The sequence below is a fragment of the Fundulus heteroclitus genome, chromosome 4, assembly GCF_011125445.2.
Source record: "Fundulus heteroclitus isolate FHET01 chromosome 4, MU-UCD_Fhet_4.1, whole genome shotgun sequence".
Classification (NCBI taxonomy): domain Eukaryota; kingdom Metazoa; phylum Chordata; class Actinopteri; order Cyprinodontiformes; family Fundulidae; genus Fundulus; species Fundulus heteroclitus.
This window is the reverse complement of record NC_046364.1, coordinates 39,020,731-39,147,020: the sequence shown is the minus strand read 5'-3', so window position 1 is coordinate 39,147,020 and position 126,290 is coordinate 39,020,731. Positions and strand designations below refer to the sequence as shown.

Sequence of the window (126,290 nt, the reverse complement as noted above, 5' to 3'; positions counted from 1 at the left end):
GACCATGTTGGGAGTGTTTGCTAACCTGCTAAAAACATACTATTCAGTCTGGTGTTGTCTCTGGCGTGGCTGACTGGAATTACGCTGACCTCGGCCTGCCCACTGAAGAACTGCGGTTCCACAGTTAGAAAACAGAGGTACTTCTGCCACCTGCGGCAACAAGGGCGGCTTTACACCGCACATCACCGCGGCTGCTTTTTATCAGTGAGTAGAGAAAGAAAAACTGTTCGACCATTGACCGGTTCGGCTTGAAACAGACCGGCCAGTTGGGAATCCTCCCGAACCGCCCTGTGGCCACCAACCCCTCGGTCTGACTGACTTAGCCTCTAATTCCGTCGGACTATAGATTGCATTCCCCGCAAGCCCTGTTGCTTACTCCATTTGAGAGACGCAGCGGTGAACTGCTACTCCCTATAGCCTTTCTTCTTCTCATTTAGCCCACAGCCTGTCAGCACACCTGTGCAATATGCATGGCTGAAGCATCTTCTCACAGCAAGCAGGGAAAGGGCATGCAGCTGCAAAGGGCGTCAATTCCTTACAGTGATATGATAGATAATGGAAACCCGCCTTTATGGCAGAGATGATTTTTATAACTGCTTGTGCCACCCTCTATGTTTCATGGAAAAAAACGCTCCATGTATGTCATACAAGTGTAATAGTATCCAGTCTGAATCTCATACTTCTCTTCAAATGTATGTTATATAGCTTATGAGCAACTTTTAGCCACACAACATACTGATAAATGCTAATCAATAAAGATCAAACACGGGACGGCTTTATTTGTTTGTGCCTGAAGAAGTGCCAACTTCTTCAGGCACAGGAAAAAATTCCTGTTACGGAAACAAAGTAAATTTGGAGATAAATGAATTTGGGAATGACCCAACTCTCCCTATGATTCCAAACAGTGACAACCATCTTTGCGACTACAACAAACAGATCACAGATGGAGATGAGATTGAACCCACCTGCAGCCCACTCTGGAACAATCTGGGCACAAGGCCAAAAGATCAAGGAAGAACCCTACATCTAGACAAGAGAATTGACCCCGCTCTCCCAGGAAAAAAGGAAACAACAACGACTTGTTGTTATCAGGAGTGAACCAGCTGGAAATGTTGGAATTTAGTCCAAAACAGATTTGGCTCACTTCAATCTTGCATCCAGGAAAATAATCCTTCTCCTGACAACAATCAAAGGTATGACAACGATTTTCGTCCTAAGTTGTCTTCTCCTAAGCTGTCAGAGAAAAAACGAGCCACAGGTCCAGAAACATTAATATTATGCAATGAAGCTATAAAGGGGATTAAACAGTTCTGTAACAAGAAGAACGCAGAAGTGATGAGGTATGCCTCTAACCTAGTATCTGACCTTTCGAAGGACCTTCTAGGGATCATGAAAGTGAAACCGACTGTGGAAAAACCTCAAAATACACATTGAAGCTTTGGGTGTTGTCAAAAGAAAATCAGAGGTATTGAAGGAGGATTGCATTCTCTTGCTAAATATAGTTGAAGATCTTAATGTCAAAGTGTTTCTCAGTGGACTTCTCATGTCCATTTATTGTCGAGATTAGATTTTTTCAAGACTTCTGATGCTTAACAAATTTCTGGAAAAAGCATGCACTGCAATATCTGTGGAATTTATTAACAGTTTTTTATCATATATATAGATATCAATATCTATATATCTATATATATATCTATATCTATCTATCTATCTATCTATATCTATATCTATATCTATATCTATATCTATCTATATATATATATATATATATCTATATATATATATATATATATATATATACTAGGTTAGAGACATAACTTATCACCTCTGTGTTCTTCTTGTTACAGCACTGTCTAATCCCTTTACAGCTTCATTGTATAATATTAATGTTTCTGGACCTGTGGCTATATATATATATATATATATATATATATATATATATATATATATATATATATATATATATATATATATATATATATATATATACATACATTTCACACAAAAAGGACTTTACATATTAGCACAGATTAGGATAATTATAGTGGAACATGCACTGCCCGAGTAACCCAGCAGCTCCTTAACATTAAAACTCAATGTTTGAGTTACTTTTACTTGCTATTATATTCTCCCTGTTGCATTTTGTCTTCTACGTTTTCAAGTGTCTCTGTCTGCTCTTATTTCTATCACACTTTCAAGCTCAAGTATACATGTTTGCATATTTAAGAGAGATTTTTTTTGTCACTGATGGGCAGCCAAAAGGCTAGCCCTGACGCGAGAAGATAGGGCTGTGGAGGATGATGAATGGGGCTGTTTGAGAATGCAACTCAGTTCACCCTCCCTCGCTGCTCTGCCTGTTTCCTCGCAAGATGTAATGAAAGAGCGGTTAATAAAAAGTTAACAGATTTTCAGATTCTCAGTATCCCGAAAACAATTGAATCCTCCTTCTAATTACGCTTTAGAGGCTGGCCAACAAAAATTGGATTGTTTTTTTGTTTTGTTTTTTAAACCTGCTGTGCTTCTCACTGAGCCAGTTTTCTTTGTTGTAACACATCACACACGTTCGTGGTATGTGTCTGAAAGATGATGCTGGGAGAAACAGACACATCCAAAGCTGGGATGAAAACTGGAAGGTACTGTCATTCATTCAAGTACCTTAGAACAAAGTTGGAAACAGATTTGTTCCAGAGATGCATTAATTAGATTTTACTGGATACCAATTTCTGCTTTTTTTTTAGGTCTGATTTGGATTCTGGACCATTTCAATTTCAACACATACATTCATTTGTGTAAATTTAATGACTGTAATTCAACTTTTAAATGTTACAAACACTAACCATTAAAAAACTGCTGCATGTTTATTTTTGTCTGAAAATGGAGGGATTATGAGATTACACCAAATTATGACTCTAAGCAGGACATATTTATATGATTTTTACTAGGCTCAATTGCAAAACACGTCACACAACATGCTGTTAATGTGTTCATAGATAGAGAAAACAGGTAACATTGTCAATTTTAAAGAATTTCATAAATGTGTTCTTCATAATTTGTCCAGCTCAATATCAGTCAGATCTGATCAAAAGTAAAATTGTCTAGTTTTGGGATTTCTGAACAGATTAGTGATTTTCTACATTAACAATTGGCATCAAGGTTAAATTTTTGTGTTGTCTAATTGTTTCTATATCATTCTACATTTGGACTTTGACAAGTACAATTAATAACCTTTGGACAAAAGGTCCAACGTATGAAGACAAAAGTGGGTCAGTTTATGCACATTTTGAGCAAAACCAATTGAATCTAGGATACTTTTGAGGCTACATTAAGGTTATCACATTCAGTGTCAACGTGAATGTTAAAATCCCCCACTATAATAACCTTGTCAGTGTTTAACACTAAATAAGCTAAGAAGTCTGAGAACTGGTCTAAAAACTGAGTAAGGTCCTGGTGGACAATACAAGACAACAAGCAGAAATAGTTTTATTGCTTTGCAGTTTGGATGAAGGAAACTAAGGGGTTCAAAATAATTTTCACTATTAATTGGCCTTGGGGTAATTAATAAATCAGACTGAAAGATGGTTGCTAATCCTCCTCCTCATCCAGGGAACGTGGGAATGTGTAAATTTAAATAATTAGAAGGAGTTGAGTAATTTATTCTAACGTGGTCCTCCTGCTATCAGAAATCAATTCATTAACTAACAAAGTCTCTAGGGAGAGGCCCTAGATTTAATAAACCACATGTAATTGTCCTATTTTTTGGTTCAAGTTGAGTCATATTGATTTTTATGAGATTTTTATGATTTGCTGCTTTTAGATCTAATTTTAATCTTTTTAGTTTGGGCCATGGGAAACACGCTGTCTCAATAGGGTAAAGGGTGAGTTCCAGTACAGAAGCTGCAGCGAGGTGTGTTAAACTCACGGCTCTGCTTCCAGGTCTGGACTCTGGGTTGTCAGCATTTTGGATAACTAATAAACTTTCCCCAGAATGTTTACAGTCATTACTGTAGCCCACGTCATTACACTGATAACTAAAATTGAAAGGGAGAAGAGAAAATTAGATGCCAAAAGTCGTCTGTACTATGTAAAACCAGTGGATTGGTATTGTCAGTTAAAAATATCTAAGTGACTAAATAAATAAGCTCAACCCGGATACAGTCTCATTCATTGTGCTCCTTTTGATTTTTTTACAACTGTGCCTACATTTATACCCAAACAAAACCCATATTAGCCTTGCTTCGGGGTTGGGACTCTAGCCTGCTGTCCGATTGAGTTTGCAGGTCCAGCAGCAGAATATAATGAGGTTTTCACCCTGACACTCAAGTTAGAAAAAGTGTGGGAGGGGTGGCAAAGGGGGCTCGTCAGTGGGTGTGACACCTAGAGAAGGTGAACGAAAGAGAAAAGGCTCTCAATGATAATGTATGAGCTGTCTGCTGTGCTCTATGGTCGAGGGTACGGGGTGGAGTGTGTAGCGGTGCATTTAAAAAGAAGATTATCATGTCAGAATACAGTAATACCATGCCAAACACTGATTTTCATTGGTCATGGGTCTTACACTCGTCCTGCCTTGATGTTAACACTCAGAAGAGAGAACGTCTACTGCAGCTTCAGATGAATTAGGAAGAGAACTACGCTTTATGTATTTTATGGAGCTGTAAACACCTTTTAGAGAGATCCTCAGTGACTCTTAAAGAGCCAGCAATTGATGTTTTTTCTATAGTAATGACTATTACAAGAAATGCAGTCAATATTTTATCCCTCGCTTTATTATACTACTGCACATCCTGGTAATTTTACATGTAGTGCCTTAAGTTGTGGCCTTTTTTCCGCTCTCGCACCGATTGTGATGGAGCCTCACAGAGCTCTGTGTCTTGCCAAGGGACACTGCAGTATGTGGCGTTTGAGAAGACTGAACCGAAAACCTGCAATTAGACTTCATCCTGCTCCAACACCTAACCTCCTTCTTCACACAGTGAAAAGACAAAATGATAGGAGCCCTCAGTGGAGACCCAGCGGAGAAACAATAACGAGAGCTGCAGTTCCTCCTTGGTTTTATGGACCGCTGTAGTGAGTCTCAGCTTATTATTCAGTTGTACGCGCCCCAACTTTACTATTTTGGCTCACTCTCACTGCTCTAATAGCATCATTTTACACCTCAGCAGGCAGCTCTGTTACTTACAAAAAGGAAGAGGCAAAAAAAAAAAAACACCTTCTCAGCAGAAAACATCAGGAAAACAAACATATAAACACCTATACTTGGTAAATATAGAGATGCCTTTTAAAGCTGAAGAGTCACTTATTTCCCTCAAAAATTAAAAACACCAAACATAGACAGGCTTTACCTTTGATACAAACAGCTGCTACTGACCCCCCTGTGTTGCTGGATTGGTTAAATGGGAAAGCATTTGTATAAGTAAGCACATCGTGAGCATTGTATGGTCCGTAGTCAAACTCCTTGTATGTGCACATATACCTGGAACATTAAGTTAATTCAGATTTGAGGTACTGAATATTATCCTTCAGAATCAGGAAGATGCTAAGTGAAACTACAAGAAATTTTTAATTAAGTGCTGTTCAGAAAGCTTTGTGAGTAATACTGAAAAACGATTACAAACTACGATTGTGAGAGAAAATCAACACGTTTATACTCCTGTTTCATGGAAATTAGCACCACTAACATTCCTCCAGTAAGGTATTAACCATAATAACAAAATTAATATTGGTAATCCTTTTGTCTGAACTCCGTCATGGCTGCACAGAAATCAATTATGGAGCCGGATTTGTTAGTATCATGTTAACTCTTGTGAGAGACCATTTTAAAATGGATACTTCTCTTGGTATGCAATTTCCAAGTACTTAAATGCTTCTAAAACTTGCTGTAGGACCATGGATATGCCTGGGCAATTAAAAAAAAAATGGGGATAATCGGAATTTTAACATTTGGATTGAATAAATACAAAAGTAGTGTTGTGTACAGCTGAAGTTGAAACATAATAGCATCATATACATGATGTTTTATAGTAAACCAAAAAAGTCAAAACCTTTTGGGTGTTCTGCTACTAAGGTACGATGAATCCAGCATGAGCTACAGATTGAAGTTAGGTTGTGATGAAGATGTAAGAGTCAGACAATTCTTCACTCTGTGATGACCGCTACAGATCTGTCAGCGTGATTATTTGAAACTACAACACCAGAAACAAAACTGGGAATGTGGTGGATTCTTTTAAAAAAAATAGTTTGAGATGGTGTTATTGTTTCAAAAACTGATGCCTTGCAGTAATCTTTATAGGCCTTGAACTTTTGTCAAATTAAAACTAAAAATCTCAGGGATTTTATGAGATTTACTATAATAGACCAACACAAAGTAGCACATCATCATGGAGTGGGAAAAAGGTATGATACATGGTGTTATGATCTGGTTGCATGGTGTTTCAGTTTCATGTACTGTATGTTTAAGATTTACTGGCCTCTTTCATTGAAATAGTCATCTCCTGGACTCCTTCCTTTCTCCACGGTCATCTTCAGCAGTTCCTCAGACCCGGCTACGTCCTGCCTGCCCGCTCTCCAGTGCTCTTTTACTTTTCCTTGGAGATTAAGACCTTCCTGGATATGTTTCCTAATAACCACAAACCGCCAAGCCTTCAGAAAGGTCGACTCCGCCTCCAAAGCCCTCCCCAAGAACACAAACAGTAAGCCCAATTCTTTCCTCTTCCGTCTAAGTCTCAGCCTGAACCACTTCTAACCATCTCCCCCTTTCAGACCTCCTGGTCCCTACACAGCACAGCAGCTTCTTAACTGCATTTATTACTTATATTGTTAGATTTTATTTTAAATGTGCATTTGGTTGAACACAATGCTACAGGCTTGGTTTCAAAGTTGCTGACGCTTTATATTTATTATATGTCCATAGCATTTGTGTCCCTTCTAAGCCTGTATTTGGACTGAATAGTTGCACAAATATTGCCCTTTAGGAGATTAATAGAGTTTTCCTGAATCTGGGTTTACTCTGACGCCCCAAAATAAAACCTACAGCTGTCTTTAGAGTTAATTTAATTGATAAGCTTTTTAACAACGACTCACTGTTTGTATCATCTGAAAGAGAAAAGAGTATGGAACAGCTTACAAACCCACTATGTCTTGGTGGGTTTGTAGCTGTGCCAAACTGACATTTGAGTATTAATCTGCAGAGATCCACAGCTCAGGTGGGAGAATCTGTTGACAACTATGACTATAACTCAGCAAGTCTGACCATTATGAGGGAGTACCGAGAAAAAAGTCATTGTTGAAAAGAAAACCACAAGCAGTAGTCTGACGCAATCCATGGTGGACATGGATAACAGGTGGAAAAATCTGCTGAGGCCACATTAGACCAACATTGAACTTTTTGACCTGCATGCAGTTCTTTATTTTACAACAACCTACTACTATATTTTCTAAAGCTTTCTCACTCTGTCCGGCGACTCCCTGAATATTTAGTTGCATCTCACTGCTCTGAGACGTCGGTTACTGAAGGGTTAAAAGTTTGATAATGTAATTGTTTCTGGGTTAAGTGTGGTGTGAAAAGAGGTAATAATCTTTTTTTTTTTTTTTTTTTTTAGAGTTGACTAAGATTAAGGGTTGGCTTGCAGCCAGCATTGCCCTGGGTTGGCTGTTAAAAGAAGCTAATTAAACCTACATGAAAGCCCCTCCTCAGGAGAAAGAGAGATTAAACAGCCTAAAGAGTACTGCTTCAGCTTCAGCTCAGCGAAAATGAGCAGAGACTATGTGATGTATGTAAAAAGGGAGTCCTGAAAAAAAGTATATAAAAAATACAAATTCATTGCTTTTGATGTCTATTTCTACTATTTTTTTATTGGGTTCTGACATAATAACACTAAATATATATTTTTTTTTAAATCAAAAATATATAGTTTTTTGTTAATCACTAATGTTTAAATAGATGAAAATACATGTTCTTTTTAAATTGCAGTATTACCCAAATTCTCTAGTCTCAGGCCTGATGCATTTAAACACATAACCAAACATGCTGCGGCAGCCTCCTCTTTGCCAGGCAGGTATTTCCAATAAGCGAGCTCCTTTTGCAGAGAGGAAACCAGCTGCACACTCATCCCAACCTCTTGCCTGTTTGTGCTATGGAACGGCCCGGTGCACCACTGTACACCCCTGCCACACTGTGACATTTGGTACAACCCGCTGGAGCTCCTCTGTCTGGTTTGTCACTGACTCAGTAGTACCACAGCAGCCTGCCAAACAGCATCTTCATCACCACACATTCAAGAAAACACACACACACGCGCGCACCAAGAGTGAGAACATAGGAAGAGTTTTAAGAGAGAAGCAAAGATTCTTTGGCTTGTTCCTCTGCTCTCAGTTTTCCATTGATTTGCATCCCTGATATGACCCTGTTCAGTCCGAGATGTGAGTATTCAGAGCGAACCCTTTTATCTGTGTGCATGCATGTCTTAGTGAATGTTTGCACGCTGCAGTGTGTTTTTCAACAGTATTATTTTGCCTATGTGTCCCCCCTGCGCAGAAAGACATTCAGCTTGTAATTTTGTTGCGTTTGTCTTTCTTCTTAAAATATTTTTATTGTTATTTATATGTATATATATTTCTCTCTTTTGGCATTCTCATTACATGCACAGACACATCGATTTTGGAGAGATCTGCAGATGAAACACAAAGCTCTGCTTGACTACATTTACGCCGAGATGTAGGATTGTTTTAGGTCCCATTACATCAAAGGTGAAAAGTAGTTCAAGTGTAACTATTTCCAACACTGCCAAGGTCAGAACCTGGTCTCAGACCGTGAAGGCTTGTGAGACCAAAACCCCTGTCGGTTTAAATTTGTCATGCTCCCCCTCTCTGGTGAAAAGATCAAACATGCATTTTTATCTTTTGTTCTTTGACTGTAAAGTGAATGTCACCCTGAAAATCAATCCTTAATAAGATTACTTTCCCAGGCATGCGGGAGCCGCAGCTCTACATCTACTCTGTACTTTGAATCAGATGCAGACGGCACAGAGTTCTCACAAAAAGCTGGTTCTTCTTTTGTGAAGGTCTAGGCAAGTTCAGTGCTGTCCGACAGACTTTTACAGCACAACTGAGACTTGTATTGGCTGTGTCTGAGTTGTTTTGCAAGAAGTGCTTCAGGGGCATAGATCAACATTGAGCATCTCTGAATATGCAGCATAATAATGGAAGGTTTTGCCTCCAGTCTGTTGAATAAGACAGGTTATTCCCTAACATAGCACATAAACTTTATTATCCTTCTTCTCTATCTCTTTTTATCTCAGAGGAATATTACATATTGACGTTACTGCCAATAGTTGCACTGCATAGCCATGTGTTCGAAAACTAATTTCTTCACGGTTGGCTCTTGACACTAACCCCATATCAGGTGGGTTGCATTGCTGGAAGAAATGGAATACAGGTATGTCTCAAAAAAATTTAATATTGGGTAAAATTGCAATATCTTTTGCCAGTCATTTCAGAAAGTGAAATAGTTATTTATAGAGATTCATTGCACATAGAGTAAAATATTTCAAGATTTTATTACTTGTCATTTTGTTGATTGTGACTTACATGTAAAGAAAACCAAAAATTGTCAGACAATTAGAATATCACATTAGACCAATCAAAAGCACAAATGTCAGGCTTCTGAAAAGTATGTCAATTTCTATACGCTAAGTGCTTGGTTAAGCCTCTTCTTGCATGAATTACTGCTTCAACGCACCGTGGCATAGAGCCGATCAGACTGTGGTTCTGTGTAGGTGTAATGGAAGTCCAGATTGCTTTGATAGCTGCCTTCAGCTCATCTGCTTTGTTGGGTCTGGTGTATTTCATCTTCTTCTTGACAATGGACCATAGATTTTCTATCGGGTTCAGGTCAGGGGAGATTATTGGTCAATCAAGAACCGGAACACCATGGCCATTGAACCAGTTTTTGATACTCCTGGCAGTGAGCGCAGGTACCAGCATCTCCATATAGCTTGTCAGAAAAGGGAAGTGCTCTAGAATTTCCTGGTAGATTGCTGCATTGACATGGAGAAAACATGGTGGACTAACACCAGCAGATGACATGGCACCCAAAACCATCACTGACTGTGGAAACTTCATACTGGACTTCAAGCAATGTAGACTATGTGCCCCCCCCCACTCTTCCTCCAGACTCTGTGACCTTGGTTTCCAAATGAGATGCAAAATTTACCTTAATCTAAAACAGGACTTTGGACCACTGAACAACAGTCCAGTTCTTTTTCTCCTTAGCTCAGGTAAGATGCTTGTAGTCCATGTGTAAGACTCATCTGTGCATAGTAGCTCTTGAGGCAGAGACTCCAGCCTCAGTCCACTCCTTGTGAAACTCCCCCAAATTGTTGAATGGATTTCACTTGAAAATCCTCTCAAGGGTGCGGTTCTCCCTGTTGCTGATGCACCTTTCCTACCACACTTCTTCCTTCCACTCGATTTTCTGTTAATATGCTTGGATACAGACCACTTGTGGCTTACCCTCCTTGTGAAGGGTATTGATGACTGTCTTTTGGACATCTGCCAAGTCAGCAGTCCTTCCCATGATTGTGTGGGGCTCAGGACACCTTTGCAGATGTTTTCGATTTCATTAGCTGATTAAGGTATGGCACCACGAGTTTCCAATAATGAACTTTTTCCACAGTATTCAATTGTTTTTGATACACTGATTTTGGGGTTTTCATTATGTGTAAGTGACCTGTCCAGGGTGTATCCTGCCTCTCCCCATTGACCGCTGGAGATAGGCACCAGGCCCCCCGCGACCATGTATGGATAAGCAGGTTTCTAAAATGGATGGATGGTTAATGTATAAGCCATAATCATCAATATTACAAGAAACAAATATTTGGAATATATCACTCTATATATAATATATGAGTTACACTTTCTCAGATGACAAAAATATTGCACTTTTACACAATATTTCATTTTTCTGAGACTTACCTGTAGATCAAGTCAGCCAGAAGCATCAAAGTTATTAAACCATGTTTCAATGTAAAGTACCACACTCCAGAACACTAGGAAAACCTTGAGGAGTTGTAGATATTAAACAAATAGCATTTGTGCTTCTATAAACTCCAAAAGAGTACATCATATCACTGAAAAAAAGAAAAGTTACGACACATTATACTGAAAAAAAATATTAAATTAGTTTTCTTTGGGGGCAAACACGTGCAAAAAAGGGGTTGCATTCTGCACAATTAAACGAAAAGGTCAGAACATAGTTTATGTTGCTCTGTTTGTGCAGCAAGAAAGCTAATTCTATGTTATCCATTGCAATAAAATGATCTAAATGTTGCCTTTTAAGGAGCACTAATTAGAATCAGATCCTAATCAGTCCTATAAAAAGGTAAAAGAGCTCATGAAACACTAAAATGACAAAAACTGAATAGCTGATAGGGATGCATGGTGGTTATGATGGTTAGCCCTTGTTGTCTCACAGCTGAAAGGTTGGCTTTTTCACATCCCAGCAGGACCTTTCTTCAAAGAGTTTGCAGGTCCTCCATGTGGATGTTGGTGTTCTCTTGTGGTTTCAGGCACCTTTCTGCTGTCCAGAACCAATCATGTTAGACCAATTGGCAGCTCCAAATCATCCTCAGGTGTGTTTGTACGTGTGCCTGGTTGTTTGTCTTGTGTTTGTTGGCCCAGTAACCGGCCAGAAACCTGTCCACGGGGGTTCACCGCCTCTCGTCCAGATCCTGCTGGGGTTGCCTTCATCCTTCCCACAATCCTAATCAGGATTCAGCAGGTCTAGAAAACAGACAGACTAAAATTAAAATTACCTGAATATGGAATAACTGAAACCAATTGTTAATTCACAAAGTAAATTAATTTACTTGGAGGTGAGTTGTTGCAGAGAGGAGGAATAATCAGATTCATGAAGCTAAACGATAATGATGTTTTATTTTCAGTCATCTGATTGGCTGTCATGTTCATATTCGGTCCACATCTGAAATGTCTGGTGAAACTAAATCAAAGTTGAACAAAATTAGACAGATAAAGATGGGATTTAAGCCACTGCTTAATAATTGAAGAAACAGCAAGGAGATTATCGTTCCTCCTCCAAGACATTTCTGCCGTCAAATTTTGGATTTCCACAAACATTTAGTAGCTTCTGGTAACAATATTAATCACCGTCGTCATTATTATTATTTCTCATTTGGTTACACTGAAGAGTAAACAGACCAATGACAATCAGCTAAAATGTGGTGAAAGGACAAATTCCCCAGCATAGCTGCTGGGTAACCTTCCTCTACAGAAACCCTATAGAGCTTTTGGATAAGAAAAGGTTTATTTTATTGTTGCTGTGGGTTTTTGTTTCCAGTAAGATTAAATCAGCTTTGACTTTGTGCCTGTACGAGGGATCAGTCTGGCTCCTGCTATAAAGCAAAGTGACAAGCTGTAAACTGTAGCAGAGGATTTATAATTCATTATGGCTGATTGCATGTGACCTCTGTGTGTCATTCAATCCAGTTTCATCAACTAAATCTAAAAATCCGATTAGAGTGACGTCTGATGTATATATTTTAAGGCTTGTTTTTATATTGTCTCCAAATCTTACTACAAATTAAAGGAAAAATAAGTAATAATGACACCTATTGGTTCAAATTGGAACAACTCATACATAATGTCTTTCACGGAGACCCAGCAACTATGCAACGGTCCTGCGGCTGTAAACCCCTTCTTAATTTTTAATTCCACAGGATAGGTATATGATGTATTCAGTTCCATTTGTGGCTTCAATGTTTGCAGGCTGCTGCTCTTTTGTCAAGATAAAATACCAAATGCAGTGCTCTGTTTTGGGAACCTTGGGAACTCTCATATGATTGGCTCAGGAACCAGGAAGTAAACACAGGCTACACTTTCAGGCCGTACCTCTAGGTTTGAAAGGAGAAAAACGTGACTAAGACATTGTTGATGGAGAGGACCGATTGATTATAGGGAATATTGCTTCCATCCCAAGAGACAAATGAAAATGATTTAGGTTGATTTTACTGTAAATATCTTACTTATAGCTCCTTTAATTATTGGAGAAAACAACCTATTTTACAGTTTAAAAGCAGAAACTCATGAATATTAGCATATTCAGTAACGGACCTACACAATAGTAGTCCATCATTGTAAAGTGGAAGGAGCATACAATGAATCACAGTGTTTTATCCTAGATTGTGAATATAAACCTGAAGATGTTTTTGATCTAATCTACTCCATTGGGTAGCCCTCTGGGTGCAAGTTGAGGGCTGTTGTCCTCAACTTGGAGTGTGAACCACCAACCCATGGGTAAAGTCTTTTGCAAAAGACTGCAAAAAAACTGAAGCAAACAAAAGCACAGGTATCTGACTGTCTAAAATCAAACATACCTGAAGACAATGTAACCACAACCATTGCTGCTGGCACTACACTGCCCTCTTGTGCAGAAATAATTAACAATAAAATAAAACAAAAAACATGATGAATGAAAATATACCTCCTCTTCTTGTGCAACATAACATACATCACAGTGTACACGGGATGACCATCGACGATCGGGGCGGGTGGATGGAGCGTGGTCAGATGGCACAAGGAATTGGACAGGACGGTCTTAATCTGGGAAATGTGGAAGACGGGATGGACTCTGAGGTGATCCAGGAGCTTGAGCCGAACAGAGGACGGGTGGATGATGGACTCAATCTTGAATAACCCTATAAAAACCTGGACACCAACTTCCTGGAGTATGTTATGAGGGGAAAGTTTCTGGATGACAGCCACATCTTCTGACTGGGCTGGTAGGTTGGGGCCAGAATCCTCTTTCTATTAGCTTACTTCTTGTTAAGAGCTGACATGCAGTCAAGGGCTGCTTTGCTAGAATCCCAGATCCTTTTGCAGGCCCTAAGATGACTTCTGACGAACAGTGGGTGGCCTCCGGGGAAGGCAGACAGTAGAAATGTCAGCAAGTAACCCAAGGAGGCCTCAAAATGCGACCTTCAGTTGGTGGCAGAGATGTGGATGTTGTGGGCATACTCCTCCCAGCCGAGGTGTTGACTCCAGGAAGTTGGACTATCCTCACAGAGACAGCAGAGAGTGTTCCTGAGTTCCTGGTTCATCCGCTCACATTGGCCGTTGGTTTAAGGCCGTTGGTGGAAACAGGAAAATAGCTGGTAATGGCCCTGAAGGTGGTGCGTAAGTCTCACCAAACCTGTGAGATGAACTGGGAGCCTCTTTCAGACATAATTTTGGAGGGAATGCCACGTATTCTGAAGACGTGGTGAAACAACAATTGTGTGGTCAGATGAGCAGAAGGGAGTTTTGGGAGATTGATGAGATAGCAAGCTTTAGAAAACCTATTGATAATGGAGAGGATGACTGTCTTTCCCTTGGAAGGAGGTAAACCCATAACCAAGTCCAGGGTAATACACTTTCCACACCCAACCAAGAATGGTTGGGTGTGGAAAGTGGTTGAAGTGGACCAGAAGTATCAGTGGAGAAGGCCAATGGAAGGGCTGGAACCAGGGTGACCCGAGAACTTGGATGTGTGAGTCCATTGAATGACTCAGGATCTCATGTATGATAGAACATCGAGTCGACCAGTGGGTCCTTCCTTAGGATCTGGTTTGTCAGCAACGACCTGCTGGATAATATGTTCCAGATCCTATGAGACAGACCCAACAACACAGGAGGTGTATGTCTGTTAACAGTCGCTGATCGTCGTCGTTGGGAGAGTACTGGCAAGAGAGAGAGTCACATTTGAGGTTCTTGGCTCCAGAACGGTAGGTGATGGTGAAGTTAAATGTTGAAAAGAGGAGGGACCAGCGGGACTGTTGACCGTTGAGTATCTTGGCAGCCCAGAGGTAAGCCAGGTTTTTATGATCTGTGCAGATGATGGGAAAATTAATGCCCTCCAACCAGTGCCTCCACTCCTCTGGGCCAGCTTGATGGCAAGGGGCTCCTGGTTGCTGATGTCATACTGTAATTCCTCTCTCCTTCGGCAGGAGAAGACAGCCCATGGAAGGAGAAGTACTGAGATGGGATGCATTCACTTCCAGGGTGACATTTTTTTAAGGTCAGGGTGAGTGAGGATGGATGCAGTGGTGAACTGTTCCTTCAGGGACTGGAAGGGCTGCTCAGCAGCAGGAAAGATTGTAGACAGGTGGCAAGACAGAGCGGGCTCCAAGACTCAATATAAAAATCCCTCCAGTTAAAATGGGGGTTGTGTGTGGCCAACCAGGGGTAGTTTTCAAAAGGAAACTAGATATTTCACTATTGTGAACTGCACCCACCAGGACCCCCTAACTGGGTGTTGTCTTTTGGCCTTATGGGACAGTTTAAACGGAAGTGGCCCGGCTCACCACAGTAGAGACAGAGTTTGGCTGTTAGGCACCTCTGCCTTTCCTCGTTGATCAACTGGGTGTTGCCTAACTGAACGGACTCCTCCTTACTGTTTTGTTGAAGTTTTTGAATACTGGGAAGGATGAGTGGTGGATCTGGAGAACTGGTTGACCGGGAGGACTCTGGTTACTGACCGTGGGGAAGTGAAGAATATAATTCAGCACTGAAAATAAGCAGGAAGATGTGATGGAGTAGCAGAGGCTTATTATGGACAGGATAGTGTATGGAGAGCCGAGGGTGATGAAACAGGTAGCGGTTACTTGGTGGAAAGTGTTTTGGAGCTGGACGGATCTTCCACGATGGAGGGTGGACAGGCCTGTTGGTAATTGTAGCCAAGGACGCGAGCGGGGCCGGAGGAGCAGTGGTCAACTGGAGTTCCAGGAAGGCTCTTGGGAAAAAATCTGTGAAGTGGATGATCTTCTGATGGAGTCACAGTGAAGCCGGACTGGAGCAAGGAGTGCTCCAGTCTGTGTGGGGGGTTTAGCCAAGGAAAAACAAGGAACTATGGAGACACAAGGAGCTAGGGTCTGGTCAGGTAGTGCTCTGGTTGTGCTCTGACGCTTTTCATCTGTCTCCAGCCACCTTAAATACTCCTCCTGATTGCCGTGGATGGAAATCATCTGTGGCTGGCATCAACCTATCACACTTTGCTGGAGAAAAGTAAGAACCACAGCAAACAACCGCAACACAGAACCACATACCTGACACAGTGTGCATCAGTCTCAGTTTTTAACCACACATTGTAATTACTGCTGGCAAAAAAAAATTTTTTTTCTTCACATTAGTCCACAGCACCTTCTTTTACATGTTTTCCTGGTTCTCTGTATGCATCATGGCAGAGTTTAAATAGGACTGTTCATAATTTTCCTTTAACAATGACTTTATTTTTGAAACCTTTAAGGGAGTGCACAATTAATTGTACCTCTATCATCAGATTATGCCACTTGAGTTGAAAATCTCTGCAACAGCCCCTTAAAGTCAACATGGGTCTATTAGCTGCTGTGAATGGTTTGTTGGTTTAAGTGGACAGTAAAGTGTTGGTAGGTTTGCAGTTGTGCTACAGAATTTCCATTTTCAAATGATAGATTCAATTGCTTCAGCTTCACAATACTTTCTTTTTTTTATTTTTTTATTTAAACCTGCCTCAAACTTCTCTACAACTTTATCCCAGACCTCCTTGTTTAGAGAGCAAATGTTCTCTAAAACAAAGCTGGACTCCGTTAAAGTTGGACTCCTGACGACAATTGGAATCCAACTTTTGCTCAGGGTATGAGAGTATGCCACTGTTTTTCAGATTTGTATTTGACAAGCATCTTTCTTTTCCACTTCACAATGATTCAACACTTTGTCGGCCTTTTATGTAAAACACCAATCCAATATGCTGAAGTCTGGTTGTATTGAGACACATTGTGAAAAAAAATTGAGGAGGGACTCTGAATAATTATCAGCATAATCAAAATGAAAAAACTTTTTTTGGAACGTTAAACCAAACCATAAAAACAAACTTTAGGATAATTTTTGATGAAAAGCTATCAGGCTAAGGTGACATTTTCTAATGAAGAGAACAACTTTATCGATCTTACAAGGAAATACATCAAATATGCTGTCAACACATTTCATGTTTTCTGCTGCTCTCTATACTCTTTTATCCTAAGGTAAAAAAAAAATAGCCAATTCGTTTTTCTATTTTACTTTTCTTTACACTCTCTCGATGTGAACTTCGAATGTTTTCCATAAAAACAACCATTACTCCTTGCTATCATCCCTTTCATTCAGCTCTAAATCAACACAGCCACGGAGAATAGTAAGAGTTTGAAAAAGACTATGCTAAGTGCATCTCTAAAAACCAAGACAACACACATATCTGTTGTCAGTATTATATCTCCTGTGCTGTCTCTTCATTTGGGTTGAAATCAAAAAGGCAAACACCATTTAGCTTATTGTGTGGGTGTGGGGGGGGGGGGGGGGGGCATGTGAAGTCTGCTCTGGTGATACTAATTATGGCATGTAGGAATCTGTTTACGAATAGGCACGCTGATTGCCTCCCAAGGTTTTGCTCCCGTTGAGAGAGACAACTGTGCTCAGCAGCATCCTGGTATCTAGTCCTGTTTAATGGCTCCATCATACAGTCAATCACACCATCTTTGTGTTGTTCAGTAAATGCCTCATAAAACATCAGAAAGTTTTGTTTTCCAAGCCTGATGTGCACAAGAAGGTAGTGTTCCTGTGTAGGATGAAACACATGGAGTTAAAATATGGAGGTCTGTATTATTCTGCCCATAACAAAAAACAATAGTATGCATGACATGGCTCAGAAACATTGAATATTTGCACCAAAACATTTTGAATTTTGAGACCTTTAAAATGTAAAGGTTTGATATGTATTCATTGAACTGTATTTTCCACAAACTAGCAGGATGTGCTTGACTGCATGGTCCTGAATAAGGGATAGTTTAGCCGTGTGCAGTGGGGGCAAGCTTCCCACCAGCAGAGAAATCGCCGGCTGCAGGGAAGCTCTCCGACAGGGCACTGTTGGGCCACAAACTGTCAGAAAAATATCTCTGCAGTGGGAGGCAAAGGCGCGTACACATGTCTAATTTTCCTTTCACACATTCAGACCCGTACTTAATTAATTGTAGCTCGCAGCCATTTGACAGTCACACTGTGTGAGTGTATGTGCAGCTGGCCCAGTCACACTCCATTCACCACCCATCTGTCCATGTCAGGCCGGACTCCTTCTCCTTCCCCCCCTCCCTTTGTCTTTCTGCCTTTTTATGCCTCTCTTTGGGCACAAATCGACACCCCACAACCACACTGGAAACACTGAACTGTAGGCATTCACTGTAATCAAGGTAATTTGTGATAAATTAGCTGGGGAGAACAGGCATAAAGATATGTATGCAGAACGGATGGTGGAAACTAATCCATAAGGTGGCTGATGTTTGAAGTCACCTTGCAAACGAGAAACAAAAACGAAGCTCAGGTCGGTTTGAAACACTCACTGTGCGGCAACCTGATATTAATTACACGAAAAACATACTTATTGAACTTATTGAAAACTTATTGATCATTTTCATCTATTCTGCATACAATCAAGCAGAAACACAGCATAAACACTCAATTTTGTTGCAGTTTTCAAATGTTCATTCTGCAGAATATTATGCTGCTTTGCAATTATAATGCAGCATTTGTTGTATTTCAACACCATGACTGTGTTTTGTGACCATAATCTACGGTGGCCGAGAGGTGAAAATGCACTGCAAATACATAAATGCACTGCAAACACAAAAAGTACTCCAAACACAAAACAAAGGCAAAACACATGCCATGGAAAAATGCAGCAAAAGAGAAATCCTGCAATCAAAGAAATTAGACACATAACGTGCAAACATGCTGCAAACACAAATGATGCTGACACACAAAACACATGCAAAGGTAAAATGCGGCAAGTAGCAAAAGCAACTGCACATTAAGAAAAGCTGCAAACTAGCTCTGCATAACGGAGGTGCTCCAGACCACTAGGAGGAGTACACAACGGTCTATCATCTACAAACCTCATACTTCAGTGAGTGACACATCAGAAACGCAAACTACTACGATGAATGAATGTCTCAAGCACGCTAATACTAAGGATGTATATATGCCACAGTTCTATGATATTATAGAAGAAAAACATACCACACTACCCGATCTGTAGCGGAAGCACAATCAGTACCGTTGGCTTATTTTCGCATGCACAAACAGAATAACTTCTGGGAATGCAATTTTTAGTTTTTCTTACTTTTTTATTTTATTGTGGGTGGAATGTTTCTTTTTGTATTTCACTGTAATGGCATGAATATTGCATGATTTAAAGGCAAGAACAAAAATATAGAAAAGAATGGTTAAATTGCATCTCGATGGACGCTTTGACTGGTCTGAGCATGCACAATGAATACGTCACATAGTGAAAATTTAAATTCATTTGAAGATTTGATTTTTCTCTGTACTTAACTGTGCACTCCAATGCTGTTGATTACAAAACAGATCATTTTGCAGTCTTTCGTCACCTACAGTTATGGTTTTGTTTATGTAAGAAATAAACGATTAGGCTACCATAACAATAACGTCTTCTCTTGTCTTTAATCGGTCAACCAGAGGGTGCATTGACAGCAGATGGTCTTTCACACTGAGCCTGGTTCTGCTGGAGGTTTCTTCCTGTTAAAGGGAAGTTTTCCTCCTGTCGCTACATGCATGCTCGGTATGAAGGATTGCTGCAAAGTCAATGAAACAGTGCAAGCAACTGTCCACTGTGGCTATATGTTCTTCCAGGAGGAGTCAGTGTTGCAAGTCAATGACTCAATGCAATCTGCTGGTTTTGCTTAGGAAGAAAACTTTTTGAGCAATGAATCTATATGAATTGGCTTTGTAAAGTGCCTTGAGATAACATGTTGTGAACTGATGTTATATAAATAAAACAAGTAGTACCTTAAATTCTAATATCTAAAATGTAAGGTGCAACATATAAAATAATCCATTTGGGCCAGGAGTCTTATGTGTGCAGTGTATGAGTAACTTCTAAACGTTAAACGTTCGATGTAGGTCAACAATGGGTGGAGGGAGAGTGAGCACTGTTACACTATGCTCCATACAGCCTGAGAATACTCTGGTTACACCAGCACTCTCTCTGATCTCTCTAAAAGTACTTTAACTTGTATGAATTACAGTTTTGTGGTTTTAGAACTCACTTTTTTTAAACCTAAACCACGTACCTTAATACCAGTAACCGGCCAGAGCAGAATGGGGACTGCAGGTACAATGAAACAAGTCCTTTTCAGTGCAAATATAACCAATGTGGTCCATAATCATTGCTAGCTAGTTAATCTGAGTGGTCCTCCTCTTGTTTGCTTTGTCCACTTTGTTTATTAGCTTTGTTGCTCTTGACTCTGTCAGCGCAAAGTTAATTGGTTGCTCTTGTCATGCAGACATGAGCATGAGTGGAGAGTTGAAGTCGAGCCGCTCCAGGGCAGCCAGTAAGAGGGCCAGCAACACCACATATGGGTGAGTATGACACCCACTAACCCCCAACCCCATCCACACACACACACACACACACACACACACACACACACACACACACACACACACACACACACACACACACACACACACACACACACAGATACAGACACAAAATCCCTCATAATCATTTGTTCTGTTATTTGCTGCAGCCCTTTTATCTGAAACTCTGCTGCATCTCAGCTTTCCAATAAATGCAGTGTTAGTTGTTATTAGCTCCATACCTGCTGTGTGTTTGAGCGGTTATTGATTTCAGCCAGAGGTGCGGTCTCCATCAGTCAGTGTTTTAATTTATCTGTTGATGTAGTGCATGATTGGAGCTGATCGCTGTTTACTGCTGGCAGGTCAGTGCAGCTCTATGGAGCTACATGGGCTCAGTACTTAGGAGAATGGAGGGTGTTTGAGGGAGATTGCTTCGAGTTGGCTTGTTTGAGTTTGCGCAAAACTTCTAACGCAAAGAAACCACAAAGATACTACTAGTTTCGTTGTCTGCAGCATCGGTCTCAAGCTGGAGTAGATTGTTATTTGTTGACTCATATTCTACCATTGGCTTCATTTGTGTGTTTTGTCTGGCATGCTCTGGAAGCCCATATGTTGTTTTTCATTTCCCATATTTTCTGAGTTCTTAAAAGCTCCTTAGTAAGTCACACTGACTCAGATAAACCATTCTGCATACAACTCTCATCCACATGCAAACACTGTTTTCCAACTCTGTAAAGTGTCTTGAGATGACATGTGTTGTGAGTCGGTGCCATGTAAATGAGCTGCATTTAGAACTAAAATTGAATTCAAGTGTTATGAAGCGCTTCCCAACATGAGACTTTTAAGGACCCAATTAGTTTGTATACCTGTTGCCTTTTGCAAAAGAAACCCAAAAACAACAGAGCCGTTTCTGTTTTCTTCTGTTTGTTTGGTTTTGTTTGTCTGGCTGGACCCACCCTGACCCTGAAGTCAGAGAACTTTGATTGTGTGCTAAAAAAGGTTAATTACTTAGAGGAGACGGTAAAGGAAGTCAATGAGAGAACAAGCTTCGGCTGTTTGTGGAAAAACACAAGTGATGGTGTGAATATTGTTGCTTTAGCTATCACACTGTTTCCTATCTTGACATCATTATTGAGTCACATGAATAGCCCATTACATGTCCACAAAAATGGTGATCAAAGTGCTTAACAAAATCAATACATAACAACAAAAACACACAGGGAGATAAAAGAAAAAACAAAAAGCTAGGTAATTACAATATAGATGAAACTAAATAGATAAATCAACAAGTGCCACTGCAGTTTTAAGTATTAAAAGCCTGCCTGCATAAAAAGTCTTGAGTTTTGATGGAGCTTTCCAATAGATCGAAGACACTCAACGAACAATGTTGCTCTCATATAACAAGAACACATAGCATGAGATATAAAACAAGAGTAACTCATAATTGACCAATGTGAACCACCTTTTCCACCTGAGCTGTGCATCTTTGCAGCTCTGAGTTACCTTTAGTAAACTATTTTATAAAAATATGTAGCCACATCAAAAGCACAAACAATTTTCAGCTTTAAGCGGGATTTAGGAACATCTAAGAAAAAGCAGTGGCCTGATCACTGTGATGTTACTAGTGTGTGGATGGGCCAAACTCTTTGTCCATATATTTTTTATATTTTTTTTTTCCAAAACAAACAAAAATAATTTGTATGAAAATGTAAGGAAGTCTTTAAAGACATGACACAAATGTTTACATTCCCAATAGATTGCAGAAATTATTTATCTTTTTCCACTCAAGCCAAGTACAACCTAGTTCCTCCAGTGGGTTTATCTACCTGACATGAATGCGATGCTGGACATACTATTGCTGTGGTAAAGTCCATATATAATGTATTGTGTCCTCAGCTTGCCCCTGCCCATGTCCACAATGTCTGTATTCAAGCACTTTCTCTGTTCTCTGACCTTAACCTCAAAGATTATTCGCACTGTGCCCCATGCTGTTATTTTTTTTCAGCAGCGTGCATCAGTGCATTAATGAGGTTAGTCATACAGAACAACACACATGCATGCTCACAAAGAAAAACACCTGAGGTATCAGTACTGATATGGCTTGATATCGCCCATGTGATGTTTTATGGGGATCATAAAAAAGAGCCTGTCAAGTCCAATGAATAGAAAACAAACGGACTACAACAGCGGCAGCAGGTCTGCGAGGCTTTTCACATTCACGCTTTCACACTTTGAGCGTGTTACTACCTTAACATTTAACGCAGTAACGCTTACAAGCAGATGTTACAGCTGTTACATTAATCTGAGAATCATATTCTTGCTTCTTTAAGTCAGTACACTGTGAAATTATCCACACAAAAAACTTGAATGAACAAGACAAATGGTTTTCACATTGGTTCATTATCAGATGGATTTTCTTGTTTGTGTACTCTGCCTCTCGCCCGATGACTTCAATCCATAGATAATGGATGGGGGATCAGTCTCTGACAGACGGATCTACAGTCTGACAGACGGATCTACAGTAATGCAGGGGCTGCTCCGGACTGTTGTGAAGAAGGAGCTGAGCCAAAAAGCAAAGCTCTCAATTTACCTCGGTCATTGGTCAACGTAGATAACCAATGACCGAAAGAACGAGATCCCAGATGCAAGCAGCCAAAATTAACTTCCTCTGAACTCAGCCTTGAGATAGTGTGAGGAGCTGTTATCCAGGGGGGGAGCTCAAAGTAGAGCCACTGCTTCTTCACATCGAAGGGATCCAGTTGAGTTAGTTTGGGTATCTGATCAGGATGCCCCCTGGGTTCCTTTGGATCCCCCAGAATGAGCTGGAGGATGTCATTGGAGAGAGAGATATCTGGGTTTCTGTCCTGGACATGTTGCCCCCACCACCCGACCTGGGATAAGTGTAAGACGATGGATGGATGCTTTTATCTGGTCAATGAAACAAATAAATATGCAACATTTTAATGAAAGAAACAAAGTGGTCAGATTTCTTTCTTTTCAATGTCTCAAAACAAAAACAAAAAAACATTATCTCGCCTGTTAATGCCAATTCCTTTTGTGTTAATTTAGATTTTTATGTGTTTATTCTCAGTAACAACAGGACATAAGTCAGACCTCCTTTAAAACCTCTTGCTTTATTCAGCCAGGTGCTTCCATGTCTGCTTTTGACTAAAAGTCACTGAATGTTTGTGATCATATTTACTACAAAATTAAATTGTAAGCAAAAACTTTGATTAGTTAGAGATGAATAGTTTGTACCTTTTGTCATTTTCATTTGACTGCATGTTTTTTTCCTTCTTCTTTTTAAAAAGCCTGGCCTCTGTGAAATTTCACCATCCATCCATTTTCTAACACGTCTATCCCTCGTGGGGTCGCGAGGGGTGCTGGTGTCTATCTCCAGCTGTCACTGGGCGAGGGGCGGGGTACACCCTGGACAGGTCGCCAGTCTATCGCAGTGAAATTTCACCCAATTTAAAAAAAAAATTTTTTTGCATCAACTGCCTGGGCTGCTGAACCAAATATGTGCCAATCTTGAATTGTGGACCATAGAGCGCACAACATTCTCTAGAGGGCTGTAAATGGGCCCCGGGCCACACTTTGCACATCCCTGATATAGCAGAATCCTTGAGTCCACTTCTTTTGAATGAATGCGTGTGTGTGCCTCAATAACCCTCTTCCTTTTAATGATGCTTTTTTGGTATCAGCATCCATTTAAGATATTTGCAGACCTTGAAATGCAATGTCAGAAGAAATAAAAAGAAAAAAAGAAAGACAATGTTACGTAGATCGTTCTTATTTCTCAATTTTTTTTATAAGTACAAGGAAGATGCATGTTTTTGAAACAGTCTCAAAATACTTTCACGGACATGTTTTTGTTGTAGATTAGGTTATTTGGAGCAAATGTGAAACAATGGTTTTTGAATTTCAATGCATATTTTTATCAGAATATGTGGAGCTGATGCAAACCATTGAATCCCGCTTCTCTTTATCCCTCCATAGTCATGCGAAGGTTTATGGCTGTCTCTTCCCTATTTGGCTAACGCACACAAAAAATGACAAAATCCAATATCCTGGCATACCGCCGCTAGTCATATGTGGATTGAAAATGGTATTTACACAATATAATGTTTTGACTTTATTGTATAACAGAAGTCAGCATCCGCCACCATCCTCCAAATAAATGGGACAAGTAAACTGTAGTTGATTTCTGTTTACTGTACACGATCATTTTTCCAGAGCCAGAAACTACAACACAGCCACAGTCACAAAAATGTCTCTGTCCAGACTCCCGCGCTGTGGGGCTGGCAGCGGAGAGCTCCGTCTGCTCCCGCCTCTCTCCATCCTCACACGGTCGGCCAACAAACACTTCTGCCTGTGGCCCAGATAATTCAGGAAAGGGAAGAAAAAAGAAAACTCCAACTCCTGCGCAAGTCGCTGAAGCTGCGTAATCTGTTCATCCAACTCCATGCAGGTTTACAACATTTCTGAACTGATTTAAAGGCTCGACAGTTTGCTTAGTCTGTGCATGATTGTGTTTTCATGCTCGGTTGGAAAACACAGTTAAGTCTTTTCATATTATTTACAGACGAAATTTCCCGTTTCATGATAACGAGCCTGCTTTCCCTTGCCCTCGTCTCTTTCGCCCTCACATGCCTCCCCTCAGGCTGTTTCCTGTAGAGCGGCCATGACAACACATGGGTGTTATCATTTATTGTTGCTTTCTGACAGACACAGGTGTCCTTTAACTCAGTGAGCCCCAGCTGTGGGTGAGAGCTTCCCCACCCAGAAACAGATGCTACAGCCTGTTTATGCTCCGGTGAGCAACTATAGAAGCTCGCTGCTCTCTGTGGCCTTTATTGAGAGGCTCAGGTGCACACAAAGCGTCTTAAAAAAGGTTTATGCTAATAGCTAACCCATGAACTAGGACTGAGGGACAGGTTTTTTTTCTTTTATACTTTGTTTCTTCATCACTTATAATAAAGTTAAAAAATAGAAAATCCAGGTCTGAGTTAACTTAACACTACAGGGCTGGGTCAGGGGGTTGAATTGGCATAAGGATTTAAACCTATATAATGGGTTAAAGTCTTAAATATTTGACATGAAGCCTAACAGCAAGTTGATGGAAAAAAAACTAGCAGCAATCTTGACCACTAAAGGACTAATTTAAATTAAATGACTGATCCATGCATCCACTTCCTATACCTGCTTAACCCCAATGGAGTCAATGGGGTAGCAGAGCACATTGAGCAAGGATTGGGATGCACCCTGGTTGCTTTTTCATCCCAGGGCAACATAGGCCCTATTTGCACGAGATGAGCATTACCTGGGGACCCCATGTAATAAACATATTACCCCCTTACATCAGCTTTTTATGTGGTGCATTTCTACTGGATAACCGAAGCCTCAGGTTTTGCCGAAATTTGCACAACATTGCGTAATACCCGCTCACATTGTGAATATGAGTGGCTGTATAACTAGGCTACAAACGCAAGAAAATTATTCTTACCACTCAGCGCAATGCATGATATGATCCACCGTTTGCATGTGATATTGCTCCTTCTCTTTAGGCTTTTCTTTTTGATGGCGTAGGTTACAGCCCGATGGGGTTTTGCTGGTCTGGGACCCAAAGATTTTGCAACCTCCATTCTTTGCCAAAAGCAGTGAAACAAAAATGGCCTAATCACACATCGGCTCCCGCCCATTTGAGTCCAAATCACAGAAATGCCTATTCACATCGGGTTAGATTTATCACAGGACCTCGGAGTTCAGCAAAATATAATATATAATTTGCGGGGGAAGTTTTACTTTTTAAATAACTGACATTGTCGATTTCCACAGGATTAACACACAGACAATCTCTGCAATTATTACAAATCGCATGTGGTCCCTAGGTTAAACTAATCCTGTAGAATTGGACAATTGAGACACACATGACAACCATTCTTGCTCATTTACACACCCATTTGCAATTTAGAGAGTCCTACATCATGTAGCCAACTTTTATGTTTTTGACCACCCAGTTTCACTGAAAAAGTTATAAGATCCACATTGGTCCACAGGGGGAAACCTAGTATTGTCACAATTTGGCTCCTCAATATTTGTCGGTCCTACTTTTTATTTGGCCTATTCATTTACATCGGCTTGCAACCAGGTCAGGTGACTATCAGGTTTCCCCAGTGAAAAAAAGAACATGGCTGCCACAACAGATGAATTTGTGCTCAACACTTTTGCAGAGACATTTTGAATTAAGGACAAATTCTAATCACTTATTGTGTGAAAATAACATTATCGCTGTAATGTGTATTTACTTACTAAAATTTTTATGCTAATATGCTTTATGTAAATAGGCTGGAGTTTTTTTTTTCCGCTGTTAAATATTTTCCACTGTGCAATATTTACTCTGGTTTTTACTTTTTATCCTCTACTCTTGGTGTTTCTTTAGAGCTCATTTTAGATTAGACGGGTTTGTACTTTTTTTTTTTCCTTCTCCTTTTCATTGCTAATAGCTGTGTGTTTTCCACTGTCTCATCTGAATTTCCCCATTGCAGGACAATAAAGAAATTCTTATCTTATCTTTTATTAAGTTTAATACATTCTAAATCCCAAAACCAAATAAAATGTTGGTATAACTCATGTTATTGGAGTTTCTTCAATGAGCTGTGGGTGGCTAGAGGCAGGAAGGCTCTCCTGTAGCGGTCTGTCTTACAGTGGATCAGGAGAAGCGTCTCACTGAAGACACTATTGTTGTATGACAATCTGATGAAGAGGACGCTCAGGGCTTTTTTATGTGTTTAACTTTGAATTATTGTTGTAATGTGTCATTGTTGTTTGCAGCACTTTAGCCAACAGCAGTTGGAATGAACTTTGATTACAAAACAATTCCACATCTGGGAAAATCAACAAGCAAAAGGCACAGGAGAGCCTACTTAGGGGTTGTTTTCAGTAATGTAATGTATCAAACCCTGTGTACTATGGTACTATATAGAAAACATACCTAAAAAATAATATGTTGATACCTATATCACTTACAATCACATGTGATGTTTTGTGACATCTGTGGTGGACTACTTGTATAAGTCCTGTTACATTAACTGCACCACTCACAAGGCTAATGCTATTTGGGAAGTCGACGTGCATGCGCACTTGTTTTCTAAGGGAACTTCAGCTGTTAGATATGCAGTTTTCAGAGCAGTTATGTGTTGTTAAAACCGATCAAAATAACATGACACATCTACTCTCCTATTGATTTTATTTGGGACCTGTTTCAACATGCAGGTAGCGGTGGGGGAGGGGGGACAATCTTCTGCTTTGCACTGTGTCCGAAAAGCAGCTTTAAGAAACGGCCAAAGCGGCTGCACAAAAAAGTGGGCATTAGGCTGCTCTCTGAAACGGGGCCGAAAAGGCTGAAAACTGTGAACAACCCCTGACATTTTTATTTCTTCATTCTATTCCTCTATTAATTAAAATCTACAGAGCTCAGAACAACATAAGTTCAAAGCTGAGCTCTCCCAGCTCCTCTCAGCTTAACAAATGTACACATATACATGTAACTTACGTAAGAAGCAGACAGCATGTTGGACAGCTGACATAAATCCAACTTTCTGATTTGTTAATTTTGACTGTGTTGAGATGTCAAGGTTATCCCTGACAGTATTTGTATCCCGTGCATCGGGAGCGCAGGAAGAGAGGATCCAGTTGACTCTGCTGCAAGCAATGCATACTGCAATGTAAATTAGCCTAACTAACGTAGCATTAATTGTTGATTCTCGCCTATGTGGGCACAGTGTGGGGGACAGACCGGGTCGCTATGAATCTAGGGGGTCACGTACATTCAGTCATTTTTTTTCTTGTGATGTGCACTTGTGACGGAGATCAAAGGGAGTTAGTATTTGAAAAATTTTGTGTTGGACCGGCCTCGATCAAATTTTTTGAGGACCAACAATACGAGACGGAGACCGGGAAAAAAAACCACATCTCCAGACCAGTCTTTGCCCCGAGGCCTGTCTCGAGGCCAATGTAACGAGACAACCAGTTTAATTTGGATATTTTTCAAAAGGTTTGTCTGAATTGTTTTTAACTTTGTTTCCTAGTCTTTGATCAAAGTGGGGCTGTTGACACTACCCAGCAATTGCTCATGCTAACTCCTTTACAGGTAAAAGGCTAATGTTATCTTGACATTTCAAACTTGTGCTCTAGTGTGATCTAAAGTATTAACAGAACTCATTGACATTTAAATTATTATACAGCATCATTTGACCATGGTTTTACAATTTTTTTTATTTCATTCTTGGGACGAGGTTCAGTGGAGTCTGATGGGGTCATCATTTAGGAGGTAAAAATGGCAGACTATTTCCTTCATTTCTCTTCTGTAACTCAACAAACTGAATCAACATTTTCCACCCGATATTCATTTAGGGAGAGCCCTACACTGATCAGCTTTAGAGCTCAACTCAAACTATGAATGAAAACAAACCAGTCATGTGACCACTAAACTCTTAACATTTTCCTTGTGATGCTTATATTGTATATTATATGTTCTTTTTGATGTATTTGCCTGCCTAGGGACTACGGATGAAAACTAGCTTTGTTGCTATAATCCGGCATATTTACATTTGTTTTTATACTGATGTTCATTAATGTGCTTTGTCCCTATTTGAATAAATAAATACATTTAAAACCCAGCATGGGAGTTAAAGAAATACTTCAGACGAACCTCAGTGCCGATCCAGATTCTGTTTGGTCATAGCTTTAATCGTTCTGTAACAATGTTCCCATACTGCTGATTTTATTATGAGCTTCATTTTACTTCTCAGTGTTGAGGGAAATGAAGGATGCACAAAGGGAAGATGGCATCTGCCCACCAAGCACAGGGTGAATGCAACATCTGCTCTCTGGTAGTTTGGTTTATTTATTTTCGCTTCAGTCTTAATTAGCAATAATCAGTAATTATCATAAATTATGAGAGTGACCGGTCATAGAAGAGCAAGAAGTAGGATTGAATCCATGCTGCAGGGTGATGTTTGCTGTTTGTCTGTTTTTAGTACATCTAAGGAGTGACAACAGGTTTAATTACAATTTGTATTTTTGTTGTGTTGTGTATTTGTTGATTTTAACCAAAGGCTTTTAGGTTAAAGGCTAATCTAGTTTCTCACCACTGGAGTTGAATATTTTTAATCATAAATCTTAGTTAAATAACATAACTCAAATACGATTAATAAACCTTCCATTCATCACTGTTTATGGTGTTTCCATTAAAGCATCAACCAAATTATCTTTAAGAAGTTTGGTCCTGTTCAGGTTATAAAAGATGATCCTTTTCTGACTTAGTCTTTATGATGAATCCCTGTTTCTCCTGTTTCCTCAATACTGCGTATATCCTCAAAATCAATGATAAAACATGGCTAAAACTCTAAAAGACATGCAATGTACGCCAACAACACATAATGAAAACCTATCAAACAAAGTTGCTTTTGGTTTATCTCCTTTTCCGTCTCATTTGTAACATTTGACACTTGGTCTGACAGATTATATGTGAATCCAGCCTGCGGCGCAGTTGGCTGACATCTGTAAAGGCACCACATGCTGCGGGAAATCAAAAGGGCAAAGCTGAAGTTCCAGGATCAAACTCTCTCTGTTCAGTCTATGGATTTATGTGAATTGACTCCTCTTAGTCAAACTAAATCCCATCTACTTTCAAGTCAGTTCAGAGGTTCATCAAATCCAATCTAATTGCCTTGTTAATATTTTATGAAAAGAGGAAAAATCTAGATCTTTTCATCTTTCATGTAATATTCAAAGAGGTAACTTAATAATGTAAATATTTCATAAATTTTGAAATAAACCCGAACCTAAAGACAGGAATGTTTTCGGTCAATAACATGATCAGTTAGATTATTACTGGTTTGAAGTAGCAGGTTGTTCATAATTTATGAACAAGAATTTTTAAGGGGGTTTGTTTTCTTTTGTTATTTTAATTAAACATTGTTGCTTCAGGTCCATACAGAGTCCCTTTTAGGTCTTATCTGGGTGTCTGTTGCCACCAAGGATGGAAAAACAGTAAACCTCACGTGTTAAAGAACACAAAAGTTGCTATCGTGTTGCGACTCCAAAAAAGACTTCGACAAATGGCTCAGGTGTGTTTTGTACAGATGAAAAACAAAGCCAAGCCATCATACAGCTTTATGACTTTACAGTGATTGACATCTTTCCCTTAAATTTGACTTGAGAATAGCTTTAAAGTTTTATGTTTGCACAGTGGTTAAAGGGAAAAATCTGCTATACAGAGAAATCTTCGTTTGAGAGGCAGATATATTAGTGCTTTCAATAAGTGAGTAGAAATGTGATTGCGGCTGACAATAAATCCAATCAAATATGATATAAATTGACCAAAATTGCAGCTAATTTCTAATCTAACATTAGAACCGCACATTACTGTACTATATGGTAATGCTAAGTGCGGTTTCACTGAAAATTTGTTTTTAATTGTATCATCTTACCCTAATGATATACAAAACAGAGCAGACTATTAGTTCTGTTGTAATACAACTCACAATACTAATAGAAATATGTTTAGTACTTTTTTGCAAATTCACAAAGGTATCTGCAGCTTCCAAATATTTTCAAAATTTTCTAACTAAAACAAATAGCTTTACCAGGCAAATAATCTATCTGTGATGCAGTTTAGCCACATTTAATGGAGTTATGCAAATGTTTAGTGGAAAACTTACCCATATTTATGTAAATTACAGCTACAGCAAATGGCTTTGCATTATCAAAGACCAGAGTTATTTGCTTCACTCAGATTACACATACAAAAATACCATCTGCTGTAGCCCAGTGGTAGTTTTAGTGCAGAAAATAAAACAGGAAACTTGCGATCTCACTGCTGTATTCACATAAAATGGGGCAATAATCTCTTTAAGTCCTGGCCAGAAACCTTCCAGCACCTATAAAAATCTCTGTGCATGCATGAGTTTTTCTCAGGGCACTCCAGGTATCTACTAGGGGTGTAAATCCTCAGCTTTATCATGGTATAATGTTATGTCAATTTGTGTAAATGACAATACGATGTTTGACGATATAACAAAGCCTGTCATGGTACAATATCCAATAAACGGAATCCAATAAAGTAGTCGGCGATCAATATGATGCGATTTCATCTGCCCATCTAACACAATTATTTACATGGCCATCTTATTCCTAACCTGTTAGCTTAAATCATTAAGATCAAAAACCGCATACCTATAATATTTATAATAATAATAATAATAATAATAATAATAATAATAATAATAATAATAATAATAATACATCACCTGTTTATTAGAGGCTCATGTCTTATGAATGATCTCCTGATGTTCTGATATAAAATATCTTGAAGGTATCAGTACACCGTATTTTTGGTTTTCTATTACGCTTGCATTACTTCATTCATCTTAGAAACTTTTGGAGAACTGTTGAAATGTGCGCACTCTCATTAGGACATATTTTATTTCTTATGAGCTTTTGGGGAATGAGTATTGGTGTAGTGTTAAAAAACGTGTTTGTCAAACATGCACCGCCAGCTCTTTGTTTTTCCGCTTGGACAATAGAGCCACTGTGTCCACGACATACATACATACATACATACATACATACATACATATACATATATATATATATATATATATATATATATATATATATATATATATATATATATATATATATATATATATATATATATATATATATATATATATATATATATATATATATATATATATATATATATATATATATGCTAAAATGAAGGACAAACCCTTCTGTCTTCATGCTAGTTTTTACAGGAAGTCTACTAGTTGTCAGACCGCTGCAGGAAGGTGATGCGTTTTCTAACGCTGTATTGTACTACAGCTGGTGATCAAACCTCTGGCATTTCCCTCTTTCTGAGAATCCACAATCATGATGATGCTGGATTGGATTTGTCAATGCTTTCTGTTGTAAACTTGTGTTAGCAGGAAAAGCCAAGGAAAGCACACGGAAATGTAATAATCAAACAATGTTATGTGGAAATGTGTTCATCTGATTAAATGATGGCCGAAACATAAAATTGCGGGTTGAACAATGTAAAAGTGGCAGAAGACCTCTTTCCTTTAATAGCATGGAGCCGTTGATTGATTTGATTTGGATAACCAATATCCATCCTAGATGATGTCAATTCAATCAAAAGCCCAGCATTTTCATCTCTTAAGCATTTCTCCTCATATTCCCTCTTTTTCTGTGTATAAGTGCATGATTAACTGGCAGATTGGGTGACAGACCATAACTGGCAAGCATGCCACCATGGTGGCAGTTTTCACACACGCTGTGGCCAAAAACAGCCCACTAAATATGCACCAAAGCCTGCTGTTCCCTCCCATTTCCACTTTAACATCAATTTTACAGCATAACTGCCATTTTCACTTTGCTGTTCAGCCTCCCTCTCTGTCCCCTGACAGCTTTCTCTCTGCATGGATACACAGACAATGTGCTGTTTGCAGTCCATTCCTAAGAGGTGACTGGCGCCGTACTGTAGGTAAAGGTCAGTGCAGTCTGAGGTGGATGTACTGTTGGGGAAAAGGTCAATCCCTGCAGAGGACGTATGAAAGTGCATCAGATGGTTTCAGGGCCACCGACAAAGCTTCTGAGACGGTGGGAAACAAGAGAGAGGAGGAGTCGGTCGACATAACATACTGGCTGCAGACAGGATGTTAGAGGGAGATAAATTGAGGTACGAAAAATAAAAATTAGGGCAGGAGAATGTTTTTTTTCCAGATGTGTGTACGGTCTTACAGAAGTAGTCTCTTGTTATTACTGCTTGCAGCTGTAATAGCATGAAAATCATAATGATTTTCATGGATTATCATGGAACCACAGTTTTTAAGTTTTGTCATAAACTCTCAGTTGGATTCAGAGTTGGACGTTGACTTTTGACTATTACATGTGAATATGCTCTTATCAGCAGCATCCCACTGTAGTCCTGACTACATATATAGGGTTCTTGTCCTGCTGGAAGGTGAACCTACAACAGTCATTTTTTTGGAGCTTGTAAGGTTTTCTTCCAGGATTAGCATGTATGTAGCTCTGTCTATCCTCCCATCACCAGATCCCCTGTCTCTGCTGTGGAAAGCATCCCCACAGCATGATCCTGCCACCACCATGTTTCGCTGTGGAAATGTTTTTTTTTTTAATGTGATGTGCAGGGTTAATATTGCACCACACAGTGTTTAGTTTTAGTCTCATCCCTTCAGAGCATGTTTGCTGTACCTTTTATATACGACTTACACGGCAAAATGGGAATATAACTTCTTATGACTTTTTATAATGGCTTTCTCATTTTTACACTCCATGCTGGACAGATGGAGTGTACAGCGAAAAGTTGTCCCGCAAAAAAAAATTATCCCTGAGGTTTTGTTCTCCAACACACCTCTGAACCCTTCAAGGGATTTATACTAAGATTACATTACACACAGGTAGACTTCATTTACCAATTACGCCATATCTGAAGGTCTCAAGTTTAATTAGAAGGTAAAGGGTACGTAATATAAATGAGCGACACATTTTTCAGATTTTTGTTTTATAAAAAAATCAAAACAGTATATCTTAGTCCCATTTCGCAATCATCTTTTACTTTGTGCTGCTTTATCGGATAACATCCAAATAAAATACATTGAAGTTTGTAATGTGACGATTATGGGAAAAAAAACACACTGGGGTGTAAAAACTTTTCCAACCCACTGTATCCCAACCACTGCTGTAGCTCAAAGCATTGCCAAGCTAGATGTGTGGGCTTATCAGGCGTAGGTTTGTCCCTCTGCTAATGAAGTCATCGCCATCCTGACTCCTTACGCTGCGCTGCCTGGAGAAAAGTGAGGGAAGCAGGTGGGAAACGGAGTAAAGACGACATAAATGAGGATTAATGTAAAAAGGTGAGCGATAAGCAGGGTGCAACACGAAGGAACGGCGAAGGACAAGTGTGAAACAATTGAAGGAAAGAGCAGCACAGAGGAGAGAAAAATGCAGATGGAGTAGAAATAACAGCAGCCGGGGTGCGTGAGGGGTGAAGAAAGCGAGGGAGAGAAAGCAAGTGAGCACTGCACTGCGTGTCATTGCCCCCCTGGCGTGAACAATCCATCTCAAATTGATCTTCCAGCTCGGCCTAGCAGGGCATTCGGAATCAATCTCAAATTGATCTCTGTGCCAGAGGTCGGGAAAACTAGCAGTGGAGCTTATCAGAAATATAGTGGTGCTGTGAGGATCTGACAGGGAAACTTATCACACCGCACAACAGGAAATGGGCTCTGAGCCCCCCGGGGCAGAAAGAGGACGAGCCCGTTCCCTATATACACACACAGATTCAATGTCTCTGCGTGTACCCAACCCAGCCGTGCGCTGACACATGCTCCCCAGTGTTCAGCACAGTGAGGAGAAGGTGAGCTGCACAGAGATGCCGGTGCTGTTACACACCTACAGGGCACCGTGAAAAATACAAACTTTGTCAGAGCATAATATGTCGATATATTTTTAAGCCAGACGGGTGAAATTCAAGGCCTGGAGCTCTTAATGACTTATAACACATTTAATGTGTCCTCAGCGAGGCTGTGTGAAAGGCCTGAGGAAGGACGATCAATACCAGTCTGCATTTAGACACTCAGTCAGCTTAGGGGAGCAACTTGCTACTTCAGGCTCAGTAAAAAAAAAAAAAAAAAAAAACACTTATAAACAGCCGTCCCAAAGTGACTTTCAGTGCAGTCTCAAACTTAAAAAAATAGTCATGGTAGTTTGTGATGTGGCGCAAAAAACAAAATTTAACTCTTAGGTTATTTTCACACCCGATAGTCTGGTAGGCTCGGTTCGATTGGGGATCAAATTGCACATTTTCAGCTGGTACAGTTTGCTTTAACGCTCCACTTTGTCAAACGAACCAAACCTTTTGACCAACCTGTTCAACCCCTCGCCTGTGCTGGTGAAACACAGAAGGAAAGAGGTTGGTCAGCAACACACCATCGCTTCCTTTTACACGTAAATGTAAACAAAATGGAACGCCAACAGATTTTAGCCGTGCTATTTCCTTGCTGTCTTTGGCAAGGGTGCTAAACAAGCACAATTCAACAGTGGTTCTGCCTGAGTGGAGAATGAGGCAGAGGACCACAGAGATTGTTATATTTTACACAAGGTGGGTGAGATGGCTTCATATGAGGGGTCGGCGCGCGAGCAGGGGCGCATACAGCTTCATTGAACTGATGTCACGCTTACACAGATGTCACGCAAGGTATTCATTAGCATTATTGCTCAAATACAATTGAATTTACCGGGATTGAACAGTGCTGTAGTCCGCTTTGTGCTTTTGAAGCGACCTCTGGCCCACTTGGCATTCCCATTTTTATTCAAATCACTCCAGAGTTCAGTTCAACCGAGTGAAGACCAGGATTTTGAAGCGGACCCAAGTCCCCTTTTTTGGTCCACATCTGAGTTTGATTGCGCATTCACATCGCCCCAAATGAGCCGAACTTTCTGAGCAAATGAACCAGAGTTCGAGTAAAGGCCGGTTGACACAGCAGGATTTTAACATAATTCGGCAATTTTCAAAGACGGAGAGACACAACGCACAACGATAAAAAACTGTAGGTATAAGAGGTTTGCTCGTACAGTGTGTGGTGTCCAGTCAGACGACAAGAACAAAACACAACACTCGAACAGATTTCACTCAGGATCATTCAGACATCAGACAGGAAATCTTGCAAAACCTCAAGATTAAGCATGAGTTCACAGTAAATAAACATGAATGATGGGGGACAATAATGCCGATATTTTCTGGTATGATTTTACCGAGCCCCTAAAGGGACGTTGAGTTGGGGGGGGGGGGGGGGGGGGGGGGGGGAACAAAAACACTGGTGCGCACCGGAAGGTCATTTGTTAAAAATTTCTCTTCAATGTCCTTTTAGGGGTGCATAAGATTTTAACAGAGAAAAAAATTAACAAAAAGAAAAGGCGCTGATTAAAGGAGTGGAGGCAGCACGAAGAGGGAGCTCAACGTTTGCTGCACTATGACATGGAGATGAACTGTTTTTTTTTTCCTCCAAGGGAATCCCTCACCTCACTTTTTGATTGGCTACACATCACATTCAACAGGCTGCGAGCTCGTTTGACATCGGGAAGCATCACACACACACTTTTAAAGTGGCTTTCTGGAAGTCTTATAAAGTTTTAACCTGTAATATCTACTGATGCACCAATCAATCGGCCAACTTTCAAATCAGATTTCCCTTCAATAACCAACACATCATCTCAAGGTACTTTACAGTAGTAACAGTTCCGATTTATATACAAAAACATTCAATCTAATTGCAGACAGATTAAAATTTGATTAAAGACATTACAAACATACACATTTAAAGCACCACAGTGTAAGTTTTGAAATTAAGTATTAGCTTAATTTGAGATATATTAATTTTTTTTCCAGGTCAATATGCAACATTTGGCATGTATGCATGGCATGCTCAGTGCAGGCTGCCCTTCTCAAAAACTTGCCAATGTAACTTGAGAGGGTTGGATCCGTTGCTGAATGGGTCATATGACCTAGAGCAGTATTGAAGGTCACATGACCCATATTAAGTTACTGCTTTGTTTTGTGCTAAGTTTGTTTCTAGGTTACTGTTGTGTTTTGATTTGTTGTTACGGCAATCTGAGACTGCAAAGACAACAAACAAAAACATATATGACACTTATATATGACACAGATAAGCTTAGAGCCTATACTACTATCCTGATCATTAAACAAAGGAGATGTGGAATATTTTGGTTTTCTGCTTTATATGCTATAATGCTTGAAATAAAAAAAAAAGGATAAAATCCAAATGTGCGGATCAAAGCTGCAAAGATTAGCTTCAGCCATGCATACATTTCTAACATTATGCTTTCATGGTCATGTACAAGCACTGGAGTGAAAATGAACAAAAAAGGAAAACAAAGCAAATAAAGCAGAGAGATAACATAAAGCAAACTGTCATGGCATTGGGTAATTTGATTTTATGTTTAGAATTTTTTTATGTTTGATTTTATGTTTAGAATTCACTTTTGGATTTACATATTCAGTTCATTCCTTAGTTTAATGGTAGAGTGGAAATTTTTTCTGGAAATGTAGGTAAGAAACACCCAAGTCACTTTTTGAATACCTGTGCATGCACAAGACCATCCTACCTGCCCATCCGCACCTCAGGGGGATCGCGTATAAGAATCTCCCAAATACACTCTGGTCTTAATTCTTTCATCTGAAGCCTTCCTCTTTTTCTCATAAACTTTGACGCGGTTTGCTTGGACTCTAAGCTATTTTCAAAGTATACGTGAGAGCAGTGGAGCTACAATGAACGGCTGAAACCGAAGCTAACTGGAGACATAAACACTAAAAGTGCACATGTGCAGAATTGGGAAACTAGCAAGGAACGAGCACGGACATTGGCATTGGGTGTGCACGTCACAACAGACTGGCACTTGGGACAACCAATAGATAAGGTGATCCCCCTGGAACTCAAAGCCAAAAGAGTATGGTCTACTATACCTTTAATATTCATTGCATTTTTAAATGTGTACTCTAGTTTTTTGGATGTTTTTGTCACTCAGTGACTTCCTTCGGCGCATCAACTTCCTGCACCCCCCCAGATGTCTCTCATCAGTAACTCACCTGTCCAGCACTCCAGTAATAAAGGTCCACTAGCATAAATAGTTAATGGTTTTCCCGGTTAGTATGTCAGATCCTCTGCAGTTGTCACCCATCTACTTCATTGGTTTCTTTTGTGATTTGTTGCTTTGAATTTTTCCTTTTTTACCTCATTTTTTTGTAAAAGCAGTTTATTTTCCCTTGCTTGTCACCTCTCTGCATTTGGACACTCCGTCGTGTCACCATTTCATGACACTGAATATCAAGAAATAAAGCAACATTTCTACACAGCATTTAGCAGCTAAATGAAAATGTGGATTCCACAGACTCCTAAGCACATTACTGTTGAAGTTTATACAAACTGTTTTCATTACTGTCTAATGCTAAGTGCTGCCATTTGTGCTCCTGAGGGAATGTGGACCCTGCAGTGCTGTTTCTCTCTTTCAATAGCTGCCCGGGTCACCAGAATGATGCTGAAAGTGACTTTACAGAGCGCAACCGGGGACCGAAACACACACCAAACTAACAGAGGTCATTTTAATGGCAGAGCAAGCTGCTGAGCGACACAAAGATAAAACATGGGGAGCAATAAAAAGCAGTGAGCAACTCGGAGAGGGCAGGGGAAGGGGGAGGGGTGTGTTTGAGTATGTCAGCATTTGGGAGGCAGCGGTAGAGACTTTTTCTGTGGCTTGGACTGCAAAAGTTCTCTGTCAGCACAGAGAGGTAATGGGGGTTAGCAGAGGGGAGGAAGGGGGAGCTAAAATCAGCATCTGGGTATATAAAAAATGTGACTGACTGGGTGCAAGGGGGCTCCATTGCGCCTAGTTACCAATGATATTACAGAAAAATAACTGCTGATGCATTCTCATATTTATCAAAAAAAAAAAGGAAAACATTGATGGCTGAATTTACCAGTGATTTAAAAAAAAAAATCACCTGTCAACGTGATGGATGTTTTAAACAAGTGACCACGACTTCCAGATTATATATTGGAAGCAGAAAAAGACTTAGGCATTATGAATTAACAATTATTATCATGGAGACAGGGCTGCATTCATTTCTAACAGGGTTAATATTGTACTGAGACGGAGCTCCAGGCAACACATTTACTGCGCCTAATGCAGAAAGAAAAGGGATAAGACAATTATCCAAACAACATGAATGCTTGAACTGATAAGGTGATAAAAATTATTAAAACACAAGTGGATTATTTTTTAGGTATATTACAGAGAAAAAAGTTTTATTTTTATCTCCTTATATGTAACCCTGACTTTTTAAGATGATCTTTGGAACTATTGTAGAAATGCTACCATTTAATTTCCCTTTTCTGCAATTCAGAAAAGGGAAATTAAATGTCATCAAAACTAAGTTCCTTCAAAGAGCCACTAGTCAAAAGTCTTTAAACATACATTTCTTTCAAATTTTTTTGAGAAGGTTGTTTGTTTCCAATTTCAGGAGCATCTACGGCAGTTTGGGATTACTGGAGAAAAAAATTCTGTTTCATTTTAAATTGTGTCACAGCACAGAAACACAAACTGTTTATAATGATTTGATTTGAATTGCCGCCCCTGGAGATCATTCTGTTTTAATCTGGCTTGATCTGTCTTCTACTTTTGACACTGGACCATGATGTCTTATCACGTCCAGACCAGTCTATTGGTGTTACAAGCACAGTCCTTAATTGGTTTTATTCCTGCATGTCTGGCAGAAATTTTCCTGTCCAGTTGGCTCAGTTTTCCTGCTCCAAGGCCCCTTTGAATTGTTGGGTACCTCAAGGCTCCATCATTGGATCCATACTTTTTCTCACTTTATGGTACGTCTTTATGTTGCTTTGCAGATGAGCTCCACATTTAATTCCCTTTCAGTGGTAGTGGAAGCCAGTCAGTACATAATCTGCTAAGCTGTTTAAATGATATTAAAACTTAAATTTAAGGGAGAAATTAGAAAGATATTTACTGTACAAATAACCTAAATCATTCTCATTTGTCACCCAGGATGGAAGTAACATTCCCTATAAATAATCAGTCCTCTCCATCAACAATGTCTTGGTCAAGTTTTTCTCCTTTCAAACATAGAGATACAGTGCGTAACTACCTTGGTGCAGTGTGTAGCCCATGTTTACTTCCTGGTTCCTGAGCCAATCATAAGGTTGCCAAAACAGAGCACAGCATTTGGTGGTTTATGTTGGCAACACAGCAGAAACTGCAAACATGGAAGTCAGTATGGGCAAAAAAACATGACAAAAGTGTTTCTTGAAGATGTTTTGGTTCTCATCCAAAAGGCTTTTGTAGTTCTGAACATGGTTGGAAGTAAAAAGCCTTTAAATTGTAGTCAGAACAAAGTGGCCATTAAAGTCATTCATGGTTTAAGTAGGACACACAAGTGATTGGTACTGTCCTCTATTCAGCTCAATGTTTGCATCATTGTTTAAGGAACTATACCTACAGTTTTTGTCTGGTTAAGAAAAATGTTTTTTTACAAAATGTGTTATGAGTTAAAAGTTGTATTTTGATAATAATTACTGAGTAACTGATTGCGAGACTGAGCGAGACCTTGTATGGAGTACCAGAGAGATCTTGTTGAGGAAGTTTGTAAGTGGAGCCTGACATGACGTGGAAACGACTTAAGGAGATTCAAACTATAGGAGGCACAAAACGTGAGCTTGTGTTGGCAAGTAAATAAAGTTTCTTCCGGAAAGCTCTCAGAGGGATAGGAGTTGGTTTGACCCTACCAAGAAGGCCGAGCATCAGGGAAAACTAGTCAGCAGCGTAAATCCCCAGCATCTGATGAGGAAGTAGCAGCCAGGTGTATGACGCTGCTGTCAGCGGCCACGTCCACCAGCGAAGATCCTCTCACAGCTCACACTCACAACATCCTCAGGGATCATGACAGAACCAGTCTCTGTAATGCTTTGGGGTTTAAAACACTTTGGAATGTTATGGTTGGAAAATAACCTTGCTTTTTTCAGATATTCCAGCCACATGTGGATGTCTGATCCCAACAAGGTCAATTATCTTAAAAGAAAGTGTTCTGAAGAAACATAAACATGCCTCTCACTGTTCACATTGCTTTAATAGAATAATAACGATCTACTTGTCCTACAAGTTACCCTTTCTTCTATTTGAGAGCAAGGTGATTTTTCAAGCACAAAATGAAGAGAGGAATGTACAGCACACAGCAAAACCTCAGTTTGATTTGGAATAGGTGGCTAAACATGTATTGCAATATCAATATACTGTTAATGTGTGAATTAGTGTATAAAAGACTGAAAGTTGGAGATCATTGATTATCAGAAAAAATAAAAAGTTGGGAAAAGACAAGCAGGTAATCAATTTAACAAGGAGTGTGTACTGAGTTGTGTCTACTTATTGATTTATAACCTTGCAAATTTGCTACAGGTCTTATTAAATGCCAAACCACAGTGCTGGATAATCTCAATTTTCTAAAAAGAAATAAAAACAAACTGTATCCCTTTTATCTCAGACTTTATTCCTTCAGACCATAAAGAAAACCACAACAACAGATTTATGATTATGGATCCCCAACACTTGTCTATAAAGTGGATGCCCTAAATCGTTTTTTGCTGATTCGACAGTTTATGTTTATCTCTATTACGCTAACCCATTCTGCTTATAGCTTATTTTCATTTTTATTTAGTTTATTGTTTTTCAGACCTCCTAACTCTGAACAGATGTCTCCTTCCGTTAACACATATCTATCTCTGTTGCTGTCTCAGTCCTAACAGGAATAGCTAAAATACACAGATCATGTTGACAGAGCAGAGCTTGATGTTAGCTGAGGCTAAAGTTTTATCCAATGAGGACTGTAGACTGCAGTCAGAAGCTGACTTAACAAATGTCAGTCCCGTCGATCAAAGCTGAAAACCAACTAAGCTACTCCTGAGAACATCTCCTGAATGGCAGAAAATTGTTGGTTCTGGATGCTGAATAAATATTCACCTCCTTTACTCGTGACCTGATTCTCTTCATGGAAAAATCACATTTTCTTCTTAGTTGTTGCTCCTTTCCCTGTTCACTTTAGTTTTAGGTGAGAGCAAATGAGTGAAATGGTGTAACTTTGCCAGCTTTGCCCTTCATGCAGTTGAGCCAAAATCACTTTTAGCTTTTCATACTTCAGTAATTTCAGGACAACAGAATAGTTCAAAACCTGACAATGACATGGGGAATTGCAAGTACTGTAAAGGCTGGGAGGATTATTTATTCCTGGCTGCCTCGGGTAACCTTTTAACTTGGCGGCTTAGCTCCGTTCTGACGGGGACCCAGCTAAATAGCATCTTGGCGCCTTGCACTCTCTAAGGGTCCAGACTCTGAGCAATGCTGACTGTAACTTATCACCCCGGGGTTTAATGCTATTAAATGGCACCAAAAATCCTGATCTGTGAACATTTCAATTACTTTCCCTCTTCAGATCCTCTGCTTTTAATGAACCACTAAATTCACGGTTGTTTGGTTGCCGCATGATGGCCGTCTCAAACAGAAATAAAAACATGCATGAAGATTAGCTTTAATTAAAAAGCTGATTTAACAAGTGAGAAATAATCAAAATATGCACTGAATGCTTATTTGGTTAAGTATTGAGTTGTATGCATATGGTCCTAAGCCATGCAGAACAAACTATTATTCTGTCCTTTTAGGATTAGGCTGCACTGAGGGGAGGATGTTTTAAAGCTGTTTACAGCTCTGGACCAAAACACACACACATATACAGTGTATATATATATATATATATATATATATATATATATATATATATATATATATATATATATATATATATATATATATATATATATATATATATATATATATATATATATATATATAAAAGTCCTAGATTTTATTTTTTATGATATTGAACATGGTTGTTGGTAACTAGCTGATTTATTTTAGAGTGCAGGTCACTAGGAGCTGTCTTCTTGGTGTTTTAAAACCAGAAAATTGGTGGAGAGCAAATCACTGATCTCAGATAAAAACTGGTTGAGGGTGGGAAGCCTATCCAGCTGGTGCAGTTTAAAATATGCATACAGTTGGATGTCTTCTGTATAGATGTGATAAGAGTTGTCAGATAAAGACTGCCATCCTCTGTAATGTAGTGTCGTTTTTGCACTGTCTTTGCCATCCTTCTTTCTCTCCACAGCTCCTCTCTATCAATGAACTAATCTAATGTGTCTCTTTTTGATTGTGGCTCTGCAATCAGCCCTAAAGGAGTGTACGTCATTTAGTAAAGAGAGGACGGATAAGTGCTGTCTGACACATAACCCTTACCAAAAGGCTGCCGTTTCTGAGAGTGAGTAAATTATACCGAGGTTGTAATTTAACCTTGATGCCTGTTGGGAATAAAATCATGAGCCCCTTGGCTCGCCATTACTCTACAGGCCAGTGGGCCAAGCGGTAATAGATATGTAGAACCAGATTATCGACTGGCTACTACAAAATGTTTCATTGATTAAAGCAGCAAAGTGTGTAATCACCTCTTGTTCAAGTCCATTCCATTGAAATATTAAAGATGTTTGTCTGAAACCTTGTACGTAGGTACCTCTGTATTAGCACATATGTTTATTGTAATACTAACTGTGAGGGATAAAAATATTCTCACAGTATATTACTACAGGTTTAACTTATTTGATATATATATGTATAACATTGAGGAAAAAAACAAATCGTCTTTGTGGTAGAAGAAAACAAATCCAATCTGCAAACAAATATTTTGCCACTGCAGGTTCTGTTCAATTGCAGTCCATTGCATTCCAATTTATTCCAAATGTTTTGGGTTTAACACAGCCTGGATCTAATCAGGTTATAATCAGTTTCAAGTCTTTGCAGTCTGATTTAAGTTAAATTATATTGCCAAATTGATTTGCTTCATACACATTTGAACTTGAGTTACATCAAGTTCTTTACCAATAAGATTAAATATGATGTTGGCCCACCGTTTGTAGCTGTAACAGTTTCAACTCTTCTGGGAAAGCTTTCCAAGGGTTTAGGAGTGTGTTTATGTGGGTTTTTGACTGTTCTTCCTGAAGAGCTTTTGTGAGGTCCGACACTGATGTTGGATGAGCAAACCTGGCTCGCAGTATCTGTTTAAATTTATCTGAAAATAAGCCCCCTACACCAAATTTTTGCACGTGATACAAGGTGCAGTTCTCCTGGCAACATCCAATCCCAGACTTGTCTATTAGACTGTCAGACAGCGAGCCATGATCTGTCACTCCACAGGGCACGTCTCAACTGATCAATCAACAGTCTTTGAATGGCAACTTTCAAGATTTGCCACAGATTCTAAGTTGGATTTGGATCTGGACTTTAACTGGACTATTCAAATATATGATTATATTTTGGTCTCACTCATTCTATTGTTGTTCAGGCTGTAGTTTGAGAGTCATTATGCTGCAGGAAGGTAAACCTCCAGCAAAGTATCAAGTTTTTGGTGAATTGTGTGTAATTAATCTGACCAGCTGTCCTGAAGAAAAGCATCATTTCACTTCAATATAATTTTATTTATACAGCGCCAATTCATGAAACATGTCATCTCAAGGCACTTTCCAAAGTCAAATTCAATCAGATTATACATATTGGATCAGATTATGCAGACAAACCTCTTTTTACCCAATGTTTTTAATGATCACTCTTTGTTTTATATTGAGATATTATTGACTGTAGCACTTTGAGATTTTCAGTAAATGTAAAATGCATTATTATAGGCTGTAGTTTGAGAGTCATTATGCTGCAGGAAGGTAAACCTCCAGCAAAGTATCAAGTTTTTGGTGAATTGTGTGTAATTAATCTGACCAGCTGTCCTGAAGAAAAGCATCATTTCACTTCAATATAATTTTATTTATACAGCGCCAATTCATGAAACATGTCATCTCAAGGCACTTTCCAAAGTCAAATTCAATCAGATTATACATATTGGATCAGATTATGCAGACAAACCTCTTTTTACCCAATGTTTTTAATGATCACTCTTTGTTTTATATTGAGATATTATTGACTGTAGCACTTTGAGATTTTCAGTAAATGTAAAATGCATTATATATATATATATATATATATATATATATATATATATATATATATATATATATTTATATATACACACATATATATATATACACACATATATATACACATATATATATACATAGATAGATAGATAGATAGATAGATAGATAGATAGATAGATAGATAGATAGATAGATAGATAGATAGATAGATAGATAGATAGATAGATAGATAGATAGATAGAGAGAGAGAGAGAGAGAGAGAGAGAGAGAGAGAGAGAGAGATTATTATTATTATTATTATTATTATTATTATTATCATCATCAACTTTATTTGTGCTAAGATTAAATCACGCAGAGGTGGACTCTACATAGTAAAAAGGCAAATGTTTCCAATAGATGTTATCAAGGGGTTTCAAAGTAAATGGTTCATTGCAAACTTTTTACATGCTTATTAGGAGAAAAAAAATGTTTGTCCTTTGGTATTCAACTCTGAACCTTTAACTTTAGCTTGACACAGTGACAACGATCTGTTTTAGTTCATAAGATAAGATAAGATAAGATAAGATAAGATAATTCATTTGAAAAGCGAGTCAGTTTGCCCCAGTGTCCTTATGTCAGAAACACCTTAAATGAGGCTTGGCTGCAGGAATGTGCTGCATTCTGATCTCTAACAGATATTTGATCATGGTTAGTTTACATGATGAGAAACAGAGTGCAGACTTTTTATTTTTCTGCATTGGTCTCAGTCAGGATGTTCCTTGCTTTACAAATAATATACAAGTGCTTTGTGTGCAACTTAACTGAGAAATCCTGATCAAAAATATTTTAGGTTTCCTTGCAGTGAACTAGTAACCAGTTTTATCACCAGCACATAGTCTAACAAGAGATACAGGTTTATGTTAAAAGTGAATAAAACTGCTTTGAACCAATCACTAAAATGTCTGAGGTCTACTGCAAGCATTTGCTTTGTAGGAGATGCAGTATTGCTTAACAGCCAAGATAATGAAATATCAAAGCTGTATAAATTGCCGTAATTCACACTTCATTGCTTATGAGAGCATGTATTGAGAGCCGTTTGCTTGGAAAATCTCTGTTGTATTTTACAAGAAACAAGAGCAGTTAAGAGAAATATACGGTGAGTGCGAGTGGAGCAGAGAGACAAACAGTGACAGTGATTAAATAAAAGCAGAAGCGGACACAGATTAGCTCAGAGTCTGTCCTTAGAGAGTGTCTGAGAGGGCAAACAAGCTACCAGCTCTCTCTTCATCTTCCTCTCTTCCCTCATCAAAGCCACTCTGCTCTCATCTTGATCATGGTCAAACTCCAACGGTCGCTCCTCTTTCTCTTTACGTCTCTCCTCTAATTGTCAGTCCACCAACACTCCCAATTTTGTTCTAATTCCTTTGCAAGCCAAGAGGGAGAATGGCTTTGCAGTCTTTCAGTCATAATCTCATTTCCCTCTCAGCTGCATGCTGTTTTCAGTGTCTCTGTGTAGGTGTGGGGTTGCAGTGTGTTCTTTCTTGATTGTTGTGTTGCTTTATGTTTTTTCATATGTTTTTTATATAACTGAGGTTTTGCACACCCACATTATGTAAAGCACTGTACGTTAGCAGCTGTGACAACTAGATTCAATACCTACGTCCCCAGGCCCCTGAAAGTGGCAAATAAGTGGTGATATATTAGGAGAGACACATTTTTAACTCATAGTTAGTTGTTCTGTCACATTGCCAGAATATAAAGTGACACATCCCTCTTAATTTTGACCGGTGGTCTACAAAGACTCTTTACTTATCTGCCCACTTCCGCTGGCCTTGGTGGATTCCACGACTTATCAAGAAAATTAACCCTCAGTTTAGCCGATGGAGCAGCGTTTTTTTTTTTTTGTTTTTTTTTAATGAATGGTGTTGGTTTGTTAAAGGGATTTTCCTGACTTTCAAAATTGGTATTCATAGAAAGAACAGCATCATTATGACTAAGCTCATTGGTACTTTGCAGCTTCCCCTATCAACTCTTTACACCAAAATGCTCTTATTAGCTAATCACTTGTCTCCCCACTGGGTCTGGAGGAGGCATCCAGAGAGTTGGCGTTTATTGGAATAAAGTACAAAACTCTAAAGTAAAAAAACTCCTCACCAGGCCAGAACCAGACGGCTTCATTGGGTACATAGCCAGCAAAACCTCCTCAAGATCATAAATGATGGGAGGTTCTGGAAGTTACAGCTTGGCCTTTAAGAGGAATTGACACCGACAGGGAACGCAGAGAGGTTTGTAATCATCTTGTGTACTTTCTATTACTATCTCTAATCCTCACTTAAAACCAAATTCACTTTATTATTTAATTTTTCTACACATAGTCATCGTTTACACTGTAACGTCATCCTGTTGGCTAATCATGTCTGCCAAATAATAAACATTCCCCAAAGCTATAGCGTGGCTTATTGCAGATAAGGCGCATGTAAATAGTCCTCACAGTTCAGTGTTTAAGAGACAGAAGAGTAAGAGATCCTAATGAAAGCCTGAGAATCTGTTTGCAATGAGGGTTTTTTTAGCAAAAATGAGACTGAGTTTTTCCATTCGAGTCCTGTTATCTATGAGCATAACATTATTCTCAATTAGAGTTGTTTATTTCTGTAGCAAGCAGAAGGTCAAAGTCGGTGTACTGTGGTCTCTGTACTGTTGTAGCGTAAAAAGAACAGACTGCACTAAACAGTTTGACCAAATGCTCCATGATCTAAAGTTAAAGCTGGAAGAGCATAAAAATAAAAACGCAGCACTGCTTCTAATCTGAAGTGAAGAGTCAGCCTTTTTTTCTGGGCAATACGAACCAGTGACTGAATAAGGTCTTTTCAAACTTAGATGAAATAACAGCAAGAGAGTCGTGTTTTTCTCTGAGTTTCTGAGCTGGTTGCAGATTTAAGCACTGAAATATACATTAACAGACAGAAAAGAAATATTTGCTCCTGTCAGGCTGTTCTTAAAACATTTTAGAAACGTTTTTTTGGAGCTCCACTTATAGAGGAGCAATTTAAGCAGTTGAGGTGGGATTTCAATCGATACATTTTCTATATACATTTAGATAGCTGTAGATGATATGCACTGGCTAATATGAGATTTGCATATTGATTTATGTCTACAGTGAAGTAAACTATGACATTGTCGTTAGGTACAAGTCAGTACTGGGGTTCTAAAACCTTTAAATAAGTGGAGTAAATGGACATGGCAAGACACAATTAGACCTAGGATGCACAAGTCATGGTGAAAACAGTAAGACAGCAACATAACACCTCTCCTATTATTCAATATGAACTATTAAAACACATCAGTCAGTGTATTATGCAAAACCTGCAGAAATTAGTACACAGCATTAATGAGCAGCAGACTTCCATGTGTTCCTTTACGATGAAAGATTTGTCTTTGTTTGTTAGCATATGATGACTTTAAAGGGAGCAATAAGCGAAAATTTCATTGTTTCAGATAGAATCAATGAAAAAATAGTGATGTGAAGAACTAAAGGTACCTTTTTAGATGGGATAAGTTATGACGTCACACGACATCACTCTGAGTTGTTCTCCAGTCTCTTGCACCAAAAAGGCCACCGTCAGGGCAGCGGGGCGTCGGAGAAAATGTCGGAGAGAACGTCCAGCAGATCGAAATGTTCTCCTGCTGACAGCATTACAAAGTTATAAGTTGCTTACCTCTTCACTAGACATGTTCCTCTGAAAGGTGACGCTGTTTTGCTGTATTTATCCTGCCAAATATCCGCATATGAGCCAACGAGTGAGAAGGGGTTGCAGATGGATTGGTGTGGCTTGTCACACGTTTTGTTTTGGTCCACTGACAGTGCTCAACAGAAATTTCACTTATTGCTCTTTCAAGGATCAAACCTATTCTTAACATCATTGATGCCACAAAGAAGTACAGACAATCTTCTGATTGGACAAAACTTTAATATAGAAGCAGGAATGATTATTTGTCTTCAAAGATGTCACCGTGTCCAAGAAATCAATAAGCAAAAAAAAAAAAGAAAAAAATGAAAGCGATTGATTTTCTGTCACCTACATTTTTGTTGAATCTGTCATCTTTTAAACCAATTTAACATCTCAATCCTCATCTTAAACACCTTCCAGGGTTTTTTCCCCCCACATTGAATCTGTAAAATTGTGATGTTTGCCTCCTTTGAGTTCTGCGTGCTGGGAGGAAATCTCTGAGATGTTCTGTTCACAAAAGCGACTCGCCTTTTTACTGGTATGCACAAAACACACAGAGGCACGCCGAGGCCCAGATGATTTATTGCCAGGCACGTCTAATGGATTGCTTTGGCACTTGAGAAATTATGAAAAGAAATTAATTAGCCTTTAGTGACCCTGCTGTCCATCTGCTGCTGGTCTCTCTCCCTGCTGGCCGAGGCGCTCGGCTGCTTTCTGTGCATGTAATTGTAGTTTAAAGGGGCGGTGTTCACCTGTCGCAGATTTATCTTCTCTAAATCAAGTGAAAGCTCTAACAGCGTGTCATTACGCCAACTCTACTACGTTCTAAATACCCGGCCATCATTACAAATAGTGAAAAATGAAATATTTGTTTTCGACATTATTTAAAGGTAAATTAATCACACTGAACACTGTTTGCTCTGCTGTGTAAACAAGTAATCATTCACTGTTATGTAATGGTGCTGTCTTCATTCCAAAAAGGCCGAAATGTATTATAATAAATATAATTAGATTATTACTGACCAGAGAAAAATGGGTAGTTTATCACAAAGGATTTGTGAAAAATAAATAAAAAAACAAATAAATGAAGTTAGGTAGGGCCTTTCAATCATGAAAAACCAAATTGTATAGTATTTGTACCACAGACACATGAATAGATATTATTTTTTAATCTACAAGTTTCCCTGTTTGCTTAATCTTTGCATTGTGTTTGTATTTGGATATCTGCATCATCTAATTAAAGTTTTGGTAAATACTATTTCAAATGTTTTTAATTTGTTAACCCAAAGAATTAGCAATAAATAATAATTTAGTGTCATCTTTATTTCAATTTCTTGCAAAGCAGTTGGGTGATATGAATTAGAATCTGTCAAAAATAGTGTGACAGCGAATGTTTTCTATTGTTCTGAAACGCTGTTATTTTGCTGATGGAGTGGTGGGTATATAATTTGGAAACTACAGCTTCATTTCAAAAGCTGTGAACAGCATTTCAAAATTTTCTATTATATGCATGATATTTGGTCTGTATTGAAAAACAAATAGGAGTTACTGTTGCAGACTGAAAGAAAATAATATGTTTGAGCCAAAGTCTGAAAAGTACTACAAGAAGTTTTACGTGTAACAACACCATGAAAACCTTTTTTCATGCCTGGAAGTTGATACATGTGGATTAAATTAAATAAAAAACAGGCTTTTTTTCCCTTTCAGCTTTTTACGGGGTCATAAAACGGAAAAATGTATGAGAATTGAAAAAGCTTCCTTCAACATCTGTAGATTAAAACCAAAACCTAAGTTTTTTGTTTACACTGAGACTTTCTGAGATATTATTATAATGGTTTTATTACGCCTTTTATTACACCACATGCTGTACTTTTTATTGTTTTTTTTTGTTGTTGTTTTTTTGCCTTTTTAAGAATATATAGGAAGAACAATGAAAATATTTACTTTCCAACTTTCCTACTACGAGCAGTTCTTTCAGTCATTGGCAGTATGACTGAATCAACAGGGTTCAGCTTATGACAAAAACATTATAACTGCAGAGTTTACAATAAACTTTCTTTAGCATCTTATATTCCAGATGTTTAGCATTCCTAAAACAGCTTTCTTTGTGTGTAACCTTACATCATATAGAACCTTATCTCAACCCTGAGTTTCCATATCCAGCTATTATAGACAAAGATTGTAAGCGCAAAGGGATAAACAAGAGCAAATTAGCCATACTTTGCCTAGCCTTCCTGTTATCTACTCAAATACTTGCTCTCTCCCGCTGTCTTGCACCCTGAATAAACGTCACATAGAAACTCAGTCCCAAACATTACACATTATACACCTAATTTATTCTGAAAATAACTAGCTTTAAATCTTCTTTTTCTATTGCTTATACTGTAGAGTGTTGTGGTTTTACCTAGGGTCCATTCACTCCTTTGTTTTCAGAGTTTCTGATCTACTGGTCAGCGGTCAGTGCTGGTCAAGCTGAACACGGTCCAATTCTGGTCAAAAGAAGATGTCTTGCATCTTTTCTTAAAACACATTCAGTAGACTTGTGAAATTAGCACCCTGGTTAATTGCATTTTCAAGAGTGCCTTTTATAAAAGGACAAGCAGCAAAAAAAAGACCTTTTAATGCAATAATGTTTTATTCATTTATTCATTCATTAAATCAAGCTCTGCTGTCCCCAGCATGTCACAGAGCCTCCACAAGGGCCAATGTTAGGAGCAAAAATCAAACATGAAACATTGAATCTAAGGAGGCATTTTGTGCAATTTCTTCTGCACCTTTTAACCAGATGTATGCTGGAGAATTCTGTTAGCAATAATTTGTCAGTCCACCACCAAACTGCTCCCCAGAGAGTAAGAGTTAAACAGAGATGGTTACAGGTTGAACATCACAGGCAAGGACATTATAATTCAGTAGAATATTTGAAATGTTTCTCTCCAAAGGTACGATTTAACTAAAGACGTGTCCAGAAAACACTTGACCCCAGGATGAAGAACTAACTACAAAGCAAAAGCATTGACCGGAAAGTGTGCAGTTGCTTGGTTCCCCTTCAGCGAGGATTTTGTTGAATAGCTGTTATTTTCTGTTTCTCTTTGAGATGAAAGTCAGCTTAGTTGAGAAGGTGAGGATTTGCAGCCCCTCTGTACTCTGTTTCTCTGTCACATAGATCTTTTACAGGAACAAGATGTAAGAGGCCAGAAATGCCTTCGTAATGTTGAATCCTCAAATGGAAGACAAATATGTTTCAAGTGGCTTGACGGAGAGAGTTATAACAACCTGGGGAGCTTTTCTGTTTTAAACAGGACAACCGAACGGCTGCCTTCAAATTGGACTGAAATTATGCTTTGCATTTGTGGCAAGTGTGTCGCTCAGAAATGAGCTCTTGTTCTAAATTATTTTGAGGTTTTCTGTCCCCTGAGCTCAGAAAACCAGCTGGCATGAGACACAGAGAAGACACGGTGAAAGCAGAGCTGGGAGAAAATGTGATTACAGTCTGGTCCTAAATAAGTCTAGAGTTCAGATTCACACAAAGAGGCTGAAAGGTCCGTTTTATACTGTTTTCTGTGATTACCTTTGGACTTATTTGTTAAATAGGGACCAATGCTAGGATCCATTTACGTTCAATTCATTAAGCTGAATTGGGTTTGGGTTAAAGACTAGGGTGACAACAAATGTCATCTCAAGCACTTTACAAAGTCAAGTCAATTCCATCAAATTATACAGAGACTGGTCAAAAAGTTATCTACGTAAGGAAACCTATCAGATTGCATCGAGTCATTGATTTGCAACATTCAACCAAGAGAAACAAAGAGAAACAAAGACAAGTACAAAGAAGGTTAAAATACTCTGATATCTTGATTTTTTTCAATATTTTCTGACATTTGAAATAGCTGCCAAGACAATACAGCTTGGATATGTGGCTTGATTTTATTAATTAGTAAAGGATAAGCTGGTATAGAAAATGGATGGTGAGACAAACTATACAACAATATACGTAGTAGTACAGTCTGTCACTTGAAAATGTCGGTATTGTTAAAGAATATAAGACTATTTCTGCATTTACTGAAAAAAAAAACCATATGTAAATCACTTTGGAGTTGTTTTGACATATATATCCAATCCAGTGTAGAAGTTGTACATCGATGCACCATTGAAACGCACCTCTTTGGAAAACGCCTCTCATCCAGTGACTCGCTTCGAAAGATTGCATGTCTGTTGCTCGAAAGGCTTTTGGTGTTGGTTGAAAGGCACAGCTGGATTTGGACTTTAGTCAGTTTTTCTCTGTACAAGTGAGGTTTAAATTTTTGCTTGATATAATCACCTCAAATATTATTTGAGGTGATTAATGAAGTAGGTAAGAGCTACATCTCTTATTGCTGTTGGAAAAACGCTTACATAAAGGTTTGGTTCGTTCCACTTTTTGTTATGCATCACCACTGTAACTCAATGACAAACCTTAATGGTCCCAAATAACAGACTTAAGTGATAAGTCGGACAGCATAGCGCTCACTTTTGTTCTGCATAAGTACAGATTTTAAACAATGTGTCATTCATTTGGTACATGTGCAAATGTACTGCGTGTTTGTGTGTGTGTCGTATATATATATATATATATATATATATATATATATATATATATATATATATATATATATATATATATATATATATATATATATATATATATATATACAGGAACAATTGCAGGATGTTTTAAAAAGGTTGATTGATGGATGACCTTAAAGATGGATTCTGTAACAAATGGATCAGCAGATGAGTGGATGGACGTCCCATCATTAAGCTGGTGGTTTCCAGTTGTTCTGTTCTGTTCTTTTAAGCTTGGTCAGTTCCACAATAGCTTCCCTAACAAAATGCCCCAAAGCAACCAATATTTTAGTGATAAATACTTACAATTGAACTCTGAGAAGACAGAAGCTCTATCTCTGGCTATGGGTAGTGCCAATACTACCTGTTGGTCTTTATTTGTCGAAGCTTGGCCTATATTTGATTCATCGAGGGGAGCATTATTCCAAAAGGTTCATGATAAACTGCTTCTGTCATCTCCTAAGTATCTCGGTAATATGTTATAATAGAGATATTTCATCTTGTGTGTATTATAATAATAACTTGTCTAGGGTGTACCCTGCCACTTGCCCTGCTCAAACAAGCAGGTTTAGATAATAGCTGAATGGATGGATATATCATAATGATAATATTTGAATAGTGTTTTTTTTCTCTGCCCAAATGCGAAGAAACTTGATGTCATTCAGCTTGTCGAGACTATGCACTACTAGGCTTTAAAGTTGTGTTAGAATCCCTTCCTTACTAGTAAATTTTAAAGTATATTTTGACATCTTGACCTCAACATAGCTATAGATGTGAGGTGAGTGACTCTTGACCTCTCTCCATTTGTTGCCTGGGTGTTGCTGATGCATTTAAAAGAAGTTAAAGACTTCTTTAAACATGCTTTCGGATGTTATAATGTACCCTGCCTCTATTTAATGTATTTTACTTGTATTCCCTTGTTCAGAAGTACAACTGGATGGATGGATGGATGGATGGATGGATGGATGGATGGATGGATGGATGGATGGATGGATGGATGGATGGATGGATGGATGGATGGATGGATGGATGGATGGATGGATGGATGGATGGATGGATGGATGGATGGATGGATGGATGGATGGCTGTTTTCTAACATTTGCATTTTATTCTAATTTATAAAACATCTTTATGTTTAATCATTGTTTGTTTTTGTTATTTGCCCCAGTGCAGCACATGGTTGGAAATATTTCATAGACCATATGAGTTTTCCTTTGGTTAATAGCAAATCAAATGAGATATTACACCTCACTCTTTTAGCCATCTTTGGTGTCATTCACATTGTTGTCTTCATTGCACGGTCTTTATTTAAGATCAGTAACATTTCTTTTGTCCTTTCTGATCTCATAACTGGATTCCTGTGGTGGGAGAAGGTTTAAACATCTCCACTGTACATCTGAGCTTCACTGCTTCAGCTTGTGTTTTTGCTGGCAGTCACAGTTGTTGCGTATGCAAGAAAAACCCAAAAAACAACTATAGATCAATATTGTAACGATCAAAACATCATTGTGAATTTATTAAATATGTGTTTTAGGACAGTTTTCAAGCATAATGTGGGATGTTGAAGTCAGTTTAAAAAAAGGGGGACATAATGATAAGGACGGCGTCAGAGAAAGAGACAGCATGATGGTGAGCCACATGCAGGGATTAATAGAGACTCATTGCAGGGATTAGGGAGGAATGTTGAGGTCTGACACACCAGAATGTGCTCTCACTGTAGCTTAGTGTCACTCTTCTCTCTTCTACTTCCTCGAATCTTTCTTACATGTATACATCAACTGTGCCAACTTTTATAAGTGTGCTGTCACATCACTCACGTGCCGTTCATTCTTCGTGTCTCACTCTTGCTCCATGGTCCACAGCTTGCCTCGCCAAGCTCAAACATCGATGTGTTCAGTGGGTGATACGGTTGCGGCGCGATCCAATTTTTTATGGATTTTCCACCTGGATGGCGCAGCAGAAAGAGAAAAACCCAGTGTTTCTTTCCAGATGGCTGGAGATCATGAGCACAGTGTTTTGTTTTGTTTTTCCACATGAAGGGGTTGCAGCAAAAAAAACCTGTGTTCACACTCACACACATTTACCCACTAACCACGCAGCAAATTACACCCTTTAACTGAAATCAATGATAGCAGCAACAGAAGCGTCTCTTCAAAGTTTTGCAACCTCCAGACCTGACTCTATCTCTGCCTCTTCTGCAGATCAGAGTTTGATTTGGACTACGACAGCTACCACGAGGACTACTATGACAGGTACTGTCAGAAAATGTGTGGCCTCTCACACACCTCGCTGCTTGTCTGTGAGTCACGGAAAGCTACAAGACTTTACTCGCTTAATTACTGTCTGCCTTCATGCTGTCAGTCTTTCTGTATTTGTTTAGTATTGAGTTTTATATCTCCTAATCTCCCTTTAAACATTCCTTCAAAATATAATCCCCCTTATTTAGAGACGGATGTAAACGTCTCGCATGCAGAATTGCTGTTCATGGATGTGACGACGTCTCTACTTGGCATTTGAACGAAGGGAGAGGGTTGACTTTCGGAGACCAAGTTTTTCTTGTGTGCAAAAGAGTGGCGCTGCTCTTGTAGTGGTTTCAACACCACTAGAAGAGCTTCTAGAAGATTTTCAGGAACAGCTTCCCTCAGTTTTTTTTTTTTATGCTCTAGTGCAGATTCTGAAGACAGCGCTCTCTATTCAGCATTTAGCTGCCTATTTTCTTACTTTGAAGACGTAAGCCAATAAATGGTTGCAGAGGTCTTGCAGAAACATTATTAGCTCTCAAAAACTTCAAGCTACAAGTGCATAAGAAACCATATGAAGTCCTGCTGACATTTTACCACAAACAATGAGAGGAAGAACAGCAAAAATGTGAAAAGAGGTACCCTTCTTTGATATCTTAAATGACTTTCCTGGCCCACATGCAGCGGTGGAAAACCTATTTTGCAAATCACGATGAATGAACAATCCTCATGGGGAGACATGGTGGTGGCAACCCCACACTGTGGGAATGCCTGTCCTCAGCAGGGACAGGGGAATTGGTTGGAGTTAATGAGATAGAGAGATAAATGCAATCCTGAAAGACAACCAGCTAAATGCTGAAAAAGAGCTGAGCTCAAGCTTGATTCCATTTCCAACAGCTCAACAGATACAACTAGGAGTACAAACATAGATGAGTTCGAAACATATTCATGTCATATTCACTCCTAGACCAGACTCCTAGTCTCCTAGTCCTAGTCCAGACTTTAATCTGATTCAGAGCCTTTGACAAATCACACAAATCAAGGTTTAACAAGCAACAATTTGCCCTGGGTTACCCTCTGGGATTATTTAAATATAATGAAAACAATATGTACTGGAAATATGTTACACTCAACATGTTTAATGTATGTGGATGATGCAGTAACTTTTACAATGGCAAAAGAAAAACAATAAGCACAGCTAATTCTGGTCTTTAGTTCCTGCTTTGTGTCGTTGTTAGTTTATGTTTCATGTGTATTTTGATTTTCACGTTTTCTACTAACAATCAGACAAGAATGACAGGGAGAAGAAGCCTAGCAGGACAAATTGATGGTTTTCCTTCAGGTTTTAATTCTTACTTGGTTCCTAGACAAGTTGACAACTGTAAAGTCAAAACATGGCTCTGTGAAACAGTAAAAAAAAAGCCTTATTGTTGAGTAAATATAAAATCTTGGTTGAGCAGTTAAAGTGCAGCGTGTTTGCACGGTAAGCTCAGCAGTCAGGTGGACAGGCAGTGAGTGGCTCTATATAATCAGTCATCTACTAAAATTGCTCTGGGACGGTCTTGCATCCCTCAGGCCTAAATACTAACTGCTGCACTCAGCACATCTGAATAAAAAGAAAATGCTCGCATCTCACACAGACACATTTATTATGCTCGTTTCTTTCTATCCCTTTTCTGAGAAAAACTGATAGAAATAGGCGGAAAAGGGTAGAGTGCCCTCTCCGGGTCGGAGGATGTCCTGCTCCAAGTGGAGGAGTTTAAGTATTTCGGGGTCTTGTTTACCAAAGAGGGAAAAATGAAGCGAGAGGTCGATAGGCGGATTGGTGCTGCGTTTGCCGTGAAGTGGATGCTCTACGGGTCTGTTGTGGTGAAGAGAGAGCTGAGTCAAAAGGAGAAGCTCTAGATCAGGGGTCGGCAACCTTTACCACTGAAAGAGCCATTTGGACCTATTTCACACAGTAAAGAAAACACTGGGAGCCACAAAATCCTTTTGAAATTTTAAATGAAATAACGCTGCACATAAGGGCTTTTTTGCAACAGGATGGACCCGCACCAGAACCAATGCACCTCTGCGTTTGCACTTCTACTGTTGTTTTATGGAAATCATCAACTCTGCTAATGTCCGAGCTTTTATTTTGAATAAAGCTTGGTGCGAGTAAACGCACATCATGGTCGGACTATTTGATTTTCAGCCCATATAAATGGTTCATCCGGAATACTTTCTGTCCTTTTAATCCGAACACATTTTAATCACATCTGCGAAAGTGAACGAGCTCCTGTCATTAACCAGCTAACAAGCTAACAGCTGCATTAGACGAGCTACCAGACGTTCAGGCGGCACCTGAAGCTCGACTTCAGCTGCTCAGGACTCCGCTCACAGCCTTGAGCCAAGCGCAGTTCGCTTTTCCTCACTTTGAAAATGAACAAACGTCAGATATAGAAACGACTCTTACCCTGCTGTTTAGCTCTCTTCACCCTCATCAATGACTCCATGTTATTTTAGGTCACCGTGTTGCCCTTGTCATTTGTAGAATTTACTACAAAAAAGCAGCATTTGAAAATGCCGCCTCAACTCTGCATTCCTGTGTTTATGACACTGCAGCCAGTGAACTACCAGTTCTTCTTCTTCTTCTTCTTCTTCTTCTTGAGTTTATTGACGGTGAGCAAAAATCTTTTCAGTGTGCATTACCACCACCAACTGGTGAGGAGTGTTCGTCAGCCAGCATTGACGACTGCCTGCATGAGGTACACAGCTCCGTGACATAATTATTTTTAACACCTGAGCCGCATCAGAGCGATCAAAGAGCCGCATGCGGCTCCGGAGCCGCAGGTTGCCGACCCCTGCTCTAGATTTACCGGTCGATCTACGTTCCTACCCTCATCTATGGTCACGAGCTTTGGCTCATGACCGAAAGAACGAGATCCCGGATACAAGCGGCTGAAATGAGTTTTCTCCGTAGTGTGTCTGGGCTCTCCCTTAGAGATAGGGTGAGGAGCTCAGTCATCCGGGGAGGACTCAGAGTAGAGCCGCTGCTCCTCCACGTCGAGAGGAGCCAGTTGAGGTGGCTCGGGCATCTGGTCAGGATGCCTCCTGGACGCCTCCCTGGTGAGGTGTTCCGGGCACGTCCCACCGGGAGGAGATCCAGAGGAAGACCCAGGACACGCTGGAGGGACTATGCCTCCCGGCTTGCCTGGGAATGCCTTGGGATTCCTCCTGAGGAGCTGGCCCAAGTGGCTGGGGAGAGGAATGTCTGGGCCTCCCTACTGAAGCTGCTACCCCCGCGACCCGACCCCTATAAGCAGAACAAAAAGAAGAAGAAGAAGGGTTTTTTTTGGTACAATGAAGCTCAGTTGCTTAGATTACTGCAATCATTTCTCTGTAGCTTCTTTTGTCCTGGTTTGTGTTTTCTCTCTTTAGGGGGAACACTCACTACTGATTTTCAATTTGCTTTTACTACACCGCCTGATTATTTTCTCTGCTGCTGGCTAACACCACACAGCTGTGTCTTTGTTTGTGTGCAGAGAAAAATGAAATATTTATGCATCGCCCTCTTGGTTTAAATGTGTGAAGTCCGCGCGTGTGCATTTATGTGTCGGTGTTCGTTGCGGTGCACGTCACTTTACGAGGATGAGAGAAATTAGCGTTGTGGTTGACCGTCCTGTTGTTCAAACACAAAAGCAAAGTGTCTTTCAGCATACTGATAACAGCTCTAGCTGACAAAGCTGCTTTCCATGTGGGGTCTAATCCACAGAGACAAACATTCTCACACACACACACACATACGCCCGCACACTTTTTCTGTAATCCTCACTCGTCTGCTTTCTCTCATTGTCTGAGCTTCCTTTCCCCGGGATGACACTTCAAAGCCGGTGTGACATCACGTTGTGTATCTGCCCCTGCAAACCGCTCGAAAAGACTTTAAACTCCAATAAGTCTACGGTCTCTGTGTCTCCGTATGCGGACAGCCTGTAAGCTCACGCACTTATGGTGTCCTAATGCACTTCATCCACATGTGACATTCTGTTCTGCGCGGGTAAAGCGGACGTGCACAGAGAGCGGTATGTGCATAGATCTCATTGGCGAGATTTATGGCTTCTCCCGAAACAACAAAACGAGATAGCAATTTTCCGTTCCGCCACTCAATAACTGTTTTAGCAAATACGCTTTGCTATCTTCGTTATGTTTTTAGATTCTCACCCTGCTTCCAATTAATACTCAGACTAAATCTACAAAGCGCTGTGAAAAAAGTATCGCCGGATCTTTCCGGTTTTATGTTTTGTCACACTGCAAATCATCAAAAAAGACAAAGATAAACTTAGTTCAGTCTGACAACAATAGAATAATCCTGTATTGTCCCACAGTGGGGAAATGCAGGCACATCAGTAGCAAGTAAGAAAAAAGTCCACAACAGAAAAAAAGATATATTCTATGGTTATTAAAAATGCTCATATTAAATTAAATGTGCAACTAAGTAGGGTGACCTGAAAGTGTTCAAAATTCCCATGTAACATTGTGCATTATAAACAATAACAGAATATCTACAAAAAATGGAAAGACAAAAACAAAAAAATGTGCAATTAATGGCACGAATGTGAATAACTTATTGATTTTGTTAGAAGCGGTGATGTTTATAAAGTCCAACGGCTGCTGGGAGGAAGGACAGCGCTCCTTTGTGCACCTAGGAGGCAGCAGTCTGTAAAGAGCACCAGTGTGTTGTGACTCCAGTAGAGGTTTTTATTCAGGTGGACACCCATGTTCTTATAAGAGTCCACCATCTCAACATCAGTTCCCTGGATGTTCACCGTGTCGAGTCTGCGCCTGCAGGAATCCGCCACCAGCTCCTTGGCTTCCAGGAGGCGGTTCTGCCGGCACCGGTCCACAAAGTCCAACCTGCCAGTTCAAATTTGAACAACTAAAAAAAAGCTGAAATTCAGAATGACATTGCATGGCTGATTTAAAACAATTTATCAAAAAGTAGTGAGCCAAAAAAAGACTGCCAGTTTTTAGTTATGCTTAATGGCAGTCGTTGCTACAAGGGTAGCACAATCAGGTTTGTGAGGGTGCAATTATGCAATTATTTCTTCCTATAGGGTCTTTGGTTTGGATAACTGCTTCCTTAAAATTAGTTTGATAATCTGGAATATTTAAGCGAAAAAGGCAAAAGCAGAAGTAATATATATGGCCAAATACCTTTTACACTGTGGCGTACATATATTTATCGTTTTTATGTTTGCTATTATTTTTGCTATTTTGTTCATATTTTTATAGCTTCTATAACTACATTGAAGAGAAGCAGCTGTAAAACATCTGATTCATACATTTAAGGATACAACGTGCTCTACGTGTTATACCTACTGATAATACAGAAAAATTTTTCTCTGTTGCAATACTGAAAACTTTAGAAATGCCAACCAACCTGAGTACATTTATCTGTTTAGTGAGGAAATACTGCAATGTTGAGAAATACTTTTTAAAAAAAAAACAAAATCCACTATCCAACAAGAACTGCAACACAGCTGCTAAAACTTTATACAACCTTTGTAGAACAGCCCTTATAGACTTTAGTCTTCTATAGCATTTCAGAAGTTTGGAGCATGCAGAGAAGTATTTCTGACTTTTATCTTCTTGCACAATCTCTCTAGATTGTTCAGTATCCTATATTATTCTCTCTTCTCTTCTGGTAATACCACAGATTCGCTTAGGTCTTCAAATTGAGTTGGCAACGGACGAAGCTTGAGGGTTTTTTTGTCCAATTGCAGAAAAGGGTGAAAAAGCTGTTTTCAAATCATATTTTTATTCATTGAGGCGTTAAAGGCTGTCAATACATCCCATTTATATTCTATGCCATCCACAATGACTCCTAATGCCAATTTAGAGAGACATTTAGACAAATGGCAGATAAATAAGAATTCTGATTTACTTGTTCAGCTGTTTTAGATCATCCTCCGCCTGCAGAGTCTACATGAAAACACATTTTGACTTTTCTTCCAGGTTTTAAACATTTTCTGGCATCTCAAAAAGCTCATTTCCATATACTCCCCTTTGTTTTATCTCAGATCTATCTGGAGAGTTTGTTTCTGCGGAATTCGATCTCAGTCTCATCTGACCAAAGCACCCAGCTGCAGTTAAAGTCCCACTAGACTTCAGCAAACTTCACATGCTTATATTGATGATGGTAGGACAGAAAATAAACATTTTCCTTTCATGCCCGCCAAACCACAGCATGGCATATAGACACCAACTCATGGTTGTTAATATGGAGATTTTTGTGCCACCATCCCGCCTTTACCACCGTGCTCACCGTGGTTTTGGTGGCAGGATTAATATGGGTCCCCGTTAAGGCTTGTGGTTCATAGAAAATGATGACTGCATGTCATGCCATATTTACACCAAATGTCATTGATTAACAATTACAGGTTCCAAGACATTCTGATCAACTTAAAAAAAAAGTAAAGGATAAATGACAAATATGCTCAAGTTTTGTATTTTGCAAATACTGAAGCTTTGTTGATTTGGTTAAAGGCACAAATATTTCTTTTTTTTTATTCACCCAACTTAATTAAGATCGGATAAAATGGATTTCCTCAGTGTGAGACTAAGAAGCTGCAATACTATAATTTATTCTGAGAGTATTTTTTTATATACTTAACAGGAGTGCAATACTCTGAGTGCAGAGGGAGCTATAAATGGTATATTTTGATCTTGTGGCTTGGGTCTCACCTGGTCAGTGGGTCAGCGAGTACTCAAGATTTTCATTTATTTATTTCTTAAAAACACAGCCAGTTTTCTCTTTCTGTAGAAACAGCTATGCACAAAGTGTCATTTCAGTAAGCACTATAGAGGTTGACTGTGATACACCCGCTGTCTGCAGCACTAGCTGCCTGGCGGGGAGCTATTGATTGGCCCTGACAGAACCAATTACATTCAGTGACAGATAGAGACATGGAGCGGTCCACAGAGGGGACGCCGGCACCAGAGGGAAACACTTTCCCTCCCTTTCTCTGGATAGAGAAAAAATAACAACAACAGCGGAACTGTGTAAGGATGTGTATTTATTTTTAATAGAGGCTTTCTAATTTTGCCAGTTTATTTCATACTTTTAAACATCCACAATTTGCTTATTTTCGCTGAATACAATTAATTAGATGACATACTGTTTCACTTTGTAGCTGAGTATCAATGAAAAAATGTAATTGTTGAAAACGTTAAATATTTTCTACATGCTAAACAAATTAAAAATATTAAGCTAATTAATGCATACAGCTAAGCCCAAAACTGCAACTGATAAGTTTGTTTTTCATCTCTCACAAGACAGTAAAATAATGTAAAAAGAATATATATATAATTTTTTTACATTGTATTAAAAATTGCATGACAGAAATAATTTACAGCCTTTTTCAATAATTAATAGTATTATTTTTTATAATAAATAGCACAATTTATGTTTATTTTTTCCCTTTCTGATATGTACATTCTCTTCTGCTTTAGAACCTAACTTTAAATTAGCTTTTTTATTCATATTATTTAATATAGTGTGTAACTCTGGTGTTTCCTGTCTATGTGTTTTTAGTTAGTAAGTAAAACTTTATTTATATAGCACCTCTCAAAATAAAAATCAACGACTCCAGATTAAACAAAAGCAGATTTAAAAAGATAGGTATCCACTGTCCCGCCTGAATTTCCCCATGGTGAAACCTGTTGGTCATAATGAAAGATTGCCTGGGGTATGATCATTTTGGTCTTAAGCGTATGTGTGCTTACAACTGTTAATAAAATAATCATCCTTAGTACAATCAAACGAATTTAAAATGGAACAATTTGGGGTTTTTTGTAAGCAAAAAGTCTTAAAGCCCCAGTGTGTAAGATCTACCAAGATCTAGTGTATGGAGACTTAGACTTAGACTTAGACTTTCTTTATTGTCATTTTGTATACACAGAGTGCATACAGGATGGAGGACTGACTCTGACATAATCAAAAATATAGAAATAAGTACATGCTCAAATACATAAGGATAACATCAATGCACAAAAATACAGCAAATAAATGTAAGCAGTAATTAAAAAAATGTAAATACCTTTTATAATTAGCTTATTTATTCGACTTTTTAATGATCACCTCATTTATTTTTCATAATTATTGTCAACTTTATTGATTAATTACATAGTTTTAAAATGTATTTTTTCTGTTTGTTTTAATATTTTGTCTGCTTTATTCTTCCTATCTATATTTTTATTTCTTTACTATGGGGGAGTGGCCTTGTGGTTAGAGCAGTGTACCTGCACTCTGAGAAGGTTGCAAGTACCCAGTTTGATCCCCGCAGACTGCCACTGTGGGTCCCTGAGCATATTATTAAGACTTAGAACGGCAAGATAATCTCCTTTCCCTCACTTTTTTCATGTGATTTAGGGAGGGCCCACTAAATCACATTCCTCTGGAATTAAAGTACCTCTCCAGCAGAAAGCCAGTAACCTCCACATCCATTTAGAAGCCCCACTTTCCCATGAATTGTCTTCACCTGGTAACTCTATCGATATAGACTCTCATTTTTTCCCAGTTATTACTTCTTTTTCCTTTCTTGGTTACTTTCTCTTCCCCCTCGCTGGGCAAAGGGTACGAATAATCCTCAATTATAACAGAAAACACCAAACAGAATGATCTACAGTCACCTTTGCTTGTTTTTTACTCCCCCTCCACCGACAGCACGACTTTATATACAGGTAAAACGCATAACAACCATAGAAGACAGATAGGTAAAACATGTAAAGCTTACAAGTTTGTCCTCTTTCGGCCACTGTAATCATAAATGATGACACAACATGCCGTATTCCATTGGGTGCACCTCCATTTCTGATTCCTTAAACTACTTCTTCTAAGCTATGAGTACGCTTTAATTTTCTTATATGATTGTTATTAGACTTCAGCAGAAAATGTATTTCTGAAAACAATACTTGATTTTTGCTAATAAAAAGTCAAAAATAGTTTTGTCTCTTCAAAATGTTTTGAGTGTTTCAGTTCACAGTCCGTGTGCTGTATCATAACTACACAGTCCTTTCAGTCAGTTTTACTGACTTAGTGAATATTTTAAATTGTACCATCCCTGATCTGGGTTACCTGTCACTTTAAAAGGTACAACATTTGCACAGGACCAATGGGCATCTTCTCTGCTGCACATTATACACACAATTCCGTCATTTTGTCCTCTTCGTGGCCAAATGTGTTGTTTCCATCTCACTTGGACTGGACAGTATTAAGTGACTCCTAAAACATATTGCAGAGACAAGACTGGTTGCTTGCAGTCACAGTTAAATCTAAGTTATTTTTAAAACTGTCTCCGTCTACTTAATTCGCAGGGCGTGTGACTACCAGCGTGTGCCAGCCTCCCTCTCTCCTCTCCCTTCGGGACCAAGTGGGGCCAAGAGATCCCGCTCCAACTCCTACTCCTACTCAAGCGGGCACAGACGCAGTAGAGACAGAACCCACTCTAAAAGCTCAAGAGCCCACTCCACAAGTTCAAATACAGCCAAGTGTGAGTTATGTGAATGGGTTGAGGCGGTTTCATTTAGGCTGTTCAAAACAGTTTGCACAAAATACTACTACCTTGATTGTAACTCTAACAGAGGTATTTCAAAGAAAAGTAAGATTTAGGTTCCAGTTGTTTTGCCTACCTCTCTGGTAAATGTTAGGATAAAAATCTAAATATCTATTATGGCAACTAACAAATCTAATTATTGGTCCTCAATTAATAAAAGTAAAAATGAGGAAAGACAAGTTTATTTGTAACAATATTCAAACATAAGGTGGTTTAATATGCTTTGTAAAAAAAACAAAAAGGACAAAATGTAAAGCAAATTACATTAAAGATGAGAGACGTAAACAAATATGTGAGCAAACATCACATAAAAATAAGGAAAAAATGAAATGCAATATTATAATAAATAAGACATGATAAAATCTAACTGTTAAAATAATACTAAAATAATACTTTGGCAATATGGCCGTGGTGGTGACGCAGGGATAGAGGACACGAACCGTATTTGGAGGCCTCAGTCCTTGATGCAGCTGCCCCGGGTTCGAGTCCTGGCTGCAAGTCTCAGGTGTCCATTAGACCCATAAGCTCAGAGGAGCATGTAGATTCTCAACCGAAGGGGCCAGACAATGGAGCCCAGGGGACTCCATGTGTGATCCAATCAAATTAAATATGGCCTACCCACTTTTTCTGTCTATCAGTCGGTATGCTGTGATCAGCTGTGTAAAGTGCAGCACAGAGTATGTGAAATGCCTATTCTAATCCTTGTATTGGTAATTTCACAGTCTTAAAAAAACAGTTGGTAAAAAAATATTTAATATTTTAGAAATTTACCTGTTTTTGAACTACAGATCCAGCCTCTGGGTTTTACATCAAATAGCAAAAAGACTTATTTTAAACTCTTACGTACGCATTAGTTTCATTGAGTCCACTGATGTGTAACACTTGGAGACTCAATGGAAATTTTTTGAGTTAGTACTTCAGTTTTCAAAACGAGTAAAACCCACCCCAAACTAGACGGGGACAGAAAAGAACATACAGACCAGAAGAATGAAAGAGGTAGGGATGAAGCTTGAAGAAGGTGGGGTGAGGGATAAAGGGGATAGGAGTGAGCAGATCAAGATGAGGAGGTAAGAGTGAGAAATAAAGGAGGTTATGCACAATAGATAAGGACTTATGAGGACTAAAGGAGGTAGGTTTGAAGTGTTGTAGCAAAAGATACACAACTCAAGTTTGTGACTGCTGCCTGAAAATGCCTGTGAAAAATAAATGATATATAACCCAAATGGAAAACATACACCTCACCTTCATATTGCAACATCAACACATTGATGCGAGGAGTATAGAGTTCCCCCAAACAGCTGAACTTTTCCTCTCAATAAAGTCCATTGCTGAACTAAGCAGAAGCATTTGTCACGTACTGGCTAGACCTAAACCTCTGCTGAACAGTACTCCGGGTTCTGTGATTCCCTGTGTCACTTCCTTTCCTCTCTCTCTTTCCTTCAGTGGGGATGGAGGAGCTGCAGGTGATTAAAAAGGAGCTGACTTTGATAAAGACACAGATCGATGGGCTCCTTGACAGCCTTGACAGGATGGACACACAGAGGAATGACCACAAAGGTGAGACACTCATTCAGAATGACAGTGGAAGCACACAGGGCTGTGATCAAACGATAGATAATCTATTGGTGCATCAAAATCCCTTTAAAACAGACTCAGTGTGATGGGCCCTCTTTCAGATCCATTCTAGCTTAGTCCCTCCAGGCACCAGTCCAAATCACAATGATTCAGAATTGGTGCTGCAGGGGCAGCGGTGGATGGAAACGTGATGCATGAGTGGAGCCGCTTCTCTTTCAACTAATCAATCTGTTGTTTTCATCATTATAATGATATGCTTCAAGTTGAATCCACAGTGGATTAGTGGAGATATGGTTTTGAGCAATACATGCCATATTACAAGCAAACTGTGTGTGCACTAAAATACTGTGCAGATTGTGCTGCCATCGTGTGGACATTTACCACAATTACACCTCCGTGCAAGGAAACGAGCTCCTTGCTAAAATATTCAGAGATTTTTCTGTAATGTACAATTACAGTTGCCTTTAGAAGTCACATATTTCTTAGAAAAAAACGACACCTGTGTGTAATTAAATATTTTAATTTAGATTACATTAAGGAAACTGTTTTTAATATTTGTTTTTAGTTTCCATTTTCCCATGTTTTATTTTGTTAATTTTTTTTCTACGTTTTATTCCCACTTGCTTTTATTCTGTTTTTATTTTTCCTATATTTTAATAATGTAAAGCACTTTGCATTGTCTTTGTACTGAAATGCGCTGTAAAAATGGATTTGCCTTGCCTTTAAAGCTGGGCTAGGTTATAAAAAATATCCAGGCTTTGAACATTTTACAGAACGATTTTCAGTCCGTCCTTCAAAAATGCAAAGACTGCTGCAGATATACAGCGGCGTCCACTTTAACTGACTGTCCAGGCAAGGAGAGCACAAATCAGAGAGGCAGCCAAGAGTTCCACAGCTCGGGTGGCATAATTTTGTACCAGAGTAACTATTAGCCGTGCACTCAATGAATCTTGGCTTAGTTGGAGAAGGGAGAGAAGAGAACCTCTGTGAAACAAGTCATTTGAAATGCTGTTTGCAGTTTAATCCATGTAGGGGGCGCTGGAATTATGTGGGAAAAGATGTACTTTAGCCCATATTCAAAATTATATGTGTGGTGAAAAACTAGCATCACAGATCCCACTCGCCATCCCTATAGTGAAAAGGTATGCTATCAGCATCATGCTGTGTGTCGTGTTGACTAACACTAGGGAAGCTGGTCAGATTTGAAAAAAGGATGGATAGTGGCAAATACAGGCTAATTCTGGAAAAAGAAAATAGAAAAGAACAGAAAACTTTTAGAAGCTGCAAAGGAACGGAGACAGGAGTGAAGGTTCATCCACAGCAGGACAATAGCACTAAACATACAGTCACAGCTATGATGGTTTGGAGCAAATTCTATCCATGTGTTAGAATGGTCTAGTCAAAGTTCAAACTGATGTGACACTCTGTCCAATCCAACTAGATCTGGTCATGAAGTCATGAAAAGTTGATAGAGACATACCCACAAAGTCTTGGTTTGTAATTGCAGTGAAATATGGTTCTATAAGGCATAAATCCAGGGGGCTGAGTACAAAGGCATGCTGAACTTTTCAGCTTTTAATTTGTTTAAAAAAAAATGGGAAGCCTTGTATAATTTTCCTTCCCTGTCACAGTTATTCTCTCCTTTGTGTTGCGTCACATTTAATCCTAATAAAATACATGGCATTTCTGGTTTAACATCAACGTTCTTTGAAACAGTTTCAGTCAGGATAAATACTTTTGCAAGCCACCTGGTACGCAGATAAAAAAGGATAAAGCGCCATAATCCTTTTGGAAAACAGACTTTTAACAAACTGATTATCTATGGAAACACAATTAACACTCAGTTTTGTGCAGCTTCTTTCACTACGTGCTTCAAGCTGTTATACGATACTTTACAAAAGTGTTCTTGACCACAGAAAGGCCTTTCGCTCTAAAGTCAGAGTCGCAGCATCTGGATACACACATTGTAGAGAAACGTTGTCAGTTTCCTGTGTGGAAGAATCTCAGTCTTGTGTGAGATGTATCTACTCCGGTCGACCTTGAGGGATTGATAGCTCTCCTCATCACATTAATTTACTCCATCATCATTTGACACGTTTGTCCATCACCATCAATGCAAGCCTTCTTTCACCACCCTCTCACTCACTCCACCGCTGTCCTTCATCCTGTGTCTCCCACTCTGATGGGCTGCCTGTCATCTGGTACAAAATAATAATAAATAAAAAGGGCACAATTAGTTTTCCACTACTCCTAATGCTTCCTATTAGTTCCTCTTCTCCTTCATCCTTTGTTCCAGACTCTCCCCTGAGAGAGGACAGTCCGCCCAGCCTGTCCTATGTCGTGTCGGCCAGCAGTCCGGAGCATTCCCTCTCCTCCCTCTCCCCACCCAGCTCCCGCCATCGGATCCACAGGGAGAGCCCCGACATGAAGGTGCGATGATTCTTTGAAAAATCCCCAAACATTGCGGCACTGTTTTGCTGTAAAGTAGTCGGTTGGCGTGAGACAGTCCGCTTTCTGTCTCCTGATGTGCACATGAACCAAGCCTGTGAAATCAGGCAATTTTCACCGGAGGAAAATTCCCTGAGTCATACTGAGCTGGCAGCTAATGAAGCTCCTCTTTGTCTTTCCCCTTCACGTCCCCCGTCTCCGTGTCTTGTCTTTTTGCCCTGCTTGTCTGTCACAGATGAGCAGCCACAGCTCCGACCCCGAAGAGGAGATATGAGGGACGCGCAGGGGGGAGACGTAAAAGACGTGGATTAGGTGCCAAACGTGGACGAAGAGAAACATAAACCTTCAACTCAACACCCACCAACAGAGGCTCACCGCCGGTTGGACATATCAGATCAGATTTATAATTACCACAGCTGCTTGACCCAGCAACGAGGATGCAAATAAAATATGATCGACCTGATTATTTCAGATTAACTGAGAGAGAGTGATGCCCTGACGCTATCTGTAAAGCAAAAAATAAATTAAAGCTGGACGCTGAAACCCCGCTACTTGAAATGAATCCATTCTGCTGAAGGCACAGATCAATAAGGACAGCAATACTTCACATGATCAGGTTAATGCAAACGAATCAAGTCAGATCACAATCCTACCAGTGTGTTTACTTACACCCCCCCTCTTCTTCAGATGAGACAATTTTCAGCATTAATCACTACATATCACTGATTTATTTAAAGGTAAAAAAAAAAACAGCGCAAAATACAAGAAAAAAAATAAAATCAGGCTGGATAGAGAACAACTTGGAACACCACTGGAATAGACTTTGATTTAAACCATTGCACTGCAGCTCTGACTGTACGGTTAGGGCCACTAATCTGCTGGAAGGCCCCTCCATCCCAGTTTCAATACTTTGACAGCCTCTAAAAGTTTTTTTCTTTGCAGGATTTCTGTATTTAGCTCCATACATTTTCCCACCCAAACTGACCAGCCTCTGTTTCTTTGCTGAAGTAAAGGATCCACAAAGCATGACGCTGCCACTACTATGTTTTACCGTAGGGGGGGGCGGTGTGTCCAAGAACATGTGCAGAGCTAGTTTTGCTCCATACATAGTGTTGTGCATGTAGGCCAAAAGCTCATGTTTAGCTCCTCAAGGCCGCAGGAATTTATTTAAGGTTATTAGAGTAAAAGGCAGCTCAACACAAATCCATTCTGCACTTTTGGGGGTTTTATTGCTAAAAAAATACTTATAAAGACATCATTTTATTTCATAATCATGTCTTAAATTGTGTGTGTGCCACAAAAACTCTCAATAAAATACACTGAAGTTGGTCGTTGCAACATGACAAAATGTGAAAAAGTTTAACGGGTATGATTACTTTTGTAAGGCGCTGTACTTTCTCTGCACCAGGTGTGCCAGTGAAAGATTACAAATCTCCTCTGCTACATATTTGAAACATGTAAAGGCCCCCGATCAGTGTGTAATATTGTGTATTGTTGTATACTTTATTGGAATTGTTCAGCTCTTGAAACTTTATCCTAATTTAGGAGTTCTTGTGTGGTACTTTTTTTAAAGGAAACCTATGTTGTTATAAATAATTGTATAATTCCTTTGTTGTTAAATATATTTTGGTTTGCACTGTCAAGATAAACCTAGTGAAAATACTCGTTGTTGCTGTAGTGAAAGTATTTTCATATTAAGTATATATGCAGCACATTCTAGTGTGTTTTTATCTTGAAAGACCATGACAGAAATGGAAGAAGAATAAAAGACAATGGTAGAAGAAACGATGTCAAGGTTTAACAATGATTTTCTTAGGTTTAGACGGAGAGACGCTGAGTTCACCTCTACTTGTGACCACCTGTGTCTCTGAGCTCAAATCTCTCTTTTTACTCCGTCTTCAGATGGTTTTATCAAAGAGAGCCCCGACTGTACAGACACTGTTCTCAGTAACATATTCACACTGTGCGAGTCCTGATTTATCTGTAATCTTTTACCAACCGCTTGCAAACTGCAGCCTTTTTTTCCACGCAGAGCAATTTCTCTAAATGTTGACACTAAATATCTGTGTGATAATACATCATCTTGGCACCAGAAACAGATAAAGAACTCGTGTATATATATATATATATATATATATATATATATATATATATATATATATATATATATATATATATATATATATATATACACGAGTCCGCAGATTTTGTATCTGTGTCGCAAATCAGACACAGATACACACACACACTTATGTATTGTATATATATATATATATATATATATATATATATATATATGCATAAGTGTGTGTGTGTGTGTGTGTGTATCTGTGTCTGATTTGCGACACAGATACAAAATCTGATTTTATTCGATAAAAATCCTGAAAAAAAGGCAACAAGCACAGCTGCAATCCTTTCCATCAGCAGCTGGCTCTGTAAAAGCCGGGTACCCCTGAGAGAAATCAACGAGAGCGAGAAGGACAGGTCCGTATAGCTGAGATAATAAGGCTGTATTGAGCAATAAAATGACCTCCACCAGCTGTGGGTCTTTTATTTTCATCACTTGACATACACATTGAGAAAATTAACTTGGAACTTCAAAATGCTTGTTGAGTTTGTCAAAAAAAAAAAAAAAAGAACATGCACTGCAAAAACGGATCTAAAAATAGGTAAGATGTTCTTAAAGTTAGTGCATTTGTCCTTAATTTGAGCAGGTAAATAAGATTATCTGCCAATGGAACGAGTATTTTGACCCCTAAAATAAGATAATTAGATATACTGCACTTGAAATAAGATGATGGAGATGAATTGTTCCTATTTTAAGTGCAAAAATCTTATTCCAATGGCAGATCATCTTATTTACCTGCTCAAATCAAGGACAAATATACTAACTTTAAGAACATCTTACTTATTTTTAGATCCGTTTTTGCAGTGTGCTCTAGAAGAGCAGACGCCTTCTCCAGACATAAATGTTGGACAGCTCTTCAGTCTAACTCAAAGGTCAACCTACAGTCACATGTTTGCATGTTTCTGGACCGTGGAGGAAACTGGAGTACCCAGTAAAAAAAGACAAAAATCAACCTTTACCTCTACACAGAGGTAATCACCGACTCCTCCTGCCGCCTGTTAAAACATAGTGTTCATTATAATAATAATAAAAAAGTTGCTTTAGTGTATTATTCTCATAGATCCCTTAAGTCCCCCACCGACCCTCCATGCCCGATTTATGTTAAAAGAGCTGAACTAAAAGTGCAACTAAAGGAAACTGTTGCACAACAGGCCTACTGTTGACAAAAAAAGATAAGTTCCTGTGTACTGGGAGCCATACTGAGCGGGTCAGTGTGTAGAACGTCAAAGCGTAATGCGGGTAAAAATCTGATTCATCAAACCATGAAATTCAATTAAATTCGTCAGTAAAGGCTGCTGACCCACTTCAGATGTTATTTATAGGGGAACATGAGCGCATTCAGGCTGCAGCAACTGAAGAATCACATTCTCGCTGAAAGAAAGGTAAGCAGAAAGCTCTAATTAATATATGTCTTATATTTCTGTATACTGACATACACTTCCTCTGTCAAGGGTATTTTTAATCTTTTGAAAATCAGTTCATTTAGATCCTGTTTTAATATGAAGTGTAGAGTTTTAAAAGCTCTGCACATTTTTTTATGTGAGAATCAGCTCCCCGGACAGAGTGCACAAAGTCCGCCTCTCTGTTCAGCCCACTGCACTCGATAGGCAGTGATCGCACAGGACGGCCATGTTTCATGCAATAAGTAACAAGACAGAATTACAATGCTTGGTTATGAACGGTTGGGAGGTGGAATTTGTGGATCAGGCTTTCAGACCCTCCTTTGAAGAGATCATTACCTCTTCTCTACTGGGTAAAATGTTATTTCAGAAAGTTAGTTGGCATCATAAATGATGAATGATTATCATTTCCAGACAGTTTGCCGACATTTGGGGCTTAGATCCTGTGACAGAGTAAAAACCTATCAATTTAGGTCACATTTCTGTCACATACACTGTAGCTGGAAGTTATTTTGGCAAATTTTCACCTCACTGCAGGTGTCTCCCATCCCCCACCCCTATACCAGATACTTTTTTCACCTAGACAGGAGCCTTAAAGAGCCTTAACAGTTGTTTTAACTGGTATCATGGTGGCTCATAAATGCCTCGTTTTGTTGTTATCCCTGCAGCTGTGGAGGAAAAAACTGGGTTTTCTGATTTTTTTTTTTTGTTATTAAACCATGTTCAGCATGTTATTTTCTTTCCATTATTTCCAAATGTAACAACATACTGACATAATTAAAATCAGAACAAGGCCAACTCTATTATTAAATGCTGCTGAAACTGACACATGTCACAAACACTTAAAAATACATGTTTGTCTCATATTTAAAGTTTTTTTTTTTTTTAAAGTGCATATAAAAAAGTTGAAATGTGTTTGCTCCAGGTTCAAATAGATAAATATAAGTCTTGTTTTCTGTTCCTGTAGATCACAACCATGTCAGGCTCGCCGAGTCCTCTGACCACCCACGTTCTGAACACTGCACTGGGCGTCCCAGGATCAAACGTGACCCTCAGACTTTATCAACAGGATCCATCAAGTGATGTCTGGCACTTAGTGACCACTGGGTAATATCCTTTAAAAATAGAATAGCTGTGACAATGTATTAGCCTCCATTTATATACAGCATGTTTCCAGCTTTTACTATTTAAATGTTTCAGATCATCAAATATTAATTTTAGCTAATGGTCCCTAAGTAAATTCAAAGGACAGTTTTCAAATGATGATTTCATTTTTTATTAGAAAGCAACTATCCAAACCAGCCTGACCCTGTGTGAAAACTGTCCCCTCGTGTTTGAAAATCTGGCAACAAATCTGTTACGTCATTCTGGAGGAATTATTTAATTATTTAACTGGTTTGCAGAATTGGTTTAATTCAGCCATAGTTGAGGGTTTTCAACCATGAACAGCCAGTTTAAGGTCATACCAGTGGACCTCAATGAGATTCAAGTCCTCACTTTGACTAGGCCACTTCCAAATCATTTATTTAACCCAGGTATGCCTGATCATAACATAAAACATAAACAGCATATGGTAAATAGCAGAGTTCATGATTTTATCAGTTACAGCAAGTCGTGGAGCTCCTGACGCAGCAAAGCAACCCTTTACCACCACTCTAACACCACTGTGATTCTTTGTCGTTGTGATGTTCTTTCCTGAAATGTGTTAGTTTTATCCCAAGATATTATTTAACTTTTGTCTAATCATTCACAGAATGCGTTTTCCAAAACTCCTCAGAAGGTTTACTCCATTTGTGAATAATGATTCTCACTGTGGTTGGATACCCAATGTCTTAGAAATGACTTTGTCATCTGTATTTCAATTTCTTTAGATTGGACACAATGTGTTGTTTTTTTATTCTTCAAGCCTATCATGTTGTCTGACATGTTCTGTTTAAGTGAGCTGTTGGTTCCATAATTATGGCAGTATTCAGCCCTGGGTGTGACCTATAAAGCTGAGCTGTCCAAAAATATTGGATAAATGAGGCATTGCCTGTGAGCTAGTTAGGGGAGTCTCTTTGAATTGTGCTGCTGCTTCACATGTGATCAATTTCACATCCTGGAGAATATCCTGACACGTGGAAGAAAAGAGATGCTCATCACTCCATGACATGTTGAGCGGCATGGCCATTGCAGAAAGACAGTTTGTCCTAAACTTCTAGCTTGTACAAACAGTTAATTCATGATTTTTTAAGAGAGGTAAAACTTCTTCAAAAAACCTGTTGGTTTGAATATTTTCTAGCCCTAAATAAAATAAATCTTTGACAGTATTTGAAATCTGCATTTTGGATTTAGTATTTGCCTTTAAGATTAAAAGTTGTGAGATGATCTGATACATATACTTCAAAAGCCCAAGAAATCTGTAAAGGTTTAAACTTTTTAAAAAGATAAATCTCCAAATGTAATCCTTTTAAAATCTCGAATTACACTAAAAAAAATATTTTTTTCCATTCTCAGATGTTAAGTCGTATACTTTCTTTACAGGACGACAAATGGTGATGGCCGATGTCCAGGACTGATCACGCAGGAGCAGTTTAAACCTGGTGTGTACAAACTGCATTTTGAGACCGGGCAGTACTGGACCAGCATGGGACAGACCTCCTTCTATCCCTATGTGGAGGTGAGAAATAGCCAATCATAGTTTTTTTTTTTTTTAATATAGGCTGCATTGGTGAAGTATTTAATTGTTGTTGGTGGTTTAGATGTTCAATAATTAAGCAAATGACAGAACATTCTTGAACAGAAAACAACTGGACGTATTGTCTGGTTTTCACCAATTATCCAAATGCCTTTTTCCCTACCTGTATATCCTATGTGTCCTGTTGAGGTTTAAGGAGGATCCAAGTGCAGAGCGTGGTAGAGGCAAACAGGAGTTTAATGATATAAAAAAACTCCCACAAGAAGATGAGGCAAGGAAGCACAGGAAGTGACCGGACAAGGAATAAAAAAACAGAGATAAGGAAGAGAGAATGGAGGCACCGGAGCGATGGCCGTATGAAGGCATAGTAACGGCACAACAGAAAAGCTCAATATTAATCTGAAGAAACCATCGAGGATCAGAAAGAAGCTGAGGGAAAACATAATTAGGCATAGAGGAGGAATGAGAGATAAACAGAAGCACTAGTAGCATGAAGAACAACGAAAACTAATGAAAACAGATGAGTTGAGGAGAGGGTTGGTGTTGAGTGTAATGAGCAAGAACTGAAGGGAAAAAACACATGTAAGGAATTTAATGGGAAAAATGTGCAAAGAATGACCTGAGAACTTAGTCCACAAACTAACTAAAATGACAGCAACCGCGTAGAAGATTTAAACTCAAAGGCATAAGTATGACCATTAGGAAATAACTAAAGAAGGCACGACCCAAAGAACATAAAGAAATATTCAAAATACATAAAAGAAAATCCAACCCGAAATTATTATTATTATTATTATTATTATTATTATTATTATTATTATTATTATTATTATTATTATTATTATTATTATTATTATTATTATTATTATTATTATTATTATTTATTATTGTTGATGTTGACAGTGTTTGTTTTTTGAGGACTTTCTTCTTTCTCCTTTCATTCTTTAGATTGTTTTCACCATAACTGACACGGACCAAAAGTATCATGTCCCTCTGCTTCTGAGTCGTTTCTCCTACAGCACCTACAGGGGGAGCTAGAGAGCGACTGTAAGGAAACGCCTGACACTTTCACCTTTATCACTGCCTGGCTCAAAAGGACAGTGACATCTGCAGAAGCATTTGTTTACTTTTGTAAAAGTATTCTTCTTACTACATTCAAAATGTGACCTAAACAATTCAAGTGTCATCATGAAAATGTTCTGTGCATGAATAAAGAATAATAATATCCAAAAACTCAATCAAAAAACTCAGACAGACGTCATAGTGGCCCTTAACAAAATAACACAGCATCAATGAAAAATAAAGTGATGAGCCAAGTGTGCACAAACACCTACCTACCTATCCAAATTTTATTTGCCAACAATCTGACCCTTAGTCTTAAGGATTTTTGGCGTCGGTGTGTTGAAACCAGGGGCATGTAAGTCAATCTATGCTGACAACCCCACAAAATCTCACAGAAGTGCTCTTGAGTGCAAGCACAGTTATCACCAACCGCCTTCCAGCGACACCATCCAAAAGTGAAAATATAAAAACCAAAGGGGCAAAACCCGGGGACCAAAGCCTGAAGACAATAAGAACAAGTGCACAAAGTCAACGTTTCATTTACCTTGATGAGGAGGAGGAGGAAGAACAATGAAGACTACCAGTTCACACTGGGCAAAATCAAGACGTTAAACAAATAATCCAAGCCGTGTACATTTTCTACTTTAAACAAAAGGAAACTCACCGCAAAGACCTCCCTGGTGGGGAAATCCTGGTAAGACGTCAGGCTGACATCAACAAGGGATGTTCCCCACCCAAAAGCAGCCCAAGCAGGCTGAAACATTTAAGCTCAAACATGCCAGGTTCAACTGAAGAGCCCCCTTTGTCACGGCTCGGCTCTTTTAGCCATAACAAAAGCACTGGGAGACATGGATGAAACAAATACAGAATAATAATGATTAGTGGGTGCAATTCGTATATCAGCAGGAGGCGCTGGGCCCTGACAGATCCTGAGAGCTGGAACGTCCGCTGCACTTTGTAAAAGAATAAGACCATAACGTAGGATAAACGCTAATAACACCCCACATGTTTAAAGAGGAGGGATCGTCACTAATGAAAATGTTTCTTCTGTTGGAGTCTCTACACTTTGTTCATGGGCACACTGTTGATTCGGTCATCCAGCAGAGTAACCACACCTTTGTCAATAGCACGGCAGGAAACATGCTTCTGATTGCAGGGGTCATTAGAGTCCAGGGACTGTGTGCCAGCCAGTTGTGCTGTTGCATGTGGTGACTGTCCTCATCCCCACTGACTGGGTCATTATGTGTCTTATTTGCTGCCCGCCTCACCTTTTCACAGTGTGAACACTTCAGTAAGACAATGTTATATGAATTATAAAATAGAGTTAGGGTGTGTCGCATGTTCATTACCAGCAGCAGCCAACAGTTCTGCATCACTAGCCTAGTCGGGATCCAGCTACAATACCACTTAAATGCTATTACTTGCTCAATTAGCAGTTCTTATGTCTAAAGCATAAGCTTCTGTGCAGAATAAACTTTGATGATTTTACCTTTGAATGTGCATTACATTTGTCTTACATCACACACACATTACATTTTCTTCTTAAACAAAATGGTAAATGTAACGTAATCTCACTTAAAGGGTCGAAGCTACCTCCAAACGCTGGTCAGGATAGAAGGTGAGAGGTGAGGATACTGCAGCAATTGCTCCTTTTACCACTTCATGATTCTTCTTCTTATCCATTGGGACAATGGGTAAGAAGAACTTTGGTGTCACAGGCTTAAAAGTTTGGGAACTCCTGTACTAAAGAACGATTGTACACAGAGTTCTGCTTGTTTAACAATGTATATTACTGGTATCCTGGCCAGTGAGATTGATCTTGTATGTTTGTGAAGACACAAATACCACAAGAATTCATCTTCCAGGCAAGGTTATGTCACTGGAGTTGAATGGGGCGTTCCTCAAATGACTTCACATTTGCCCGGAGACAGCCAGATTTCCAACTGGTTGGATAAGTGCAACAACCGCAATACTAATCATTTTGGTAGAAATTTCTTGGCAATCCCTTCATATGGTGAAAATCTTCATACTGTGAGTCACTCCAGCAATGGTGTTTTGTTCTTAATTTTTTAGGGAGGTCATTTTGTTGTTTGTTATTTATAAATTTTTCAAAACTTTTTCTTTTATTCCTTGCAGAGAAATAAATAAAAACAGGGGCTGCATCCGAAAGGGTCTAATTGGTAAGGAAGGTGGTGGGAAAAGGAGCATTTATGCTTCCTATCATAATTCCTTTAGCATAGGAACCTTGCAATGTCCCTCACTGGCACTAAGGAGCTATAAGGAATCCCACAATCCTTTGCATGTCATTTTGCATCACCACAGCCCAGGATATGTTTTGTTCCAGAGAAGACGGCTCACCCGCTATTACCATCTAATGTAGAACCGATTACTGGATCATTGTGTGCTTCTGTGCTTTTTTGTCTCTCTTGTTGTGTCTCTGCTCTGTCTTCTCTAACCCCCAGTCGGTCGAGGCAGATGACCGTTCACACTGAGCCTGGTTCTGCCGGAGGTTTTCCTTCCCGTTAATGGGTGGTTTTTCTTTCCACTGTCGCTTCATGCTTGCTCAGTATGAGGGATTGGTGCAAAACCATGGACAATGCAGACGACTCTTCCTGTAGCTCTACGCTTCTTCAGGAGTGAATGTTGCTTGTCGGGACTTTGATGCAATCAACTGGTTCCCTTATTTAGGACATTTTTGACCAATCTGTATAATCTGACTGATTTTGACTTTGTAAAGTGCCTCGAGATGACATGTTTCATGAATTGGCGCTATATAAATAAAATTGAATTGAATTGAATTCTTGTCCTTATTTTGTCTGTTGAGGCGACATTCAGGACAGATCTATTCACTATTTGACTCATACAAGTAAACTATTCAAGTGTTACCGCTCTGCTTGTACAACCACAAGGTGGCTGCCATGCATGCATCTAAATGCAGTAATTTGAGGAATACCCTGCTGAAAACGGATTTTGTAGAAATACAAAACAAGCACACAAGCAAAAGTTATAGTATTTCCAAACCATAAACAACAAAAATCAAGGGGGGAAATTAAACACTTTTTAACATATTCATTATCTGGGCTCTTCGGACACTGGCACTTTTTCTTCAAAAGCATCTCTGGAAGTCCAGCCGGGATGTTGACTCAGTAGCAGTGAGCAGGGAAGATAGCTCCTCTTTCTGAAATTTAGGCCATATTCATCTCCAGGCTCACACGCACAAACACACAGTCGGTAAAACGGAGAAAATATCTCTAAACGAGTGGCTGCACCGTCACGTCCATTGTGTTCAAACAGCACAGTCACATTTTGGTCAAATCAAAACCAAAAGCCTCTGGCGCCCTCTGCTGGACAAAGAGCTTCAGAGAACCCGGAAGGAACAACTCAACCTTAGGAAATCAAACGCTGCTAAAACACAAATCACAAACCCAACCACATTTCAGGGGGAAGCCGCCAGAAATTAAATGCCAGCTCATTTTAATCAAAACCTGCCAAATTCTGAACTGGTCACAAAACAACAGCCGAGGTCCTGGCTGTAAAATGTATTTTAAAATTAAAATGTCTAGTTTTTCAAGGTGTGTTTTTGCTGCTGTACCATAAATTATTCGTCTATAATCAATGTTCAACTTGATCAATGCTCTGTACATCTGTTTTAAAGCAATCCTAGTCATGGCCTGCCAAACATCCCAATAAAATTCTTCCTCTTGTTTATTTTAATCGCAGTTGGCTAACAACACCTTGGTGCAATACCACCAACAACCTGCAAGGAATGAATCAGCAAGGACGTGTTAAAACACAAAAACTACGTTCTTTGGACTAATCCGGTTACCATCAAAGAATGAAAAATAATGTTAAAGCTTACATCAAATATTTTTATTCATCGGAGATTTATAAGACTGTACTTTTCTTTTTCCTGATCAAGACTCAATTATTAATTCTGTTCTCTGGTATGTTTGAGTCATACATTTGGTGCTATGTTGTTTCACTTTCCACATAGAATTCACATATTCCTGTCATGTTTCCCATTTTGTATAATGTTGAACTGAGCCCAGAGTGTCTTAGCCCTAGTCCAGTTATTTTTCTTTCCTCTGTTCCAGCTACTTTACTTCTCCAACCATCTATGGAATTCCATAACCATCTTCCTTTCATATCCTTTTCCCACTATTTTTTTCTATTTTTCTTTCTTTTTTAAGTAGTGCTTTTAACATTTTTCTGTTTGAGACTCATATCATTGCCATCCCTCAACCTTATTGGCCATTTAATTTCCTTTCATCGAAATACAACTAATTACCCCATCATCTGAATCCAGTATGATGTTTGCTGAATGCATCATGACATCTCAGGACTGCCTCTGAAAGATTTCTTTGTAAACTGACTAACAATGAACTTGAATCTGAACAGGATTTTTTTTTTCATACAATACTCCCAAATCATTAATTTAGGCTTAATGTAATTTTTCAATTTGATCAACTTTTCTTCCCCCCAACACTAAAGTTTTAGAGCTGTCCGTATAGCAAGACTGTGATTTAATTGTAATTTAGCAAGTTTCAAAATAGTCTGAACTCAGAAAAAAAAAACAAGCAATCTGCAAATATTGTAAAATCACTAAGATTGTTTAAAATATAAGTTTAGATCCTATTGGTAAATAAATTAAAGAAATGCAACAGAATGCATTGAACGTGATAAATGATTTTATTTTGTCACATCGATAACACACTTTATAGGTCACTTCTACCACAGGGGTCCTGTGTAAAGCCTTGCACAGATAAGGTGATGCTTGTTTTTAAAAAAATTAGTTTTTGCATCAAAGATACACTCAAATTTACGTTGTACTCTTTTTTTTATAACAAGAACATCCAACACAAACCTTCATTTTTTTCTAAAAGTAAATATAAACAAATAAAAAAATAGAAAATGCATTAAAACATATCAATGATGAGCATTAAGTACAGAAAGCAAAGCAGGCAAGTGTGGCAGTATTTCTACAAGGCAAAGCATTTCTGGAGACTAAAGCATGAGCGTATATTTTTCTCAACAATGCACTGAGATATCCATTGCATAAGCTTCCTTATTGCTGTTGCATACACATACAGTTTAGCATGTGGGGTAACTATATTAATGTACATGTTTTTAAAAAAGTGCCGTCTTTCTGTTGTTCAGAGAGCACCACTCTCTGTCTGCTTATTTAGTAACATGCAGTGAAGCTGCTACGAATGGATGTGTTTTCGTCACACGTGATGAAGCAGCTCTGCACAAAGCGGGTAAGCTTCTGCTCTCTCTTTGTTACATGACGTCTTCCTAAACTTCTACGTTTTCATGTTTCTGAACCCCAGCAGCTTACCTGGCTATTAAACAAACCGTACACTTTTCATTATACAGGTTGAAAAAGTGCGGACGTACTAAGATGTCGGCTAGAATATCACAGTGCTATGAAAATCAACAACACAACAGAAAATATGGAAGACATTCATCGTAAATACAACTCATACTGTGATTAACGTTTTACTTTGTGACTGTTCTTTAGCTAAAGCCATAGCTACATACCAGCTTTACTATGTTAACTCTGAACCTTACTGTTTTTATCAGATTTAATCCTACATTTTTTCCTGGTCTAAAATGTTTTTGTTCACATTCCATTTTATTGTTTTTTTCACTTTCATGTTTAGGTCCATGTTTGGTCGGGTATGTGTTTCCACCCACCTCTTACATAAGGTTATAGTTCCCATTTAAGTGTTGCACACACCCCCCCACCCCCCACCCCTTACATTTCCTTGTCTTACTATCTGGTTTTGCTGACCTGAGTCTTGAGTAAACATAAGTTGTGTAATGAGAATCGGTTACCTGTTTTTGCTTGTTTTAAAAAGCAACAATGCAAATAAATGCTTCAGTGGTGTAGGCATTTCTGTCCGGCAGGTTTAGTGTGAAATGAAAACATGGCTGCATCCAAAACCTTCTAATTACAGCTTCTAGCTCCTACTCCTTGACCGTTCATGGGGTCAACACTGAGAACATTATCGTGGGTAGGAACACACATGGACGATGCAAGTCAAATCCAGGCCTACAGCCTTCCAAAAATGAACTGCAGTGTGCAATCTCTTCTCTCAGGACGGTTCTGTTCATTTCCGTGAGGTGGGCTGTGGTGATGCAAAATGACACGCAAAGGATTGTGGGATTCCTTATAGCTCCTTAGTGCCAGTGAGGGACATTGCAAGGTTCCTATGCTAAAGGAACTATGATAGGAAGCATAAATGCTCCTTTTCCTACCACCTTCCTTACCAATTAGACCCTTTCGGATGCAGCCCCTATTTTTATTTATTTCTCTGCAAGGAATAAAAGAAAAAGTTTTGAAAAATGTATAAATAACATGAAATACCAATTTTACAACAAACAATAAAATGACCTCCCTAAAAAATTGTATTCATCCATTTTTAATATAGCTTGTAAAGAAAACCTTTTTGGCAAGAAGTAAACGTATAGTGGTCCAGATCAGTGGTTCCCAAAGGTAAGATCTGGATCCCCCTTGGTTTCAAGAGTCAGCAAGTGTGGATTCATGAGACTTCTTCACAAATTAAAAATAAATAACCAGAAAGATCATGGTGAAGCATATTTATGCTGAAAATGTTAAGACAAGATAAAAACAGTAACCTTTCTATACCAAGGTCAAAGCAGTATGTTGGCAGTTGATGCTGTTTCTGTTGGGTCTTTTCTCACCAAACCAGTTCCAGTGCGTAACTGGTCCTAGAGCAAACTAAGCACTGATTAATTGAGTTTCCACCAAGTCTAGCCCTGGCCCTGAAAAAATGGTACTAACCCGGAACCAGTTTGCTGCTGGAACAAAGGAAATGAGCTACGGGCGTGATTTTGAAATCACTCATCAAGGAGTTTTGAGTCACTCGTTGTGCTGCTTACAGCCGATTATTTTCCACTGCAACCTAATTCCAGCCTGGTCCTTAAACACTGCTGGACTCTTGCTAGTTGCTGGTAGTTTTAATCAATCATGCCCTAATAGCTGTATTTGAACTCCTGTTCTTCTGGGCTCTAGGTGCAGGTATGAGATCAGCTGATCAGGATTGTGAAGCGTTCACAAATAGCAACGCACCAATGTTGATATTCAGTATGAAATTCATTTGTGTAATTTTAACCTATATCATTTATACTTCCACACCATTTCAACACTGTGAAAAATAGTCCTCACTGCTGACATTGTGTCTCATATTCAGTTAAACACCCCACAATCCTGCACTGCACCGCTATCACGTACCCAAACAAATCCCACATGGCCAAGCCCCTCCTAAAACACTGATACACTAATGGCAACAAGATGGAAATAAAAATCAGTTGTTAATATCGGCCCAGTTTTAATTATCAGACCAATGCCAATATGTTAAAAACTGACTAACATCAGCCAATACCAATGTTAATAAACTAAGGTGGTGGTATTACAGCATCTATTTGCAGGAATAATGGGGTAAATTATGTTAATTTTTTTGGTTAAAATTGTCTCCATGCACTGTGATCCTTCATAAAAACACAGAATGAAAAAGATAAGAACTGTCTCTAACACCATCCCTAGTTAGGCATTGGAAGCTCTTTAACAAAAAATCCCTAACCTTGACCCTATATGAAATATTTGTATATATAGTCGGGCGTCATGAGTTTCTTATGCTGTTATTTTGTAGGTCACAAGCTTCAAGTTTGGGTAGCACCGGTCTAGTTCAATAAATCATAGTTTTTTTTTATATGCGATTTTGCTCATGAACTGCATCGCTAATCTAGTGTGTACCAAGTTTTGGGCTAATAGCTCTTTAGGAACCCCCTTATTAGTGTTACAATATTTAACTTTGGTATTTTTCGTAGGTTCATCTTTAGAAAAGGGCAAAAACATGTTGTTTTCACTTCTGATAAGAATCTCCATTATGTGTGAACTGGTTCTTCTGCTGAAACAAAAAGCCTTTTGTCCCTGGATGAGTCAGAGGTCAGAGTAAAGACAATTAACAACAAACAAAAACAGTCTGAAGAGTCTATTTTAACAGTATGAGAAAGTACAGCTAATGCAAAAAAAATGAGAGAAGACTTGAGACTTTTGCGCTACACTAGTACTGTATATTGCTAACGATCAATTAATGAACTAACACACACTGGCGTACTGTAGCCCATAAATGTGCCACAATTAGGCAAGTGGGTAAAAATAACCACGAGAAGTATTTTGAAGTGTATGTGGTAAACATGCACGGTTTGGTTACCTGTTTTAGTCAGCCTGAGAGTGGAAATAAAATGCGGACAGATCCTTTTTTTTAAAGTACAACCTCTGTGTTTTCACACGTGACAGCCATGTCTGTAAACAGCAACCATCCAGTCTACGGCTTTATTTCGGGACACCTGGGTTTGAATCTCGGGGAAGGGGATCTGCCGTAAATATTCTCCCAAGTCTGTTGTAATGACTTGCTGTGGCGACCCCTGAATAAGAATATGAAAAAAACCCTCTGAACATAGAAATGTTATTGTAAGGTCTACACAACTGTGGAGAAAATATTTTCCAGTCATTAACACCCTGCTCCAGGAGGTCAAAAGGTCCAAGAATATGGATGAAAAGTTGCATGGAAGGAAAAAATGTGTTAGAAGAAAGCCCCAACCAATTCCATATACTGTACAGAATGTCGTTTTCAGAAGGCTGATACTTTTATATTAAAAAATCCTTATTTTTAATATCAAATACTTAATTTAGTCTCATCTAATATTCAAATTTTATGTTTTGGTTTTCTTTTACTCTAAGCCGCCATATCTTCAAGATCAACAGAACTACATTTTTGTCCCCTTGTGTGTGTAATTAAATTGTATGATATATGAGCTTCACTTTTTGACTTTGAAATAAAAGAACTTTTTGATGATATTCTGATTCATTCCATCCCATTCCATCCCATTTACTGTACATATAAAATAAGTTTTAAACAAGATTCCTCAGACTTTTCAATTCATGTCTATTTGTTGGAAAACCAGTTTACTGTCCAGATGTTTCAAGAGCAATCATTTCTATTTTGTGCAAAATTATCTGTCTGCACAAAAGGGTGAATAGAATAAATAATTAGTAAATGGACCTCATGGGAACTTAAAAAATACTTTCTAACTCTTCAACAAGTTAGTTCATACAAGAATGCCTTTCTATACTTCTACTTTACTTTACACTAAATTCTCTCTATAGTCCACAAACTGAACCATCTGCTTGCGAGCATGGGAGATGACTGGAGTGAGTGGAGTACCAGGCGTCGATGCTGCAGGAGTGGAAGCTGCAGGCGTGGTGGACCCGGGGGTCCCACCGGGAGTAGTGCCTGGTGTTGTGCCAGGAGTAGCTGGAATTACCACAACCGGAGCAGGGCCAGGGCTTTCAGCTCCACCTGGAGCTTCCAGTCGCAGGGTGGATGTGACAAAGCGGGCTTCTCTGATCCGGTAGGGCCTTCTGTAGACGGAGATGGGCGAGAGCTCTGAGCCCCAGCCCAGATAGCTCCCACTGGACGGCGAAGGCGCATCAGCACTGAAATATAACGTCGTGTTGGATTCTGCAGAGGTCCCCGCTTTGTTCTCCGGGGAAGCCAACAGGAGAGGAGAGCGACGCTCGGGCGACCAGCCAGGTGTCTTGATGTCCAGCGAACCCACAGAGGACGACGCCTCCGTCAGAGATGCGGCGTTGCTGTCGATGTGACGGAGGCTTCCAGGGTGTTGAGGAGATGAAAGCGACGGTGAGCCGTAAGCCGCGCTCTGGAACTCCTCGTCACCTTTAGGGTTAGGGTTAAAGTAATCAGTGTCTGTGTTAGATCCTCAGTTTTAGCCCGTATATTTAGATTAAATTGGAAAAATTAAGAAAATTATTTAGTAATGAAATACAAGCATTCATACCCCTTCAATTTTATCACATTTTGTCCCAATATGAGAACAAACTTCAATGCTATTGTGATTTTATCAACACAAAGTGTAAGTTTTTCACCCCACATAGTGTTTTGCATCTACATGAACTTAAGAGAGCTTTGAGATGTTTAAAGGTTTGGACTTAGTTTTATACCATAACGTCTTCTTAGCTTTATCCCTGACCTGCCTTATTTATGCTAAGATTGAATTTAAAACAGATGAGCTCTGTTGAGGTAACTGGTTTTATTTTGAGGCAAACTGTTTTGTTTAGGGACATCAGTGTAAGGGGGGCTGAATAAAAATGCATGCCACACTTTTCAGATTTATGAAAACATACGGAAGAGAGGGGATATTAACACTCTTGGACGACGCTGTAGATCAGCAGAGAGATGGACTCTTTGAACAAATAAGCCATTTTAAAAATAATTTAAATTATAGTACTTGATCACGAGCAGATATCCTATGGAGACAAAGTGAGAGATGAACCAACCTATCTTGAAGCTCTATCAAGAACACTGTGTTTACAGCTTGTTTCTACTCCCCCTACGTGGGCCAAACACTGGTTCTTTTTTTTTTTAGGCATCCTACCTTTATCATCTGACGGCGCAGATTCCTCCTCCGCGGTTTCCTCAGGAATAACCTCCTGGAATGGGACGATCTCTGGAAACCTTCTCACATCCTGGATGGTTGTGGGAGGAGCTTTTCTCACCGGTCGGGCAACAACACTGCTGTGAGCCGGTTTAGGTGGCTGGGAGACCTGACTCACCTTGGGGACAAAAAAAAAAAACGACATCTGAAGCTGGTTACTGGAGTCAACACTGATACACGATGCAGTTGTGAAGCCGAATGAATTTCATCTTACATGATTAAAACACCTAAACCACTGTAGTAATTTATTCACACCTACTGGGGTAGTTAAACCACAGTTTTACATTATTAGGGTTTTTAACAGAAGATCTTGCCTGTGGAGTCTGGGTGACCTGTGGTGGAGGTGCTGGTGGGGTAGGTTGAGGAGCTGGGTGCGAGATTTGAAGAGCTCGTGGTTGATGAGGTGGAACCTGACAAATAAGAATAAGAAACCCCCTCTTACAATATTTAAAAAATAAATGAGACCGGTATAGAAGAGAGGACATGTATCCCACAAAACACAAATAGCAATAAAGTTCACACCTTTAGAAGTCAAAAGACAGCTAGAATCAAATCTAAGACAAAAACAGTTCAGGAGAGCAACAAACCCGAGGCACATGATGCACATCAGGTGAGTGAACCTCTTCTGAGAGACCCATGAGTCCGGCCAGTCCGCCTTCTCCGTACGCTGACCAGATCCGTGGAACGTCCCCCGTCTTAAGAGCTAAACGAATCAGCAGCCAGTGGTGATGCTTCCAGCCTTCCCATTGGATGGGGAGGTCCATGAGGGTCCCACCTCCTAAAAAGAAGGTCCACAGTTAATCAGTTGATCAAACTTTATTTGTATAGCACCACTGACACAACTAAGTGCAACACAAAGTGCTTTGCAGGATTAAAAATAATCCAAAATATGTGACAAAAAGAGGTTAAAACGCGCCGAAGATTTTAAGGTTTAAATTTGTCTGTGCAGACCACACATTAGCAGGATAGCTGTTGACGAAATAATTCACAACTAATAACCTTTACCAACAATAAGTTGTAACTTTATGTATGGAAATGTACAAATTCACAAAGTAATAAATGGAAAAATAACACCGTTCTTCTCTAAAACTGGTGAGAGTAACATTAGTAGACATAAGTGAAAACAAATATACAGAAGGTAATAGATTACTAAAAATAAAGGATTGAAACACAAGTTCAAAAAGGTCTATAAGTAAAAGGATACAAAATTAAAAAATATAGCATATTTGGAAATTATATTACAATTTAAAAGTTGTCAAAGATAACACATTTTTATTAACACCTTAGAAAGAGTCTAAATTATAAAGATGTTTTCACTTTTAAATACTTCTAATAATCATCATCAGCTTCATTTATCATTGCTACTTTGCTGTACATTGTACAGAAAGTTGTCCTCAGCATTTAATCGATCCCTTAGGGAGCTGTGGGCCGCCAATGTGCAGGACCTGGGCTGCATTCTGGGGCTAAGAGTCCTGCTCAGGGCCCAGAGTGCCAGTCTGTGGGATTCAAACCAGGAACCTCGCTGCCTTCTCAGAACACAAGCACCCTGCTCTAACCACTAAACCACCACTCCCACTCAGAAACTACCCCAACAAATAGCACTCTCAGTATCCAGAAACCAAGTCAGTGCCTGTGTTACAGAAAATGAGGCCTCGCCGTGTGTTTTAGTTGGGAGGGACTTCTGAAATGTTTGAAACCCAGCAGAAAATCTGAGGGTGCAGAACACCTGGCTTTCTAACATGCACACAGGTATTAAAATAAACCCTGAAGTTAACTGGTAGCTGGTGTTGAGACTGTGAAACTTGAGCATTTGTTTAATCAACAAAGATAGTGAGATAAAAGATAAACATGCAGACGTGTCGATCACCGACCAGACAACGTTGTATTGTGATGGAAATTGGTCTCAACTTTCTCCTCCAGTGAGAGTGTAGATCCACGCTGCATGAAGGCTCCCCCAATCCCCCTGTGACGAATGCTCTGGAAGATCTCAAAAGACTTGGGATGGAGGAAACGGTAGTACAGTACCAACGCTATCACTCCTGTAGAGGGAAAGCACTTATCAGGAAATTAGACAATTAAAACATTCAGGAAAAATATGACATGGGCAAATAGAATCTTTTCAAATGTCCATACATGTTTGTTTTTTTATAGAACAAGTGGCTGCATGCCTTACCAATGAGGAAGCTGCAAAACACGGCAGCTGGGATCCCCACAGTGTCCCAGGACACCATAGCAAACAACCAGGAGGAGGCCAGAAGAAGAAGAGCATCTTCTAGGAATATGACCTGTGGATTTTAATGGGGGTTAAAATGTGTTATGCCTTGCTGCAGGAGAGCTTAAGGGAAAACATCAGCATAAATATCAATTAAAACCATTAGAATAAAATGGCAAACTAATCACAGACAACCACAATTAAAATGTATCTGCATAATGGGTTGAGTAATTAAAAAAAATATTTTTCCATGTGTTGATCCGGTAGGCATTCCCTTAAGTAGGTCATAAGGGGAGGGAAGAATGATTTTGCCTTTTGTGTGAATGTCTGTGTTCGATCAGGTACTTTGGCACCAGTATTTCTACCAGCCGCCTTTACTATTAGACTCATCCCGTCTTTGTCTCCCACTGATAGCTTGTCAGCTTCTGCAGTCAAGGAGGATGTGATCCTATTGGCTTCATCAGGGCGTGATCTACAGCTCTCACTGGAGCGGTTTGCAGCCGAGTGTGAAGCGGCCGGGATGAAGATCAGTGCCTCCAAATCCCAGACCATGGTCTTGAGCCGGAAAAGGGTAGAGTGCCTCCTGCAGGTTGGGGAGGATGTGCTGCCCCTAGTGGAGGAGTTTAAGTATCTTGGGGTCTTGTTCACGAATGAGGGGAAGATGGAGCGGGAGATCGACAGGCGGATTGGTGCAGCATCTGCTGTGAAGCGGGCGCTGTACCGGTCCGTTGTGGTGAAGAGAGAGCTGAGCCAAAAGGCGAAGCTCTCGATTTACCGGTCGATCTACGTTCCTACCCTCATCTATGGCCACGAGCTTTGGGTCGTGACCGAAAGAACGAGATCCCGGATACAAGCGGCTGAAATGAGTTTTCTCCGTAGTGTGTCTGGGCTCTCCCTTAGAGATAGGGTGAGGAGCTCAGTCATCCGGGGAGGACTCAGAGTAGAGCCGCTGCTCCTCCACGTCGAGAGGAGCCAGTTGAGGTGGCTCGGGCATCTGGTCAGGATGCCTCCTAGACGCCTCCCTGGAGAGGTGTTCCAGGCACGTCCCACCGGGAGGAGGCCCAGGGGAAGATCCAGGACACGCTGGAGGGACTATGTCTCCCTGCTGGCCTGGGAACGCCTTGGGATTCCTCCTGAGGAGCTGGCCCAAGTGGCTGGGGAGAGGGACGTCTGGGCCTCCCTACTGAAGCTGCTACCCCCGCGACCCGACCCCGGATAAGCGGAAGAAGACGATGGATGGATGGATGGATGGATGGATGGATGGATGGATGGATGGATGGATGGATGGATGGATGGATGGATGGATGGATGATAGCTTGTCGAACCAAGTGATAAAAGCAGATATAAGGAGAGATTCTATCACAGAACTGTGGAAATGAACCTTTTGCACACTCCAGATTTTCACTTCCTGGTTCTCTCATTATACCGAACACGCTCCTCTGGCTCCCTTTTAATGAAACCTAAAGGTGGCGGACTGGACGTCTTTCTGAAATCTATACAAAGATCCTTGGTTTTGGAGAAAATTTGTTTTAAGTAGGAAGTGTCACACAGCACAAGAAAATCCTGCACCACCTGATCTGGTGTGGAGGATGATGTTTTATAACCTAACGCTGCCGTAAGCGTCTCCATGAATTCCTCCCTGACATGTCTGCTCTGTTCCCTGGCCTTCAAGATGCTGTTTGTTCACAGATTTTCTCTAACTTCTGAGAGGTCAACACAGGTCAACTCTTTTTTGCTAATTAGGTGGCATCTGATTGGTTGTACTGGGTGTTGTTTAAGAATATCAAAGTAAAGGGGGCTATACACAACACTTCACATTTTGTTTGCAAAAACAAAAAAAGAAAAGCCTGCATCACCTTACTTCCACTTTAAAATCATGTCATACTTTTTGTTTGCCTGTCACATAACATACCAATAACTTGAATTAAGTTTGTGGTTGTGATGTTATGATGGACAGCTGAAGGTGCGTGAGTACTTTTAGTAGTTCCCTCCAAATGAGACTGATGCGCTGACATCCACACAGACGTACCAGGTAAAATGCAGCCATGCGGTATCTGGAAGGACCGTACTTCACGTTGAGGAAGAGAAAGACGTGAATAGCTCCCAGAATGAGGTTGAAAAGTCTCCATCGACCAGTCGAACGTATGATGTCGGTCTGCTGAGACACCATCCAGAAAGTTGCACCCAGCCAGTGCACACCTGTGACACAGAAACACACTTTCAAAGTCAATTCCAACCCTTTATAGATATGGCAAAAAAAAGGTTAATTTTGGGCAACAGATTACTGGTAAGCAGATTTGAGATAAGTTTTTGGTTTACCAATGACTCCCAGGACCCACTGCTTGAAGATACGTGTGAAGAGCATGAGCACAGCGAACCTGGATCCCAACATACCGACCTGCATGCACACAAAATGTATTTTCAAACTGCTGCTGTGAGTTTCAAAGGGTGCGTTGCACATATATACGCCGCATTATGCCTACCCTCCATAGGAGTCGACAGAGAATGGCAGCCGGAGTCATCTGCAAGTGTCCCGGCCTGATGAGCGAGCAAGATCTGGCGTAGAGAACCAGCGCCCAGGCCAGAGACAGCAAACACACAGCAAAGCACACCGAGGCTGGAGGGGGGAAAACAGGAGGAAGGATGCACATGGGGAGGTGAAAAGCGTTCGTAAAATGCCATTAATAAGCTCTAAAATGCAAAGAATTGCAACAAACCGCTACTATTGCTACTATTTATGTTACAAGCTAATGCAGAGCATTTGCATAAATGCATCTGTTAACCCAACAGATGTTATGTTGTGATCACAATGTTTTTTTAAAGGCTTGTGTCCCTCTTGTTCTGTTCAAGCATATTAGCGCCTGCCTGCATATTGATGACATCAGTCATGGATTCAGCTACAAAGTTAAAAACTCTAATAGAAACAAAGGGATGATATATTTTCAGGCTAAAAATGTCAAAATCTGAGCCTTATAATTCTGAACAGGCTTAAAAGAGGGTTTATAATTAAAATACTTATTTTATCTGATTTAAAGATTTAAAGTGTCACAAAATAAACACTATAAATCAGAAAATGATTTGTATTGTAAGTGTCATTTTAGTTATCACGGGATCATTTTGAAGTCTTTGTTATCATGAAAACATAAACAGCTTTAGTCTCGACTGAAGTATCCCACACATGGTCCATTTGCTAATGTTAGAGCACTTTGAAAAGCTATTCTCACCCCTTGAACTTGTTCCCATTTTAACACTGCAGCTGTTCACCTCTGTGTAGTAGTGAAATTGGATTTTACGTAATAGACCAACAGAAAATAGTCCATAATCTTGTTTAAGAAAAATTACACGGGGGGTTCTCAGGTAGGAAAAAAACTATTACAGAACAAACTCTATGAACCTTTGCTTTATGGAAGAGTGGCGAAAAGAAAGCCATGGTCCACATACAAAGCCATACGAGTGGTTAAAGACTAACAGGCGGAACAGAGCTTCCTCAAGGTGTGGTGGTGGCAGCATCATGCTGGGGGGATGCTTTCCTTCAACAGAGAGAGTGAAAATACTCCCAGTTGATGGGAAGATGGATGGAGCTGCAAAAGACTTTTAGAACTGGCGCAGAGATGCACCTTCCAGTGGGACAACGAGCATTTAAACATGCTGCCAGAACCACAAAGGAAGGGTTTAGATTTAAATTTGATAATTTCTTGGAATGGTCAAAGTCTAAGTGCAGACCTGAATGCAACAATGAATGTTTGGCAGGATTTGAAATCTGCTGTTCACAGACACAATCTGTCCAATCAGACTGAGCTCCAGTTACTCCTCAGAAAATGAAAACCTTCAGTGCATAAGTTTGTCATCGTAACTACAGCAAATACAACCCCACCCAACAGTTGTCAATTATTTCATAAAGGAAAGATTTTGAAAAGATTGCATCCTTTTTCTTTCACTTCAGTTATGCACTAGTTTATGTTTTTTTTTTCCATAAATATTCCGATAAAATCCAAGATTGTTGTAATTATGGTCCAATTAAGAAAATGTTTTTGCCTGTACTGTCTGCTTGGTTTTTGTTGCAGTACACAAAGCCCCTTTGATGCATGATTCACATTCAAATCTTTATTGATGTCCCAATAGCTGATTAATATGCAAACAGTAGAGAAATATCCATCCATCCATCCATCCATTTTCTAACAAGTCTATCCCTTGTGGGGTTGCTGGTGCCTATCTCCATCTGTCAATGGGCGAGAGGCGGGGTACGCCTTGGACAGGTCATCAGTCTATCACAAGTAAAGAAATACATGTATTGAATCTTAACCAAAAACAATCTCCTAACTTAGATTTTGCTGCAGCTAATTATGTGCAGATACAGAAGTTAATATTTTATAGGTTTGTTATTTGTTTTTCTACAATTTAAACTACTAATTTTGTGTCTCTTAAATTTTGTGAAGGATAATTGGCATGTGAAAACGTGAACTGCTCTGCTATTCAAACCTCATATCCACCACATTCACAGCACACCAATCTCACACGCCACTGTTCACTTTCAGCCTTTAGGCTCACCAGGAGACCTGACGCCTATATCAGTACAGATGAGCACGTAGGTCTGGAGCAGCGTCTCAGGGAGGGTGACCACCAAGGCCTCAAACAGGCGTAATGCAGATACATCAGCCTGCTGCATGATTTCTCCGTACACATCTTCATCTGGCAGACGCATACACTCCCACAGCCTGTGAGGGACAAACGTGGCGACGAATGAACAGGCAGAGACAGAAAGCTAACGATCATGGTTGTCCTGTAAGATTTGCAACCATAATCCTACTCTTAACTTCCACCAGTACAAATCACCTAGAGGGTTACATGAAGTAAAGGTACAAATTTGTAAACTCTGCTTACCTTTTGAAGATGCCCAGGTGTAATATGTGCGTCCATCTGAGAGATTTCCGGGGGATTTTTCCATCTGAGCGATACCACAGATAGCTGAGCCACTGTGGACCCCAACCTGCCAATTTACAGAGGGACAGAAATCTAGAATGAAGGAAGTTTTCACTCTTCAGGTTTTGTAAGGTTGTATTTGGCATAAAGTTGTCACCTGGGAGCAGGAAGAGGGCTGTGAAGCCAGAGAGATGAGCATAGCAGTAGTTGTGGCCCACCCAAAGGTAATACACGAAGCAGTAGATCACTGGGAAAACACAGGAAACATGCACTTATTAAAATCACCTTCAATAAACAAACAGAAATGTTTAAAGGTTATTACAAAGCCTGACTGACTGACAATGGAAAGCTGATTTATGAAAGCACCCAGAAATTAAAGCAGTGTTCTTTTTACTTAATGTCACTGAACTGTGTTTGATCTAAAATAGCCTTTCATATATCTTTAAGAGTTGATCAAATATGTGTCTTCCTTTGTTACAGTGAATTTTAGGGGATATAATGGGACACGATGGTGTGGCTTTTGGTATTAGCGCTGAAAGAAACTGATAAAAAACTCCTTGAGTGGCACTTTTATTCGCTCACATAAGCAATTTGGCCATGGAGAAAAAGTCGTTGCAGGTCATGCTGTAACTGGCTTAACCCTTTCATGCATAGAGATCACTACAGCTGTATATATACACATATATACCTGCAATTTTGGGCACTGTTGCATGTGATCCACTCTAGTGGGAGCTATTGCATCATCCCATAGAAAAAAAAATCTCATTGGCTGGTCATTGCATTGGGAAAAAGTAGTCAGTTAAACCAAGATGGAGACCAAACACCTTGGCTATTTCGGTTTCTACCTTCTGTAAAAAGATACAAGTGCAGGTAAACAATATATATAATTACATCTAAGCTGACATATTATGTAAAGATTTTTTTAAGTTTTGTTTTTATATTTAGAGGAAATACAGATTAATCATCTGTCCACTCAATTGTATATCATGCATCACTAGCTGTTTCAACTTCAATGCAATGTCAATTACTACCAATGTTGTTCCTGAAAATAATTCATTTCCTAAAACATTTTGGCTGTAGATCAAGTTATTTATGTCTTTATAATGTAATTTGAGTTTTTCTATGTGTCTTTATAATTTGTAGAGCTCTAAAAGACAGGCATACAGGGTAATAGATCAGTTTCCAGACTCAAGTGAGGAAGATGGTGCTTCTGGTAGCAGTGATGAGGACAGACAGGTGCAAGCACAGAAGTAGGATCAAGCAGTGATAGTGAAGGTGAGGAGTCTGGAAATTTTGCTGAGGGAGTTGAGGCTGAGGAAGAAGATGAAGCTGATGAAGGAGATGAGGAATCACCACTTCCCAGAGTTCAGGGGTACAAAAGGAAAAGAAAAGAATGTCAGAAATGTCTGGAAAGCTATGGATAACCAGTTTAAGGGAGACTTCCTTCCTTTCTTAGGAAAGACTAAGATGAATGTTGAGGGAGCAGATCCAATAGATGTCTTCATGCATCTTTTTACCCCAGACATGATCGATGACATTGTATACAATGCAAACCTGAATGCTGTCCAGAAAGGAAAAGACAAGCTGGCACTGACCTCAGCGGACCTTTCTTGGAATTAATATGGTTATGTCATATGTTGGTGCTGCACAGTGACGCAGCGGGTAGCACTGCTGCCTTGCAGCAAGAAGGTCATGGGTTCAAGTCCTGCCCTGGGTCTTTCTGCATGGAGTTTGCATGTTCTTCCTATGCATGCAAGTACTACCTTGAGAAAAGTAAAATGTTTCTCTGTTCTTGAGGACTGTGTATGGAACCTGGGGCACCTAAGAGAGATCACAATTTATCCACCAAACTCAGGCACCAAACCCCTCAGACTTCATATTGGCCTCTTCATTGGGGCTTTCTTAAACGGCTTTAAGGTCAGCATTAAGATCTGTTTGCTGTTAAAGCCCTGCTGATGAATTTAACGACACACATTATAATCAGACAGAGTTATCCAGTTTTCACTTGATAGGTCCATGTCAAGGAAAAAATTACACTTTATCCAATTCGTCTATTGCATCATAATTAACAACCCCTATGGGAGTACACAAAGCCCACTGGTCCACAACACAGCCACCCTTCTCTCCCTGCCTGTGTCTTATCTGAATACTGTGAATAATGGACATAAATGATCAAAGAAAAAAATAGAATAATCCTTTACTTTCCTACACTGGAGAAATTCAAGTGTTTTAAAGTGGTTTAAATCAAAGACTTCAGGGCTTTATTACAGTAAAGAGGTTTTAGCCAAACTATTTTGTCATCTAAAGTTAAATTAGATACTTTGGCTCATTTATGACTTGGGTTTTTGCTTGCAGCATATAATAACACTTACAGGTGTTTTATTATACTGTTTAAAATGTAATGGAATCAGAGCATAGACCATTTATTTTAGATATCGTTTATGAAGCTCTGCGTGCAAAGCACCATTTGTTGGCACAATAAAAAAAACTCAAACAGGATATTAGACAGGTTTGGACCATTTCATAGTATATGCATGTAACATTCTGAAGTATTACTGGGGCACAACTATAACCAGGGTTATGTGCCCCAGTAAAGTAGTTCTTGTGACGCTTATATGATCAAACACAGAGCCAGCCCAAAGCAGAAGTAAACTAAACTCCATTTAGGAACAGGTAAAAAGGCAACAAGGGAAAACCAAAAGTGCTTGATTTCAAAATGTCACATTTGTTGCTTAGGCTTTAATCCAATCTGAAGATTTATGAATCGCATGTTTCAACAAATTGGGAGTCCTTTGAAATGGAACTTTATTTAAGATTTAGAAGAAGTCACAAAAAATAATCATAAAGCCGAAAATTGTCTTAGCTTGGTTGTTATGTTGTCATTATCCAGTGTTCTTTTTTTGTTTGTTTGTTTGTTTGTTTGTTTGTTTGTTTGTTTGTTTGTTTTTGAGCTCCTTGTGTCAGTGCTGGAGTCACACATACAAACCTGTAAGCATAACCAACAAAACCAAAGCCCTCCGATTTGCAACTCTGCTGAGTCTGTATTAATCGCTATTCTGTGGATTAAATGACTGATCAGACCAAATAAGTAAGTCAGATACATAAAGCTCACTCAAAATGTATTTACAGCTATTTATTTAGTAATTAATGTGAATCAATTAGCTTTAGTGTGAAGGAAAACATTCTATGACATGGCCAATTGTTGGCTTACTAGGAAATTATGAAACTATAAGTGTGCTCCACATGCAAGAGAGGAGGCCCCACAATTAGGGTCTCCCATAAAATGTTGGGCTAACTTTGATATAGGGGATTTGTGTACAATAGAAGTTGGCTTCTATACAGTTTATTATTATCATTAGCCTTTATTTCCCCACAAAAATCCCACTGACATCAATAATCTCTTTTACAAGAGTCCTGGCCAAGGCTGGCAGCAGCATGTTTATAAATGGCACACGATTTAAGTCACAGTCCTTCATACTCTGCAGCGTTTGGGACAGAACAGATCCTGCATTTCAGGCCTATAACCTCGGCTATTTCACTTGCAGTTTATGAATGTCCACATTTGAATGACCTCTATTCAACATCTCATCACTGACATCAGCTGCTACAGCCTCCCTGCATCCCTGTCCCGCAGTTCTGCCTCACCGCATTCCTCCATACATGTAATCTGAACCTCTGAGCCAAACAGGCGGGCTGTCCGGGCAGACTAGGCCCCATCCCGGGGTATACGCCCATCCCCTCATCCATTCAGGGCTAGCCCAAAAAAAGAGCGCTGAAATATGACAACATGGCTCCTCAGTTAAAATAATAAAAAATAAAAAAAAACATCACACAGACTCCCTTAAAGATGAGAGTTTGAAGCAGGACACATTGACATGAGTCAGCGGTCTTGCGGCATGCAGGTATTCATAACACGCACGGTTTAAAAATAGGGGAAAAGGCGCACACTCTGCAGATGTCCCGCTGCGGCTCTATCATTCACGACAATGACAACAGAGGCGAGCTTTTAACGTGAGGATGAGCTTAAAACTTTGAGCTGATGATAAACCAAGCCGCCGTGCTGCGCTGCGTCCAGCTCTCGCGCGCGCCGCAACCTGCACCTCGAGGAGGCGCGCGACCAAGCGCGTGCACACGAAGCAAACACAGAACCAGAACTGGGACTGATACCCAGCGGCACCGACAGAGCCTGGACACAGAACAGCACGCGGGCTCCGGTGAGTGGGTGAAGGTGGAGCTGGCCGTGAGCGTGTCCCGCGGCTCACCCGCCGTCCTCTCCGCAACGACCAGAAATGCGGTAAAGGCGAAGACGCAAACTTGGCAGCACGGCATGCAGCCCCCTCCGTTGCTCGGAGTGGCCGAGTAATCCCTCATGGTGGTGTGAGAAGCCCAGCAGTCCACAGTCAGGTTCACCGGTGGCTGTCTGCAGGCCAGGTGTCGCTCTGGTTCCGCTCGGTCCAGCTGCAATCCGCTCGCTCTCGGAGCTCTGAGCCCCCCCGTCCCAACGTCACCGCCCGACCGTCCCGTTAAAGAGATACGGTGCTGATGCAGACGCGCCAGTGTAAGCGTCAGGGGCGGCCCAAGCTTGAACGGGGCCTTAAGATGAATTATATTTTTGGGGCCCCCTTAAAACGGCGTCTTCAACACAGAAACTGGTGGTGCAAACCGGGAGATGCAAGGCGAGGCAAATTTATTTATATACCACAATTCAGTACAGAGACAATGAAAAGTGCTTTACATGATTAAAATATAGGAAAATAAAACAGAATAAATTGTAGAAACAACAACAAAAAAAAAAAAAAACAGGAGAGGGGGGGCCACATATGACTGGCTTGGCTTGAAAGCAATCAGGAATGATTGGTTACGGTTTGCTGAGATGAATTTGGGAACACACCAAGCTTTGTCACAGAGAAAAGACAAAAGAATCCTTTTATAGTTCCACAGAGGGTAAATGTATCTCTGCGTTTATCCCATCCCTTATGGTGCGTCCACATCGAATGCAATTTCTGCAAAATTTCCACCTGAACTGCGCGGTGTTGGTCGCTGTGCTCCTCGCTTGCATAAACAGTGACAGTGGCCATCATCAAGCAGGAGGAGCTTCTATATGCTTGTCTGTTCAACTCGACAGGCGAGTCACGGTGCAACATTTAATGAGGAACGCCAAACAATGGCGCCAGCATCCCTGCAGGTCCACTAGATCCTCCAGAGATGCTCCTAGGGAAGTCCAGGAGCTATACGGCACGATCAACGTCGCTATCCGCGGTGTTTAAAACTGTTGTCCCACTTTGGGGACGGCTCACTTCTACAACCGAGGTAAGGACAGTGGGAGATCAGAGCAAGAGAGCCGGCAGAAAGAACACCCAATCCTGCCGCAGACGAGGCGACTGGCAGGTCCAGTTCCAGAGCTACACCAGGAGGACAAATGATGAATGATTTCACAATCCTTTAAAGGGCTAAATTAAAACGGCTTTTTCAAAGCCACCTACAAACCTCTAAAGAGCATTCCTTACTTGATCCCATGTCAACATTCATTTTCTATCTTCTATTTCATTAAAAAAAAAAGTTTTGTCTCTGCTGCACTCCTTCACCACGTGTCCCAACAACAACCAGTGCCTGATTGGTTGCCGCGACGCAAATTGACAGAAAAGTTCAGGTTTTTGAACTCTTACTAAAGTCACCGTTGGGTTCTGCTTCGCTCTCACTGTGCTGATCGCACCGCTCTTATCACCCGCTCAGGTCGCCTCATTTGCATTCGGTGTGAACACACCATAGGAACAGAGTGTTGCAGACACTGAGTGGAGCACAGGGAACAACCCGTGGTCAAGGGTCTTGCTCAGGGACCTGGAGTGACAGACTTTTGAGTTTCAAACCACCAACCTTTGCAGGCTCTTCAGGACACAAACAGCCAGCTCTCCAACTACTGGGCCACCACTCCCAAATCAGGTGTTCTACCTGAACCCCGGTCTCCCGCAGCACAGACATGGATACTCATCACCACTATAGTTGCAAGGAGAACGCATCAGGTTGTAGATATGGTAACACAAGAATCAATGAGGATTACACTTCTACAAACTAACCATGCCAATTCCTTTACATATCAAATTGAAATACTAAACAAACAATGATATTTTAATTTATCTCTCCTTAAATCATTAACTCAGATTTAATAGTATTATCATTCTCAATACAAATATATATATTTTAGATCTATGGTAAAGCATTTATGGGAGGCCCCTAGGTCTGGGGACCCTAACCAGCGGCTTAGTACTCTTGTGCCTTGGGCTGGCTCTGATCTATACCTTGGTATTTTGTTTTTGTGTGTTTACTATAATTCTTCTTTTACCTTTTCAACTTTTGAACTGAATTTCTTTAGAAATTAAGTCCATAAAAATTTAAAACAGAAAGCTTGCAGTTGCACTCTCTGGACAGCAGGTAGAGCACTTAACAAACTTTCATATCATTACTTCTTGTGGTCCAAAATCTTTTACACCCTCATCATCTGCATGTAATTCATATCATTTAGAGGGTTTTAAATATTATTTTTCCTTTTTTGAGGGTGGATTAATCATATAACTGACACTGTCAATATTTTTTTTTCTAAAAACATTTACATTTATTCAGGATTTTCTATTATCCACACAAATTCAAAAGTACAAATTAAAAGGCATTTATGTGTGCTGAATTGAGTTGTGCCTAAACCTCCTGTTTAGCCCACAGTTTGTAAATAATAATAAAAAAACGTCCCAATTGTTATTTCTTTACATTTCAACTATCCAATCCAGCAAATTACTCCATACAAAGGTCATTAGTAGAAAAAGCTTTTTGGGATAGGCAGAGAGAATATGGCAGGTTTCTCATGAGAGACACCAACCGAAAATGTATTATGTATTAAATGTATTCCTTAGAAAGTTGGCAGCATTCGAAACGAATATAAAAAAAAAATGTATCTGTGTAATATTTATTGAAAATAAATATCATTACAACGTAGAAATAATTAATCCAAGTCAAATTTCCTTTTCAGTTGTGTCAAAGAACTGCAAAGACATTCCTTTAATAACTTAAATACAGCAGTTTATTTGATGTGAAAATTAATCTAACATTAAAGTTATAATTAGTAATTGTTTACAATAACTCTGAATGAGGATTGTCATAATGAGCTCCAACACTTAGTTCAGGGGTGGGAAACCTTTCCAATCCAAAACACAATTTCTACCCTCAGTCCAGCTAGCATAAAGCAGATGTTACATTTTGAAAATAGACAGCTTGTAATTTTTGATAGATATCTACCACATTCATCTTCAATAAACTATAATATCAGTTCCAATGAGACTTCTTTGTCAGACTAAAAGTACCTTTTCAAAATAATAACCATTAAGCAGGAATAGATCATAGTTTTCATTAGGACCTAATTTCTTTTTTTTTTTTTTTTAATACAATATTCTAGCCTTAAATGTTGTGTTTTCATTAGCTGTAAACAGAAAATCATTAAAAATAAAGAATTTAAAACATCCGCTTGTGTGCAATTAATCAGATTAATGTTTCACTTAGTGAGCTGAGTTACTGAAATAATTTATCTTTTCAATAATATTCTAATGTATTGAACATCAGTGCATAGGGAATTGTCATTTTACTAAAAACTACAATTTTATTTCTATGTCAAGGTCTTAAAATAAAGAAAACCATAAAACCTTTGCAAAAAGAGGATGGATACATTTACTTTTTTAGGATGTTGGAAAATGATGTAAAAAAATGCACAGTTTTTAAAGTCATGACAAGACAAATAGATATAAAAACACATTACTGGTACTTTTAGTGTCATTGTGTTGTGTAAATCAGTGCAACTAGTGCATGAAAAAAAAACTGAAAAACTACTAAAACCCACATTTCTTATTTTATCTATATTGAAAACATTTGTTGGTTCTTTATCATTTTTAGGTAAAGTTATTAAGAGCCATCGTGGGAATACAAAGAGCACCTTGCGGCTTCGGAGTCACAGTTTGCAGATCCCTGACTTAGTTGCTCCCCGAGAGGGCCAGTAATCCTCAGAGCTTAATGTGTCCCACGTTAGTCAGTGTGCAATTAGATGAGCCAGAAATGCATTAGTAAAAGCACCAGTATGTGTCCCACCATGTTTTCACAGCATTTCCATGATTGTCTTGGAGGAGGAAGTCCCCCTCTAATATAAAAGTATCCAGCTTCAACCCTTTGATTATTGCGGAATCACAAATAATCAGAGGTGGGGAATCCAGATTCAGAAAGTGAAAACCTGCCTGGTTTCCTCTCATCCTCAGTCTATTTTAGTCTATGCTGTGGAGCTGGAAATCCCAATGGTTGGAACTAATCTCTGGACTGGCTTTTTACTTTCTAAACCTGTATTCCTCACCTCTGCAAACAATTAGGATCAGCTGAGAAAAGTGCAATAATATTATAATCCAAAATCAAACCCTGCACTCTGCACTATTATTCCCTTCTGCTTCTTTTTGTGTACTGCTGAAAAGTGCCTTGTGAAAAATAAAGAAAATATCCCGGTAAATATTGGTAGCAGTCACACAGCTCAGAATCTCTTGAAAATCAGTAACAGACTTTTTTTTGTTTGTTGGTAAACAGTCATTGAAAAATCAGTTTGCATCTCCTCTCCTTGTCCCTCAAACAAGTCAGGGTCATCACATGCGTGGAGAACTGAGCCATCACGGCTCTTGTGCTATCCTGGTTCAGAGGCTCACTGCAGCAGTGGAAATGGTTTTTAATGTTCAGTTTCCTGCACCTGTCACCCATCTGTCCACTTGCACATTGTTGTTATTTTTCTTTTTACCCCAGCTTGAATCTTTCTTCTTAGTTTTCCATCAGTAATATCTGTTGAGGCTTTGAGTCACTGTGCTGATATCTGGTTGTCCGTTCATCCAGATCTCTCGAAGAACCCGTTCTCGCTCCTCCAGTCGCTGCGCTCGGTCCAGCTCTAAGGACACACACAGAGGTAAAGTTTTAAAAACACGATCTCCTGTTTTTATAAAAGTATACTTTTAAAGCTTAAGATTTTGTTTTGCTTGTTGGTTAAAGTTGGAGTGTGTATGCATATGTTTATACAGGCGTTATCTTACGCATTAGCGTTTATCTATTTGAACTGTTTCCACTAATTTGTCCTTGAAATGTGTGATTATCTTTAGTTGGGATAGTTTTAGCTTTTTTGTGCACGTTATAAGCTGACCAAACCAGATCTGACAATTCACACACATTTAATTTTTTTATCCAGGCACCTTATAATACCCTTGCGAACTCTTGCAGATGACCACATCTCTATATTTCTAAATAAGCAAAAGAATTGTATTCATATAAGAGATTTTTATTCATAACAGATATATTGATGTGTATTCACAGGCATTTATATACAACCTCTTTAGACCATAAAATCACTTTAGGATCACATCTTGAAGATTCAGGATGCCATCAGCATGTCTTCTTACTGATTATAATTATTAAATGTTGGAAAACATGAATGTGAAATAGAGTCCGTCTGGAGGTAAATTGTTATTTACAAGTTTGTTTACATTCTGAATGTTTCTCTACTTCAAAGGTTTGGTAGAAAATAATTATGTTTTTGTAATTGGCTGTCTAACTCAACATAGCCACATGTTGTTCTAAGTCTGTTTCTGATTGGCTCATCAGGCCCACATGACTCCTTCTCAGGAACCTTACAACTTCTGTGGCCATTGAGTTGTAAAACTCACAGAGAGAGAAACAGAACTGAACCAGCAAGAGGTTTTGCCAGGCTGAGTCTGAACCGATGTTGGATCGCCCTGATAAGATTTATTTTCGTCTTGAACTTACATGGTCTGACTGGAAGAGGCCAATGGCGAAGAATGAGAAGAGAGGATAGGAGAGAACCCAGGACTCGTTATAAGGGAAGACAATGTGTTTCTGCTGGAGGTTTTTTACTCCATGTTAAAGGAGAGTTTTCCTCTCCACTGTCGCTTCATGCATGCTCAGTATGAGGGATTGCTGTAAAGCCATCAACAATACAGACAACTGTCCAATGTGGCTACACGCTCTTTCGTGAGGAGTGAATGCTGCTTGTCAAGACTTGATGCAATCTGCTGGGTTTCCTTAGATAGGAAACTTTTTGACCTGATTTGATTGAATTTGACTTTGTAAAGTCCCTTGAGATTACGTGTATCATGAATTGGCACTATATAAATTGAATTGAATTGAATTGAATTGAAAGTGCTGTCCAATTGGCAAAAGGAGGAGGTACAACAAACTGACAGCCAGAATGTCAACAATTGTGGCAATAGCAATTCTGTTGAAAAACATAACTTTTTTGTATTTTTTAAAGGGATTTTCTCTCCACTCAATAAGTGTACTCAGATAAAGGTTTTGAGATCACAACACTACAACAAGAGATTCATATAGTTTGAGCTCTCTCTCTCTCTCTCTCTCTCTCTCTCTCTCTCTCTCTCTCTCTCTCTCTCTCTCTCTCTCTCTCTCTCTCTCTCTCTCTCTCTCTCTCTCTCTCTCTCTCAGCATTCTAGCAGTAGCCCAGCATTAAAGCATTTTCAGCAGCAGCAAGTCATGATATTACTGAAGACAACAGGAATCGAGTCAGGTATAAGGAGAGTGATACGTTACGGTTAAGACTATGGGTTCCTATACGTTTCTATCTTAAAAAACAATCTTCTGGTAAGCTCTAAGGATGGCAGCTTTTATTAATGTATTTGAACACAAATTCTGTAAAAGGTTTAAATGCTGAGCTTGAAAAAAACATCAGAACTCCTTTCGATCTTTGAAGAAACACAACAGAAAATATGACTGGCCTAGGAGGACATCTGAATCAAGGCTAACAACAGATTTATTCACATGTGCAGTTTGAATAGACTTTTGCAACCTAACTATTTTTCAGAAAAAGATACTAAGAAAGGTGCATTCATTCAATCCTTTGCAGTTGCCTGATCAATAAAAGTGTGTGTGCGTCTGTGTGACAGATACCCTCAGAAGATGTGAACATGGTGGCGTTCAGCAGAGCTCTCTCGAAGCGCCTGCGTCGCCGTGCCGACAGGTCGGACGTGTCATCCCAGTCGCCGGGCTCACAGTCGCCAGCGTGCCGCGTCGCTCCAGAGGCCACAACCACAGCAGCAGAGTTGTCTGTGTTGCCATCAGTGGGATGAGGGCGGGCACAGATGTGCTGGCGACGGTGATGTCTGACCCTTTGGCGATTTTGAAGGTCGTTGCCGTTGCCATAGTGGCAGTCTGCTCGGCAGTGTATCTGGAAGACGATGGCGCACAGTGTGACCAGGAGGCCGACGCACACACCGCCGAGGAACACCAGAGCTGTCCTCTCAGGTTGGTCTGTGGTGAAAAGAATCAACAATTAAAAGTTAAGCAGGATTATACATGTCAGCAGCCGACAGTTTCGTCGTGTTTTACACTTTGCATCTCCGTTCGCTGCTTCTTCACATCTCCATCTGTGAGCAGTTTCCCGGTTTCCACCTTCGATTACCCGATCCTCTCATCGCATTCCTCATGTTTACAGAATTACAGACGTTACACAGTTGAAGCCAGATAATTACATGCTTAATAATAACATAACCATCAAGAAGTTTAGTCTGATTTAATGTCAGACGGTGAGAAGAACAAGGTCATGTGTACGTAAATACAGGGTTTGAAATGTTTGTTCATGACAGAGATACATGTGGGCTATAATCTGAAGAGTGATCACAGACAACCCAACATAAATCTATTTGATCCTACCTGCAATGAATGTGTAAGCAGCCAAAAGGTTGCTAAGCATGGCCATCTCCTGGGATCCCATCCTGACCTCCGTGTTTGGGCCACCGGGTGTTGGAGTGCTCATACTGTGACAGAGGCGTGATCAGTAAATTATCCAGGAGTAATCAGAGGAGTTCGTCATCTCTCGCCCCGGATTGTCTGGTTTTCTGGAGGAAGCAGAGTAACAACAAGCGTGAGTGAGTAAATGTTTCTGGCGTAACATGCCGTCTTAACTGTTTCTGCCCAACGTTTGCCATAATACAAGTAATAATAGTTCCTTTTATTTATAGGTACATTTAAATACTCCCAAGGTTGCCTTAGAACACAACAAAGCAACATCACTATAATAAAAACACCACCAAGATACTAATACCACAAAACGGCTGGATAAAATTAAACACGTGAAATGTGGTTAACACTGCAAAAACGGAACTAAAAATAAGTACAATTTTCTTAAAATTAGTGTATCTGTCCTTTATTTGAGCAGGTAAACAAGATGATCTGCCAATAGAATAAGATTTGTGCACTTAAAATAGGAACAATTCATCTCCATTATCTTATTTCAGGTGCAGGATGTCTAATTATCTTAATTTAGGGATCATATTTACCTGCTCAGATCATGACAAAAACACTATGTTTAAGAACATTTTGCTTATTTATAGATCCGTTTTTGCAGTGAAACAGGTGGGTTCTAGAGGGAGAGCTGAGGAGGAATGTGACTCAAAGATCTTGGACCCATGGTAGAAAACTGGGCAGAAGTGGATATCAGTGCATTTTCTGAATGTTAAAAGTTGGATATCAAATTCAATATGGAAATGTACTGGAAGACAATGAAGTTTTGTCAAGAAAGATGTGATATGCTGCGTTGTTCTGGGCATGATACAGGCCACAGAATTCTGGACCGATTGAAGCTTCTTAAGATATTTGTTGGGTAAGCTATAAATTATAGCATTACAGTAATCTAGACAAGATGTGACCAATAACCAAAGTAGCATTATAACTGCTGGTGGCCGGAGAAGTCTGATATTACAGAGAGGGAAGTAAGCAGGCCGTGAGATGTTATTTATGTGGGCAGTGAAGCAGAGAGTCTTTCATAAAGATAAGATGATAGTATTTAACTCATTCATTTGACCATTTTGAAAGTTTATTATATGCTTTTTAAACTTTACCAACTCCATCAACTATAATCTTCTCACCCAGTTTTCACCTATTAACTCAACTCAAGAAATACAACATTCCACGGGAGTGGCTGGTCATCTTTTACGCTGCCATTATTCAGTCTGCTTTGTGCACATCCATCCCTGTGGACTTAGCCTCACCCACAAAGGAGGACAGGTTTAAACTGAAACGACCCATTAGGTCTGCAGAGAGGATCATCATCAGGGCTGACCCTCCCTCCGTCTAGGACAGGTCTAGGATCAGGGAAGGTGCAGCTAACATCTCTGCAGACCCCACACATCCTGCACACTAATTGTTTAGGGTGTCAGTCTGATGAACACAATGAACACCCTGAAGCCTGAATAGTCAGCTACACTGCTGTGAACCAAAATAAGCATATTTGTACTGTCAAGACCTGCATTTTTATGTATATTATAAAAACATGTGCATACTGCTGTTTATATATTTATACCTGATATGTACACTGAGCGCCGTAACTGAACCCAAATTCCTTGACTGTGCACACAATCATGGCCAAGTGAAGCTAATTCTGATTATAAACATACCTGTGCAAAGGAAAATTAGGTGATCATGTTTCATAAAAACCTCAGTGATCAAACAAGTATTCACTCACATTTTGGCTTGGCAACTAAAGTTTGATACACAGTTAACCTAAAAACAACAAACTCATCACAATACAAAGTTCTTAATATATGTTTCATATTGGCAGGTATGTACAGCTAACGAAGCAGTCTGGATGCATTTTGCAGGGATTTGCCGATAGTTTTTATGATATATTCAAGGATTATTTCAGGAAGTATTTTAATCTTTAGCACAGTGTTTTGCTATTTATTATTCAAACAACTCACAATTCAAAGTCTATTTTTGTTTTTGCCTTTTTTTACTGTACTGTAAACTAAACCCATTTCACCTGCCTGCCTTCGTTCTTTTTCTTCAACCCTGACTGCTGTGAAATAATCCCATGGCGATGCATGAATCAGGCAGCTGCCACTGTACACTTGACCTTTGTGTGGCGCATGTGAAAAAGGGCAGGTGTTGCTCAGTGCTCACACAGTGACCATGTCACCACAGATAAATCTCCAAAATCTAAGCCACAGTGGAAAATAACAGTATTATACTGAAAGAAACCCCCTGACTCTGATGAGCTTTTTCAGCAACGAAACATTGCTCTCTACTTTTTTATTGATTAGTATTTTGGCCACACTTTCAGTATTTGTTTGTCTTTTTAACAGTGTAACAGTTTGCCGCTTTAACCTCAGAGGGATTTTACAAAACAAGTAACAGTTCTGAGTCAGACATGTTTCTTATTCTGTGTAGTTACAATAGAAACAACAAGTGCGTCTAAATAAATTTAAATATCATTGAACAATGGATGTTTGTGAGTAACTCAACTAAAAAGTGAAGCTCTAAAATCATGCGGATTTGTTACACAGAGGGATATATTTTAGGAATTTAATTCTGTTCCTTTTTTATTTCTGGTACCCAGAAAGATCTGAATGTTATATGAGACCAATAAAAACTAAAAACTGTCCTGCTGGAAAATCAAATCAGCATTTCTGTAAAGCTCTGTGGACGTACAACCACTGAGCAATAACCTAGGAGTCTCATTTACAAAACATTGCGTAGGAGCTGCTGTACTAAAAGTTTCTGTATGCCCAAAAAGCCGAAAATGGTGTACACCAAAAAAGAATCCTGATACCTGTACATACGCATGCGTAGCAGCAAGAAATTCACCTTTATACATTAAAGCTCCACCTGAACGTTAACAATAGCAACCAGAGGAAAAAAAAAAAAAGAAACTTTATTAAATTACTAAATCAGAGGTTAAACCACAAATATTGTCAACAATAAAATAACTTATTGAAAAGCAAATCTTATTGCTGACTTAAACGTCCGATAAGATGCTCATGAAGCCGTGTTAAAATTCCTCTTATCTTGGAGGAGGCCAGGAGGGATGAATGTCCCCCCTGTGATGAAGAGTTAAATGTTTACAGCAGTCAGTGTTATTGCCTCCTCCCTTCCTCACAACATATGTGTTAATCTGTGACACACATCACCCAAGAGGTGATGGGGAGAAGAATCTGATCGTAGAAGAGTCATATGAAATGTGCAGACATTGATTTAAGATTTAAGTTGGCTTATAGGCCATTTATTATTATTAAAAAGGTCCTTAAGTCAGGTTATGGCTCCTCAGCGCAAGCATGGATAACACTGTGTGTTTTAATTATTTCAATAAACTCGAATATAGAGAAAAACTGATCGTCTGAGAGGAACCATGATGTAGTGTGGCTGCAATTCCCACTTTGCCATCTGAGTCACCACTATCCCCTGTCTCCAAAATGAGCGTACACATGGGTCAGAGTTTGCCTGAGTGGTCAAAACAAGGCAGACTGGCATGAAGGAAATGCTGGACTCTGCTTGGACTCCGCGCAGACAGGTACGCGTAGAGCTCAATTTTTACAACTGCTTATGCATACGTGGTGTCACACTATAAACTGCTTGGCGGCAAGAAATCTTCACATCAAACTGTTTTATATGTGACACTGAGCTTGATGCACTGAGCTGCTCCAAGTAGGCGGTCATAACGTGCAGCATCACAGACCCTCTCTCTGTTGGCACTGATAGGTGTACGCCTGAGTATGTGGGAGCCTTAAGGCTTTCAATAATCTGGCACTGTCCGGATGTCTGCGGTGGGCTTATAAGGAGCCAGAAACAGGTCTGTGGGATGAGCTCACTCTGGTGCAGAGGAGAGGCAGGCTCAAAAGTGCAGCAAATAAGACTTGATGAGAACGGGCAAAAGAGGCACGGCATCTTATGAATCCCCTCCACACTCTGAAATGTGGTTATCCCTGTTAGTTGTGCTCCTTTTTCTACCAGACTTTTTCCTTCCTCTTAACCTTCCCTGACTATTCTTGGATGCAGACACTCTGAACAGCTAGCTTTTCTAGTAGAGGCTTTTTAGGGGCTCACCCTCCTGATGGAGGGTGTCACTGACTGTATGCAGGACAACTGTCAAGTCAGCAGTCTCAAATATCTGTTTTTATTTGTCTTGCATAATTTTTTTTTTTTGAGAAATTTAATTTATATTTTGCTTTCCAAAGACAAATTTTAGATCAGTTTAGATTAGATTTTGAAAAAAAAGTCTTTGTCAACTAATCTAGCAACTAATGAATAAAGACACATGAAAACTCCTACTGACAAAAGAGAACAATGGTTTAGATCAGGGGTGTCAAACTAATTTCTATATGGGGCCACTTTGGCATCATGAAGTCATTAAAAGGGCCGCTTGCATGTGTAGAGACAATACTTTTCATTTCATAATTTCATTCCAGTTCACACAGTAGTATAAAAATGCACAGTAACATTAAAGTAGCACCCTTAGGCCCAGTTTATACAGTTTATCTGCAAAAAAAAGTTGATATTGGGGTGAGTTACATTTACAGGAGGCATAGTTTTAGCCACTTTATACACTTTAAAAGGATATACGCCTTTTTTCTGGCTCTCAAGGGCCGAATAATTTACCTTGACGGGCCGGATTTGGCCCGCGGGCCTTGAGTTTGACACCTGTGGTTTAGATCGATTCACCATTAGTCTATCTTACTCTGATTCCAGTGTGCACACATACATGACTGTAGTCCCCCAAGTATCTGTCATTCACAGATTTTAAATAGAAATGAATCAAGGAACAATGCTACAAAGACGCCTGCATTATTCACTCAAAATGTGTTGATGTTGCATGCTTTCAGAGGTTAAAACAGTCAGGAGACTTACAAAAACCAGCAAGCAGCAACAAGAAATGCCTTTAAAGAAGGGAAATGAGGAGCAAAAGGGAAAGATCTCTTCCTCCCAGGGGGGACGGAGTTGAAGAGGACAACCGAACAACAAGAGCAGCAGCAGAAGTAATGTTTGTCTGTACAGGAGGATTTGCCACACCAAATAAGAAGTGGAACCAGTCAATGTCTGGGGGAAGCTGTAAACTAGACTGCCTGTGGAGTAAGTACCCAGACCCTGCTAAACTCCTGCAAATCCACTATTTCAGTGTTTTGTCTTTGAGTGCGCCACATTATAAAGGAATACTATGGACGGCCCTGCATAAGTATGTCTAAGTATTTATACCCCAGGATTTTTAATTTTCTGTCCTTACAACCACATGTTTCAGTGTATTATTGTTACTGAAGCTACCAACACAAAGTACAGCATCTGTTTTCAGTCCCCTTTATATATATATATATATATATATATATATATATATATATATATATATATATATATATATATATATATATATATATAATGCAGTGCAACTATTTACAAAAACTACAGGCAGATAGACATGAACCAGAGAACGACGGAGATAGACGAAGAACCTGACAACGAGTGATGGTAAAAATGTGGCTTTAAATAGAGGGATGAACAAAGGGAAATCAGATGCTCAGGTGAAGACAATTAGGCCAATCAGTGACCGGTGCAAGGAAGGAGAGTGACACAGAACTTTAAAGTGAAAAGGTTAACCAAGGACTAATAAATAATGACGTGGAACACAGAGGACAACTAACTGGTGACAGAAACAAGAATCTACAGATAATAAACAACAGAGTGAGGTGTTTCACTCAGAGAGATTCCCAGAGTGAAACCATTAGGACAATCTTTTTGCACCAAGGCTTTGACTTTCTCGCTAATATCTTGAGATTTTGCTTCAGTATTTCCATACATTGTTCTTTGCCAACTATAATCAGGCTTTTTGTTGCTTTTGGAGTAATGCCTTCTTCTTTGTTGACTGGACAGTATGACTGAACAGTATAAACTGTAGATTCACATCCTGTTCAAACAGATAAATAAAGCCCTTCAGGTATCAGGAAATTGTTCAAAAGCATGAACCAGACTTATAGGGGTCCATAGTTATTTTGCAGATATATTGGATGATCTAAATTTGTTTGATGCATTACCTTAAATTAGACCCGCAGATGTGATGTTAATTAACTAAAATGTTGTGAATTAACCCATCAGAAGCTTACAAAGCCATGACATCATCATCATCATCATCTAAGCATAGCAGTCTCAGTGTATGTAAATATCTGACTTTAAAAGAAATAACACAAATTTCTGCGCATCTGGCAATTAGCAAATAGAAATAATTTTGGTAATCCTAACTGACCTAAACAGGGAAACATCAGTCTGGTTTAATGTTAGTGAGGCAAACAGGTTATGGCCATTTTAATGTAGCGTATGAATATATCTGGTTTCAAAGACAGAGCAGCTTCTGTTGGTAACACCTAGGAATGACTTCTCACTATCTTCAAGCGTTTAACTTTTCACAGCGTACCAAAACACCGACGTTAAAACCTAAATGCTGTACTCTAGTGATGAGAAGCTGTAAAGACAGGGTAAAGGTTTAAACTGACAAATAAAAAATGGATGATGCACTCAGAAGAGACCAAAGTGGCCTATTTTTTTTTTAGGATGTGTTCAGCTGTAAAAACACAGGAACACAGCACTACTGACCTGCAAAAAAAAAAAAAAAAGAGCAGGCTGGAGGATAGGTGTGTGTTTTGTCTGTCACATTCCTGAAAGCACCCAGACACATTTGTCTCCTGTCACACCTGTTCATTTTCAGAGCGGCTGCACATCAGGGTCTGAATTGTTTAACAAAACTAACTGATAAATTTAGTAGCACGGCTGACGACCATGAGATGAACTCAACCTTGAAGTGGTTCTGAATTCACCGACTGTCAGGGTTGTTTTGTGATGTTGTGTGGAAGTGCTCCAGGAAGCGGCCGCCCCTCCTCCTCCCCCGCTGTTGCTTTCCCTCCTCAGTCTGGATGTGACAGTTCAACTCGGTGCGTGTTACAGCAGTTTGTTAACCAAGGGTTATTACTATAAGTACAGTTTTTTTAAATTAGGCGTCTTATGAATGTTTTGATCTGATATCAGGCAACAGACCATCCCGGTTACGTAACGACATCAGCATGACACTCGTGGCCTGCAGCCAACTCATCACAGCCACTCTGCCCAGGAGTCAAGACAACACAAGCTACAACATCACACCACCATCCATCTGCATGTCCATCACTGCCACTGTCCCTTCTCTGGTTTCTTAGGAGCAAAAACAAATTATTCAGCTAAAAAAGAGACTTCCTGTTCCTGGTGGGTGTGACTAATGAATAAAAACCGTATTATGGGTGTTCAAAGTGTCCAGTTTCATTATTTTTTCTCCTACTTCCAAACATTGACGTATTGCTATGGGTTGAAAAGAAAACGTGGAACTGGAGGAATAAAAATGTCATGAAAATACTTCAAATTATCTTAGAGCTGCACAACATATAACATTACACTCCTCTTCCCAAAATCAATATATAAAATAACTCAATCTAAAGGGACTGCTTGGGTAAATGATGTCTACATTTTTTGCACTGCAAGCCAAAATTTTATTGAAAATTGTCAGGTTGAAAGTACTTCAGAGCTACAATTTGTTTTGTAAGTAATAATACAAAAATTATTTTAAACATGGAATTTTTTTTAAACAAAGTGGAGAAAAACTAATTATTGTAGTTAAAGGGTCTTAGATATTTGTCTTTTGGAATGGTCTTTCTTGGTCTATAAAATGTTTTTAGTCTATTATCAGCAACACAAATGGGGCAAAAATGTAATTACTGTATTTAATTAAATTTCATGAATGGGCGGGTCTGTTTTTTATAAAACGAGTATGGATGTTTGTGGCTCTATTTTAATACTACAATGAAAGCAAAAAAGGAAAAGAAAACATGCAGAATAAAAGAAAACTTTCTTGTATTGTACCAAAAGCCATGTAATGTCATGAAATATGAATTTGTCATAGAAAATCTCATAATCTCATCTCTTAAATTACAAAAACTATTTCTCTGCATCCACTTCAATTTTCCCAAGGACAGAAATTGTGCCGTTCTTGAACTGAATTTAAGATTCTTTAAAATTTAAAAGAATGGCAAGGGTCACAAATGGCCCCCAAGACGTACTCTGGAAAAGTGAGTATTTGGTAACATTTTGCTTGTGTGCAAAAACATACTGTGCCTTGTGTGCAGTATTTGGTAACATTTTGCTACCGTTAAGGCTTCAAACAACTTTAATGCACGTCATATTATTACAGATCTGCTACATTTAGTCCATGTGGCAAAACTGTTAAGTAGGTTTGTGTTTTTGGTGAAGTCTCCTACATCTGCACTGCTTCTTTTTCTTCCCTTCCTCTTTATCCAACATTTATGATCCTTTTAACAATAACAGATGTGTCATGATTTGGCTTTTTTTGTTTTGTGTTTTTTTAGACTGATCTCTCCGTTTCATGCTCATCTCAGTCACCTCCCAGCCACCGCTCAGTCTCATAGTAAGCTCCACCTGCTGCTGCCACTAATTATCATCAAGTCATTCCACCTGACACTCCGTCTATATATACCTGCCTCACGCACCCCTCCCTACCGGAGTGTCTTTTCTTGCGGTTCTTCCAGTGGTGTTTGGTGCTTAACCTGCTGATCTTGTGTACCTGTTCTCACCCTGCCTTTGCTAGTTGGCTTCACTAGTGCTGGTCCAGGTTGTTCCTGGGGATTCTGTGTCTCGCTCTGCCAACATTCATTAGTCTGATTGCACAAATCAAAGAACTACATTACAAATACAGTGTGCTCGCAGTGTCTCTTCATGCCTTCATTCGTCACACCTGATACAGATCTTAGTGACCGAGATGCTAAAGCTCACAGAAAATGATAAATGGATAATATGACTATAGAAAAGAAAGAGGTAATCACATAGTTTAACAATATTATTGCAATAAAATACTTTTCTATTGTCCTGCAACCCTACAACACACATTTGTGTCTAAAGTATACACTTGACTTATTTCTTTCCTGATACATGTCATAAAACCAGTAGGATCTGCTAATTGTGCTCTGGGATCACCTTATAGGTGCATTAGCCATGCTGGACCTTGTGGACAGCCAGATTGTGACATTCAAGAGGCGTTACTGTTGATTTTCCCGACTTGGCACTTTAAAAGGCGTAAGAGGAGGCACTTTAAGACTAAACTTTCTTCATTGTACTTATTCAAAAGCCCACTTTTGGTTTGTCTCAGAATTGACAGGTTAAATCTGTTAATGACGTCACACTAGAGAGAGTCTTACCAATGGCTGTCCCCTGTGACTATACTACTACCGTTACAAGCTGATGATCACACATTTCTCTCCATGTATGTGTTAAAACACTAAAGGAACATGATCAGATGAATAAGTTGTTCAGGACTAGATGTGCCAACTTTGATCACTGTACATTTTAGACTTGCAGCAGCCAGACGAGGTTTACGGAAAACAATTTCCTCCATTTGCTAAAATGATAGAAATCCCATAATCATTGCTCTAGACAAGGTTAAGTTATATTTGAGTGAACTCTAACTCCTTTTCACCTTTCTTCAAATGCTGATAAAATTTATTGTTTCTTGCTAAAACAATGCAACAATTTGGTGCCTCGGGTGCCCAGATCTGAGTTTCGGTTAAAGACAATAATGACATTTATTACAGTATGAAAACAAGATTTACAATAGAAATTAATTTTCTCAAAATTGTTAAAATAAGAAACAAAAAAGTTTTTTTTCTTATTCTAAGGAATCTTTCTTCTAAGGTGTGAGGAAAAGGCAAATTATCTCTTATAAGACAAAAAGGATTTAAAATTGCCAGTGTACGATCTAGTTTTGTTAATTGCTGTCTAGTGTGACACAGCTATAAGTTTCCCTGAGGCTGCTTCTGATTGGTTGACCAGGCCCTCGTGACGTCTCCTTCCTTGGGGTCTCCAAATGTCGCCACAGCGGGGTTCTGAGACAAATTAGGGTTGTGTCCCTGAGTGCATTTCGAAACTGTAATCTGGCTTTTCATGTTGTTTTTAGAGTGCGTAGCGACTTCGATCCACAAATAGAGCCACAGCAAGCTGAGTTGTTGTATTCTGTGACGCATCTCCAATGAGCCATGCTTTGTGTATTTATTTTAAAACCAAAACAAAACCACATTACTTATTATTAGGACTAAAATAACGGACAGTGGCGGTCAACTAAAATGTTTACAACCACTCACCAGCTACTCGCAGGCCATGCCGGCATAAGGTAAGCAACGGGCGTCATATGGACACCCCCCCGTGCAACGAGCTGAGGTGTCAGAATAATCTCAACACCTGTGGCACTATAAAAATAAATGACACAAATGTTAATTTGGTGGTTTTACGGAGTATTTCCTCTCTGAGTGGCATTTCAACTCATGCCGTATTTGTTTCACTGTGGATAATGACACTTTCTTTACAAGGTTTTTGTTTTAGGGTTGATTTGCACATTTCACACCGAAATACGTTAATATGTCTACTTCCTAACAGGTATGATGACATTCCCGCAATGTTTATTGTTGAAACAGATAAATGTTGCGCATTTGGGCGATTCCCATGATGTCGCCTTAAAGTACATCAACAAACAAACATCCAATGAACTCAGTTGTTGTAAAGTATCCTATCAGAAGCTTACAAAGTCTTGACAGTATTATCTGGGCTTTCCCAAAATATTTTAAAGCATGGTAGTGAAAAAAAATCTCCAAAAAAACTCTTTCTCTCATCATTCTGGCATTTCGTAAACATAAAAATGTTGGTTATTCAAGATAACAAAAAATGGAAAGGTTTGGTCTGATTTAATCTTAAACAGTAGGAAAAAAATATGTTTTTTACACAATGTGTTTAAATATCTGGTATTCAAGATGTTTCCATTTACCTCTAATTAATAAATATTAGAGTAGACATTAGTTGGTTAAGTTATAAATTTCTTCTTATAATAATAACCAGTTCCCTTTGTTTTTTTCTGGATACGCTTTGATTAAAGTGAAATCATTTTGATGATGCCACATACATTTATGAGGAATGTACTGAAACTCTTCACTTCTTTGATTGTGTGATAAAATTCAGGTGCATCAACGTAGTTAAAAGTAGCTTACACATAATTTATTTATTTATTTATTTTTATTTTTTGTTAGATGATGTAAATACAGATACAATATTTAGGAAATAAAACTATTTCCTATGCATGTTTATGCTAGACACTGATCTCCTTCACCTCTTTGTTTTGCATCTGCTTTGCCTGACCAGACGATGATGGTGCTTTTCTGCATGCGCTGAAGAAAACTGTATTTCCTACAACTCGGTCCGCCTGGCTGTCTGTGCACATACAGACACACATGGGAGTCCCTTCACACATATCTTGCACAATGTTCTCATCAAAGCTGAAGTGTATTTCTCCCTCTGTGCATGTCTTTTAACACTAATCCAACGTGACAGTGGCCTTTCCCTCTCCTGCTGCACGGCTGCTAACGTGACACACAGAGAGAGCAAAAACAATCAAATGAGACAAAATGCAATCAAAGAGGGAGAACATAAGACCAACCGAGGAAATAAAAGGAGCCATATATAGAGGAAGGGGATTTCTGCAAAAATACTCCACATTATTAACATCTGGATTGGCAAAAAAAAATGAAGCCTTAACCAAATATTAAGTACAATGTAATACTCACAGCTTAATGATAACCGTCACACTCCCATTCTTCTGCTTCCTCTTCTTTAACTCTGCTCCTCTTTACTCCTGTCCTCCGTATTCAGCTCATCTCACTACTCCTTGCTCTCCCACCCTTTCTTTCTCCTCCTCCTCCTCGCTCTTTCCCCTTAAACAAAAAACTAAAACAGTTCAAACTGTACAATTAGATGCATAAATCTGCTCCGTCCCACCACAGCCATCCCTCTTGGCACAAAAGCTTCAACCTCCTTTTCACTGTGATCCGCGGGAGCAAATTAAAAATCGTCTTTCACTCTCCCTTCTCCTCTTCTGTTCTCCTGTCTGTGATGCAGCAGCGGCGGGAGGAGGAGGGACGAGGAGGAGGAGGGAGGAGGAGGAGGAGGTGCGTTGCTCCAACTCTTCCAGAGGGCAGTTTTCCATTATTCCATTTCAGTTTTTTTCAGGTTATTTTCCAGACAGAGAGGAAGAGGTCAGCTCCTGAGGGCAGAAATGTGACTTAAGAGCCCCCGACAGGCCGAGTAAATCTCCCTCCCCTCTCCCTGCCAAACGTCTGCATCCTTTTATTTCTCTCACTTACAGGCAACAACACCCACGCAGACATTCGCATCGCTGTCCATGTAGACTGGGTGCCACTCCTCTTCAGGTTTCCCTGACATTAAACGGGAGGAGAGGAAAACACTGGGGGAGGTCAGTGACAGGAAGGTTGACAGAATAAAAGCTTTTTTTTTTCATGTCACCACATCAGTGTGTACTGTTTAAAGAATTATGCAGCAACATAAAAAAAAATAAAAAATTGGTACCATAACATTCCACATAATGACAATCATACCAGTTTTTTTTTTGTGACACGACCACAAAGTTGAAAGGATTTTTGTGATTGATGAGCAATTCAACCAGGCCCCTGGTAACTCTGGAGGAGCTGCAGAGAGCCACTGTTCAGGTGTGAATGTCTGGTTTACCTCAAGGCATGCAGGGGACACAGCAAACCTGTGGAAGAGGGTGCTCTGGTCAAATGAGACCAAAAGTAAAAAAAAATTCCCTACATGCAAAAAAAACAATAAGAAAAGACAAAACATACCGTCATTTTTCCTTCAACTTCACAATTAAGATACTTCTCTCTGTTTCTCACATAAATTTGCCCCCAAAATACATTGAAGACTAGTTACGACATGGCAAAATATGCAAAGTTCAAAGGGTATGAGTACTTTTAATTTGCACTGTATAGAAAAAAAGAAACAAAAGTCAAATAAATAAGATAAACCAGTAAAGCATGTTTAAATTAGTTCGATGTAGACAGTGTGCACATCATCCATAGCCACGTACCTGCATGTGTGCATTCATTTGACTCATCAAAGGTCTGAAGCAGCTGAAGCAGCATTTTTGCTAATGTACATCAGATTCTGTTTATTAAAGTTTGATCAGCCAACCTGTCCTGTTGGCAGGTTATTTTCGAGCTGATGTTACGCAACAGGAAAAGCCTGAACCCCTTCATGCCTCTGGGTTGGGGGGGGGGGGGGGGGGAGAGGGAACTGACAGCTTTTTTCCAGGGCAACAGCTCTCAACAGGTATGTGAAAGAAAAAAAAAAACATCTTCGCAGAGCCGGGAGGTCAAACTTTGTAAGGCAGCAACAGCTTAAATGAATCAACATTTTGACCTAATTTAATAAAAACAATTTGTTCAGGCAGCGAGGCCCTGAAATATTACACAAATCTTTGAACTGAAAGCATGTTCAGCGCACCTTTTTAAATGAAGAAGATGAACTTTTACCATCAGCACTGCTTTTGCTGCATAGCTGCACACCGATGCTTTCCAGGGAGCTTTGCTGCTGGAGCTCGCAGCACTTCACGGATCCCACTGCCACCAGTGAATTGTTGTCAGAGGGGAGCATCGTTACTCCTCATCCATTCCCATGCTTTCACATGGTGGATGAAGCTCTCTGATTTAATGCTAATGTTGTAAGTATCCTACATTATACATCTGTGTTAGGTGAAACTGAGGGTACGTTAAATGTCTGAGGGCGCAAGTGCTCTGAACTAAATACTTTCGTGAACACAAACTTTAGTTTTAGCCTAATTTAAAGGGACAAAGACAAAAGATATCTACGATTTTGAATTGTATTTCGTGTTTTTTGTTTAAAGAAAGCGGAACATATTACAGAGATTGCTGCAAAAGTGGAAACGTGAAGGGATTGCTTGACAAACGACGCATTTTGCAAACATGCATGACAATACTACTAATATTAAGCATTTATTTCAGCAAAAAAAAAAAACATATACAGCGTTTTAATTATTTTAGTTCGGCCTTAATTTTCCAGGTATTTGCTGTTTTACTAAACATTAGTTTAAAAATCCCCAACCAAAGTTTTATACAACGTGCAGTGGAAGAAAACTATAAGCATACTTTTAATTGGGATTATTGCAAGTCTTGCAAAGATAAATTGTGTATTAAAGTAAGAAAACCTGATACATTAAATACTACCCCACACTGCTTACACAGAGGCCTGTTTTGAAGTGATTTTAGTAGAAAAGGTCCATTTTAAAAAATATTACTTGGGTATAAACATCATTTCCACATACTGTTAACCCACAGGAGGGCAGAAACTAATGATGGTTCTTCTTTCTTCTAATTTTCCAACCCAACTTTATTGCTAATGCATGTAACACAAACACAGATAAAAGAACAGCATATATAGTACCAATAGAACCAATAAAATAAAAAATTTATAAAACAGACAGACATAAGACAACATAGGATCAACATAAAACCAACACCCTGCTGAGTATTAAAAGCCAGAGAGAAAATGTGTGTTTTTAAAAGAGATTTTACAACCAGCAAAAACAAAACATCAGTTAACCTAAGTGAATCAGGTGGCATGCTGGGCTATAAAAGCTCCAGGATATTGAGTGGGTTAACAACTTAAACACAAATAAAATTATATTAAAATGGGTCTTAAAACAGACGAACAGACGTTCTGGCAGAGCTCAGAACTAGTGAATGTGCTCAGACTTGTCAGTGCTAGTTGAAAAATGTGCAGCCAGATTTTGCACCATCTGCAGTAACACCCAGTATAAATCTCATCAAAGTCACTGAATCCAGAAATAAGCATATTTCTGCATGGATTATTTATGTCGTACGTACAGAAATGTCTGCCTGACTTATTATGGTCCAAGCATGTTACACAGTCATTGCAAAACATTTATCTCAATATGCAGCACTGTCGCTAAAATACTACAGGTCTGCATAAAACAAGAAAAGAAGACTTCATCTTTTCAAGCAATATATTATAGTATTTAAAGAACAATTTATGCAGATAAACTCAAATGGACATTGCATGTGCTGAAAACACCACATCAGGACCACTTCCATACCAGTGCGTCTATTCTTGGCTTCTCCTGCCCAGGTGGATAAAATATTAAAGGTCTTAACTCCATGTAGTGCATCCTGCGAGGAATTGTTGTCAGTCATTGGTTAAATACTGAGGGACAGGACCTGCAGATAAGGAACATGGAGCTTCCTCATCCTGAGAAGCTTCAGGTCAGTGTTGGTGCTCTTTTAGCTCGTCAGCTAATTAACGACCAATGTATGAATAAATGTATTTGACATAATTTTCTAAATGTAAACGTGCACCATTGTTTTAAATAATTAGACGATCATCCAACAGAGTAAAAATACTTTATTAATTTCAAAGGGAAATTAAATGCCAATGTAGCTCACAGGGGTTTCTTCAATGAATTGTTGTAGATGCTGATGGCTGCAGGCCAGAAGGATCTCCTATACCGGATTGTCTTACGGTGGATCTGGAGAAGCCTCTGACTGAAGACACTGTTGTTGTATGACAGTCTGATGGAGAAGATGCTCAGGGATGTCTGGAATGTTCTTAATTTTATGAAGAATCCTTCTATGCATAATTATCTTTAGAGGTTCTAGAAGGGTCCCCAGAACAGAGCCGGCCTTCTTTATAAGCTTGTTCAGCTTCTTTAAGTCAGTTGTCTTTATGTTGCTGCCCCAACAGAAGAAGTCATACTCTTCACAACAGACCTGTAGAAGATCTGCAGCATCATGCCATAATGCTGCATCGTCCTGAAGGACCTAAGTACTGTCCGCTCTGTCCTTTCTTGTAGACAGCTTCACAGTTGCGTCCCCAGTCCAGTTTGTTGTCCAGGTGAACATTGAGGTATTTATATTCCTCCACCACCTCCACTTCTTCTCCCAGTGTGATAATAGTGAAGGCATTATTCCTGTTTCTCCTGAAATCCACAATTATCTCCTTTGTTTTATCCACGTTCAGAGTGAGATGATTGTTTCCACGCCATGCCACAAAGTGGTCCACCACCTCCCTGTACTCAGCTTCCTGTCCATCTCCTATGTATCCAACGACTGCAGAGTCATTTGAGTAGATGGTAGGAAGGTCTATAGTCATTGAGGACTGATGGGTGAGGGTTTTTTGGTACTGGAACTATGCAGGAGGTCTTCCACAACACCAGAACCTTCTCCTTGGTCAGACTAAGGTTGAAGAGGTGCTGTAGAATCACAGAGAGCTGCTCTGCACATGCCTTCAGGACTCTAGGGTGGACACCATCTGGGCCTGCAGCCTTATTCTGATTAAGTCTCTCCAGCAGCCTCTTCACTTGACTTCTAGAGACAGAAAAGTGGAAGGAACAGGCAAAGGGTGGCAAGCAGGGTCTATGGCCAAGGTGGAAGATAAAACACCTGAAGCTCTGGGTCAAAGGACGGGTGGGAGGATGCTGATCTCGTTCCTGAACTGAACCTGTTGAAAAATGTGTTCAGCTCATTGACTCTGTCCAGACTCTTATCTGTCTGACCTTCATTCTGTCATGCAGCCTGCCTCTATGCTGTTGTTTTTTGGGCTGGCCGGCCGTTTTCCTCCCTCTGCTCCGCTTCACTCGTCACAATCAGCTTCAACTGTCGCTGTTAGTTATCATCAAGTTGTTTCATCATGGGACTCAACCTATTTATACTTCCCTCTCACAGCCAGACTCTGCCGGATTGTCTCTGTGCCTTGCAGGATTGATCCCCAGTGCTTGAGTGCTCTGCCTGCTTACAGTGCGTTCCTGTAAGGATCCAGTGCTCACCCTGCCCTCACTGGGGACTCATCGACCCCTTACTCTGGTCACTACGTGGAGCGCCTCTGTTCTGTTCCTGCCATCATCCTGTCCAGCCTACCATCAGTCCGCTCTGTCAGTCACCAGCCTGCTCAACCACTATCTGCATGCTCAGCCTGTCGCCAGCCTGATCTGCCTTCATCTCCTGTGCAACCTGTCATATCCACATTCTTATTAAAGCGTTTAAGCGCAATTCCGGTTAAATTATCGGATACTCAGCCTGTTGCACAACGTCTTCTGCTTGAAGCCTGTGATCGTCTTCATCGCACACATCTTATACTGTTCTGCTGGAGCTTGCTCTCTAGCTTCTTCCTGTACACCTCCTCACTTTCTCTTATCTTGACTTTAAGTTGCTTCTGGAGACTCCTTAGTAATTCCCTGACTGTCTCCCTTCCTGAAGGCTCTTTTTTCTCATTTAGCAGTTCCTTCAGGTCACTTGTGATCCAGGGTTTGTTTTTGGGGAAGTGTCTCACTGTTCTGCCTCAAAACAACCCTTCATCACTTTCCTGTGACCATCTTCTCACAGTTTGCATTTCTGCAGGTTGCCTCTGGAAAACGAGGCTTCTATTCCGAGCAAAGAAAAACCAGATTGTGATCTGACTTAAAACAAGTTGCCTAAAACAAGTGGCGAGTTTTGTTTATTCTAGCAGAGCCGGTGACAAAGGTTGGAAGTGTAGCAGAGAGTGAGGCGTGATTAAAATCGCCGGATATTGCCACGATCACATTGGGATGATGTGTAGCTTAGCAACAGATGAGCTGATGATATCACATGCAAGGTGGAACATAGACCTTTGCTAAAAGAACACTTTATTCTCTGGGTAAATGATATTGAGGAAAACCTCATCAATATCAGGGCTGGAGGGACCATACTTCACAGCAGGATGTCCTTGATGGCATCATCTGTTGTTCACCAGCACCGGCAATCCACCACCTTTGCTCTTGCCTCTCCTCTTTAAGTCTCTGTCTGCTGCTATGGTCAGAAAGCCTAGCAGCTGAGACACTGGTGTCAGGGACATGATCCTTCTGCCATGTTTAGTGAAACACATGATACTACATTCCAGATATTCTGGCTGGGTCCTTATTAAGGCTTGGAGTTCATCCAACTTGTTTCCCAAATATTTCACATTGCTCATAATGAGCGATGGAAGAGATGGCTTAAATTTCTTCCATCTCTCTCCTGTTGTCGGGATTTGGGGACGTAGTTGAAGTCTTATTTTAGCGTTTGCGATGTTAATCAGCTGCTCCTGTTTGCTATTGTTACGTATCATAACAAATGTCACAAACATGAACAAATAACACAAAACTAAATCTTTCAATGAGCACAGCATCCAACACCAGTGGAGAAAACTGTCCAAAAAAAGCAATTTTGATTCATGATGAAAAGGAGAAAACAAATTTCCTCAAAAAGAAATGCATAAAGAATATGCAGAGCTACTCCGTCATGCAGCCACCTTGAGAAGCGCAATTCTAGAATTTCAAACGTTCAATCATAAAGAAACATCAGGTGGCATTCAGATGAAATGCATGTTAAAATGACGCTTTACAATCTTACTTTCTTTTGATTCTTCAAAATAGATTTGGTTCAAGGTGTAAATCTTTGGAGAATCAAAAGCTGTAAAGCATTCATCGGGAAGAACAGGTAGCAGAGTTTATAAACTGGATGTGAAATGGCCGCTGCTTGTTTAATTCATATAGTTCACGGCAGTCGAACTGACTGGGTGGCTGCAGGATCTCTTTGACATCTCTCTTTTATTGTCCCAAATCTCTGTTGCTATGGGGCACCTTTACCCAGCGAGGACTTTTGGCCAGAACACAGACCTCATTATATTCAAGTTATCTCTGTGTGTGCATGAGCACATTTTGCTCCCTGAGATCCCTGTGGGTGCTTGAAACATACCAGCCCCAGGGGTGCTCTTGTCTGGTCCAGACTACTCTCTGACGGTGAAGCATTGGTTTTAGGGTACGGGTTAAGCTGCTTGGGTTCAGGGTTAGGATGAGGGGTTGTGGACACTATATTGTGGGTAAGTGTCCCCATGGGGATAGCAGAACCACCGAATGTGTGTGTTATATAAGACAGCTGTTCATGTGGCGATAATCTAATCATTCCCATGACTGAGTCAAGTAGAACTGAGGGCCTCTCGGACTCATCCTCTGTGCACACGTCTCTCTCTCTCTGTCTCTATAACCTCTTTCTGTATCTCCTCATGTGTTTCTGCCCACTGACTATAAACTGCTCTCCTTCCGCTGTACTGCACATTTATTCCATACTGTACCTCAACGCAAACTCTCTCGCCACCCAGCCTCCCTTCACACACTGTACTTTTATTTATTAAGACTTGACCTTAATGGGTGATTTCATTTGCCTGGGCTAGATGGTACGCTGTTGTCTTGCAGCTACAAGGCTGTTCTATACATGTATATGGTTGAAACCAGAACTTTAAATATGCTGCTTAAAAAAAAAAAAGGAATGACCATTTTTTTATCACCTTTCGACATCAAATCAGACAAAATCCTTCCTGTTTTGCGTTAGTTTGGAAGAGTTTTACTAATAAATTTACCTACACTAAAGCCTTGTACACATCTTTGTAAAAATTAAAAACTCCCCCAAAAAACAATATCTTACACACAGGTTTATTTTCAGAAAAGTTTTTCATCCACATGAACAATCACAAACACGCCACTAAGCGTTGTTTTGAACATGCCCAATGCATAGGGGGCGACAAAGCTAAAATCTATGCCAGCCAATCAGAATCCTTCAAAACAACCATGTGGTGTCTCCATATTTGGAGGCAGAGTTGATGTAAAACAGCTGACATCCCCTCAAGCAGTTAAGTAGTTAGGCTTGAAAAACAAACAAGCAAAAAGTGCCTCAACCGAAGTAAAAATCACCACCTCTCTGTTAGCATTAATTTTTCCTCCACTGCGTGGCCAAGTCAGTAACAATAGTCTCCAATGATGTGACATCAGCACCACATTATTTGTCGCAGACTGATGCGTCAGACACCTAAAGCTCCATTTTGCCATGTACACACGCAGGCAAAAAATTGGATTTTCTCAAATCTCCTCTTTAGTCAGAGTTTTCAGAAATAATAATTTTTAGCGACATAAAACAGTTTTGTGGGGATGAAAGGACATAAAATCTGTTAATTCTCCTAGATATCCCACTATGTGTGGACAACGCCTAAGATCACCTTACTTTTAACCAGGGGTGCCCAAATGCATGGCTCATTACCGGGCCTCTGCAGAACTGAACGACTGAATGCCAATCAGGGACTTCAGGCGTGCTGGAGAAGGATAAAAGTTACAGGATAGCAGCTCTCCTGGACTGGACTTGGGCACCACTGCTTGAAACACTTTGGGAAACCCCAGATGATGATTTCATGGGTTATAAGGTTTTTTTTTTAATTATGTTTAATAAAAAAAAAACATTTCCTTTAA

The 126,290-nt window shown here is 39.6% G+C and overlaps 4 protein-coding genes and 1 long non-coding RNA gene across 6 annotated transcripts; 2 read left to right on the top strand and 3 right to left on the bottom strand.

The window, feature by feature from the left end:
* The first annotated feature begins 8,220 nt into the window (after positions 1-8,220).
* LOC105920699 (heterogeneous nuclear ribonucleoprotein C) lies at positions 8,221-71,081 on the top strand. Of its 2 annotated transcripts, XM_036136531.1 has the most exons (7): positions 8,221-8,415; positions 20,355-20,430; positions 55,642-55,692; positions 65,035-65,210; positions 66,717-66,830; positions 69,145-69,278; positions 69,532-71,081. In XM_036136531.1, exons 1-7 carry the CDS (start codon positions 8,394-8,396, stop codon positions 69,568-69,570), a joined length of 612 nt encoding a protein of 203 aa, XP_035992424.1. In that variant the 5' UTR covers positions 8,221-8,393; the 3' UTR covers positions 69,571-71,081. The 2 variants fall into 2 exon arrangements, with proteins under 2 accessions (XP_035992424.1, XP_035992425.1); XM_036136532.1 differs by lacking the exon at positions 55,642-55,692.
* A 1,556-nt stretch (positions 71,082-72,637) lies between these two features.
* LOC105920700 (5-hydroxyisourate hydrolase) lies at positions 72,638-76,832 on the top strand. The gene is made up of 4 exons (XM_012856320.3): positions 72,638-72,806; positions 73,792-73,931; positions 75,348-75,483; positions 76,450-76,832. The coding sequence occupies exons 1-4, from the start codon at positions 72,753-72,755 to the stop codon at positions 76,537-76,539; spliced, it is 420 nt and encodes a 139-aa protein (XP_012711774.2). The 5' UTR covers positions 72,638-72,752; the 3' UTR covers positions 76,540-76,832.
* Positions 76,833-84,769: 7,937 nt separating this feature from the next.
* Positions 84,770-98,774, bottom strand: LOC105920698 (XK-related protein 5). The gene is made up of 13 exons (XM_021312785.2): positions 98,503-98,774; positions 94,398-94,487; positions 94,202-94,307; positions 93,869-94,035; positions 91,804-91,937; positions 91,640-91,718; positions 91,350-91,519; positions 89,282-89,393; positions 88,980-89,147; positions 87,696-87,886; positions 87,423-87,518; positions 87,049-87,226; positions 84,770-86,330 (listed from the first exon to the last, which is right to left on the bottom strand). The coding sequence occupies exons 1-13, from the start codon at positions 98,609-98,611 to the stop codon at positions 85,738-85,740; spliced, it is 2,193 nt and encodes a 730-aa protein (XP_021168460.2). The 5' UTR covers positions 98,612-98,774; the 3' UTR covers positions 84,770-85,737.
* Positions 98,775-101,291: 2,517 nt separating this feature from the next.
* On the bottom strand, positions 101,292-117,220 carry LOC118562997. Its single transcript, XR_004930951.1, has 3 exons — positions 117,209-117,220; positions 115,589-115,590; positions 101,292-101,649 (listed from the first exon to the last, which is right to left on the bottom strand). It is a non-coding gene; the product is annotated as an uncharacterized LOC118562997 (long non-coding RNA).
* LOC105920701 (protein eva-1 homolog A) lies at positions 101,292-118,261 on the bottom strand. Its single transcript, XM_012856321.3, has 4 exons — positions 117,730-118,261; positions 105,980-106,164; positions 105,218-105,577; positions 101,292-103,193 (listed from the first exon to the last, which is right to left on the bottom strand). The coding sequence occupies exons 2-4, from the start codon at positions 106,080-106,082 to the stop codon at positions 103,081-103,083; spliced, it is 576 nt and encodes a 191-aa protein (XP_012711775.2). The 5' UTR covers positions 106,083-106,164; positions 117,730-118,261; the 3' UTR covers positions 101,292-103,080.
* Between the last annotated feature and the right edge of the window lie 8,029 nt (positions 118,262-126,290).

Excerpts from the sequence above, each read along its gene's own strand:
- LOC105920699 (XM_036136531.1), top strand. The coding sequence starts at position 8,394 with ATGACCCTGTTCAGTCCGAGAT. Across the intron at positions 20,431-55,641 it reads GCCAGCAACACCACATATGG|ATCAGAGTTTGATTTGGACT; the intron begins GTGAGTATGACA and ends CCTCTTCTGCAG. Across the intron at positions 65,211-66,716 it reads AAGTTCAAATACAGCCAAGT|TGGGGATGGAGGAGCTGCAG; the intron begins GTGAGTTATGTG and ends TCTTTCCTTCAG.
- LOC105920700 (XM_012856320.3), top strand. The coding sequence starts at position 72,753 with ATGAGCGCATTCAGGCTGCAGCAACTGAAGAATCACATTCTCGCTGAA. Across the intron at positions 72,807-73,791 it reads ACATTCTCGCTGAAAGAAAG|ATCACAACCATGTCAGGCTC; the intron begins GTAAGCAGAAAG and ends CTGTTCCTGTAG. Across the intron at positions 75,484-76,449 it reads CCTTCTATCCCTATGTGGAG|ATTGTTTTCACCATAACTGA; the intron begins GTGAGAAATAGC and ends TTCATTCTTTAG.
- LOC105920698 (XM_021312785.2), bottom strand. The coding sequence starts at position 98,611 with ATGAGGGATTACTCGGCCACTCCGAGCAACGGAGGGGGCTGCATGCCG. Across the intron at positions 91,520-91,639 it reads GTGGGTCCTGGGAGTCATTG|GTGTGCACTGGCTGGGTGCA; the intron begins GTAAACCAAAAA and ends TCTGTGTCACAG. Across the intron at positions 89,394-91,349 it reads GCATGGCTGCATTTTACCTG|GTCATATTCCTAGAAGATGC; the intron begins GTACGTCTGTGT and ends TAAAATCCACAG.
- LOC105920701 (XM_012856321.3), bottom strand. The coding sequence starts at position 106,082 with ATGAGCACTCCAACACCCGGTGGCCCAAACACGGAGGTCAGGATGGGA. Across the intron at positions 105,578-105,979 it reads TGCTTACACATTCATTGCAG|ACCAACCTGAGAGGACAGCT; the intron begins GTAGGATCAAAT and ends TTTTCACCACAG. Across the intron at positions 103,194-105,217 it reads CATGTTCACATCTTCTGAGG|AGCTGGACCGAGCGCAGCGA; the intron begins GTATCTGTCACA and ends GTGTGTCCTTAG.